This window comes from Pantherophis guttatus, chromosome 2, assembly GCF_059756535.1.
Source record: "Pantherophis guttatus breed Tessera chromosome 2, ASM5975653v1, whole genome shotgun sequence".
Classification (NCBI taxonomy): Eukaryota; Metazoa; Chordata; class Lepidosauria; order Squamata; family Colubridae; genus Pantherophis; species Pantherophis guttatus.
Genome location: NC_142064.1, coordinates 218,693,315 through 218,817,282, shown reverse-complemented (window position 1 = coordinate 218,817,282; position 123,968 = coordinate 218,693,315). Strand labels below are relative to the sequence as shown.

The 123,968-nt window shown below is 38.1% G+C and overlaps 1 protein-coding gene across 4 annotated transcripts; it reads left to right on the top strand.

Annotated features, from left to right (window-relative positions):
- The first annotated feature begins 10,240 nt into the window (after positions 1 to 10,240).
- FGD3 (FYVE, RhoGEF and PH domain containing 3) lies at positions 10,241 to 116,483 on the top strand. Of its 4 annotated transcripts, XM_087887834.1 has the most exons (20): positions 30,467 to 30,528; positions 52,215 to 52,680; positions 74,740 to 74,865; positions 78,915 to 79,086; positions 80,194 to 80,788; positions 87,380 to 87,469; positions 88,679 to 88,815; positions 89,968 to 90,124; positions 93,231 to 93,369; positions 95,359 to 95,417; positions 97,584 to 97,730; positions 99,621 to 99,713; positions 99,913 to 99,992; positions 100,914 to 100,944; positions 102,170 to 102,271; positions 103,544 to 103,609; positions 109,877 to 109,999; positions 111,396 to 111,548; positions 113,634 to 113,774; positions 115,285 to 116,483. In XM_087887834.1, the coding sequence occupies exons 5-20, from the start codon at positions 80,243 to 80,245 to the stop codon at positions 115,507 to 115,509; spliced, it is 2,289 nt and encodes a 762-aa protein (XP_087743960.1). In that variant the 5' UTR covers positions 30,467 to 30,528; positions 52,215 to 52,680; positions 74,740 to 74,865; positions 78,915 to 79,086; positions 80,194 to 80,242; the 3' UTR covers positions 115,510 to 116,483. The 4 variants fall into 4 exon arrangements, with proteins under 4 accessions (XP_034293199.2, XP_087743959.1, XP_087743962.1 ...); XM_034437308.3 differs by lacking the exons at positions 30,467 to 30,528; positions 52,215 to 52,680 and adding an exon at positions 10,241 to 10,574; XM_087887833.1 differs by lacking the exon at positions 52,215 to 52,680 and having other exon boundaries at positions 30,440 to 30,528.
- Positions 116,484 to 123,968: the final 7,485 nt, after the last annotated feature.

Here is a 123,968-nt window from a genome sequence, read left to right as displayed (position 1 = left end):
AGGAACTCACTATTACAAATTTGGCTTAAAATTAAAAAACAACATTATATGAAGATACCAAATTGGCTAGCACCGGCTGAATCAATTAGGCACCCAAACTTAACAGATAAGACAAAAATAATTAGATATAAAGATATAATTGACTATCAAGGCAAACTAAAGACAAAACAACAATTGGAGATAGAATTACACAGAGGAATAGACTGGTGGACTTACACTCAAATACAATCCAAATATAGAGAACATATAAAAACATATGAAATTTATAATCAAAAACAAGAAATAGATAAAATTATATTAGATTCAGAAAATAAATTAATTAGTAGAATTTATAAATTTCTCCTACGCTATAAATTGGAAGAAGAGACAGTCAAAGAAACGATGATCAAGTGGGCTCAAAATATCAAACACAATACCTTTGGAAAAATGGGAAAAGTTCTGGCAGGTAAACCTAAAGTTAACGAAAGCAACGGCGTACAAGGAAAACCAACTGAAAATGTTTTATCGGTGGCATATGTCTCCAACCAGATTGGCAAAAATACAACCTAAAAATAGCCCAATTTGTTGGAAGTGCAAAAAGGCACAAGGGACTTTCATTTATGGTGGACGTGCCCGGCAGCAAAGAAATTTTGGTCTAACATCAAAAAATGGTTGGAACAAATAACAAAAACACAGATTGAAAAAGAACCAGAAACATTTTTATTAGGAATATTTAACAAATCATACCCTAAGGATATCAAATATCTTACAATCCACATATTAACTGCTGCAAGAATAACCTACGCAAGAAATTGGAAACAAGAAAAAATACCAAGTGAAACAGAAGTAATAGGGAAAATTTTAGAATGCGCTGAAATGGATAGGTTAACCAAAGAATTACAAGAAAAAGAAGAATCAGACTATTATAAAATATGGAATAATTGGTATAATTGGTTAAAAACTATGATAATATTTTATATGGACATATCAAATGCATAATACTGGGAGATTAACAAAATTTAAACGAATAAAATCACAAACTGAGTGTAAGGTATGGCAGCCAAGGGGAAAAGATCTAAAAACTTCATACATTCAACACAAACAGAAAACAGACTGCATCACACAGGCTCCACCCTCTGGAATATCATCTGTAAGGATTGATGGATGGATAATACAGCAGAACCTTTTACACCTCTTTCCTTGGTGTCCCCATTTTTAAAATATATATTTGTATATTAGGTTTGGTTCTTACAAAACAGGTAAATTCTAAAAAGAGATTCTGACCCTCCTGTTTCTAAACATGGCAGAAATGCTAATGAGAGTTTATCCCAATAAGAATTTTAGTGTGGATCCATATTTAATTGTGTTTAGTGTAAATTAAATAAAATCAATGAAATGTAAATGAGTCTACTGAAAGTCTGACTAAATCTTGTTTCTGTCAGGCCCACATATCACACTAAGCTATGATTCAGTTTCCTGCATAACCCTAAGCTTTGAAGTATGGTTTTCAATCCACAGTTGTTGGGTTCTTTATACCAAAACCAGAACTACATTATAATGGATGTGTGTAGAGATAGATAGAGAGGAACACACTTTTTCTATAAAGGTTAGCCACAGGTTCATGGAATCTTCATAAACATGACCTGAGGACAACATTTTCTCTGTTGCAGTTCTTAGGAACTGGCAGTCACAATCATGCTGCTCCTGATAATTGATATTATATGTAGCCATTGACAGATTATGTTATTGTCAGTTTTTAAAAGTTCTAGGTTGCTTCTGTCCTTTGATTAGTTTCCATCCATTGCTTCTTGTCCTGCCCTCAGGTGCCCCGGATAATTGATTGACCCCCTAACCCGAGTTCTTCTTTTCATTAAACTAGATATACTCAATTTCAGCAACCATTTCTTCATGTTTTAGCCTCCAGTCCCCTAATCATCTTTGTTGCTCTTCTCTGCACTCTTTCTAGAGTCTCAACATCTTTTTTACACCTTACTTTTATCACCACTGAACTGCATTTTATTTGTATAAGGCCCAATGTTCAAGTCTCTAAAGATCTGGATCTTGAGTCTTATCTTCCAAAGTGTTGGCAATTCCCTTCAGCTTCATGTTGTCTGCAACATGATCATTTAGGAAGATGTTGAAGAGCACCAGGCCCAAGACAGAACCTTGAGGTACCCCACCGCATGCTTCCTTCCACGTATATGTAGCTTCATTGAAGACTACATGCTCGGTGTGGTTGGTCAGCAAACTTTGAATCCATCTGATAGTAGTACTAGTCCACATTGTTCTATCCCTCTTGGTAATCAGAAAATCTACCTCATGTAGTATAGGAGGCTGATAGAAAACATGGCAAACACATTACGGTCTTTTTTCCCCACACATAAGTTTGTAAAAGAAAAAAACTGATACAAGCAATTAACTGAGACATAAATGTAAAGAAATAAATGAGATTTGGAAATACTTTAAAGTGGCCACTAGATGGTAGTGCAGCATGTACAGTAATGGTGTAATAACAGTATCCAAAACACAACCAATTAGCGGTACATACTTTTAGATGCTATAAAGGTCAAATTTCTTCTAAGGATTTGGCTTTTCACCTATAGATTTTTTAATGTGTTCTTCAATTTTTAAAAAGTTTTCTTTAAAAAATTAGTTCATTCTTTTTCTTTAATAGGATATTTAATTGAGCACTTCTTCAATAATAACTTCTCAAGATGAGAAATCTTATTCAACATGAAATTTAAGAGAATGTTTCATAGCAACAAATATTACATCACCTTTGTGGCTCTAGGATTAGTTGCAGGTCTTACAAATTGCTCCTTTTTCATAAATGCAGGTGGGCTGTAAATATAGGCAGATTGGGGAAAATGGAGGCAGACCCTTAACCTTACTGAGGGTGCCTCCGGGGCTGGGAGGGTGGCTTGGATTGGGGTGGCTTGGATTGGGATGATTACTCACCCCACAATCTTTAGTTAATGTCAATAGGGAATGCCAGAATTACCACTGTAAGTCATTACATTCATGTTACATGTCAGGTTACAACATTACCGATGTACAATGGTCATCCTGGCCCAAATTGTGGTTTTAAGTCAAGGGCTCCTACATAAATTTGAACTTATTTTCTAATAACTTTCACCTGAAGAATTCAATTTTTCCCCTGAAGTATTTATTTACTTTGCTAAAGTATTATTTTAGGCAGAGTTGTTATTACATATAAATTCAGAAGATCTATAGGAAATAAGACATTATTTCCCATGAATGGGAAATCCAGTTTACCAACTACCAACATTGAGAAATACATTTCAGTGAAAATTGCAAAATCTATTTCAGAAAACAATATCGTTTTAGTGACTGCCTCATTTACAATTATGACAGCAATGAAAAATTAACTTTGTGACCAATCCTTGCATTTATGACCTTCACAGGTCTGGAAAGCAAAAGAAAGCTGAATTAAAATTGTAAAATCATGATGTTTCATTTAGTGACTGCTTCACCTGACAACCAAGTTGCCAGTCCCACTTGTGCTCACTGCTTGTACTACAGATAGTGGCTTACTCTCTTCCTATGCTAGAAGAAAGTAAATTACCATCTGAATTAAGCAATTCTGAGACATGTGCACCCACCTACCACAAATGCTCTTTTTATCATTTTAAGCTATTTATATATTGACTCACTCACTTTCATCCCACATAGCAAGTGCTTGTTTTGAGATTACAGTACTTCTGCAAGAACTGCAAATTTACCTGAGACATAATTATATCTGGGACACTAGGCTGCTTCTGAATATATGCATTGTATTTCAACCATAACATGAAAGCACTATCAAAAAGCCTCTCTCGCAATGAGGAAATGCTGCATAGGATCAGAAGTTGAAGAAAGCATGACAGGAGAGTCCTATAGGAGAGCAAAGGCAGTGCCTATGTGCATGGGGCAAACGTCTTGAGTAATTTAGCATTTTAACTTCATAGAAGAGGCAGCCATGAAGTCACCTACACATGTTCCATGGGTAAATTATCAATATATTATCTGATTATATGAATATTAATTGAAAGGTAAAAGCGATTTGTAGTTATGTGTGAACATCAGTAACTGATTGAATTTAATTTGCAGTTATATGTGGAACATATCACTAAACCAGTTCATAGTAAATTATGGAGTAAAACAACTGATATCAGAGCAACTAAATGATCCATTTTGAATATGCTTTGCATATTTACTTAAGAGGTATATGCTTATGATACGTATTTGATTAAAGTTGCATGTTGACCTAGGGCAATGGTCGGCAACCTTAAACACTCAGAGAGCCACAAAGGTCCTAACCGGAAGCCCCCGTTCAATTCTGGAGCTGACCGAAAGTCTGGTTCCCCCATCATAGTCTCCTCCTAATGTGGCATCCTTTTTCCTCTACCTGTCCTAACCAAAAGCCTTATCAATTGTGGAACCGACCAGCAACAGGGAGCCACATGCAGCTCTAGAGCCGCAGGTTGCTGACCCCTGACCTAGGGATATTAATATTTATGAACACATTATTTGGCATGAGCATATCATAAAACTATGTCTTGACCTTTATGGATAACCAGCCATTTCTTGACAGACATTACTATGGAATGGTCACAGCTGCTACTGGTCCATTTTTTTTACCTACCTGAGTTGTGTGTGTGTGTGTGTTCAGTGTATCTACACAGAATTACAATAACAGTCCTGTGGTAGTTTGATAAATAGCAAAATGAAGTCGCAAACAGAAAATAATAAAGAAAAAGGAGGTGAGTTGTTATTTTTATGAATATAAAAATAAAGTTTTATTTGAAACAGTATGTAACAATATTTCAAAATGAGGTAAGCATCCTGATTTGCAAGATTCAAATATCAAAGGCATTTTCATTTTGTGTTCTATGAAACTGGTTTCATTTTATTTTTTACATTTTACCTTTTATTAATTTAGTTACGCTACATTAACACTACCTTGTGTTAAAAATCAGTCTTTTGTCACAAATTATTCTAATAATGATCAAGGAAACCACCCTTTTTTGTATGCAGCTAATCAAACAGATAAATGCACACAGACTTTTATCTAGACTTCTCTGTGATAAAGAGTCATAGTAATATTTAAATTTTACAACAATTCCATGAATTTAGGTATATCAAATTATTATACGTAGTATCCCATCTCGTATAAAGTGACTCTTTGCAAGAAAAGCAGCAAGCTAAAAGTGATGCTGGAGTCTTGAATATGGATTTCTGAGATCTAAATTCAGCAATGTTTTAGGCAAAGTACCACATCCTGGTATCATGTAAGTATTGCTATATGTTCTGCAAAACTGAACATCGTTATTCTTTCCTTTTCTCCACCAGGAGATTCAAGATCCAAGTTTTGCAATATTCCATTGTTCTGGAAAATGCATGTCTATAGTTTCTAAACTGGAATCAGATTTTTATGTAAGTTCTATCTGAACATAGGTTGGTACCAGTTTGCCTTAGGCAATGAAGCCTGTTTGAATTCTTCTATTTTTACCCCCTTGAAATTCCCATTTGTCTCTGTTGGGCTTTGCATTTGTTCTATTGTTCACTGTGTTTCATTTATTTATGGAATTCGCTTGTCCATTATTTACACTGCTCTCTATGTGTATGTATGGAGAGGAAAAACTAATCATGGTGTGTACGTGGAACATTTCTTATCTTCTCTGCTGCCCTCCCCCAACAAAGCAAATATTTGGCCATCTGCTGCAGCTCTCTCTGTTGCTCCTGGTGTTCCAGCCAATGTGTTTTCCAGGGTCAAAGGCAGGTGGTCTAACAAATATAATTTGGTGCAGGGAGATGGCCCAGATGAGTAATAGCTGGTGGTGCTTTCCAGCTGAACTAGTGAGATCAAGAGGAAAGAAATCCAGATGGGGTCTCATTATCTTTAGCATTATCCACCGCAGCAACTCAGTCTTCGAGTTGCATATTTATATCCTAAGCCTCTTCCGTTGTCACTGAGAAGTGCATAGCAATTTTAACAAATAACTTACACAGGCTGTTGTACTGAATTAAAAGCTAAATTGTTTTTTTTTTAATCCATTTAAAATAAAACATCTCGCTTTTGTTTGTTTGTTTTTTTGACAAAAATTTTATTTTTTATCATCTCGCTTACGTTAATACTAAGCCACATAAAAGATTTTTTTTTATGATTGTAAACCGCCCAGAGTTACCTTGTGATAAGAGGGATGGTCATTCAATTTTATAAATAAATAAATTTGTAGAATACACTGAAAGTAAACAGAAAACAGAATAACAAGAGTTGGAAGGGACCTTGGAGGTCTTCTAGTCCAACCCCCTGCTTAGGCAGGAAAGAGTTATTTACATGCAACTACAATTGTTTAAATGGTCATTATGAATGTACACATTTATATAACTACACAAGAACCTTGTTTGGAACCTTCTAGATTACAGAATTGAGGGGAGCTATGCAAGAAGGATCGTAAAATGGTGCAAAACTCAGTAACTGTCTTGTTGGCAATGGAAGTTTTAGGCTCAATTGTGGTCATAAGTTAAGGAGTACCTGTATGTTTAAGGAACAATATGTAATTAATTCCTATAACTCAGCTGGGTGGCAGGGCTAAACCGACCCTAGTTGATCTTAAAAAAACTAAACAGTATATAAACTAGGAAAAATTTAGTAGGACTGGTAGGAAATCCTAGGCCAGTGATGGTGAACCTTTTCAGCACCGAGTGCCCAAGCCGGAATGCGCGTGCATGAGCGTGCATGTGCGTGTGTGCTGGAGCACTACAAACCCGAAGAGCAGCTGACCGGCACACACATACCTGTTTTTTGGCCATTTTCTGGCCATTTTCCAGACCATTTTCAGGCCGTTTTTCAGGTCCAAAAATGGTTGGAAAACAGCCCAGAAAACAGCCCAACGTTCCCAAAATGGGCAAAGAATGGCTTGAAAACAGCCGGAAAAGCAGCCTGTTTTGGGGGCATTTTTTGGGCTGTTTTCAGGCTGTTTTCCAGTGCTCCAGTGCCTGTGAAGACCAACTGGCTTCGCACCAGAAACCAGAAGAGCAGCTGGCGACAGCGCACATGCCCACAGAGAGGGCTCTGCGCAGGGGTGAAATGCTTCCGGTTCGGACCAGATCGACCGATCCAGTAGCAATGGAGGCGGGTGGTTCAGAGAACCGGTAGCAAAAATCCCTACCCCTCCCCATGCCCAGCTGAGCCGCACGATCATCAGAGGCTTTTTTTCTTTTAAATGCCTCTGACGATCCCAGCTGAGTTGCCTGATCAGCAGAGGGTTTTTTTAAAACCCTCTTGACGATCAGGCAACTCAGCTGGGATTGTCAGAACCTTTTCAAAGCATTCTTTTACAACCTCTTCACAGAAGAGGTTGTATAAAAAATGGTTTTAAAAGTAAAAAAGAAAAGTTGGCCACGCCCACCCAGTCACATTACCCCCCACCAAGCCACGCCCACAGAACCGGTAGTAACAAATTTTAGATTTCACCACTGGCTCTGCGTGCTACCTCTGGCATGCGTGCCATAGGTTCGACATCATAGTCCTAGGCTATATAGGTTAGACTTAGAAATAAAATATATTTTAGAGTGGCAAGATAATTTTTATACTCTTGCAAAGAAAACTAATGAACATATCCACAAACTCCACATAGATTGAGCTTGACTTGTGGTGTACGGTACTTTGATCTTAAATATAGGTGACTACGAATCAGAAGTTTGATGGTGGGTTCCAGGTTTCTGTGTTTTTAAATGTTTTAATGTGTTTAGTTTCATAATTTTAATATATTTTATGGCCATTTTAACTTTTGATTGGGGGCTGCCTGGAGTTGGTTATAAAATAGGCAGTTATAGAAATGTTTAAAAAAATAAAAATAGTCCAAAGTATGTTAATTCAAAAGAAAGACTTCCTCATCTTAGTGAATCCAAAGGACAATATAGGTAATCTTTGACTTGCAACCATTTGCTTAGTGACTGTTTGAAGTTACAACGGTACTCAAAAAATTGACTTATGACCATTTTTCACGCTTAAGACCATTGCAGCATCCCCATGGTCACATCATCAAAATTTGGATGCTTGACAACTGGCTCATATTTATGATGGTTGCAGGGTCCCAGGATCATGTTCTGCCATCTGACAAGCAAGTCAATAAGGAAGCCAGATTCACTTTCCAACTGAGATTCATTTAACAACTGGGGCAAGAAAGGTCATAAAATGGGGCAAAACACACTTAACTCTTGCTTAGCAACAGACATTTTGGGATCAATTGTGGTCATTAGTCGACAACTAGCTGTAAAAGGTTATCAGAAGAATCCTATACTCTCAATCTATGAAATGACCAGATGAACAAAAACTAGTTCTCAATCCCAGCCAGAACTGCATAGTAAAGGACTAAATCCGTGCTTTCCAAATCTGGGTAAATTACCTAAAACTGGGTAAAAGTGGATAATGCAACATGAATCCATTACCCAATTACAAAAGGAACATTTAAATTGACTTCAAGTGTGAATTGGGTGAAAAGAATTTTCTGATAAGCAGCTTTGAGTAATAAAGGAAAGTTTGGAAGTCTGTACTAAATAAAAGTATTTGTTGAATTGTTTTGGATATCACTACCTGGGTGATTAAGATGATGAAGTAGAAGTACGGGAAGATTCATAATACAAATGTGTATTCACTAGTAGCAAAATGGGATATAAAAATAGAATATGACGATATAGTTTACTATTTGTTAATTCCTCCTATGAATTAACTTTTTATCTGAACTTCAGATTCTTTCCTGAGAGCAGTCATCGAAACTACAGTTGTGTTTCTTAACATGGTATCTTCCAGTTGCTGACTCAGAATTCTGACAGTTAAAATCCTATCATTTTGTGTAGTTATAATCACCTTGCAAAATGCTACAATACATGTTCCTGATTTTTTTTTCATTCCACCAATGATTACCATAAATGTTATATAACTGGAAAGGCATTGGCAGCCAACCTAATTTCAACGGGAAATGAAATGTTATTTGTTGCACATGCCACAGTATTCCAGATCAATGTAGTTCTTTGAGGGCTGCATATAAAGTGCCTATGGCAGTAATCTCTCCATGAGATTACAGTACTAGCAGATTCTATCAATGAAGGTACGTCTCTTATAAAATAGATCCACACAAGTTAAAGACTTGGCTTAACAACCACTTGTTCAGCAACCTTTCAAATTTACGAAGGTGCTGAACAAGTGGTACTTATGACCGGTTCTTCTACTTGCAGCTGTCACAGATCCCCATTTTCTCGCATGAACAAGATTTGGGTACTTGGTGACCTGCTTGCACTTAAGACATTGTAGCATCCGACATTCATGTGATCACCGTTTGCAACCTTCACCGCTGGCTTTGGACAATCAGTGGGGAAGTCAGCAAGAGATCACAAATGGCACCGATGTGACATTGTGCTTAATGAAGTTGCAGTTCCCTTAACGATGGCAACGGAACTGCTGTTGCTAAGCAACTGCTGTATGATTGCATGGCTTAGTGATGGAAATTCCAGTTCCAATTACCCTCCTTAAGCAAGGGCTATTAGTTTGAAAGGTTGTACATCAGTTTAGAAACATTTTCTTCTATCAGCACAGCTCCTAGGGACATATTCTGTGTCTGGCTAAGACACAAGTAGAAACATTAAGAAAACGTATTTAGGATGTCCTCCCGATTAAAGCTGACATTCAAGCCACCTAATCCAGAACACTACCATCACAAATTAAATCTCAGTGAAAATACTAGCAAAACCCCAATTGCAGGATTCAGTTAATTGGCCTATCAAGAAACATGCGGGAAGGCTCCTGATTTTGCTTCCTTTTCTGATGTCAAATATATTAAATTGGGCAGGCTAAAAATGTCTTCCCCTTGTTCTTCAGAAAGATAACCCCAGGGCTTTGTGGTATCTTAAAGACTAAACATTTACCACAACAAAATTGTTTTTCCAGTCTAGTGCAGACATAAATACCTAGTTTCTTGGCTCGGAAAGGCTCTGTTCTTAGAGAGCGTTCAGGCAGGTGGGACCCCATCTCTCCTTAGTCCGGAGTTCACACACACCCCTTCCCCCCCTCACACACACACACAATGCCCGGCTCTTAGCGAGGCTGGGAAAGTTGCTGGTTCTTGACGGTGCGTTACGAAGCCCGAGCGGAAAGGCGAACAAAACCTCCCTCCCGGCCCCAACTCTGCCGCCGGGGCTGCAATCTGGTCCCTGGGCAGGCCAGGCACGTTCCCCCCCTCGCGGCATCGCGCGTGCGCGCGCACTCTTCGACAGGTTCCAGACTGAAAAACGCGTCGGCGTCGCTTACTGCGAGGTGGTGGGGGTCGAAGGCATTGGGGCGGGGGGGGGGAGGCTCGGGTGCTCATTGCCTCAAGCCCCCCGCGAGCAGCGCTTTGGGGAGGCGCGGCGCTGGCCGCCTCCCCGCCGGCACCTCAAGGCGCGAGATGCAGCTGCTGGAAAGCAAGCACGCGGGGGAGAGGCTGCGTCTCCTCCATCTCCTAGGAGGGACGCTTTTGGTTTAGCGAGGCTCGGCGCCATAGCACCCAGTCCAGGGGCAGCGAAAGCTCGGCGGCCAGAGATGGATTCGGCGGGTGAGTGACGGGGGCGGGGGAGGGACCATTACTTGCTGCTCTGCGGAGAGAGGCGAGAGGAGGAAGTGCTGATCTCCCAGCGTAGCAACATCTCCCTCCCCGACGGCAGAATGCGCTTCGCTTCTCTGTTTCGATGCTCCTTGGCGTGTTGTTTCGCATTTCCTTCTGCCTCCAATGAACTTTCCGTGCCAGACTTGCCGTTGGGACCGCCACAAACGGGATCAACGGGAAAGGCGGTCTATCTTTTCGCCAGCAATTCTTGGAACCGCTCTGGGATGGAAAGTGCCAATGTGATTGGTTTCCTTTTAAAACTGCGACGATACAAAGTTGACTGGAGGTGGAAAAGGAAACCTCTAATCCAGTTTTCTCATTCTAAGCCTTGAAACCGATCTGGCATGGCTGTTAATAAATTCAGTTGTGATTCCTGCTTATTCCTGTTTTGCCTTGAAGGAAACACCTTGCATACAAATGCTGAAGTTTCCAAGAAAAGGAATATATTCAGAATCTCGTTGCCTCCCGATGCTGAATTCTTGATGTGATTAAGGCTTAAATGCAGTGGTGGGATTCAGCCATTTCGCAGCTATTCGGGAGAACCAGTTGTTAACTTTCTAAGCAGTTCGGAGAACCAGTTGTTGGAAGAAATCTTTTTTTTCCCCACTTTACAGGGCTAATCCTGTAAGGAAGGCAGAAAGGAAACATTCTGGTGGTGTTTCTAGCCTAATCTTGATTGCCCTGCTTACAGAAACCGCCTCCCTGGTTAACCCTTATTACATTGTAAAAGCTAAGATGAAGCACCCATTGACCTGACGTTGAGTTGGCCATGCCCACATGGTCACATGACCACCGAGCCACACCTACCAACCTGGTCATTAGGGCAGAGAACTGGTTGTTAAATTATTTGAATCCCACCACTGCTTAAATGCCTACCCTGAGTTTAGTAGAGGTCACAGTGTAAAGTATTTTGCCAAAGAAGAATGTTAGTGGAACTCTGTTCTGACTTTTATAGTTAAGAACTGACTTTCTTAATCTGAGCAAAAATATCCTAGACTGTATTTCTGTTTCTAACAGTCGCCTACTGTATATAAGGTTAGGGACTCTCGTGGTTGTGTTTTGTACCATTTGGTTCTGTATTGATTCTTCAAGCTTGGAGGTTCCATTAAGAGGAGTTTTCAATTAGCTTGTTAATTCCCTTTTCAAAATTGAATTTAGTGTCCAGCACAGCCTGTTGTATATTCATATGTAGGCTGCACTGTATGATTGACAGTTTCCTATTCTCTGCCCAAAATCTGCTGTCCATTCTTCAGTGACTTCAGCATTTACCACAGTAAGGTGGGGATCTCAAACTTAAATTGTCCAAGTAGCCCAGAATTGTTCATTAAACTGAGGGCTGCAACTTCTCATAAATTGATACAACTATCTCTGGAACCAATGAAGCTGTTAGGTCTGCATTCAAGACTCTGGTAGTGCAGTATCACTGAAACTCCAATCTTAATATGGTAGTTGTAGGAAGATGACCTTATTGAGAATACGCAGGAACTAGGCAAAAGTGTTAGGGTTAGGCTGAAATGTTTTTAAGATCCAGAGCAAAGAAATAACATTTGGAAAAGGCTTAGGCAGATACAGTATCTCCCTGATTCACAGGGATATAAGATTGGAAAGAAGTATAGCACAGACTCTTTTACTTTACTTTATTTTGGATTTATATACCGCCCTACTCCCGAAGGACTCAGGGTGGTGAACAGCCAAAAGATAAAACACACATAATACATAATAATACTCTAATTAAAAAATCTTAAGAGAATGGATGAAGAGCCACTGCCAAGGGAATGGTCAGATAAGAGACAGCATAGCCCACAGATGGATAGAGCATGAAGTTCAGAAGACACCACCTGTCTTGGGCTGTAAGGGAGGCCTGTATTTCAGATTTTATATAATATAAGTTTACAATAAAGTGGAGTTAGTTCATCAGGTCCTGATTCCTACCTGGTTTACCTGGTGAGGCCAATTACAATCTTGCAAATCTGAGCAGATCATAGAGTTTTAAATATTGCTGATAGCTTAATAGATTCATTAAGTGGTGGATTTGGCTAACTGGAGCAGTATTCAATTATTGGGCATTGGGAATGTATACCAAATATATTCGTATATACTAATTTCCATCTTTGAAACTAGAACCAGGTTCTAAAGATCATATCAGACAACGAACTTAAACTTTACCTTTAAAGGCTACTTTTAGTTCTCTAAGAAAGATATTCAAGTTCATACTGAACTTACAGTTTTACGGTTTCCATGTATGTAAGAGACTAAATTGTCCTCATGGGACCCAAATAACTATCCACATAAAAATAGATGATGAAGCTATCCATGTTCTTTGTTTTGTGCAGGAAAAAGCATGTGATATTGCTAAGAATAGGACATTTTACCTCAGTGTTGCTTTTTTGGCAGTTTTTCCATTTAAATCAAAATCATGGAAAATTCTTTAATATGCTTAACACATGCTGAACCAGAATTTAATTTTTAGATGTGCACTCTGAATGGACTGTTTAGTCACTGATAAAATGGATGGGCTCAAGATGTTGGTCTTATCTCCTTGATGTCCAACGTGTCTTTGTTGAATGTTAAGGTCCCAAGGAGGATTCTGTTGATATTCTGTTGAATGTTAGCAGAACTCTCTGTGTGATCTGGAGGACTCTGCTTGATCTCAGTGGAGAGTTGTAATTATATGCAGGTGAACATGAGTCAAGAAGTAGGAAGGCATTCTCAGAGATATGGCTGATATAAACATGTGCACAACATCTGTCTTATGCTCATTTAAATATCTTGTTTGGTTTCGGCATCCAACCAGATTTTCTGTAACTTTGAAATGATCATGTCACACACATAAACAATATGAAGGACAAGAGAGTTACTATATGCAGCATACCTACAACATTGGATGCATTTCTTCCCAAGCTGTTCCTATAAAGAAACTTCTAGGATGTGAGAGGAAGAGAGTGACTTTGTACTTGGGAGCTCTAACTTCAAAATGCTGTCAGTAGTTTTATTGAAGTTCTCCAGTTAACATTATTTGGAAAAGGAAAGTTGAAGCCGTGAATTCCAATATTTTATTCTAGTTGGCAATGCTTTCTGCCTTAAAGATCAGGTAAGGGCTTCCTCAAGTTCAACATAGATTCTTACACATCACTTATAATTTTATTGGTAGTAGTAGTTTGCCATTGTTTTCTTCCAGAATTTCCTACCTACAGCTCTGAGATTTTTGTAGTCTTCCATCTGAGTATATCTTAGCTCCAAATTTGCCTAGCTTTTTTGAAATCATCCAGGGTATTTCTGCTGTGACCAGGAAATTCCAAAATTATAGACTAGACTGGGAGATAGATATGGATACACATACACATACACATACACACACTCACACACATACACACTCAGTAGAAATTTTACCTTCACCTCCTAGACGGTATGTGAAAATGGCTTTGTTGACACTTTTGTGACTGGAAGATGTTAGATGGTTACCTGGAAAGTTCCCTTGCCTGTTCCACTGTGCATTCCTCATTTGTCACCTATCTCATCCTCCTGCACTGTCAGCAACTTCAATGCTAGTGTAAACAAGCAAAACCAATAAAAGCAAAACACACAAGGTGAAACCATTTGTACTCCCAGTGTATGTAGTAATACATCTGGAAAAAAATCATACTTAAGCTACTTCTATGCTATATACAGGAAAGTATAATGTTTTAAAGTCATTTAATTAGTCTGTATCTACTTTCAAGGTTTATATGGAGAACAGATCACATTTTAGGTCATATTTATGCAGAAATATTGATAATTCAGATGGGTTCACAAGCTTTTAAGCACCACTGTATTATCTTCAAAACAACGGCTAACAAAAAATAAAGAAAAAAATTACACAGAGAAATGGGAGGATATGTATAGTAGGTGTATTATCTGCAGCAGAAACTTAATGTATTGATTTTGCTTGTTAGTTTTTATTTGAGATATACTGGAAAATCACAATCCTGGATTTTGGTAGTATGAAATTGAGAGGCTCTAAGCTGGATACTCAGAGTTCTTGGGTTGTTCAGCCTTTTTATAATATTGCATTCATTCATTCGTTCGTTCATTCATTCATTTCCCCTCTTGTATCCAATGACTTTGGATCTCTTACAGCATTAAAACTTTAAAGTATTAAAAACATTAAAGTCAACAATCTGAACACAGTGGATAAAATAATTAACAAATACAAACCATTAACACCAGATGGGAAAGGAGGGAGCCAGACACATGATGGGGGGTGGGGAGGTGGAATTAAATTTTAGTTAGTCAGCCACCTCCAATATGAAGCTCCCCCATTGGGTCTCCAAGCCATCTGACAGAGCGAGGTCTTCAGGGTGTTATGAAACCCTCAGAGATGAGATGTTCTAGAGAGCATGAGCCCTTTTGCCTCATATCTTGTGTTTTCTGGACAATAAATTATTAGTAATATTTTCAGAGGGATAGTGGTCCGTATTGAAGGCTGCCACTTTGATGATCTTCCTATGAAAGCAGTAGTTGTGCACTTTGTGTTATATCAGGAACTGAGGAACTACCTATCATTCTGAGAAACAATTATAAGCCCATTATATGATCCACAATCTCTTGGTTTTTTTTTTCTGGATGGTTTGATACATCTTTGTATCTGACAACTTACTTTTCCTCACCAAAATATAAAAAAGTTTTTTTTTGAAACTGATGAAACTATGGTTCTGAAAGACCATAAACATGTACCTTACATTTTAAACCACAATTGTATGACATTCCCTGCATACTTATGCTGACTCCAGATATATATTTGTGGTTTATATGTACAGTTAGTTGGAATAACTATTATTACTTCCCATGTACCATTTCTAAATAAAATACTAAATATGCTTGGAAATTCATCCTTGTGATATATTATTAAAAGACTGAATATAAATTTGCATTTACCTATCTGGTTCTTTTGGTGCAATTGAGTAAATGTTAAAATACTCTTGACATATGATCCATTCCTGATAGTTTGACTACAGATCGCAAATTGTACTTCTTTTCCATTTGATAGGCTTTCAGAAAAAGAGACAATAAACCCATTTGGGCAAAATAATTCCAGCAAGTTGTCTTAGCTGCAGAATAGGAGGATGGAAAGGAACCTCAGCTGTTTTTAATGTCCTATTAAGCCAGTCTAGATATTTTCCCCATGCTGCATCATTGAGCTACACTAAATATTGGGGTGTATTAATGAGGATTAAGAATCTTTAGTACTTTCTGTATCCTCAACACCTTCCTTATGTGGAAGCTGCTGGCACTCCGCTGCTGTAACATCTCTTTGGGAGTTTTCTGAAGTGGTTTTTGACCTCAGAAAGAACCTCTCATAGAGTTTCAGAGAGAAGCGCCAAGAATGATCTGATGTTGAATCCCTTCTTTAGTCAACTGAGTCTTCTCTGCAATCACCGAGGAGAAAGCAGATCAATCTGGTCCTAAGGCATGAAACTGTAACACAATTTTGTAAATCATTGATAAGTAATGATACTTGTATAGAAGTGAAATTTGGTGGGTCAAGCTCCTAAATTGATTTGAGTCGGGTTTCAAACTATTTTTATAATTGCTGAAGGATAGAACGGGCAGGTAATTTTTGCTTGTGTAGCTAATGGCACTAATTCCATGGGGGGATACAACATGCAGAAACTGGTTTTTTCAAATGCTTTATCATGATAAATTGGAAACTGCATGTACAGTTTACAGGTTGATGTACATCCTTTAATATGATCTGCATTCTTACCTGACATCTAGTCCATCCATCTTGTTTTACTGATGAGATCACATCTCAACAACATCTACCTCTTTTGAACACTAATGTTTTAGAGTTCACATGACTAAATTGGAATTGTTTTAAGGTTCCACAGTAAAAAATGTAGGCAAGTTGGAAGATACTTAAAGTCTCTTGGGTTTTTAAATACAAACATAAGAACTGTATGTTTGAGTGTTGCATGCAAGACTATATTATGTCTCAAGTAAGTAGACATATCTACAGTATAATGTACTATACCCAAATTGCAATACAATGAATAGTACTGCAAAATAAAAATAGAATTAACAATCTTATAAAAGTTTGTAACATGTTTTCCATAATTTTACATTAACTAAACTCAATAAACCTATTTTTATTTATTGAACTTGTGTTTTGATTACTTTCCACAGAAAAACTATATTAATATTTCATTTGAAAGAATTATATTTTTTTACCTTATTAAACTCAAAGTATTTTCCATTATGAAAGTACTTAAACATTTTTAAGAAAATGTCACACAGAAGGGAAATAAATTTGAAATCCTCCTTTCTACACTTCTATTTCATAAATAAATATGAAATGAACATTGCTCATTTTTAGGATAATAGTTGAAGATGTGCTTAACAGTACAGTATTGGATATTATTTTAGATGATTTTTTAAAAAACATTAATTCCCCAATGTTTTTAATCGCTACTTCTGCACCATTATCATTCATATTCTGAACAGTTCTTTCTTATCTCACAGAAACTGTACATATATGTATTTATAACTATATATGTATACATATTTACAAGGGTTGAATGAAAAGTAGTGTCTTTGCCTCTGTAATTTTAGTTTAAATACGGATGTTTTAGTACATGAAAAAAATCATCCTTGAATTGAGGCCTTTTGTTACATTTACTTACTTTTTTTACATGGTTACTCCCATTCATTGCACATTTCAGTCAACAATGGACAATGTTTAAATCCATCACAAAAGAACCCACCCTTTGTCTCTTGTGACAGGTCAAGACAGTCCTTTCCTCTTCATATGAATCAAACAGATGCCCACAGAGGTAATCCTTCAGTTTTGGGAAAAGGTGAAAATTGCCTAGTACCAAATCAAGACTATAAGCAAATGGATTAAAACCATGAGATCCAACTTTGAAATTGCCTCCTGGAGAGCTTGTGACATATAAGGCCTAGCATGATGTTTCAATAACATTTCCTTCTCGTGCTTCTGAACACTGTGTTGCAGTATAATGTGCAGAACTTATCTTGGTACCAAGTTCAAGGAATGCTATGTAGATAACACCTCTTCAATTCCTGATGTTTTCATTTCTGCTGTCAACATGCCAGGAACCCATCTTCTAATATGAAATAACATCAATAATGTTAGCCCATATTCCTGTGAAATGCCAAGCCTTGCAGCAATTTTCCTTTGAGTGATCCCTCAACTATTCTTAATCAGTTCATCGCATTTTCTCGTGTGCAACTTGTTGGTTGCCGTCACATACAGTTCATTCTTCATCACACAAATCAGCTCTCCCAGTTCATCACTTTAACATATTTTGGCCTAGCATTGAACAGGAGTCATGTCAAAAAAAATCATCCCCACAAACAAAACTCATTTGGGGTGAATTTCAATTGAAACTACTTATTTGGTAGCTAAATTCCAATTATGGCATGTTGCTTAAAATTCAGTGATGAGTGACATAAAACATATTGATCCAAATGGTTCTAATAGCTGAAAGCAGTTAAGAAGCAATATCTGACAGTGATTAGGAAAGGAAGTATTTGAATCGGTGTCCCTTTAAAAGCACCAACCGTGGTTTGAGTAAGATGACTATTCCTTCATCTCCCAGAGCAATAACCTCACTTGGGACTGCTGTCTTGCAATCTTCTCACAAGGAACAACTGTCTGGAGCACTTATGGGCAATTTCAACTCCTCTTCTTATCCAGAGATGAGTTACAAAGAGCTGGTCTACTTGCTATCTTTTCATTCTGCCATGATTGTCAGCTCTGCTTTCAGCCGAACTATCTTCAGTCCACGATTTCTTCCCTGGAAGTCCCAATGAATGTGTTATTTTCTAAAGCAGAGATTGGCAACATGCTGTCCCAGGACCAGACATAGTCCCCAACTCCTTCCCTATGGCCCATTGAGCACTTTTTATTTACAATTCTGAAATATTTTATGGCATAAATTCTAATCATTTTAAGTTAGGAATGAATGGAAACTGTAATGTAAGCTCTATAAGGTATTTAATATAATGTAAAAACAAAACCCACCAACCCCTCTCCCCAACGCCCCCCCCCCCAAATTTCAGCCTCATTCTCTTTTCATCCTTGCCTACCCAGTACAAAGTACATGTTTTCCACATGTCAGCTAGCATTGAAAGAGAGTTAATTCATAAATTATTACAGAATCTTTACATAACTCTAGTGAACCACTATTAATAATAAAGAGTATTTTGTGATTCTGTGGAATACAGCATATTTGGGAACAAAAGATAACCAGGAATTGGTTTATTGTAAAAATTAGACTAGAGGATATGAATGGAAAAAAACAACAGAACTTATAATATTATTTGTGTTATTTGGGGGTGCTGTTTAATATTTTGTAGTATAACACTACAATCTCTGCATATTTACTTAGAAGAAAGTCCGGTCAATTTTTATGCGATTTTCTGCTAGGTTTGGAGAGCGTAGTTTTTCCTGTCTCTTGCTATGGATTTGTATCTATAGATGAAGAGGTAGATGGGGAAAAAAAAACATTTTGTCCATCTTGCATTTAGTTAGATGTATGAAAACATTTTTTATGGCATAATCTTCAAGATACCAGAAAGCTAGAACTAAAGATATCCAGGATAAAATGGATTGGAGCAAACTAATTATATAGAGTTTAGGGCATTGGGTATGTAATGTAAAAAATGAGAAACTTTCAGACTGCATGTTTAAAAGACTTCATTGCACAGTATTGAATACTGCTTTGATAGCTGTCTCTTATACCAATTACTATTCAGTGGCAGAAAAGTATATCTGTCTGACTTAATAAATCCCTTGTAATGTTGGTATCTCAGAGGGTTTCTTAAATAGGGCAGAGCTAAATCATCCCTGTTTTACAGTGACCCCTTGAACATGATGCAATTGAGGTTTCATGACCTCCTTTGAATCTCATTTGGTAAATTGGTGGTGTCTGATGCAGGAAAAACAGTTACACTTGTGTAATGTTTGGTTAATTGTTTATTTATCATTCACATATTTGCTGAAAAAAGTCAGCAATGCTACCAGATGCCAAAGCAAAGAGGAAGGTCCTAGAAATGAAGGCACTTAACTAGACTTGATGGTATTTATGTATAGAGAGGGCCTTGACATTGTGTCCTTTCTCCTTGAAGATTTGTATATTTTTATTTTTCTGGGATTTTTTGTTCAGTTATGAAACATATTTATCAGTTGTCAGAGGATGCTAGCATTTTTTCATCAAATTTTAGAAAAATCTAACCTTAAAGATCGTTATTAGAAATGCACATGTGTTTCTTAAGGCATCCAGAGGAAAAATGGAATCTGCAGATTGACTTGTGCCAGATTTCTCCCCTATAAAAAAATACCTGATGGACTAAATTAAGTTCTGCATGGAACACTGCAAACAAGCATTTTATTAGGAAATTTTATTTTATTTTTATTGAATTATTGGTTGGTTCTTCTGAGGAAGGCCTTTTTTTCTTTTTACTTCTGCAATTGTGTGGACTGCAGTTTTCTTCACAACTTTTTTCAGAAGTGGCTTACCTTTACCTCATTCAGGCTGAGAGAGAGAGAGTGGTTAAATAGAATGAATGAACTGAATGAAATAAATGATTTGTTCAGATAACTGAATAATCCTGTCCTATTCTACAATTTGACCTTTACTCTTCCATGTACTACAATCTAAAAGATTTGAATTACGTTAGCACAATTCAGATTACAGATTACAGAAGTATTTGTATTTGAAGACTATGGCGCTGCTTTGAAAATCAGGCCCTTACTATTTGTGCTTAGCCATGTTCACAGTTGAGAATACTGGATTTTTACATGTGGTGGCCATATACCATGAAAAATGAATAATGAAATTCATCATATATAAGCAGCATTAACAGTACACAGATGTCTCGTACCCTAATCCCCTTATTTGGGGTTTCACAAATCAGTCACAGAACCTAACTAATATTTATTTGTTTACTTGATTTTATGCCTCTGATTCCAAATGACTCTGGGTGGCTCACCATATATTAGAAATGGTAAAAAACAGTATAATAGGAAACAACAAAACCAAACTAAAAAAAAAATACATACAAAGCCAGTAAGGCTTTGATGATGATAATGCAGTTTGATTATGATGGACCAAGCCACCTGTTTCATCTGTTATCCAGAATAAGTGAGTAGGAAGGACTCACCTTTATGCAATGTAACTAGCTAAATTATTTAAATTATAAGGGAATCATGCTGAAGAAGTGGCCTAATTCTTCTTAATAAACATGTGGCACACTGTTTTGATGATGATTTGTACTGGGATGGGGTTTCTTCTATACAGTGATATCTGGTTCTACATTATCCCCTAGGCCCATGATGGCGAACCTATGGCACACGTGCAGGAAGTGGAATGCAGAGCCATCTCTCTGGGCATGCAAGCCGTTGCCTGTTGCTCTTCTGGGTTCCGGCGCACCGGCCAGCTGGTCTTCATGTGCGTGGAAGCGCCAGAAACCAGAAGAGCAGCTGCCTGCTGCACATGTGTGCACCGAGAAGATGTACATGCATGTGCATTGCCAGCTGGTCTTCATGTGTGCATGTGCGCCAGAAACCAGAAGACCAGGTGGCCAGGGTGCATGTGCATGCCAGAAACTGGAAGATCATCTTTCCAGTGCGCACATGTGCAGCGAGCAGCTGCTCTTCCAGTTTCTGGCGCTCCCATGCGCGTGAAGACCAGCTGGCCGGCACGCTGGAACCCAGAAGAGCAATTTTGCTCTTCCAAAGGAGTTATGCATCCAGGAGGCTCCTTAAATTGCCCCTGGGATTTCAGAGGGAATGCGCAGATTGCTGATGACAACATCTGGGGCAGTGGGCAGGGCCTCCAGCTGGTTTTACTACCAGTTCTTGCGAGCCGGTCTGAACCAGGGGCAACCCACCACTGAAAGACACACACACAAAAGCCAGTAGGAGTCCTTGCCTAATTCCTAGGTCTCCATTTAACAAACAAATTGGTGAGTGGATCAAGCGGAAGATGAAACCTGAGAAAATCATGTTTGGGAAGAGGTAATAAGATGCTTAAAAAGAGTAAGGCAAGCATTTTAAGGAACAAAGGGGAATATATGAATTTGAGGGCTAGTATACTGAGGCAAGTTATTCATCGATTTTGTAAATCTTGCTTTATAGCTCAGTAAGTATTATGAATCCAGTCAATTATGTAACACTCTATCATTAAGGTAACGAAGATTGTACACAGTCATATGTACCAGGGATGGGTTCTACTTACCTTTAATACTGGTTCACAGTGGGACTGCGCATGCGCAGAAGCATTTTAGTCACGTTAGGGTCGGTGGATGGAGCCTCCTGCTGATTTTATTACCAGTTCTATAGAACCGGTGCAAACCGGGGGCAACCCACCACTGATACATACTTATTATATTTTTTTTCAAGAGATCACAGTTTTGTTCTTAGATTTCTTCTTTTACAGGTTAACCACCATTTACAAGGACTAACAAAAGCTTAGAGGCCAGTCTAAAAATAGCCTTTACAGTTTAAGACAGGGGTGAAATGCTCCTGGTTCGGACTGGATCGCCCGATCCAGTAGTGATGGCGGCGGGTGATTCGGAGAACCAGTAGCAAAAATCCCTCCCCCCCCCATGCCCAGCTGAGCCACGCAATTATCAGAGGCTTTTTTTAACTTTTAAAAGCATTTTTTCTACAGCCTCTTCGGCCAAAGAAGTTGTTAAAAAAATGCTTTTAAAAGAAAAAAAAAAAGCCTCTGACGATCCCAGCTGAGCTGAGGCTTTTTTTTAACTTTTAAAAGCAATGCTTTTAAAAGTAAAAAAAAAAAGATTGCGTGCCACAGCTGATCACCCCCCCTCGCTCTCTGTCCTACTTACCGTATGCCTCTATTTGGCGTCCACTGCTCGCACACACCTTGCATTTGGTCATGGTGCGCACCGCGCATGCGCCGCCAGCGAACCAGTAGTAAACCGGTTCAGATTTCATCCCTGGTTTAAGAGGTATCTGAAATTAAATCATTCTCAGATTAAATATTCCGTAGTGCTAGTTGCTATTGCAATTTAACAGAATCTTGTAGCATCTTACAAAAGTAACAAATTTCTTCTATCATAAATCTATAGAAGTCTAGCATTTTCTCTTAAACATAAAGATACCATTCATACTGAAGATATTTTTCTTCCATGTTGACATGTAAAGCTTGATATTTCCAGTGTGGTTTATATTTTAGTAATCATTTTCAGGAAAGCGATTTGCACTCCCATTTCTTTCACTGATAGATGAGGGAAAATGTTAAATGAGTTCTGTTTCTTCTTGGTCCTTTTACACTTGATGTCAAAACAGCTTTCCTGGTGTATTACTGTTTCCTGGAGTATTGCTATGATTCATTCAATCCTCCCTTCCTCCCAGCCATGCAAAATCTAGCTCAGCCTGGTCTGATGGTGCCAGACGGGGAGGAGAGGTCACACTTAAATAGATAAGCAGAGAACACAGAGAGATAAATCCTATTTTGAACTATTGGGATAAACAGCAGTTTCCATGAAGTGTCTGCTGAGAAGCTGTTAAAAGTATTGAGATATTGTTGAAGGATACACAATATGGTAGCATAAATCCTTTTTTAAAAATCTTTCTATTACAGTAATTCAACACCAGTTGCTAAAGCAGATTAGCTAGAATATAAATTGTACTTGTTGAAGAAGTATTTCTGATTTTAGGTAAGTATATCCAATTTTTAGCCAACTAGGAAAAAGGCATACTTTATAAATCTTGGCAGGCTTTCTTAAACAGTAAAACCATACATGGCTTTGGACTGTGCTTTCTGTTAACCTGCCAATTGATTAGCATCTTTTTAAGAGGCCCATTTGGGGGAATCCTGTATGACAAGGGAGGGCATGTAGCAATTGTGGAAAAAGACTGTTGTTTCACAGGTAAGATACATAGAGTATCTTTATTATAAATCAGATATCAGTGTGAATCCATCTGGTGCAGGATGACTGAAGGTTATAGATCGGATTGCTGCCTACCACATTGGTCCAGTGCAGATTAATGGACATATATTTTTAAATTTCCCACTCTAGGGCTGAATAACTGACCCCAAGTCACACAGCCACCTCTGTGGCAAAAGAAGGAATAGAACACGTGTCTCCCATGCCAAATGAAACTCTCATGCCAAATTGAAACTTTGATTCAAGAAGATTGGCAATTTGTTCATTTCCAGGTTTTGATTGTTTGAAGGAATCTTAAATGTAGTCTCTGGGAATATTGTTTTGCTATTTTTTTTAAAAAAAAATGTTACTATATTATTCTCTTAATATTGGTAGAATATCAATTAATAAGGAGTTTATAAAAGCAAAAAAGACATTTCTCCTCATATCATCAGTAGATCCATAGTGAAATATAGCTTTTTCTAAACCTGGAATGCAGACTGTAGAAGAAAACTGGAAAGATGCTGATGGCCATCAGTCTAGTCTGTGGAAGGAAGCAATCCGGTCTGGTTTGGAGATTAGCTCATCTGCCTTCCTCAAGCCACATTTATCAGTTACAGCAACAAATAAAAATGAAAATTAAAATTGAACATAATTGATAACTGTGAAAAAATCACAGAATTTTTGTAGCCTTTTTCTATTCAAGAGAACTCTTTTTCTGTTTGGAAAGGTGATTATGCAGTTTGCTTTTGGGACCAAAACTTAAATGATGGCTACATAAATTGGGCCTGACTATTTCCCAGGTAGCAGTTTGGGATCAATTTACAGTTGTATGTAAAAGTTTAGGCACTCCTAATCCACCCTATGTTTCAATGAAAATCTAAGTAAATAGAAGAAGCTTCTGCATGGCATAAACACAAACACAAGATCATTTTACAGATTTGAATCTGTACTTGTTGTTTACAGTTGTTCAGAATAAAACTACCATGAATATGGCAGATGTGAAAGTTGAATTCTCTTTCATTCAATACTTTGTAATAGCTTTTTTGGCAGAAATATAGCTTCCGAAAGTTTTTTGCAGCCAGCTAACAGCAAAATAACTAATACAGTAGTTGGTGTTTAGATTTTCCCCAATCTTCTTTGCTGTATTTCTACTTCAGAAATAATCTTAGATAACTCTCGTATGCCCTTTATGCTTGAAATCTCCCCGGAGACTTTCTTGCAATTTATTCATTCTTACAATTGTGAAGCCCTTTCCAAAAACTTCATTTCATAGTTGATTTGTAAGTATGTTTCAGATTGGTGTCTTTCTGAAATATCTACTGTATTGTCTAATAAAGGAAAATATTAGTAGTTCAGGGCTGACAAGAGGATGTTCTCTGAGCTTGCTTGTTTTCTTGCAGACGTCTCATTGCCCAAACTAGGTAACATTATTAATGCTAATAAGGAACGATGTTTGCTGTCAGTTTATATTCTGTATTGTCTTTTCCAGCTTCAATTTCTTCACTCTGTTAGTATCAGTGCCCCATTGAAACATGAGGGCTGATAGTTCAAAATACACCTTTTTAATTAAAGAAACAATTATTTTTCCTACTTAAATGGTGTCAATTGAAAAAAAAAGTTCAATTTCTTTTTCATATATTTTTTTCCCATTTACTCTTTAATTATAAATTTGTTCTGGATCTCAGTTTAGATGGTCAAGAGGGCTTTAACTCTATATGTGTACTTTTCAAACAGGAAATGATAATGATTTAACTGTCGAGTCAAGTTACACCCTTAATGTTCCACTTGGGGGAAAAAATGGTATTAGCTTCAAATTAAAATAAACTTTAATCTACATTGGAGGGGACGAACATTAGTTTGTTATTCCTAAGAGCTAAGTTAATAAGAGAAAGTAGTTTTGCTAATGAATAACAATGTTGAGTCTGATGTTCAGAGTCATAGAAATAAAAATCAGCTTTGGCTCCTAAGAGTCTGTGGATGGAGAACTGCAATTCTAACATGTATTTTCTTAGTCTGGGCTGCAGATAACATGTTTCCTCTTGTGACAGCTGATCTTGGACTGGTAAGAATATGGTAGAAAAAGAATGGGAACAAAGTGATTCCGGCCAAGGGAATAAGCATGTTCCTGTTTCATTGTTATTTCTGTCATTTATTTTATTTACTAATGTTGCTATTAATCAGTTTCATTTTGAAACCGTAGAAACTCCTGCATTTGCTGTTTGCTGCAGTCTTTCGGGAAGTTCAGGTGGTTGTGAGATTTGTTTTGGCTCTTGCAATGGTTAGATCAGTATGTGAGATGAAAACCCTCTATATCATTTTTGATAATTAATAATATTTTGCCAGCTGGTACTCTGCAGGAAATTCCTAATTGCTAATTTTGTTAGGGTTTTTTCCCCCTTCCTCACATTGACAATTTGACTTAGGGCAAGCAAACATTGCCTTAAAACACTGTAACACCCAAGAAATCCTATAACAAAGGACATCGCTGCACATAAACAAATAAGCAATAAAAAAATAAACATACTGAACAAAAGCCAGTTTTGCTTTAAAAGATGCCACAGATTTCATTTTATATTAATCATTTTTTTTAAAAAAATCTAGATGATTATACATTTCTTATGTCAGTGGCGGAAAAGGTGCATTGACAAATGTCTAAATGTTTATACTGCTGTTATGTGTATTGATCTTTAGCATTATTTCTGAACTTTCTCATACAACAATAGCTTCTGTTTAGTCTTTCTTTGTTCTATGTTCAATAGAAGATGGTGACCTCAGAGACAGAATGTGCTCATTCTGAAAAAATAATCTTATCTGTAGTCAACAATTGAGAAATATCTTATTGTATTGGTTGTATTGTGCCAAATTCTTCACTAAATGGCCTTTTGTACTTTGAACATTAAAATCAAGAGCTTTCAAACTGCTTACTTGCTGTGTTAACTCTTGCACACAAGATAATACAATCTCAGACAAAGGTTTATTGAAACACACTATTGAAATAAGTCCATGGGATGCGGTGGCTCAGTGGCTAAAATGCTGAGCTTGTCGATCGAAAGGTCGGCAGTTCAGCGGTTCAAATCTCTAGTGCCGCATAACCGGGTGAGCTCCCGTTACTTGTCCCAGCTTCTGCCAACCTAGCAGTTCGAAAGCATGTTAAAAATGCAAGTAGAACCACCTTTGGTGGGAAGGTGATAGCGTTCCGTGCACCTTTGGCATTTAGTCATGCTGGCTACATGACCCCGGAGACGTCTTCGGACAGCACTGGCTCTTCGGTTCTGAAACTGAGATGAGCACCGCCCCCTAGAGTTGGGAACGACTAGCATATATGTGCAAGGGGAAACTTTACTTTTATTGAAATAAGCAAATTTCATTGAAGATCAAACTAGGAAAAAAAAAAAGATCAGAAGAAGAGAAGTCCTCTCTGGTGGCAGACCAAGAGAGATGAGATAATTCCACTTATTTAGTCTTCATATGAAGATATGATTATTAGCAGAAATACAGATGCTAATATTACCAGAGTGGAAACCTCCAATATATGAAAGCATAATGGTAGTTTTGATTTACCATTAAAGGCTTTAATGTAAAAAGCCCCAACAATCTAAGTCAAAATCAGAAACTATCAACAATCAATGGAGAAATAGATGGTAAACTCTCATTTCCAAGGTTATCCAAGGTTGCAGTTGTAACTTTTAGGCTGAGCTGGCACAAGGATGTGACCAATAGAGAATAAAGAGAATTGTAAACTTACAAATAGGTCAGTTTGGTCAAGTAATATCTCCATATTTTTCATGCATTTACACTAGTTCTGCAGTTAGAATGACTGTTTTTAGAATGGACTATGTTTAGGATACATTACTTTTCATATTATCAATCTTTTTTCCCATTTTTTAATGGAGACCAGAAGATTTTCTAGGTCAGTGGTTCTCAACTTTATTTCACCACAGACCCTTTTAAAATACCTTTTGTGGCCATGGCCATGGACCCCCGAGACTTAACTCAAGATTTAAATCATAACATTTCTTCAAGCCTTCATGCCCCCCCTCCCCCGATGACATGTTGAGGCCATGAAAGGGCGTTCTCTGAAACCGGTTCAAGAATGAAGGCCATGTGTGACCAGAGCTGTCTCGAGTAAGCTGCAGGGGCCTGCCAACAGAAAGGAAACGTGAGTGGCATGTGACAGAATCTGAGGATCACACATATGATTGGATTATATTTTTAAAAAATAAATGGATATGCAAAGACTTGTTTCTCTTTTGTTGGTGGAGAGGTGTGACATGCCAGCAAAGTTAGTCATTTTCCAAATTATTGACATGCTGAATCCAAAATTTTCACCACATTTTCTGAATTATTGGCACACTGAGTCCAAAAGGTTCACCATTACTGAACATGGCTTAGGCCCGGGGTACTTGCAGGACCATCTCCAGCCGCTCTCCCATCGTCCTGTGAGCTCTCACAGAGTCGGCCTCCTCAGGGTGCCGTCGGCCAAACAATGTCGGCTGACGGCCCCCAGGAGGAGAGCGTTCTCTGTGGGAGCCCCGACCCTCTGGAATGGATTGCCCACCGAGCTCAGGACAGCCCCCGACCTTCTTTCCTTCCATCACGAGCTGAAGACGTGGCTCTTCCATCAACTCAACTGATCTGTTTGGGGGTACACTGTCATAATTTTAAACTGTTTTAATAGGGTTGCTGATTTTAATTTTATTTCATTGTGATTTGTATTGGAATTTGTCATTTTTGTAAGCTGCCTTGAGTCCCTAGGGAGAAAGGCGGCACATAAATCGCAATAATAAATAAATAAATAAACTAGGGTATCAGAAACAGCATATTTTAGCTCAGACTGTTCTGAATCTGAACTGGCTATGAGTGACTGTCTAAAGGGCTTCTGACTCAGGATGAGCTCAAGATGTCAAACACACACAGATATGCACATACACAGAGATTGTTAATGCCTCATTGCTATTGTACAAAAAATTGTAAGATTTTCACTGTGTGGGATTATATAGTTAATACACAGAGTTTAATTCAACAAGTCAGATACAAGAAAATCCACATTTCTAGATCATTGCAATGACCTGAATTCTCATTAATCATGCATGGAAGAAATTAGTTGATTTCCTTAATATCTTATATTGAAGTCAAGAATGATGTCTTGCTTGCATAAAGAATTAAACTGTATGTAACTGGATAATCTCCACTGTATGCAAAAAAAAAAAAAAAACAAAAACCCACAACCTAATAAAATGTACAATTCATATCAGGGTAATTTAAATTCTGCATCAATAAAAATTTAATTTCATAAACCCGTATAAATTATTCACATTAAGAACATCCACATACATTCTCTAATTTATTCTAATCTTTCATTCATTTCTTTTTTCTTAATGCTAGTAAGGGTCAAGAAGTTTCGCAAGGAAATTAAACTCAAAGGCCTAAAGGCATTATTTATAAGCTTCATTCTGCTGTGTTGCCCATCAAATATTTTGTTGGGAGTCAAAGATGGCATACTGTACAAATATAATAATAAATACAACTATTATTTAGCAGAAATAATATATTATCATACGGCAGCAAGGCTGCCAACTCATAAATGAGGCAAAGCTTCCAAATACAGTCAATGGTAATCGATCTCCTATTATTCAGCATAACAAGGTGACCTTTCAATGAGTCTTAGCAATGGCTGGCTACATCAATCTCTTGCTCTGTTCTGTTTAAATTAGTATTTCAAGCATCTGAAAGAAAGCCAGTCTAATGGTTAAGGCACCAGTCTAGAGACCAGGAGACTGTGAGTTCTAGTTCCACCTTAACTATAAAAAACAGCTGGGTGATCTTGGGCCAGTCACTTTCTCTTAGTCCAACTCACCTGACAGGATTGTTTTGGTAGGGAAAATAAAGAGGAAAAAGAAATATTAGATATGCTTGCCACCTTGCGATTAGAAAGAAATAGTAAAGTTGGGATATAAATAAAATAATAAATAAATCTGCAGTGTGTAAGAATTCATCACTAGGTCTGGGTGAATTACAGTAGTGTTGCTATCATTCCTGGAAATGAAAATTTGAATACAATGTAGGACTCCTGAGAAGTTTTTTTTTGTATGCTTTTTACATTTTGTGACATGTTTTTATTGTAAGCCATCCAGTGATCACTTAAGTGAGATGGGCAGTGAAGAAGAAATGTGAAGAATGAAATGAAAATGAAAGAATTTTGATGGGAGAGTACTGGCAAACAGAAAAGAAGCTTAGGATAATTTTTGTATAGCTTTTTACTTATAAAAAGCTGTGATTTTTTGGTGAGCATACATTGAACGTGGATTGCAATTTCTATATTCTTCACTTAAATAAATAGAGAAAAATAAATCTTTAACTGCAACCAAGCTTGGGAGAAGCCCCAGTAATTACTTTTTTTTCCTTTGCAGAAAATTTTCCCATTTGACAATAATTAACAGTGTGTTGGTGGTGATTTTAAGTTTTAACAGGTTTTCAGATCATACTTGACTGACATCAAATAATGGTTAGGTTCCTGTGGATTTGGAAGAATCAGAATTATGTATGCATTCAGGACTAAAACCATGCTATAAGCATACTTTTTGCAAATGCAATTCTGCATAAATCCACCAGATGTCATTTGATGATTAAGTCTTCGTCATAAATTTCCATGGATAGTAATAGTTCTTCTCCCCATACATTTTCCATATTATCTTTTTATTCTAAACATCTGCACTATTCAAAGTGCAGATGTTTTACATTTTGATTTTTTTCTCTTCATGACAGTAACTTAAAGAGGAGAATCTGTTACATGTTTATTGCTATTTAATAAAAATGCTCAGTGGTCAAAGCTGAACAATGTCAAACTTTCTTTGTTGTAATTGGTAGGATATGATTTGCATTTGGGAGAGTACAAAAAATTGCTAACATCATGTACCAAAGCAGATGTAGAAGACAAAGTTGTTTGCTCCTCTCTTCCTAAGTCATTCTTCCTTAGGACTCTGGTGAAAGATGCTGATTTGAAGTATGTTAAAATTGGTGAGATACAAACATTATTTTGAGATATGATGTATGTTGGTGGGGATAATGATTATAGGGTTTGTATAAATATTATTATAAGCTATTTCCAGTTCTATTTGTAATATTCTATTTGATACAGCGAATAATTCTATGGATGGATGGTAATATTATTTTAGCTAATTTTGTCTTTCTCCTGTTTCCTCTAAACCTGCTCCAGTGGTACTGGGAGAGCCATATATGGGTTTGGAATGCAGGAAAAAGATTAATCTTAGAGAATAGATTTTGCTAGGACAAAGATCTTTTTTTAAAAAAAACAAAACAGAAAGACAGGGCAATAGATTTCTCATGTTATTAAAATTCACATTTGTATTTGGACTGCTGAGGGAAAAGAGAACAATCCATAAAAGTACTAAGATTTCATTAATAATTAAAATGTAATGGAAGTTAGTTATTTTATACATTTGCTAATTTATTTCATGCATTTCTCAGACATGATTTTTTTAGAATAGAAAATTTAAATGATGGTCTTGGTGTATCTGTAGTATTAAAATGTGCCTTGAATTCCAGGACTTGTCACAGGGTTAGATCATCCAATTTTTAAAATAATTTTTAGCGGAAAAAAATAGGAAAAAATGTAATTTTTAAAAAGATAGCTAGTCATTAATCTCTTGTTTGGATTGATCAAGCCTGGAGCTAGCAAACTGGAGAAGTTTGTTATGCAGAATAGTTCTTTATTCTCTATTAATATCAATCTAGAAATTGCTGGGCTTAATCATTTTGACTTTGTCTTTTCTTTTCTGAAGAAAGGATGAAAAAGTGGAAGTACTGAGTTTCTGTGAATTCAAACTAATTGCCATTTTCCAGAACGCTGCTACTACACTCCAGCATTGGGAAAATCCTCTTCTCTGACAGCAACTGAGAGAACTTTTTTACACTTATCTACCTACTCTGTGCTCTCTCCACGCCCCCTTTTGCACCCGAATCCCCAGTCTTTCTCTCAGTTGCTGACAGACTGAGAGGGTTTTCTCTGTGCTCTGAGTGTTGCGGTAGGCCTTTTTTTATTTCTGTTTAGTTCGGGCAGGTTTAGGTTTTCCTTTTTTTGTGGATCAGTCAGCTGGTCGTCGGTTTCGTGCCCAGGGAGCTGGGTCGTGCCGGCGTTTGCGCTGCTGCGCTAGCTGCCGCCGGCTTCTGTCCCTTCGGGGCGGATCCGGCCGGATTTCCATCGCTGTGAGGTCGGAGCTGAGCGATTTGCTCCCCGACCGCCGCTTCAGACCTTCGAGCCGCTGCAGGGTCGTTTCCAGGAGCGGCTACCAGCGCCCCTCACAGCGCGGCGTGGTTTGTCCAGCGACCGTCCCGTCAGGTTTCTGCGGGCGGCGCTGCGATTTCAGGCTTGATCGGCCTCATTTCGACCGCAGTGAGTGTTGGCTTGGGGGGGGGGTGCGGCGTGGCTTTCTGTTGCTCGCCACCCTCCCGCCGTGAGGCGGCCAGCCAGGTTATCATCCCTGAGTGGCGTCCGTGTGCAAACGGCGCCAGGGGAAAGCGCCCAGTCACTCTACAGAGCGAGGGCGGGCCGCCATTTTATTCCTACGCCACCAACGCGCGGCCGCCATTTTGAGCAGGGGCGGCCGCCATTTTGGATTGCTCAGGGCAGCGCGGACCCTAATTAAAGGGCCGCAGCCTTTGTTCGGAGAGCTTGCTGGCTGAGTCTCTGTCCCGGTCTGGGCATTGACTCAGGAAGAGGGAGAAGGGGGGGGGAGCGTTTGCAGTTATCGCTCACCCCTTTGGCAGCCTTTTGTGCAAGGCCTTCCCACACACCTGGGCAGAGACAGGGGTGCCCTCGTACTGAGCGTGGCAGGAGTGCCAGCACTGCTTGCTGGGTATAGTGCATTGCCCAGAGCTGTAGCCAGACTATCAATTACTCAATCAATTAAGCAAGCTTTCATCCAATCAATCAATTAATCAAGCAAGCTGATACCTATTAATCAATTATTTAATTAAAGCATCCAATCAATTAATCATTTAATCAGGCAAACTGATATCTGTCAATCAATCAATCAATTATTGATTCATTATTTATTATTATTACAAATCCATCTGTCAATCTATTGATTAATAATTACTATTCAGCTTGGGGCACTCTCACCATGGCGGACTGTTCGTTCTCCTCAGACAGTGATCAGGAGGTCAGTCCTGTCAGAACTAAATCCCGCAAGAAACAATCGGGCAATCGCTCTGAGTCTGGCGGTCACAAGTCCCGCCACTCTAAGACCTCCTCTGCCGCTGAGAAGGATGCTCTCAGGCGTCATAAGGCTTTGGAAAAAAAGATGTGAGAAAGCCAAGCAGGCGTCAGCTTCTTTGGTTCGTGGTGATACGGGATCCGCCCACCAGGCTGTTCCTGTTCCTGACCTTTCGGAGCGGAGAACGGTCCAATCCGGTTCCTTGGCTTGGCAGAAGGGCGTGTCCCAGTCGATGCCTGATGTTTCCTCAGTGGGTTTAGAGGCCTTTCCGCCCCCTCGGCGCCAACCTTCGGCCACTTTCACGCCTACAGCAGCGGGACTCCGTGAAGTGGACATTCCTCCGCCTCCATCTCAATTTGACTTCCAGACGATGTTGTCAACAGCGTTGGCTTCTATTATGGCGGCCGGAGCGCAGACAGCGGCCCAGACATCGGCGGCGGGGACTTCGGGCACGTTGGCCTCTTCAAGCTCTCGCAGGGTTCGTTCCCCCTCGCCTCGTGAGTCTGTTTCGTCTGAGGGCTCGGGCCATGACGAGGAGGACCCCGATGACCTCGAATTCTCTGAGGATGAAGGTCTGGTACCTGACACTCCAGCCTTCACGGGCTTGTTTCGTCCCTCACTATTTAAGTCCCTCCTTCACAAGGCTCGTTTGACTACTAATCTGGGTTCGGTGGGAGCACAACCCCCGACTACCCCGTCTGAGACTGGTCCTCATGATGCCCTGTTTAAGCAAGTCAAGCAGGAGAAGGACTTTATTCCGTGCCCTCAACTGTTCGCGGATGTTCTGCAAGCGCCTTGGGCCCAACCAGGGTCGTCTACTGCACCAAGCACTTTAGATAAGAAGCTGTTCTGTGCGGCGCCCGAACTTGAAGCCATGTTGGACGTGCCCACTGTGGATGCACCGGTGGCGTCTCTCACTTCGCATTCGATGGTCTCATCCGATCCGCTGGAGGGGCTCAAATCGGAGGACAGGCGCACCGAATTGGCCTTTCGTAGGTCTCATCAAGCCGTGGCCTGGACTGTTAGAACTGCCACGGCTACTTCATTCTTCAATAGGGCCTCGTTGATCTGGCTGCGCCAACTTCGGGAACGGCTCCCTCCAGAGGATACCCGTTTGCGCCACGATATTAACAAGATCATTGCAGCCACAGAATATTCGGCGGATGCTTCGTTGAATTCTGTCAAGTTTGCATCGCGGGCGTTGGCGACATCTGTCACATCGCGACGCCTTTTCTGGCTACGGCCGTGGAAGGCCGATGTGAAAACCAAATGGAAGTTGGCGGCGGCCCCGTATAAAGCCCCGAACCTGTTTGGCACGGCGTTGGAGCCGGTCCTTGTGGAGGACAAAGACAAACGCAAAATTATGCCCTCGTCCTTTCGCAGACAAGACAGGCGTTACACCCCTTACACGCAGCGTCAGCCATTTCGTTCTTACTCGGGGCAGGGAGGCCCCTCAACTTACCGGCAGTCATTCCAAGCTCCAGATCGCTTTTCCGACAGACAGCGTTTCAGAGAGCGTGGGAGATCTCAGTCCTCCTCCAAGCGCCCCTATCGTGGGTCCACTTCTAGGCCCTTCAGAAGGGGCAAATGACTCACCGACTCCGGGGCCAGTGGGGGGACGTCTCCGGGCCTTTCGTCATCAGTGGGCCCGGTCCACTCCGGACGAGTGGGTGCGCCGCACGATTTCGGAGGGCCTCGCAATCGAGTTCACGGATCGGCCCCCACGACGGTTCATCCGGTGCCCAGTGCCCCTATCCACAGATTCTCGCAGCCTGATGGTGGAAGAGATAGCACACCTGCTGGAGATCAACGCGATAGAACCGGTTCCGTTGGACCAACTGGGGACAGGCTTCTATTCGATTCTGTTTTTGGTTCCCAAAAGTTCGGGCGGGGTCAGAGGCATTCTCAACCTCAAGGAGTTGAACCGGGCGGTACGTTACCGTCGTTTCAAGATGCATTCTCTTCGGTCCATTCTGGCATCCATTCGCCGAGGGGACCTGATGCAGTCAGTGGATTTACGAGAGGCATACCTGCATGTACCAGTACTTCCTTCGCATCGGCAGTTTCTGCGATTCGAGTATGCGGGCAGGCATTACCAGTACTGTGCAATGCCGTTCGGTCTTTCCTCGGCTCCCAGGACTTTCACCAAGCTGGTGGCGGTAGTGGCCGCGTCTCTCAGTGCCGTTCCGGTGAGAGTGTTATGTTACCTGGACGACATTCTGATCCTGTCCTCGTCCAGGACACAAGCGGCGCAAGACAGGGACAGGGTGCTTTCGGCGTTCCGGGAGCACGGATTCTCCATCAACTTGGACAAGAGCCAGCTCGTCCCCACGACCTCAATTTTACATCTCGGGACCCTGATAGACTCCGAGAAGGGTCAGGTTTTCCTGTCTTCAGAGAGGGCGAAGAACATCAAGTCGCTTGTGGGCCAAGTGCTGACCCGGAGGAAGGCTCCTCTATTGACTCTATCACGATTGTTAGGGAAGATGGTCTCGTGTTTCCGCATTGTTCCGTGGGCACGCAGACATTCTCGTCCACTGCAATGGCTACTTCTTCCGTTCCAGAGAACAGGCAGTTCCAACTCCGTAGGGACAGTGTTAGTGCCTCCTCAAGTCAGACTGTCACTGAGTTGGTGGAAGTCACCGGCCATCCTGCGAGGCTGCGATTTCCTGGAACTAGACCGGGTCGTGATCACCACCGATGCCAGTCTCCATGGCTGGGGAGCCCACCTGGGTGCCCAGGTGGGCCAAGGACAATGGTCTCCAGAGGAACGTGCACAGAGCATCAACCTATTGGAACTTCGAGCCATTCGTCTCGCCCTTCTGCATTTCCGGGCGCTGGTTTGGGGCCGTCACGTCCTGATTCTCACGGACAATACATCTGCCAAAGCGCACATAAACCGGGAAGGGGGGACGAAGTCACAGACGTTGATGCTCGAGTCGATACGTCTGTTCAACTGGGCGGAGAGAAATCTGGAGTCCATCCTCGCAGACCACATTTCGGGGAAAGCCAACACACGAGCGGATTGGCTCAGCAGGGAAGTGATCGACCAGGCCGAATGGCAGCTGCTTCCCAGTCTATTTCAGGAGATTTCTCTTCGCTTTGGACGACCTCTGGTAGACCTGTTTGCCAGTCCGACCAACGCCCAACTTCCCCGGTTCATCACTCGGTATCCAGCTCCAGGGGCAGAAGACACAAACGCTCTGCGGTGTCGTTGGCCAGCGGGTCTATTATACGCCTTCCCTCCTGTCACACTGATTCAGCAGGTGGTCCGCAAGATGATGGCAGAGAGGGCAGAGATGTTATTGGTGGCACCACATTGGCCCCGCAGGCCGTGGTTCGCGGATCTTGTGGAGCTGTCGGTGACAGACCCGTGGGTGATTCCTCCACATCGGATCGTGCTGTGTCAGGGGGCCATTCGTCATCCCGAGCCCCAGTGGCTGCAGTTGGCCGTCTGGCATTTGAGCGCGTCCTCTTGAAGAAAGGCCGTTTGCCGGATACGGTGATTGGTACGATTCAGTCGGCCCGTCGACCATCCACGACGAGGATCTACGAAGCCACGTGGAGGGCCTTTTGCCGTTGGTGTGCGACTAATCATGTGGATCCTACGTCTGCAACGGTTCAGGATGTCCTCATCTTTCTACAGGCGGGTTTGGAACGGGGTTTGTCTCCCGCCACTCTCAGGCGCCAGGTGGCGGCCCTGGCAACTGTGTTGTCCTGTCCACCGTACACTTCCTTGGCTCATCATCCGTGGGTGAAGGGGTTCCTTCATGGAGCTACGAACCTGAGACCGCCTACGGTTCATCGTTATCCCTCTTGGGATTTATCTTTAGTTTTGCAGGCTCTCACATTGTCTCCGTTTGAGCCGCTGGGTTCCGCCTCACTTAAGTTCCTGTCATTCAAAGTTGCATTTCTTCTGGCGATCACGTCGGCTAGACGCATTTCTGAGTTGGCTGCCTTATCCGTTAGGAAAGACTTGTGTATTTTCCATGCTAATACTGTGGTCCTGAGGATGGACCCTGCCTTTATGCCCAAAGTTAATTCGTGGTTTCACCGGGCGCAGGAGTTAGTGCTTCCGGATTTCTGTCCATCGCCGAGACATCACCGTGAGGTTCTTTGGCACACTCTGGATGTGCGCAGGGCATTGCGACGTTACATGCGTAGGACGGCGGCGTTTCGGAAGACGGAAGCCCTTTTTGTTTCGTTCCATCCTGCATCCATGGGTCAGAAAGTGTCGTCGACTACGATTGGTCGTTGGATTAAGGCCTGTATTGCTTCTGCTTATGAGAATCAGCGTCGTCCTGTTCCTGGGAACATTTTACCTCATTCGACTCGGAGTGCGGCTACTTCGGCCGCCTGGGCTACCCAGGCTTCGGTGTTGGACATCTGTAGGGCGGCTACTTGGACTTCTTTGTCGCCCTTCATAAGACATTATCGGATTGATGCCTACGCTTCGGCTGAGGCGTCTTTTGGGCGACGTGTTTTGCAGGCGGTGGTGTCTGGGTCTTCTGGGGTGACTAGTGTTTTGCCCGACCCTGGGAGTTAGGCTTGGGTATGTCCCAATGCTGGAGTGTAGTAGCAGCGTTCTGGAAAATGGACATTGACTTACCTGAATGTCCTTTTTCGGAACGCTGCGTATACACTCCATTTCCCTCCCTTTTCGTTTGTTGGCTTGTGGTTGTTTTGTGTTAATAAATTTTGTTGTGGTTCACCTGTTGTGTCTTCGTTCAAGACTGGGGATTCGGGTGCAAAAGGGGGCGTGGAGAGAGCACAGAGTAGGTAGATAAGTGTAAAAAAGTTCTCTCAGTTGCTGTCAGAGAAGAGGATTTTCCCAATGCTGGAGTGTATACGCAGCGTTCCGAAAAAGGACATTCAGGTAAGTCAATGTCCATTTTGGCAAAACTATTGCATCACTGGAAACTGTGGGTCTAGGAATTACTTTCAAATATATTTGAATCTATTGTTTAAAAATATCCCTAAGCACAATTGGTACTGCTGTACTGTCATACAGATGGCATTCTTGTATTGCCCTATCCCGGGTGTCAGCAATGTGCGGCTCCGGAGCCGCATGCGGCTCTTTGGTCCCCCTGTTGTGGCTCCCTGCCGGCTGGCTGTCCCCACCCCTCATCCTCCCAGTCACTCCTCATGTGGCCTGAGAAGGTAAGGGCGACGGCAGGGATGGAGATTCACTCCATATTCCAGAGTGGGAAGGAAGCACCCCTGTAATTGCCTCTCATCTCACGGGTCCTTCTTCCGGTGCTGCTTGGTGCTGCATGCACCTCGGTCCCTCTGGGAACCGCATGACTTTCTCTCCGCCCTGAGACACTGTGAAGTGCACTAAATTTAAAGGTGCTGCGCAAGGCATTGCAAGAGCAGTGAGCAGGCCATGGAGGTGGTGAGAGAAAGTAGCTGGTCTATAGCACTGGCCTGGCCCCACTGCTTTCACCACCTCCATGGCCTGTTCGCTGCTCTCGCAGCACCTTGCACAGCACACTTAAATCTAGCACGCTTCACAATGGGAGAGACAGTGTCCCCTCCTCCTCCTGGAGCCCATTACGATGCGGAGCATCAGCCGCAGCCAGGCCAGGCCAGTGTCTCTGGGTGGAGAGAAAGTCGGGCAGCTCCCCGAGCGACCAAGGTGGTGCAGCACCAAGAAGGACTGGAAGAAACACCCGCAAGATGAGAGGCAAGTACAAGAGCGCTTCCCTCCCACTCTGGAATATGGAGCGAGTCTCCATCCCCACTGTTGCTGTTACCTTCTCAGGCCATGCGAGGTGTGACTGGGAGGACGAGGGGCGGGGATAGCCAGCTGACAGGGAGCCACAGCAGGGGGACGAAAGAGCTTCATTTATCTGGGAACCTGAAATGACTCTTGATTTAAATCATATGGTAAAAAGCACTCAAAGAAAAAGAAAGAACATCAGCAAAAAAACCCCCATCCCTCGCCTGTTTTTGGAAATGGTTCAAGAGGGAACACACGAGAGGGGGAAAGGGAGAGGGGGGGAAAGAGAGGGGGAAGAAAGAGAGGGAGGGAAAGAGAGATAAAGATGAAAGAGAAAAGGAGAAAAAGAAAGAGAAATGAGAAAATGATGGAGGGAGAGAATGAGAGAGAGGAAAAAGAGAAATGTGAGAGAGAGAAGGAAGAGAGAGGGGAGGACACAGAAATGAGAGAGCTGGAAAGAGAAAATGAGAGGGAAACAAGGGAAACGAGAGAGAGAAGGCGAGAGAAAGAAAGAAAAGAAAGAGAGGAAGGGAGGGAGGGACCGAGAAGGAGAGGAAAAAGAGAAAAATGAGAGAGGGAGAAAGAGAGAGAGAGAGACCCATTTCCCACAGAAAACACCTGGAGCCACCTGGCTACCCAGGAGCCACCTGGGTAGGTGTGGCTGGGGGGAGTGTCGTGACTGGGTGGGAGTGATGTTGAGTTGGCATTGCCCACCCAGGTTTTGTGACTCCCAGTATTTTCTTTTCTGTGGGAAACGGGTCCAAATGGCTCTAAGTATTTAAGATTTAAGATCCCTGCCCTGTTCAGAGGTGGGCTGCTGCTGGTTAGGACCGGTTCGGACAAACCGGTAGTTCCAACCAGCGGCTGGGCCCACCCACCTGCCTTGGTGCTATCCCGTCCTATATAATCACCATGTGTTTGATGCCGTGCATGCTCACCTTTTCGGTTCTGGGTGAACCGGTTGTTACATTATGTGACGCTCACCTCTGGCCCTGTTATAGTACTCCTATTTCTATTGCATGTTTTTTATTTTCTTTTTGTTACTATTTTCAACAATATATATCAATATATTGTTGAAAATATTTTCAGAAATATATCCTGGAAGAAACAGTGGCAAACTATTACAGTACTATTTTCAAGAAAACTGCCAAGGTGTGTCCATGACATCACCCAGAGTCAAGCTTCTTTAGCTATGGTATAGTATAGCCTTTACTGTCATTGTATATCATGAATACAGCGAAATTGGTTTTAGCCTCACTGGTGCAAAAAATACGAACAACATAAATAGTATAAAGAATAATAATCCCTATGCAAGTAATTAGGAGGAAAAAAGAAAAAGAAAGAAAAAGAAAAACTAATCATACGTTTCCGCGTGTGCATGGAGTGATTGTGGTTGTGTTTAAGAGTCTGACAGCCCATTGATAGAAACTATTTTTAAACCTATTTGTTCAGCTGGCTATCCTTCTATGTCTTCTGCCCAATGGTAGAAGTGCAAAGAGACACTGACCAGGGTGTGAATCATCTCCGAATATCTTTTTTAGTCTGCTAAAGCAGCGAGACCTGATGATGTCATCTAGTGGTGTTAGAGGGCAACCAATGGTTTCTTGTGCCGAATTGATCACTCTCTGTAGTGCCTTCCTATCCGCAGTAGTTAAACCAGTGCACCCTACTGTAATGCAGTATGTGAGGACACTTTCTACAGTGGACCGACAGAAAGAGGTCATCAGCCGTTGTTCCACCTGATTTTTTTCCGCAGGACTCTAAGGAAATGAAGTCTATATAAAGCTATGTTTTACATACTATTTTATATGTTGCAATTCCAATCTTTTTAGTGTCAGCTGCCACTTCAACATATAAGGAGGAGCATTTGCAGGGTGTGGTCAGAAAAGGCACCACATACACAAACTCCAAATAGAGTTTCTGGAGTACAAGTAGTCCTCAACTTACAACAGTTTGTTTAGTGACCATTACAAAGGCACTGAAAAAAAGGGACATGACTGTTTTTCACACGACCGTTGCAGCCTCCCCATGGTCATGTGATCAAAATTTGGATGCTTGGGAACTGACTCATATTTATGATGGTTGCAGTGTCCCAGTGTTGTGTGATCGTCTTTTACAATCTTCTGACAAGCAAAGTCAATGAGAAAACTGGGTTTACTCAATGACCGTGTTACTAATTTAACAATAGCTGTGATTCACTTAACAAATGTGGCAAAAAGTTGTAAAATGGGGCAAAACTCACTTAACAAATTTCTTACTTAGCAACATAAATTTTGGGCTCAATTGTGGTCATAAATTGAGGACTACCTGTATTATTGTGGCTACCATTTTGACTTTTTAATCATACAATGCAGGCAGTCCAGTATTTACTGGGCAGTGAAGCTAGTTATGTGCTGAAAGAAATTTTACAGATGCTGTTTATTCACAACTTATTTCCACTAATTTACTGCTAATACTGTAATATTATTTTCCATTAAACTAAAGTACCATAGTTCTTTCAAGTAATTTTATGGTTTATATATTGTAGCAAATAAATATTTAAGCTGTTGCAATGCCAAATTATAGGCACATAAAAACATGATACCCCTAGCAGTGTACTGTTACAGAGATACATTGCTAAGCATAGTATTTATAACTAAATATTTATTAACTGGGGAATGAAATGTAAAATATAGAATTATTTCTTGCTGTGGAATTTCTACCATAATTTATTTATATGCAGCACTATGCATATTTTAGTTGGACACTAGGCCTTGTCAAGAAAAAATACATTCTTCTTAACTTTTTTTTTTTTAGGGAATGGTAGTATGAATGCCATTATATACATAGTTCAAACTCTTCTTTCTTTTCCTGAGGATTGTTTGAGTTGTATTGTAATATTTGTGACTGGAATGTAAATAGTAGGTAAAAGGAGACAGCTTGGGGTGGGCAAACAGCTCTGTACTTGTGCAAAACCAATCTTTGAATTTGGTTTGTACTAACACCATATGTTGTCAGAAGTCAGGAGTTTTTAACAATGTTAGTCTAATACTGCATCAGCTGGAGCCTCCTGATAAATTAGATTATTTGCTAATGTGGCAAAAAACTGGAGAAACTGGATATAAAGGTTGAACTGTATTATATGGCAATAAAGAGAGTGAGTTTCCAATTGTTCCTGCAGGCTGTGGTGCTGGTTGTGGTGATGGGGTAACAAAAATGTTTAAATCATTCCAGTTGGAAAAGGAATCTGATAATTAGAAGTTGCAGTTGTTATTTGAGAAATTTGAAAATTATTGTGCATCAAAAAACATAAAATGGTGTTTTTTTTAACAAAGAAAGAAAAGGGGAAAGCATCGATACCTGTATAATAGAGTTCAATAATAGATTGCCATTGCTAAGTGATGTGGTGATAAAGAGTGGTGTCAGATCGCAGCATTCCTGGCAATCCCCACTGCTGTCATAACCCCAAGATGCATGGGTCATTTAAGCAAGAAGAGGTGAGAGTCCCAGGTAAGGAGTATGGGAGTGCTGTGGAAGAAGCTGGGGGAGGGCCTGTTTAGGCCATGTGAGAATCAGGGGAGTGTTAGCACAGGCTGTGCATGAAGGTCACAATGGCAATCACATGACCTCAGCTCCCTGCAACATCGTAATTGTGAACTGAACACCGAAGCATCTGGACTGCAGTCACATAATCGCAGAAGTGCTGCGATAGCTGGAACTTTGAGGACTGGTCATTTTTTTCAGCACCACCATAACTTTCAAGAATGGAATGCAACAAATGGATGAACAAATGGATGTAAGCCAAGAACTTCCTGTGGTGATATCTCAATTACAGAGACTCTTGGAGAAAACAAATTATCTCAATTCCCGCTAGTCAGAATCCAGACTCAAACATAGAACAGTGGCTGCTTTAGGTCAGTGTTTCTCAAACTTTTCTTCACTACAGACCCCTTTTAAATATCTTTTGTGGCCGTGGACTCCTAAGACTTAATATTTAAATCATAACATTTCTTCAAGCCTTTGTGGACCTCCTGTGATGACATTGTGGCACCCCCTGTTTTACATTTTTGAGGGAGAACAGCAGTCCGCTAGTCTAATTAGACAAGAATGATGCAGGATCCTTTTTCATTTTTAAATTTCTTGTCACTTTCAGTATCATGCATGATACTCTATTGCATTTCAATATGAATTGGGATCTATCTATCTATCTATCTATCTATCTATCTATCTATCTATCTATCTATCTATATCTATCTATCATCTCCCACCTTTTAACAAATAATTCAAGGCAGCAAAGGTGTCCAATATACCTTTCTTCTCCTATTGTCCCCACAACAACAACAATCATCACCTTGTGAGATCAGTTGGCTGACAGAGAGTAACTGGCCCAAGATCAGCCATCTAGCTTCCATGGCTAAGGTGGAACTTGAACCCACAGTTTCTTGCTTCCTAGCTTAGTGTTTAACCACTAGACCACAGGTGTCAAACTTGCGGCATCACTTTGCTGTCGTGTGACATTTCTCAATGTTTTTCCTCTTCGCAGAATTGGGGTGGGCGTGGCCTGTGTGTGATGCAATCAGCCCGCAAGCCGCCAGTTTGACAACCCTGTACTAGACCAAAGTGGCTCTCTTTCTGCGCCAACTCAGAAAGCTCAAACTGCCCAAGGAGCTGTTGATACAGTTCTACAGAGGAATTATTGAGTCTGTCACCTGCACCTCTATAACTGTCTGGTTTGGTTCTACAACCCAACAAGACAGACACAGACTTAAGAGGATAGTTAGAACTGCAGAAAAAACAATTGCTACCAACCTGCCTTCCATTGAGGACCTGTATACTGCACAAGTCAAAAAGAGGGCTGTGAAAATATTTACAGACCCCTCACATCCTGGACACAAATTATTTCAACTTCTACCCTCAAAACAAAGCTATAGTGCTCTGCACACCAGAACAAGACACAAGGACAGTTTTTCCCCGAATGCCATCACTCTGCTAAACAACTAATTCCCACAACACTGTCAAATTAACTACTAAGACTGTATTACTATTCTTCTTCTCATCCTTACTAGTACCTATCTCCATGTTGCTTGTATCTTTACAACTTATATTGTTTTTATAGTTTCCTAGTATGATTTGATTGCTTATTATTATCCTATGAGTATCACTAAGTGTTGTATCTTATGATTCTTGACGAATATATTTTATTTTTTTCTTTATGTACACTGAGAGCATATGCACCAAAGACAAATTCCTTGTGTGTCCAATCATACTTGGCCAATAAAGAAGAAAGAAAGAAAGAAAGAAAGAAAGAAAGAAAGAAAGAAAGAAAGAAAGAAAGAAAGAAAGAAAGAAAGAAAAGATAATGATGCTGATTTTCAGGAGTTCTGCTTCTACCTGAATCAATGTATGTAGTCATTGGCAGGGGCAGGGTTATGTTTGAGGCCATGGATACTATTCTGTGAGGCATCAAAAAGCTCGGTGCTCTCGCCCACAGTATCTAACATCTATACAAACCGGCTAGGAAGTAATGTTCTATTATAGGATGAGATGTTATCAGTCTTCTGATGGCACTAAGATCAATCAAGGATCTCCTTCCATCGGGACTTGAAGACTTGGCTTTTCAAACAAATAGGCTGAGACTGATTCCGGGCTTTATTATTTACTACTAATTAATTATTTGGATTAAATTATGATTTTATTGTACTTGTTTCTTAACTTGTGTTCACTGCCCTGAGTCCTTCGGGAGAATGGCGGCATATAAATACATGTAAAAAATAAATAAATAAATAAATTTGGGGATGCTATCAAAGGTAGCATCTGGAGGCTATTAGGAGCTTGGATGGATCAATAAACTCTAAGATTAAATCTTTCAAAAAATGAGTTGTATATCACTAAACAGCCAAGAACATTGGCCCTTTTGGTTACTTTGGATGGAGCTGCATTCTAAATTATGGGAGGTTATTATCCCACTATATTTTGTTTGATCCAAACACCATATTAAGAGGGAGTAAAAGCTTAGATATTTGGGACGTAATGTGAGTCATTAGAAAATATTCAAACACTTGCAGAATGAAGCTTTTGAAAAAGAGGCTGACAGAAGACTAGGTGGTTAAATATTATCATTAATATAAGCCTTAACTTACATGAATTCGAAGACCAGAAGAAAAAAAGATTGATCAATCCTCAGAGAGCCAGATATAGGAGCAGCTGCATACTGGAATTGCTTGTGCTACATCCTCAGTGCTTCCAGCTCAGCTGCACCTCCCCCGAGACGTGCATGGAGATTATTTAAGATAAAAATGGAATTGGGGGAAGAATTATGATCATGCCACATTACATTTAATGGCTCGTGCTTTGCACATTTTTTTTAAAGGATTTGGAAAAATTTTGGTGTAAAAAAAAAAAGAAAAGTGCTGGGAAGCTGACTGAGGAGAAAATCAGGCAGTCTACTTGAACATATAGGTTACTATCTTTGGGTAACTCTCTTATCCAGGATTAGCCTAAAACGTGAATGAATTTGTGGAAATATGCAGTTAGTGTTCTTGTAAAAAAAAATCTTTTTAATGCCCCCTGTTTACTACTGTAAGAGCAAAAGTTATTTAACTAGTGGAATAAATGGAAAAGGTCATGATTCTTTCAAGGAAAAAGATGCACAGAATTAAAATTAATTTGTTCTAAATTTTCCATTGAATTGAACAAAAGACAGTTTAATTAACTTGGACTAGATCTCTTGGTTTGGGATACATTGGGTATATTTAATTCTCTTTTTCAGGTCATACTATCAATTTAAAGCATGACGTAGGAGTAAGAAGCATAGTGGTGATGATTATGTGCCATCAATTCATTTTTGACTCCTAGGGACCACACGGACAGATTTTCTTCAAGATGATCTACCCCTAACCTGTTCTTTCATGACTCCTAATAGTACACTCATCGCTTCTGTAACTAAGTCTTTCTTCCTTTCCTTTCCCTTTCCCTTTCCCTTTTTCTTCTTTCCCTGCATTAGAACCTTCTCTAGAGAGCGGGGTCTTCACATGTGTCCAATATAGGATAATTAGAGCCTGGTCATTTGAATGAGAACTTTGGCTTATGCATTGTAGTATAACTTTCTGGAATATAGGTAAATGTATAGGAACAGATAGTCTTCGACTTACGAGCACAATTGAGCCCAAAATTTCTGTTGATAAGTGAAACATTTGTTAGGTGAATTTTGCCCCGTTTTACAACCTTTCTTGTCACAGTTGTTAAGTGAATCTGGCTTCCCCATTGACTTTGCTTGCAGAAGGTCGCAAAAGGTGATCACATGACCTGCATAAACTATGATAGTTTATGCAACTGGTATAAATATGAGTCAGCTACAAATTTTGATCAGGTGACCATAGGGATGCTGCAATGGTCGTAAGTGTGAAAAATGGTCATAAGTCACTTTTTTCGATGGCATTGTAACTTTGAATGATCACTACATGACTGTTGTAAGTCAAGAACTACCTATATATATATAAAAAAGAAAATGTTATGTTTTCCCTGACTTCATGTTACTTTTAATATTAGTTAAATATTCATTAGATTTCTGAACTGATGCAATCATTTAACTTTCTGTGGTATACATGAATAAATTACATGTAAGCGTAAAATATCCATGATATAATTGCAATGAAATAAAAAATTAAAACCAGTAATCTAATCAGAGCAATCTAAACACTCCTGTGGTGGTCTCTCAGTTAATTAAAAAAAAGCTCTACAAAAGAGTGTTTCACCTTGCTTCTGAAATATCAATATTAGAACTAATTTGGCTTCCTGGAGATTGGTTAAGAGGGGGATTTTTAGGCTCAAACAGCCCAGAATTATTTCCTTGAAAAGCAATACAGAGGTTTTCCTTGTAATGTTTTAAAGATATAAAAGGTTTATTTTCTCTTTAGGTTGTGCATGACTAAATATGTAAGTAGCATTTCACTAAAGCAGGGGTCTGCAACCTTAAACATTCAAAGAGCCATTTGGACCCATTTCCCACAGAAAAGAAAACACCAGGAGCCACAAAACCCTTCCCGTGCCTGACTATTTTTTGAGCGGCCACAAAACTAGCATATGTAGTTGAATTAAACATTCTGTTTTCTTCTGAAATTTTTCTTTTCTTGGATTTATCCATGGTTGGCCTACTGGGGGTTGAAAAGCTCAATAAATCGCATGCTGGTGGGTGTCGTACATTGGCAGTTGTGACACATATTTTGAGTGACAGGGAGCCGCAGCAGAGGGGTGAAAGAGCCACATGTGGCTCCAGAGCCGCAGGTTGCTGACCCCTGGCATACAAACTGATCTTCCTCCCTTCTTGCTTCTGACTTGTAATGTAGGAAATTGATGTATGGCCTAATGGCTGTACCTTTCAGAGATTACCTGTCTCCCTGCTTGCAATAATAACACTTCTGCCGCTATATCAGTGTGCCAGTCTTAAGCTATGGTTAAGAGTATACTTATTACCTATTTCTGAGTTCTCAAACCCTATTACTCAAGGTTTTCCTTGAAACCTGCCTACAAACAGAACTTCAAACTTACTCATGAGTCTTCATTTTCATCTATCATCTTCTTCTTTCTTCTCTGGGGAATCTGTGTTGGTTAAATTGATCCCATGTTGCAGTGTCTTTTTTTCGTGCATAGCAACTTCTATACTGACCCATCTTCAGTGACCTGGAGTCATCCAAGAACCTCCATTTTTCCAGCAGTATGAAACAGGTTTTTGGTTTTTTTTTTTTGCTTTTGCTTACTAACCATTTTTTCCCTCCTCTTTCTCTGAGTCCAGCAACAATTACTACTGTCTTGTTTTTTCTCCCCCCTGTAAGAAATTCTGATGGTTGCAAAAAAACACTTCCAGCTCTTTCCTGTCTTCAATTTATCAGCTGCAAGTATGGTCTGTATGTCTGGGGGATCATGTAGCAGGAGGGCAGATGGTGTTTATTCTCTTACAAGTCTATTCTATAATATTGGGGGCATTGTGATAAAATATCGCCTCCTGACCATACTCCCCATAATTTCATGATAATGAGTGGCTATAAGTAAAGTTTCCCAATATGTTCTTGTTGGGAAATTGATTCTAATTGAACCAGATGAGCTACTTGGTACGTCAGCATTAAATGATGTCACTTTTCCAAAATATTGCTAAGTCAAGAGAAAGCTAATTAAGATAAACTTCACCTCCAGATACAGAAAAAATTGACCTTAAAAAACCCTTGGGAAGCACTTTTTCTACATGTAATACAAGTAGCTTCTTAATGGTATATACCTGCATTTTTCAGAATTGGAGTAATTAATCACTGATTCCTGCAAACAACCAAAAAAGGATATCACCCTCTCTGTTGAATTTATATTGTAGGGTTTTTAACATATGATCCACAGCAGGGGTGGTATTTGCTTACTTTCACTACCGGTTCGCAAATGTGAGCGTGCTTGCATGCTACTCTCTTGCGCATCTCCTCCATACATGTATAGAGCCTTCTGTGCATGCACAGAGGGTCAAAAACAGGACTTGGTGGGCAGAACCTCCCACCGCAGCGCTACCGGATCATGTGATCCGGATAGAGTCGTCTGAATTTCACTACTGATCCACAGCTTCTTTGGGGTCTGTGGATAATTTTCAGGGGTTCATGACTCTTCCAAGTCATGATACTTCCAAGCAAATTTCTTTATTGCTCCTCACCTATAGACAGAATCTTCCAAAGAAAAGCAGATTAACACCCCCATAAAGCATACACTCTGAGAACTATTAGAGAGGAGCTGTTTTAATCCTCTTTTTGTCACACAAACTATCTGAACTGAGTTATCGTTTTGCTCCTCTGGAATGCCCTCCCGCCCTTCTGGGAATCCAGACTACATTCTATCGCAATTACTGTATTACATTTTTATAATATTTTATAATTGAATTTGAGCATACTTATAATTTATAATACATTCTACATGTGCTTATTTTAGGCATTAAAAGACATTTTTTCAAGAAGAGATCTCTAGACTCTCAAATGGATCCATGACACAGAAATGTTATGAATCCCTGATGTACTGATAAACAACCTACACAAGCTTGAGGCTCTGCTGGGTCAAAATGGGACAACTTGCTACAGCCAACTCGCCACAATCAACTCAACACAGCCAACTCACCACGGGACAACTTGTCACAGCCAACTTGCCATGAGACACCTTGCTGTGGAACAATTTAACAATTCTATTTAATTATTTAAAATAAATAAAAAATATTTTAATTTTTGCCATTCACATTTCATTCTTCCCCTCCTTTTGCATCCTTTCTTTAATGATTCTATTCCATCATTCCTTTGATATTAGTGTAACTCTTGTCCTGCAGTGAGTTGGCTGTGGCAAGTTAGCTGTGGTGAGTTGGCCATGGCAAAGTGGCCATGGTGAATTGTCATAGACCCCTTGTCAGATTAGAAAGCCATATTATACAAAACAATGCAAGAAGTATTGGGACAGAATATGTTGCGATTATATAATGAAGCTATGGAGAAAGTCAAAATACCAAATTCATGGACAGAAGCCATAATAACAATCATTCCAAAAGAAGATACAGATCTCCAGTTAATACAAAACTATAGACCTATTTCATTATTGAATGCCGATTACAAAATATTTGCAGCAATCTTGGCCGAAAGGATCAAATCAGTATTAAATACATATATACACCCAGACCAAAATGGATTTCTGCCGGGACGCCAAATAAAGAACAACATGAGAATAGTACTTAATGCTCTAGAATATTATGAATCACACCCGGAGAAGCAGGCAGTGTTGTTTTTTCTTGACGCCCAAAAGGCCTTCGATAATCAAAATTGGAAATTTATGATTGAACAACTACAAAATATGCAAATTGGAGAAAAATTTGGGAAAATTATAGCAGAAATCTATACCAAGCAATCAGCAAGGATAATTATGAATGATGACATAACAGACAAATTTAATATAACAAAAGGAGTCAGACAAGGCTGTCCACTTTCCCCCTTACTATATATTCTATCATTGGAAATCCTGTTGAAAAAAATTAGAGAAGACCAAGGAATTGAAGGTTTAAGGATCAATAGAGAAGAATACAAAGCTCAAGCCTTTGCTGATGACCTAGTGTTTTTGACAGAAAATCCTATGGAATCTATACCTAATTTGTTCCAAAAAATAGAAGAATTTGGAGAAGTGGCCGGACTGAAAATCAATAAAAGTAAATCGAAGCTAATTGTAAAAAACCTTACGGAAATCCAAACAAAAGAAAGCCATATTAATCCCAGAAACTTCCACGCTGCCACCTTCTTGTGCTTGGGAAAATAGGAGTGGGGGATCTAATAGAGGGTTTGTAGTTAGACATAATAGCATTCTTCCCTTCGGTCAAGGTCATGGTGCTCCTGCATCTGGAGGAGGAGTGGTTGCAGTGATGGCTCAGGTTGGGACAGATGATGATTGGGCCATGTGATGGACTGATGGGTGCAGGCAGCTGGATTTGGGATTTTGATTTACTGAGGGAAAACCCAGAACTATCAGATTCGGGTTTTCCCAGAGGTGCCAGTATACCTACTCTAATAAACAGGAACTTTGAGAAAATGCCTGTTTTGGAGTTTTTAATTGGAGTTGGGTTGTTCTGGAACACTGACACCCTTGCTGGAATGCCATATTCCTTCCAACTAGCAAACCTTTTTACTTTGTAGAACTTATTCCAAATACAGTGTTTCTTGGGTATCTAGATTTATCCTGAAACTCCATAGAAAAATAAAACAGGGAAATAGAAGTTATATGATTTACAGATAGTGCCCAATTTACAATCACAATTGGGAGCAGAACTTCTGTTGCCAAGCTAGGCAGTTGTTTTATTATCTTTTTATCACTGTTGTTAATCTACGCTCTCTAAATCTAGTGTTTTTAAGTGTCAGAGATAGTTTTAAAGACAAGTTATGGTTATTCTTCACAGTTTTTAATACTGCCAAAACATTGTTAACACTGTAACTGTGACTCTGAAAATTTGCAGGAAGAAAAAGTTAGAGAGTTTTGTAAATGCAGAATGAAAATCCGTTGACCAATAGAAATGGATCAAATATGCTTAAATTGTAGTTTAACATGTCAATCTTGGTTGGGTTTCAGAATAGTTCCTTATAAAGGTATAGTAGATACTTACAGTACTTTATAATTCCTGAGCTCCAGTCCTTGCTTTCCTTGATTATGTTTGAATTCACAATTTTCCTTGATTATGTTTGAATATAATATTTAATATAACACAAGTCAGAAAAATTCAAATCACTTTCATAATAATCTGGGCATTTTGGGGTTGGGGACAGAAGTGGAAAGTGTCATCATGAGATAATTCTGCTATGCTGCTTCTGGAAGCTACTTGCACTGCTCAAGATTGCAAAATTCTACAAGATTAACACATTAAAATTCAAAGTATATTCTGTAAGCAACAACAGTTCTTTACTGAACAGTGCCACCTGCAACTCTAAAAAGCTGTAGCTGATTCTTAGTGTTATAATGACAGTTTTAAGGAACAATGATACTGTCACTATTATCCTTTTACTGAAATAATCAATAATCAGTTCAGTCCTGTAGGGCGATACTGATATAACCAGCTTGTCTATGGTATGTCAAAGAATATGAGAAAAACTTCCCCTCAGGAGAATGTTTAGGGCCCTACGTCTGAGATATATTTCCACCACACAGTTGACTTTTAGCTCTGCCTGGCAGACTTCTGCTTTTCTATTTAATAAAAATCCTAAATGGATCAATGTTTTATATCAGGTTCATCATAATTTAATTACCTTCAGTGAAGATTATGAGAATTAAGTGTTGTATGGTGCTGGATAAGCTTTAGAGTAATATCAAATACTTTGTTTATTGGCAGGTATTTTAATGAAAGGACACACACATATTGTTGTTAGCAATGATTTTTTTTCTAAAATTGCTATAACACAAATGTTTTATTCTAGCTTTCTCCCACCTCCCTTTCCAGTACTAAAAGTGCAGTTTCTTTCATTCTTGTGAATAGATTTAAAATGATATACATTTAATCCAAACCATCCAAAGTCTTAAATTGTATGTATTTCCCCTCTCTTAACACTCCTAAATTTAATCCATGACTCCCTCCTCCCCCATAATGTGATTCAGAGAGACAGAGGGGAGGTTTGAATACAAAGTTTCAATGGGACATGAATGGTTTCAGCTGGCTTTTAATGAAACCAGAAGGAGGTCCAGTTTGGGCTCAAAATGTTGACTATACCGAGCAAAACTCCTGTGCAATGAATGAGTTGCTGTGTATTCCTAAAGTGATGTTTTTAGTTTCTTCCACCCTCCCTGCTAACTGACCAGTATTTATTGATCTTCATTTAGAAAAAAAAAAAAGATGTTGCATCTGCAATGCCTATAAAAACAACCACCCATAGCATTAAGTACTAGAACATGTTCTTCCTTATGCCTCAGTTTAAGTTTTTAATTATTTTTACCAAATCCTGCAGTTTGTTTTCTCCAGTGCTCTTATTTCCAATTGTAAAAATCAGCATAAAGACACTCATCCCTTTGTCAATGCAAATAAAGCCATTTCGGGTGTCCTAGTTTTTGAGAAGTTGGGGAAACTGCCTTAAGCATTTTCCTCCTATTCTTCTGTGGTAAATCTAGGTGCGTTTTAAAATATGACTTTAGTACAATTTCAGAGTAAAAGAACAGAAATCTTGAACCAGTGGCCGCCTCAGCCTGGTAGTAATAGTAAATTTTCTTCTTCTTCCACAGCTTCCATTCAGCCTCCCTTCAAGGCTTCTCTCTATTTAGAAGCAGCATTTGTCATCAGAGAAGCCCCCCTCCCCTTTCCACATTTATTTCCATGGTAACCGTTTTAAGGCATTCTGCAGACTGAAAACTACTTTTGCTTTTTTCATCATGCAGGCTGCCATTGTGAAGAGTTCACTGTATATCTACAGCTTCTGAGTTAATATAAAAGAATATGCAAGCAGTATGCATGGACAATTTGTTTTTAAGACGAGTTACTTATAAAGGAACTGCGGGGCAGCCTACATGCAACCCACTGTTATGTTGTTTACTAAAGGAACCACAATCTAAATTGATTAATTAATTGATTAACTTTGGGATAGATTTGATCAGAATGGATGTTGCATCCAGTCAGCTGGGCAATTTCCTGAATTTAGTTCAAGGAAAATCTGGCCAGATGGCTGGTTGTGTTTAAGCTGATAAATTGCTGGTAAGTGCTCATGCTGTGATGTATTGCAAATCTCTCTCTCTTTTTTTAATTGTACATTTGTTCATGTCTATCTAAGAATCATTTGAAAACTATGGTGTCTTAATGTCAGATTCTTTCGTGTTTAGAAATTTCTTTTTAATGTTAACAAAGGTGCAATCTGCTGTATTTGCTCTTTCAGATCTTGTGTGCACAAAATAACCTTTGAATGCTATATGTCTCTTGCTGCTTTTCTTTAATGGCATGTTTCACTTTATTGTTCTGTTTTTTAAAAAATGTCACATAGGTATTTATACTTTTCTTCAAAATTATAATTGGTTTAAGCTTATATTTTCAGAAGATGCAAAAATGGTAGACTGACATTTTTATTAGCTGTGTATTACTAATACAGACATACATACACATTACTGCTTATTGACGTTCATTGATTACATTTTTTTCAAAATCCAAGTAGATGTGTTAATAACTGAAAAAAAATAATGTACCTTTATTTGAATGTAAAAGCTGATATTGATTCTGTCCCTGGGATTTTATATCCTTTTCATTTTTTTGTTTGTTTATAAAACTGGAAGAATGTGTGGTTAGCTTGAATTATGGCAATATAAATCTACTGCTTTTCTAAAATTCAGAAGCAAATCATAATTGGTGAATCACCATGACAACATATTTTGTATTTCACCATATTTTTTTTTTTACAATTCCATGAAACCCTTGATGTTCTCGCATTCATTTTATAATGAAAAATAATAGAAGTGAATCATTTCATTATGGTCTCACAATCATTGATTCTTAAAGTACTACCGGTATATGTTGTTTCGTATACAATCTATCTTCTCAATTCTCTTTTGATAAGTGAATAGCACATTCGTTGGCAAATGTGAAAATAGTATGTATATGTGTGATTTATACAAAGGGCAGTTCTAAATTTTTGTGTTTTTAAGAATCAAGGTGTTTTCATTAGATATGTAAATAAACATACATAATGTGCAATAACTTTATGAACCAGGGTTCCTGCCGACTTAAGTGGTGTTGATGAAATGCTGAGGTGGCTGGATTTCCTGTTTTCTGCATCCCAGTGCCCTGAGGATATCTTACACCTCTCTGGAATTGATGAAAATCATAGTAATTATAAAATAAAATGCTGCTGCTTCTCTTACACCTTGGAGCATTATCTCGCCTCTGCCTCATCATCTTCTGTTTAGCATGGATCTAGGGAATGGAATGAGACAATATTTTAAAATGTGCCTGTACATTCAGTTTTGCTTTTATGTAAAGTATTCAGTAACATGCACTTGTTCCTCTAGAAATCTTATGTGGCGCTTATTCAAGTATGTTTAAAAAAAAAGATAGGGCTTGTGAAAATAACAAAGGTGCTAGGGATAAAGATGTTGCAACAGCTGCACTAATGACAATATATTAAAAAGCATCAGGCCTACTGGTATTATACCAGAGTTGATACAGTGGCTTGGAAGACTGTTTAAATTAGGATGATCAGAAATATTTTCAGAGGTGAAGTTTTTGTAACTGAATATTGTATGCATTTGTGTCATTTATATTAGTATCACAATAAAAATTAGGATCCAGAAATTGTATCAGCTTGAAAAGAATTCTAAGATCTACAGTTCCAGGGACTGAAATTTGGGGAAGGCTTCAGTAAGAGCTGAAAATTTAATTTTTCTTTGAGTTTTTAGGCAGGAACTTGTGTTACTTTTGTTATTAGAAAGCAGAGGTGACCAACTATAGCTTATACATATCATGAAAATCTTAAGAAATTTCTAATACAATCTTCCATAAGTGCTTATATTTCCTTTCTAGGTCATAGTTAATAGGTAGAACAGTAGTATACCTCCAGCAGGGACATCCAGGGTTTGTTTCTCCACTTAACCAGAGACTTCGCAGGTGGTTTAGGTAAGACTCCATTGAAGGTATTTCACAGGATTGGGTGGATTATAATTTGGTGAGATGATCATGCCTTAATTTATCAAAATAAATGGATAAATAAATCCCTGTATACTCTTTTTCACAAGATTGTCCCACTCTTGAGTCCATAAAACATGGATATACTGGGAAAAAAGTGCACAAGGTTAGCATTACTAGGTAAGACAAAGGTAAACTCAAGAGTTGTAGTCAGGATCACAAAGAGATTTTTAGCCTATCTTCTACAGATTTTCCCTGAATTTATACCACTGCTTCTTAGTTCCCTTGAGCAATTGGGGAAACTAAAGCATAGATCAGGATCACTGAAGAAGAGAAGAAACACCTGCTCACTGTACGGGGATTGCTGAATGGTTACATTGGTCTCCCCATCTCCAGCAATCTTGTATATTTCTGTACCATATGTTAACAAGCACATTATGTCATGACCCTCTAAGCAGCTTCACCCTCTTTTAAATGAACTGAAAGTGATTGAAAGAGGCGATTGTCATGGTCTAGCTTAAAAAGAGAAAATAATTCAATACCATTATAAAGGTTGTGAATTACAGGTCATATTTGGAACTGGTCAGAGTCCTAGGCATAGTATATTAGCTAGAGCAGTGGTCCCCAACCTTTTTATCGCCGCGGCCCGCTGAGCGTGCGCAGGGGTGGGGGCACGGCCCAGGAGCTTTTGCGCACGGCCCATTGCGCACGGCCCAGGAGCCTTTGCGCTGCAGCGTTCATGTCCCCCGGCCGCTGCGCGGCCTGGTGCCAGGTACTCCACGGCCCGGCACCGGTCCGCGGACCGGGGGTTGGGGACCACTGAGCTAGAGACACCAAATCTAATTCAGACACTGCCTTCCATGCAAAAATTCTATCTTGACAAATTCTCAGAAACTTGGATCCTGTTCATGTCTGATTATGCAGACAGCTGCCATCAACAATTTTACATGACTATACAGCATGCCAGCAAGGAGTAACATCTATATCTAGGCTGGGCCACAAAAATTTGCCAAGAAGAGCAGTAGTCTGGCAGTGGCCTTGCCTGGCCCACTGTGTCTTTCAGCTGTGGTGTTTCTAGCCAGTGTCTGCAGTTGCCTTTTCATCCTCACACCCCATTGTGTTGAACAAGACAACAGGACTACAGGACTCACCATCTCCAGCTCTTGTGGAAGAATGCTGATTTAGAGACACCAAATCAGCAGGGAGGTAAGCCATAGCAAAGGAAGACTGGTTGGAAGGCTGGAGCTGCATGAGAAGAGCGGGATCTGGCTGCCCTGCCCTGAAGGTTTCCCTGCCAGGTAAGGAGTGGGAAAAACAACAAGTGAGCAAGCAAAATTCCCTGCTTGGTGAAGAGGTAAAGAAGGATTCTACTAGCAAAGAGAGAATAGAGGAAAGAAATGAGAAAACGACTAAAAATGTTGTTTCTGCTCGACAAGGAGAAAGAACAAAAAGAAAGGTAGGATCTGAGCAGTTTTTATTGAGATGACCTTCCTAGATTATATTATCCTAAATATGATCTTGAAAAAAATATATCAGTTCGGTAATCTAATCTTGGAGTTCTAGTTCTTAAAAGAGCTGCTGTCTGAGTGGCTACAGTGAAATGACCTATTTTGCAAATAGCTGTGTTTCAGGTATTTTTTTCACTTAGCAAGTTTAAATTTAACAGCATACTCTTCATTTTTGAATGACTAGAGATTTTTGCAAAAGGTTTCCTGTTGTACCTTTCAGGCCAACAATTTAGTGTTCAGGCAGCACTCATAGCAATGTTGATCTACATTAAATGGTTGGCTGAATTTCTTCTGCTACTCTGAGAATTATTTTTCACATTGGTATAATTCCAATGATTGTGGCCCTGTACTTTGGGATTGGAGAACCAATTTGTTCTGTTGATTTTATTAAATTAATCCACTGATTGCTTTGTAGATTGCCTGGACATTTTTGAGGACAGCTACGTCTATATATTTTAGGGATGTGGTGGCTCAGTGGCTAAGATGCTGAGCTTGTCGATCGAAAGATCAGCAGTTCAATGGTTCGAATCCCTAGTGCCGCATAACGGGGTGAGCTCCGTTCCTTGTCCGAACTTCTGCCAACCTAGCAGTTCAAAAGCATGTGAAAAATGCAAGTAGAAAAATAGGGGCCATCTTTGGTGGGAAGGTAACAGTGTTCCATGCGCCTTTGGTGTTTAGTCATGCCAGCCATATGACCACGGAGACATCTTCGGACAGCACTGGCTCTTTGGCTTTGAAACGGAGATGAGCACCGCCCCCTAGAGTCAGGAACGACTAGCACATATGTGCGAGGAGAACCTTTACTTTTACGTTTATGTCAATATTTGGATACTTGATCTTGCATGATTTATGGAGTACTTCTCAGTACTTTATGTTTATTCAGAGTTGTTTTAATGACAGTGTCTATTAACTGGTTGCTCGAATAGTTAAAAAAGCACTATTTTTAAAAAAGTAAAAACAGTTACCCTGGTTAAATTAGGACATGGATGGCTAACTAGCAATATAAATGCCATTGTTGGCTAGGATAGGTGTTTTTTATGGACTGGAAAGCCATTGATGGCCTGACTGCATCTTACTTCTTTATTCCTTTTATGTAACCATTGTTCAGTAAATGAGGGGATAAAACAATTTCAAGGCTGAAGAACTAAATATACAATGGTGTACGTTCAAGGTATTCTTTAGAGTTGATTGTGCTATATACTTGCTAAGGGGTTGGACCATGCGTACGGTATTGCTAGGGTGGGAGAAGCTGACATATGCATTATTAAGTAAAAGTTAAAGATACCCACGGGTTTTAGTACTATAAATTATTATTTGTTGTTTTAATCATTCAGTCATTGTCCAACTGTTGGCAACTTTATAGGCAAGTGCTGTCCATGCTACCCTGTCAAGCACAGCTTCTTTCAGTTCTTGGATGTTCATCTTTGTATCAGTTTTGATATTATCAAGCTAGCATGTTCTTTGCTTGTCCCTTCTTCTTGTTCCATTAACCATTCTAGCATCATTGACTTCTCTAATGAATTTACACACATGACATGGCCAAAGTAAATCAGATATTTTCTTGTGATTTTTGGCTTCTAGTGATATGTTTGGTTTGATACAATTCTGCACCTCTCTCTTGGTTACTTAGGATGTCCATGGTATATGCAATCATTTACACCAGAACCACAATTCAGAGGCATCAGTTTTTCAATCAGCTCTTCTTAGTGTCCAACTTTCACATCCGTACATTATCATAGGGAAGACTATTGATAAAAGTAGCCTGCTTTTTGTATTTATATCAATGTCTCTGCTTTTCCAGATCTTATTCATGTTAACCATTGCAGTGCGGCCTAAGTCTCTCCTACATTTAATTTTGGGATTAGAACTGCCATCATGAACAATTTTTGATCCAAGGAAGATCAATTCTCAGACTAATTCAATTTCTTCCTTGTTGATTATAAACATCTCATGTTGATATGCAGCTTGTTATTATCTTTGTTTTCCTGATGTTAAGCCTCAATCCTACTTTTTCACCTTCGTCCTTAATTTTCCAGAACATTTTTCCAGGTCTTCCTAATTTCCACTCGCTTACTTCAGCATACAGATTGGACAAAAATGGTGATAAAATACATCCTTAACTCCCTTACCGATTCTGTGTTACCATAGAGTGTTCTCACTGTTGCCTCCTGATCGGTGTATAGTGATCTGATAAGTCTAATCAGGTTTATGATCTTGGGATAGATACCAAGATCAGGCAAAGCTGACCATAGTTTATTGTTTTCTACCATGTCAAAAACTTTTCTGTAATTGATAGAACTCATATGTAGATCCTTTTGATATTCACTTGTCTTTTCCATAAACCATCTATTATTGGCAATGTGATCTCAAGATCCATGCCTCCTTCTAAAGCCAGCTTATACATCAGGTAACTCTTGACTTATGACGTTATACTATTATTTATTTATTCATGCATTCATTGGATTTGGAAGGCTGCTCAACTCCAGAATGATTCTGGGAAGTTTACACAATTATAAAGGAAGAGAAAAACAGTCTGAATCAAACAATATCTAAAATTCTTATAAAAGCTGTCATGGGCTCCCTAAGGGCCCAAACCAGAGGTGGGTTTCAGCAGGTTCTGACCAGTTCTGGAGAACTGGTAGCGGAAATTTCGAGTAGTTCGGAGAACCGGTAGTAAAAATTCTGACTGGCCCCGCCCCCATCTATTCTCTGCCTCCCAAGTCCCAGCTGATCAGGAGGAATGGGGATTTTGCAGTAACCTTCCCCTGGATTGGGGAGGGAATGGAGATTTTACAGTATCCTTCCCCTGCCACGCCCACCAAGCCACACCCACCAAGCCATGCCATGCCCATTAAGCCACGCCCACAGAACCGGTAGTAAAAAAATTTGAAACCCACCACTGGCCCAAACCCAAGCTGGGAGCAAAGCTATGTTTTTAAAGACTTGTAGAAGCCTTGCAGGATGGGACCCATGGGACTCTGGGTGGGAGGCTGTTGTAGAGGAGAGTTGCCACAATGGAGGAAACCTATTTCATCAGGTTTATAAAACTCAAATGACATTTACTATAAGGGACCTATCAGGTGTTTGGATTGTGGTTACATTTCCTTGTATTCCAGTAGTATAAAACTTACTATGTAAGCAGGTGCAGTTTTGTGCCAACGAGCATGCATTTTAGATAGAAAGGAGTGGAAATGTGGAACCATATTAATTCTGAGCCAGATTTAGAACTTCATTCTGAGAAGAGTCAAGAGCAAGCCAACAAGGAAAATTATGGGATTTGTTTTATGAACGGGTTGTAGAGACAGTGATTCTAAACTGCAAAACTCACATTTGAAGTGGATTTACTTTTGAAATTATTGCTGAACAGTTCAATTGTTTAAACTTTGTGAAAAAGTAACATCTTGGATATTTTACAGCCAAAAACCATTTTCTTGAAATGAGTGTGGTTTTCAAGAAGGACTTATTTGTGCCTATTCATTCGTGTCTTTTGGGGCTCAGTTTATTTAGGACTGTATACAATTCTGCTTCTCGCTCTCCCCTTCCCTTCCCCCCAAAAATTGTCTAGAGTCCCTTTGCTTGCCTTTATCTAGTTTCTCCAGCACCATTCCTTTTCCTTATTGTGTTTCCAGAATATGCATATCAGTCTTTGACAGGCACTTTTTGAAAAGGCTTTGCAAAAAGAGACAGCTATTTTGCTTCTGGCATATTAATTTCCGTAACATCATTAAGTACAAGGTAATTGCAAATGTTAGAATTTTATGAGGAATTTCATAGCAAATAGCACTTGGTGGCTTCTGAGATGCATTTAAAATTGAACTTCACTGCATTATATAGCATTGAAACGTCTTCCAATGTAAAAATTATCTTGAAAATCTGCTATTATTAATTCAGTGCTTATTTGAAGCAAATAATAATCTCTGTAGTTATGTTATGCTGAGAGAATGTATGGGTGTTTGCTCACTGTTTTATGGCATCAAGTTAACTGTTTGATAGTTTTTATTCATTTTATTGTAAGTTTTCTGAAAGGCAGCATACATGTTTAGTAATGGACATTAGATAGCATGAATTTGGCATGGACCTGAGTTATTTGAGGGACCATCTTTCTCCAATCACATCCATATCAGAGGTGGGTTTCAGCAGGTTTTGACCAGTTCTGGAGAACCGGTAGCGGAAATTTTGAGTAGTTTGGAGAACTGGTAGTAAAAATTCTGACTGTCCCCGCCCCCATCTATTCTCTGCCTCCCAAGTCCCAGCTGATCGGGAGGAAATGGGGATTTTGCAGTAACCTTCCCCTGGATGGGGAGGGAATGGAGATTTTACAGTATCCTTCCCCTGCCACGCCAACCAAGCCACGCCCACCAACTCATGCCATGCCCACCAAGCCATACCCACAGAACCGGTAGTAAAAAAATTTGAAACCCACCACTGATCCATACCATCGTTTCTGACATGCTCTGGGCCCTGCTGGCTAGGAGTGTTGCCTGGTGGTACCAGTGGTGGGCTCTGCATGGTCGCAAGGGTTTGAGCGAACCCTTATCTCTGATCGCTGGCTGGGCCCTCCTACCTGCCCCTGTTCTATGCTAACCATTTAAATAAATAAATAAATTTATAACCATTTATTTACTTTCTGGCTTGTTGGCTGGCCCAGCTGCGTTCCGGGCTGCCCCTGCTGTTCTCACTGGAGCTGCCTGAGCTGATTAGGAGCCTGTTTGAAGCTCCGTTTTTCTCCCAAAGGGGTGCGTGCATTCACAACCAGCAAACCCTTTGTTAAAGAAAGTGCAGCCCACCTCTGGGTGGAGCCCATAAAGAGAGCCTTTTCTGCTTTGGCAGTGGCAATTTGGAACATCATCGCTTGGGAGATCAGATTGGCCCTCACCCAGCTGCCTTTTTGAAAGGCCCTGAAATCGTTATGTTGCCAATGGGCATGGAGAACCAGGAATGTGGTAGAGCCTGTACAATGGCTGTACAGGTAGTATTCAGCCTATAATTGGGGGAGGGTGTGCAGATGGAGAAGATTTACTCAGCAATTTGTGACCTTTTTCTGCTGCCTTTCCCATTGACTTTAGCATCAGCACAAAAATGTTTTTTAAAGTAATTGATAGAAACTTCTGATATAGACGCAACCCCTTTTCTTTTTTGCAGGAAAGATTTGCTTATGACTTGCCATTTGAGTTTGTAGCCATCTTTTATTTATTGTAGTATGTGTATGGGGTCATGGGTGTAACTGTCCGTTTGCTTACTTATCTACCTACCTACCTACAGTACCTACCTACCTACCTACCTCTTGCTTACATCTTCTAGTTTGTGATGTTTGTTAATGGTTTACAGAGAGCCAGTGTCATGTAAAGGATGTCCCTTTGCTACGCAGTTTTAGCTTGCTGAGTAATTCGTGCACTTTAACAGAATTCTTGTAGCTCTTGAAGCAGATCATCTCATTTTCAGTTTTGCATGGAACCCTGAAAAATAGCAGGCTGCTTTAGTGAACAGAGGTGCTTTGCTCATGTGACACCTGAAGTACTTCTGAATCATTTTCAAAGCATGCATTGTCCTAAGACTTAGAGTAGGCTTATTAAATGCAGTACTTGATTAATTACATGGGACCTTATTTATAGTCCAAAACATACCCCCCCAAAACCCTCCCCACAAATTTTATACTTGCTGAAAGCCATTAAGGAATTTCTTTTACACGAAAGAATGAATTTAAAGCTGTCTTCTGGGTGGATTTACTTGCCTTCTTTCTTGTTCCCTAATCTTGTTCCCCATATTAGTGATTGTGGCAAGGAATCTTGCATGTCAGGATTAAGGCAACAGTCTTATACAGCTTCGCTTCACTTGTCCTTAAATACTTGCCATAACCAATTTCATCAAAGCAGTGTTGCATTAACTTGGGGCTGTAAAGATAAGAGCAACCTCATAGTCAAAGCAATACTGCTACAATAGATTGTGCTGCTGGTTGGTTGGTCTGCAGAGGACACGAAAGCGAAGTCTCAAGGAAAGAGTATAGAAATTATGCCTGGCTTCAACACAGTAAAGAGAAATTGTGGGACGTAAACTGCAGCACATCTGAGAGACACCAGGCTCTGACCCAGATTCATTTGATAGAAACAAGTATGTATCGCTGTAGCAAATCCTTTGTGTAAAATGGTTTATTTTAAAGGAAATAAATCTGTTATCTGTTGTGAGATTCCTAAGGCTAATACTTATTTGAAACATGTTATTTGATTATAACAAAACAACGTGAATCCTAGCTTAATTAGTATGCCAGTGGCTAAAATCTGCAAATGTTTTCTTCTATTTATTGCCTGAACGTGGCCATTTGTATGAAGCTAGTCTTTCTGTTGCAGTGAATGTTTATTGAATTTTGTAGCAAGGTCTCATGCTGTTCGGTCTTGTGCTCCTCCTCCTCCTACATTTCACGGCTTGGTGCCTCCCCTTTAACAATCTCCTTCAGCACAGAATCATCTGGATACAGGCAGGTGTCTGTTAAGAAGGCGTCGCGTCTGTCGGATTGTGTAAAGTCTAATTTATGAATAGCATACTTAATACTGTGATGATTTTTAACTGATTTTTAATGCCACATTAGGGTTTTTGTTATATTATAACAAAAATACTAGAATGGACCAATTGCTTTACAAGTGCTGCTGATTTATGATTATGTGAGTATCTGTTACTATGGTGACTTTAGGAGCTTCTTAATTTATTTCAAGATATTTGTTTTGAAGTTTGGGTATCTTCTATGTGAATATATACAGACCAAGAATAGGGCAGATAGTTGTGCCTCTGAATTACATGGTATTCTAGCTGGCTGATACTATACTGTACTGTACTTTATTCATCAAGTTCAGTTGTACATTTCTTGGTATTCTTTTTAAATTGATTCTGAATGAAAGTTGTGTCTCTTTGTGTATATAGTCTTTTTTTTTCCTAGTAAAAGCTGCATTACAGGTAGATCTCCCTTAATGACTATCATGTTTAGCAACCACTCGAAGTTATGACAGCACTGAAAAAGTGACTTTACAACCAGTCCTCCCACTTACGACTTTCAAAGCATCTCCACAATCACTGATCAAGCTTTGGGTGCTTCACAACCAGCAGGAGTTTAAAACCATCACAACATCCCACAGTCACATGATTGCCATTTGCACACTTCACAGCCTGCTTCTGAACATCAGACTCAGTGGTGAAGCTGGCGGTAAAATTGCAAGTCACAGTCATGTGATGTTAACAACTATGTTGCTTAGTGATAGAGTTGCTGATCCCAATTGTCATTAAGTGAGAACTACCTGTATTTAAAGAAGCATAATCAACCTAGATCATTTTTCTCAAGGGGATATATGTTCTGCTAATCTTTTCCTTTTGTTACTGAAGGCTACAAAAGTACAATTTTTTGCAAACTTACAATGGGATACTATCCACTAAATAAATCTAAATCTAAAATAATTTATTTATGCATTGTTTAAATTTAGAAGACTGCTGAACACATAGCAACTCTGGGAGGCACACAAATGAAAAACAAAACTCAAATATATTAATAACTAAAATACATAAATTAAAAATTGCTATGATAAGGGGGGGGGGACAAATAAACCACAAATGTACTAAACATCTCATGCCATGGCAGTTACATCTCTGTCTAGCCCAGAGCCTGGGGAAAAGGCAAATGTTCAGGGTTGTTCAAACTTCTGGGGTGATTTAGTATTTTTAATTTCAGTTGCTTTCCAAATATTGTGATGAATATGCTGTGTTTTACTGTATTGACATTAAAGATTTTGATAAATTTTACTTTGGTTTCATAATCACATCATTTTCGAGGTTTTAATGCATTCAGCAGTGAATTCTGACTGAACTCCTTCAGCAGGTAAAAATGCAATCACATTGTGTTGTTCAAAGTGTACGGATGAATATTCACTGCAGGCTTCCAGTTCATTAATAGTAGCAACATCAACAATAACAACCTTTTCTTTCTGCCAACTGAAGTGAAATAACAAATGTTAGAGAACACACCAGAACTTCTGGAGAACATCAGTCTTGCCCTTATAATGCTGGAGGCATTACTTTTCTTTCAACCTTCTTAACCCAGAACGATTAATGATGATACTTACAAGATTGGAAAATGAGAGCCAGTGCTATTAATATACTCATATAAGGAAATTATTACGGAGAATCTACAAAGGTGGATATTTATGAACTCTGTATCTAAATGGATAAAATGGGAGCAAGGAAAATACTGTTTAGATCCTGAAGACTGTTATAAAAATGCATACTGATAGACAATCTTCTCTTAGTTGTCATAAGATATAGAATAATAGTGTGCCCAGAGCATGATTCTGCTTTAAGAGCAAGTTTGTCTCTTCAGATTTTTAATCTTTTGAACACCTGTCTGATCAGTTTCATGTACAAAAAAATGCATCTACATTCTACTTTTCCAAGTTCAGAATTCCACTATGACATTAAGTATGTAGCCTACAACATAAACAACATCCAAAAATACTTTGAAATCAGCTCCATAGCTAATTGAACATTTAGAAAACTCTTGTGTATCTCTTTAGATGTCTCCATTTTTTTTCTTCTTGTAAGAACTATTGGCAATGACACCTTCAGTGTATCTTTTTTACGGATTTCTCATCCTTCATGGACACTTTTCACATTCAGGTGGCCTACTTTCTATTTGAACATGCAGTCCACTTTTCTGAAATTAGTATACAGCTCTTACTAATTACTAATTACTAATATTAGTAATTAGGAACTAATTACTAATATTATGATTTATATTATTAATATTATAATATCCTGCATATTATAAACAGAATGATAACATGGTTGCTTTCTCCCAAGATTCAGGATTAGGGATTTCAGACGCTCTTGTTCCTTCACCCATCTTCTAACCAATGGTGTCAGCAAAAGAGGGCAGGAATTTGTTGGAACTGACAAGAGTTAGAATTCCATTAGCTGTCAGAGTAGCTGAAATCTCTCATTATCACTGTCACAATGCTTCTTTGAGAGTTTGGTTAACTGACATAGAAAGATTTCATTGGTATAATCTTTACACAAAGAGATTATTATAATATATAAAAACTGGAATTGGGATGAATGGACATGCATGGGCAACACTTTTGATGGAACTGGCCACAGAGTCAAGCAGAAGTGAGCACACATGCAAACAGCTGGGGATAATTTCAAAAGCAGCCACAAAGGCTTTCTAAAGGACAAGGCTGCTTGAGGAGAGCTGCTAAACTAATGGTGACAAGCCTCATGAAGCCTGAAGTATTTGAATACTTCAGGTAGTATGCATTATCTACATTCTCTCCACCACACACCTACATTCTAAGGAGCTATGTGTGATGTGGTAAGTGAGAGATGTAACTCTGGACTGAACTGCATTCTACAGATTCAGCAGTACTTTGCCAAAAATAATGCAGAGCCTTGTGGATTTAATAAGCATCTACTAATTTATGGAGATAATCTACCCAAATATCGGTAGGTAGTCCTTGACTTAAAAGTGTTGAGTTATGATGGACCGTCAAAATGATACAACCCAGATTCAAAGTTCCAAAGGCTGTCCCTTCCTCCTCATGATTACATTTTGCATACTTGACAACTGGCATGTTGTTTACAGTATCCTGTGGTCATGTGACTACAATTGACTTCTTTTTTTTTTTTTTTTGCTGGAAACTGAAATCACAATAACCACCCATGGTGGACAATGAGTTTAAGTAAGGACTGCAGTATTTGCTTAACAACCACCACAAAAATGTTGTAAAATCAGATCAATCACATAATGACCCGCTTAATGACCCACAGATCTATGACCATAATTTCAGTCTGAATTACAGTTGTAAGTCAGTACTAAACTTCATAACAAAGGAAAATTTGTAAACATCGTCCCATCCTTAAAGGCCATTTTCTTTATGTCCCATGAAGAAAAATGCATTTAGAGTGTGAATGGTTGTATATATTGGACTGATGACTTGTTTAACACATTTAGTATGGAAGGTCCCAATAACTCATCTTGTATAATCTTCTAACACAAGCCTTGAACTGCCTTTTTGCTGATACTTTCTATTGACTTTGGTATCTATTGATTAAATGTTAATGATGGTATGCTTATTTATATCCTCCTCCACATTTTATAATATGTTCAAATGGTAATAACATTCCTTAAAATATGATAATATATTTTTCCATAGATAGTGAAATTAAAGAAATGATGCCACTATTAAATCTAATTTAATTGATGTATATAAAAATATTTCTGGTTTACTCTAAATTTTCCTAATGGTACACTACAACAATAATTCTTGGCCTATTTCTTTATCCTGCCCATTTAGAAAGCTATATTGATTTTTGGAAAAAAAAAACCTGCTTGAGCATGTCTTATGAGTTTTTAAATAGTTTTTATTTTTCTTTAAAACTAAAATAACATCATTTTCTTTATAAAAAAATATGGCTAGGTGGTAGCACTTAGAAGACTTTGTATGCCAGTCAGGGTTAGACCTGGTTAATATTTGGATAGGAGAGTACTAGAAAATACAAGGTCTGTTGGGTGGATTGGAAAGTTGAGAAAACAACCTGGAAAAAAGACCATGGCAAATCCCAAAGATGCTTTTTTTTTCAAGAAGCAACTGGACTTTCTTGTTTTTCTTTGAAGACATTTCACTTCTCATCTAAGAAGTTTCTTCATCTGGATGACTGAGAATCTCCATAGACATTGACCATGGCAAATATTTTCTAACTATTGCTAAGAAAACCTCACTGGCATGCTCACAAAATTCATAGGAGTTAAGCTCAATTCAGCTTGAATATTGCAGAGAAGGAAACTCACAATTCTAGCATTCAAATAATCTCTGATGCTCAATGTGACTTGGGCAGAATAGAGTTCAGGTAAGATGACCAATGCTCTTTCCTATTCCTTGAGGGGAAGGGGGATTATCTCTGAAATCCAAGCAAAGGAACTTTTCAGGAGGTTTTGTCAGGAGAGGCTCTTTCAACCTCTGTGATTCTAATATTCCAGTCTAATATTGGACCTGATTTTATATATCTGTGTACATTTACAGTTTTAATGGGCTAATTTTAACCTAAGGTATTATAAAACATTTATTCACAATAATAGCTAATTTGGTATAAAATGACAAATTTCATTACATAGTATTTGAAAGCAAAGAATTAAATTATTGCCAACATCTCCCGTTGTCTATAATTAGTCCTATACAATACAACTTTACAATACATTTAGTTTCAAATAGTGATGTGATTGATAACTCTGGGTTATCAAAGGAGATCTAGAGTCATTACTTGGCTGGAAAACTACCTATCCTTATCATATGTGCTAGAAGACTCTGAACCAGAGGTGGTATTCAGCAGGTTCTAACCAGTTCTGGAGAACTGGTAGCGGAAATGTTGAGTAGTTCAGAGAACCGGTAAATACCACGTCTGACTGGCCCCATCCCCATCTATTCTCTGCCTCCTGAGTCCCAGCTGATCGGGAGGAAATGGGGATTTTGCAGTAACCTTCCCCTGGAGTGGGGAGGGAATGGAGATTTTACAGTATCCTTCCCCTGGAGTGGGATGGGAATGGAGATTTTACAATATCCTTCCCTGTCACACCCACCAAGCCATGCCCACAGAACTGGTAGTAAATTTTTTTTAATCCCACCACTGCTCTGAACCATTTAAAAAGTGATCCTAATTATTTTCACAGTCAACAGGAACAACAAATTAGACAAAATGTTTGAAAATGGTATTATAGAAGAAGTACAGTAAAGTACATATTGGTATCCCAAACGCTAATTATACCAAAAGAACTTATTGATAAAATCAGTTTGAATATGAATATGAAGGCAATACAAAAGGCTGTGGTATGGGATCAATGTCCTGTACTATGCTATGTGAGATGCAAGGATTTTTGCCAACTTAGATGGCATCTAAGAATTGGCAACAGAATCACAACTGATTAATCTTTATAACATGCCAGGGTTGTTATGGGTTCTGAAAATTTTCATTTGGACTCCAATTTTTCTAAGGCTTATCAAAAGCTGTGAATTTTTTTTTTTTTTTTTTTTTGCAGTTTTCTGATGTTATCTGGAATACGGATGGTGTCATTCTCAATGCAGAAATTGTTAAAAGGCTCTGTGATTTTGAGTTTTGTTGTACTATGGCACATTGTCTCAGTTTAAGGAATTAAACATGATTCAAAGAAAATAAAAGATATTTTAGAAGCACAAAGTCCTGAAAAATCTAGATTTTCTGCATTCTCTTCTAATTACTCAAGACTATCTTATGAAATGTATTCCTAGCTATGTAGATATTTCAGAATAACTACAATTGCTGACTAACAAACAGGCCCTTGGCATTTTTCTGAAGCAGCTGAATCTGCATTTTTATAACTTAAATATGCTTTAACTAAGGAACTTAATCTCTCCCTTATTATAATGTGCATGTGCCAATTTTTGTGGTGAGTGATGCTTCATGCCTATCCTGCGGGACATGGTGCCATCTTGCTACAGGCTTTGGAAGAAAGATCACAGAAGCCTGTTGAATATTGTATGTCAGCCATTCACTTTCTTCTCTGGAGCAGAATTCTGCCTAGCAAGATTCTTTGCTCATAAAACTTTGACATGCTGTCCAGTCCAATAAATGACCAGAAATAATTGTTCCCCGTGGCTGCTTAATCATGCAGCTGCCAAATTTTCTGTCCATGATGATTAGGATGAATGAATTGTTTTACCTGAACACAAAGTATGGCCATTGTTAGAATTAACACATAAGAAGTTTAAAGAAATAGTGTGAATCAAAGAGATTCTGCTTGCTAAGTTTTACTTACCTAATATGGATACAGATGTAGAATATTTTCTCAAGAATTTATATGCTGCTTATATGCAAACTCAGAGTTTCTATGATGGTTGGTTACAATGTTCTGTCCCACTCATTCGGCCAACTTGTTGGCCCTCTGAGGGACTCTGGATGATGAAGCACTAGAAGAAAATCCTAGAGCCACATTGGAAAAAGACAAAGAATGAACCTGACTGAGCACAAATGAAAGCTCATTTTAGGGATTATATTGTGGTGATAAGAGTGGCAAAATGTAATTATTTTTCCACTCTATATCGCATCCATAGATCCAGCAGCCCTGTTAATATGATTTAGATCTTGTTGGAAATGGACAAGCTACAGAATCATTTGCAGGGCTGCTGTAAGAAATATTCTGGCTATCTGGTGGATAAAGTGTCTTGGATCATCTCAGAATTGGGCTGTGATAGGCAAGTCCCATCAAGGTGACTGAGGCAACATCTTGTGAGGTTAGCTAGGATGAGAACCTGCTACTCCTAAGAAAATTGCCTTTGTGACTGTGAGCTTGATCACCCATCTATTAAATCAGTGGTTTTTCTGGCTGATGCTGCCTAGGAACATGTAGTAATGGTAACCTCCTTAAGGAAGTGGTGGTTCTCCTTGCCTTGAAAGTGGCAGTGCTGCACATTTCAAGAAGTTGAACCCAATAGTCTAGATAATTTTTGACTGGTACTTTAAACTTCCCCTTTTTAGGAGTGTTGAGCTGCACTTTACAGGGACCCAGAAGAAACTTTATTTAGATCCTTTTCAGTTGGGTTTCAGAATAGGTCACAATGTTGAGACTATAGTTAACATGTTTGTTCATAATCTCTAGTGAGATTGTGACTGGGATGATGCAAGTGTCCTAGTTTTTAGTTGCTCAATAGCTTCTGATACCACTGATCATTGCATCAAGTGGCTCCACTATTCTCTGCTTTGCATTTATTTTTCTTTCAGTTTTTCACTATTACCTCACTGCTTTTTTTTTTGCTTTTTTTGCTTTTTGTTCTGTGCTGGTCATTTACTTAAATGAAGGATTTCATCAATGTATCCTGCCAAACTGTCTATGAAGATTAGAATATAGAAGTACTTTTGGTTCTCTGCTTTTCTGTGTGTATGGCTCTAGGAATATTATTGGGAGATCCAGCCGGAAGCATTTGTCATCTGGGATAACTGAAGGCTCTTGTCTTTCTATTTAACATCTAAATGAGACTGCTAGGTGATATAATTCATCAGTCTGGGATCCAGTATCATCACGATGGTGATGATACCCAGACTTGCCAAGTGATGGAGTCAAGGCCTTGACCTAGTGTCTGGTTAGTAAAGACTGAATAGGGAGAGATAGAGTCAGAGTCAACCATATGACGACCACATTTCTGTTGCTATTTTGGTTACTTTGAAGAATTTTCACTTTGAGTCTTGGGATAGCACTTCCCCATTCAGTACTGCATGATCTGTTCTTAAATTTGAAAGTCCTGCTCAAAAGAGCAAGTAATAACTGTAGCTATAAAATCCTTTGCATAGGTCCATCTTGTGCACCAGAAATACCCATTCCTGGACTGGGATGCTTTCCTGATATCAGTTATGACTTGAGTTATGACTACATGTAAACAATTACAATACTGTCTATATGCAGCTACCACTGAAGACATTTGGAAGTTGGAGCTGGTTCACAATACAGTGCCATGAGAAGTAATGGGCATGCCATGTTATGCCCATGCAACATGTCTGCTTTGTGAGCTACACTGCTTGCCAGTTAGTTTCCTGGTGCAATTCAAGGTGCTGATTACCACCTATAAAACCATTCATGGCATAAGGCCTGCTACCTGATGGACTGGCATTGTTTGCATAATCAGAGAAGACCAGAATCTCATGGTCTCATTGATTAAACAATGTCACCTGATGGGGCCCAGAAAATGTGCTTTCTCTGTTGTTGCATCTGCCCTCTGGAATAGCTTCCTGCCAGAGATCCATATGGTTCCCATACTGACCTCATTTAAAAGGTCATTAAAACATGGCCTTGGATTAGAGTGTGTAGTGAGCCTCTTATAGGATAATGTATATTAAGCTGGACATTTATTCTCTTCTGGATGTGCATCTCCTTTGTTATATGGTTTCTGTACAGTTTTACAGTTTTCTGTACAGTGTAATATTCTAAACTGCTCTGAGTCAAAATTGGAGTCAGCTCAGAATTATAATCTGAGTTCGGCAGTTTTATATATTTTAGGTAGACAGGCGGATAGACTGACTCACAGACAGACATTGTAGGATTTTTTTGATCAATTTGGAATTCTTACTAAATAGTTGCTGATCTTACTTCCCAGTTTGTAGGTCACCTTCAATTTTTTTTCCTGGTTCTGTGACATTAAATTGCACCATTAATTCTGGCTGTTTTAGTCTGGACTGCCTGTTTGTGTGCGTATTTAATTGTTTTCTGGATTTTAAATGTCAACCAGTATCTCATTTAGTGGGCAACTACAACAAATGTCATGAATTAAATATATCATTTTATTTATTTATTAAGTTTTTATGGTGCCCATCTCCCTACAAGTTGACTCTGAGCGACGTAAAAACATATAATCTGTAGAGTAACAAGAAGATAGAGGATTTTCATTGTTATTTAAAAATAAAAACTGGGTTGCATTCTGTGAAAGAAGGATTTGGAAAAAAGTATTACCTAAAACAGGGCTGTCAAACTCGTGTCATCACAGCGGCGTCACGTGACAGATCGGGAGTTTTTTCCCCTTTGCTAAACGGGGCGTGGGCATGACGCATCTGGCCCATGGGCCACAAGTTTGACAGCCTGATCTAAATACTATTGTTCTACTCCAAACAGAATTCCAAAGGAAACACCTGCCAGGTTGCTTGTGTCTTTGGTTATCTGAGCTAAGCTGTCTGGTGTCTGTTTTGAACTGAAGGTGGGTGATAGCATCAGAAACACCACAATCAAATGAAAGATTATATTAATATCATAAGAGTTAAGTGATACAGTTTAAAAATTGGGAATAGTTTATATTGCTAACAATCTGACTAGCAATAAAATTCAGCCAACATATAAAAGTATCCATTATGTTGTTATTTGTGTGTAGGGGAATATTTCTGATTCTTCTGTTGGTTAGCTAACCCAAAGATGGTACTGTTTTAATTAGAAATTTCAAGGATCTTGGAATGTTCCAACTCAACTGGAATTCAGTAAGGGGGCTGTCCTTTTAAATTGTTACAGAGTGTGACTGAAAGTTTAGAGGGAAAAATTCTTAATAGTAAAATTAATTTGAAAGTAGAACCTGTTATACCACATTTCAAACAAGGGCTAGACAGCCAAGTCTCAAGAATGCCTTACCTTGGTTGCCTGGCAGAGTTGAGATTTAGTGGTTTTAAAGGGTTTTTTTCCCCCTAAATCTGTGATTCTGTTAGTAATCCAAACCAATATTGTGGTGTATTTCTGATTTAAATTACCATAATTTAATAAGTAACTATTGTATAGTTTCTGATTGAAGTATATTGCTGTTTTAACTGACATTTGAATTGCTGTTTTATGTTGTGTTGCTGTCAACTCCGTCTTTTATTATTAAGATTGTAAACCTAGGGCAGGGATTTTCCTTATTTCTGTACTAAAACTTGTATGCTTTAAATACGATATCTTTGTAAATAAGTAACAAGTAGCAATGTGTATGCAGAGAGTGTACAAAAATAGGTATAAGAGGAGGTTAATTTTTTAAAATATAATGTTGCTTGCTTTTAGTTTTCACTTAAGATGTAGGTGGTGACTCTTGAAAAGGAAGTGGTTTAATATAAATAACTGGAACTTCAGTGAATTCTGCCTTACACTTTTTAAAGCAACATTTAAGCTGCTCATGAATAGACAAATTCAGTTTAATGTAACAAAACCTCTTCTCTGTGTTATTAAAAAGCGTCCTAAGAAAGCCTCAAGGTGACCTATGATTGGTGGTGGAAAACAGGATCTTTGCATCTCTCTAATGGCAACTATGAAAAGTGTACTCTGGTGATTTGGAATGTAAGAGACATAACTAATAGTGTACATTAACTAACATACAAAATGAAATGAAGAACAATAGCTATGTTGTCTGTAAAGCTAAGAGAGAGGGAAAGTATAATAGACCTGAATGAAGGTGGATTGATCTTATATACTTAAGTTTACACAAAAACTGATCTTGAAAATCAATAAAATATAACCCTGCCATGACCTGACATCCATATTAAGTGCCTAACTCAGTACTTAAAATATAATTAACTAACAGCTGTGTGAAAAAACATTGTTGTGATTACCTTCTAAAATACCATTAAGGAAGGTATTTCTGAAAGTAAATTCTTTCTCCAGGTTGGAACTTGAGCTGAAAAGCAATGTGCCCATCTTTCCTTCTCAGATCCTATGTGCGGTACCTACTCTCAATATCATCATTCATGATGAAAACATCATATATGTTAGTTTTGCCTGAAGTAGGCAATCTTTGAACAATCAGGTCTTTGAATTGTATTCAGAAACCTATTCACTGCCTACAAACCAGTGTTAAATGATAGTGGAGCTTCTTACCTGCCATAGAATGGCTGTGCATTGTACAAAAAAAAATGTAGCTTCCGTGCAATCTTTGAAGGAATCTTATATAGAGATAAAGGAAGATGGAAAAGAAGGTACAGGTGTAAGTATGAATGGAAGAGCTGAATTATACATGAGAAAGTATGAATTGGTGTCACATGAATTGGCGTCATCTGTTGTCTGGTGATAGCAATTCATAAGTTAGTGAAAGTTACATATTACCTTTCAGTGAATGGTGAAATATTGAGCTTCCTAATACAGTGAAAAAAAATTACGTTAAAGGATGACTCAGAAGTATGTGGCCTTACAGTGATCGGAAACATGAAGAAAGATGCTACGGGTGGAATGATGAAGTGGCAAAGTTTGTGACTTGAGGGAAAAAAGGAGGAGAATGATAGAAATACATTGTGAATAGAATACATAGAATAGCAAATGTAAAGGAATTTTATCATTCTGGGAATGAAAACAAAATTTCTAAAATATTACAGAATACGAAGAAATGGACATTTTTATGTTATCAAATAAATGATTACTATCTTACATTACTAAAGAGCCATAGTGGCGCAATGGTTAGAATGCAATATTGCAGGCAACCTCTGCCCACAGCCGGAGTTCGATCCTGACCGGCTCAAGATTGACTCAGCCTTCCATCCTTTGAGGACCCAAATTGTTGGGGGCAATATGTTGACTCTGTAAATCGCCCAGAGAGTGCTGTAACTATGGGATGGTGTCTAAATGCTATTGATATCTTCCCCATGAAACTGAGACTCGAAAAGAGAAGTAATGGCAATAATAAGACTCCTTTCACGGTAGTCAATGATAAATGAGACCCCCTTTGAAGAAATGGTAAAAGCAAACAAGTAAATGAGGGTTCATATACCCAGTTTCCAAGATTCTGTAACCTAACCCATGCAATAAAGCAAACAGTAGGATTGTCCAATACACATGCAGCAGAAGTCAATTACTCCTTAAAGAAATAGCACATTTTCCGAATAACATGCAACTGCTGTCATGAAGCTCTGGGAAAGGAATATTTGGCTTAAGAAATTACAGCAGGTACATGACCATGCACGTATGGAAAAAACCATTCAGTTTTTTTCAGTTTTTCCATTCAAAACTGAAATGTTGGACAGCTTTAATCTATAGCCCTATCAATTATTATTTTAGTATCACTCTTAATATTGGCTCAACTGTTGAATCAAAATATCAAAATAAAATAAAGAAAAAATTAAACCATAGTTCTTTATTTTATTCCAGGTTGTCCTCCTGCTTTTCAAATCAATGGTCACATTAAGTCAAGAACAGTGCTGAAAACACGTGGTGAGTTGCAACACAGTGAAAGAAAATCCCAGTTGGCTAAGAAATATCTGTTAAGACCCCAAGGTTTGTATCTCTGTCCTTCTTTATGAATGTGGTTTTTATGTCATGTTTTAAAATATATACACAGTTACAGTGATCTATCAGGTAGTTTTATGTAGTTGCATGAACAAGATAATATAGATGTATCAAATGATTGCAACTAAAGTTCATTATGATATTATAATTATGTAGGGACATTAGGTTTTGTTGGGGTTTTTGGCTCCTTTTAGGAAGTTAATTATGATTACTTTACTGTTAATTTAACTATGTAGGAGAAATTAATTCTGATTCATTAAAATCTATAACTTCCAGGCATTTGCAAATTTATTTATTTATTTATTTATTTATTTATTAGATTTTTTTTATACCGCCCCCTCTCCCGAAGGACTCGGGGCGGTGCACAGCCAAAGTTAAAAACATACAATATAAACAATTAAAATACGTTTAAAACAGAATTAAATCTAAGATGGCTCCACAATTTAAAATGCCTTACCCATACAAATGTATGTGAGCAATACGTTTTCTGAATCTCAGGTAATCAGTAAATAAAATAGAATAAATTATGTTAGGCATGGAAATCCTGTCCTTGTATAAATTTACTTATTTAATTAATTTATGTTAGTGTCCAGATAAAAATGACTCTGTGCAGCCTGAAGAAGAGAAAAATCAACTACCACAAAACAAAACAAATAATAACCAAGGATTGGCATTTCTTTCCATAAAACTTCGAAAAAGAATATCTTACAGTGAGAATCACTTAACCTCTGGCCCAACCTGAGTGAAAACAGTTACATCTTCAGTACATTATAGAAGGCCAAAAGGATCTGGGGTGTTTGGATTAGCCATTGCTTTGATAGATCTGATGTGGCAAGTAGAAGATATGCAAATAACACAGCTCTAGCACCATGAAGGACTTCACAGATAACATCCAGCACCTTGAATTTCACTTGGAAACCTATTAGCAACAAATACAGCTTGCAAAGTAATGGTGTACCCTATTTCTAAAACAAGCCAAAAACTACCCATGCTGCTGTATTCTGGACCAGTGGTAACTTCTGAGGGGACTTCAAGGGCAGACCCACATAAATCTTATTACAATAATCCAAACAGGAGATGAATATATTTATTTTGTCTGGAAGCTGGATGAAACACAAAATTTTATGTATAGAGAAATACAAACAATCTGTTGTAAGTAAATAACAACTTTGAACTCTAGGGAATGTGAACTGGGGAACTCTTGGTGCTTGCTGAGAATAGAAGTTTACTGTATTTGTAACAATGCTGGAAAATATTGTTTCAGGAAGTGATTGAAGGACTAATTAACCTAAGGAGGTAACCCAACTTACAGTAAAACCTCTATTTAATGGACCTTGACTTCAGTTGTGGAAGACAAAATATGCTTATACAAGTAGTCCTCAGTTAACAACCACTTGTTCAGGGATTGTTCAAAGTTACAACAGTGCTGAATGAGTGATACTTACAACTTGAAGTATCGAACAGTCCCAGTACTCCTGTGGTAATTTGAAGGTTGCAAGCCACTCTGGTAAGCAGTTTGCACTCTCAGCACTTTTTTCTCCACCAGCTACAGGGCTCACTGTGGTCATTTGCATACCCTCTGCCACCCAGCAGCAACCATCTCCTGGTCCGTCGCATTTCCATTGTGCCCTAAGGGCCACCCATACAGCCTCATGCACTCTTCCTCTCCCAATAGCAGCCATCCCTCTCCATTGTACTTGTGCCAGCCACTTGTGCATCATCCTCCACCCAGCACCAGCTACTTACCTGAGCACCAGCCTGTTTAAGAGCTGCCAGGAACTTGCAAACTCCTACCAACCCCATTGACTTTGCTTATTGGAAGCTGGCAGGAAGATGTGAGAAGGTTCTCACTTAACAACCTTCAATTGTTGCTTAATAATAACAGCGGGAAGTGCTGGGATTGCCATTGTTAAGCAATCTGATCATGTGACATTGTACTTTATAACTACATCATTTAGAAAGTCTTCCAGAAAAGTAGAATCTATTCCCCAAACAACATGGCTTCCCAAATTAAATTAAAATTAGCAAAATCTCATGAGATTTTGAATTATTTCCTGGGATAGGGAAGTCAGCCATTGGCTTCTTTAAATCTGTGTGTCTCTATTCTTTAAATCTGTGTGTCTCTATTTTGGTGGAAAAATGCCCTGCAAACCATATTTAGATCAAACATTTTCAGAATTGTTTCAGTAAATGGCTAAATCAAATAAAATTTAGCAAGAAAAACAGGCTGCTAATCCTTTAGCAATATGCATTTAGGTAAGGAGACAGAGCAAGAGTCCACACAAACTATATTTGTCACTGTTTCTCTAAATACTTACTGTACTTTTCATTCTTAGTTACTTTTGCCTTATGAAATTATAAATAAATAAATTGAATAAATTGAATAAATAAATAAATAAATGAAATTATGACTCCCTATGAATATCTCTGTGTTCTGAGCAGAGTGATAGGACACAAAAATTCATAAAAATGTGTCAACAGTGCATTTTAATGATATCATTTGGGTTCCAATGAAATCTCTGTATCTGACCTAATGATCAGTCCAGCTCAGCTCAGCCTTGGGACCCATCAGCCCATCAATTTGATTTTCAGTCCAAGCAACTTCTCTCATTAGTGAGGGGCTGAGAACTTGTTCAGTTTCTCCACACTGCTGGGAATTCAAACTGTTGATCCTAGTACAGTTTGGTTCTCATGTTTAGGCATCAACTCTAATTATCTAGTACACGCTTCTTGCTTTTAGCCTTATTGAATTCTTAATAACCTGTTGCATTTCAAACTCTGACCTCAGAGAGATTCTGACAGTAATTTCTATTGACAGAGATTGCCATTTTCAACCATATGTATTGTGAAGACCTTAGTACTATGGGTGATGATTAATGAGAAGTATTTCTCATTCTAATATTCTAAATTTGCTTTCTCACTAGCTTTTGTTGTTATTTTGAATTTTTCTAAAAAATCCAATTGTCATTTGTTCTTGTCCCTCCTTTTGTGTAAATGTCTTCTTTAAAGTCTGCTGTTTTCCAAATTTAAATTCTGAATCCCTGTTCAGTTCACTTATGTTGCCCTTGTTAAGTGAAATATACTTTGACCAGATTACATAAAAGCAGGACATTATGTTTTTTAATGTCTCATTTGCACACCATACAGCATTCTAAAATTTTGAATGCTTAGCATTTTTTCCCCATTAAGCAGGTCAAACCTGAATGAAACACAGGTATTGCAGAGACAAATAATTGCCATTAAGTCTCCTAAGTCACTTTTTCTGTTTCTAGTTGAAGGCTTGGTTAAAGTTGCTTTCAGCTGTAAGAAACAATGAAAACACATGACCTCGTTGCTAGGGGTTACTGCTTGGAGGCTTTTAAAAAGCACTACTTACTTGCAGGCAGGGTGAGAATTTCACATGGATTGCTGTGTTTTGAAAAAAAGACCAACACAGTGGGACTGAAGTGCATATGTGCTTCATTGTTCTCTTCTCCCCGTCACAGACAAGCAGCAGTACATGGCAAGTGCTTTTGTCACAGTAATGTGTTCAAGACTGCAACAAAAGAGGAAGGATATTTAGCATATTGTACTATAAAGAGTTGGGGGGAAGGGAAAAGGAGAAATGATGGGCTGTTTTTAATTTGCCTTTTGAGGTTCCAGAAGAATGAGCATGGGAGGATAAAAAAAAAATCTTTGAAATATTCCATGGCTTTAATGTAATCATATTCAAAATGTTGGGTCACCACTTCTTCAAATGTTCAGCCCTGCATTAACGAGTATGCTAGAAGTTTTGCTAATGGCAATGTCTTTGCACACTGTATATCCTGTTTAGCAACCAGGAAGTGGTCACACTTGTTCTGTCAGAGTTGGAAGATACTAGCTTAACGTGAACTCGTACCACTTCACTTAAAACCAATGTGCTTATACTTGAAAACAACCTAATGTTACATGGCTTCAACTGTTGAAAACGAACAATGTTTCCAGGAGCACTCAACTTTTGTTCTATATTAGCTTTAAAGATGAAAAAGACTTTACTTTTGATTTTGAATTTTTAGTACCTCCAAAACCTGTTCATCTTCAGCCTGCTGGACAGGAGAAGATTCCTCCAGCACCATCTAGGCCTTTACCAGCAGATCCAAAGTCTTCAAGAACTCAAGTGCCTGAAGGAGAAGCCACACATGCCTCAGCAGATATAAGCAGGCTTATTGAAAAATTTGAAGAGATAAGGTAAGAGTGTTTGGTTAATTTTCCTGTCAGAATCTCTTCATTTAAAAAATTTCGTTAAAAAAAAAAAGCTACAATGAAAGTGGAATAGATGAGGCATACAGTCCTTAAATACAGAAAATTGTAGTGATTTGATTATAATAATGACGGTTATTATAATATTTACTAAACTGGGTCATTTTAAATCACCTGGTGGGGTGATTTAAACCTATCTCACAATCAATGTAGGCTTTTAAAAAAATGTGGAATACTTGTTTTCATATAAGTAAAAGTGATTGACTTAACACTTTTTAAAATTCTTAATTTATAATGGGTTATAATATTGATGAGTGGCCAGCCAAGAGTTCATGATAATATATTTCTGTACCCTAAAAGTATGTTCCTGTTTGATCTTTTATTGATATAGTTTGCTTGAACTACATGTTTAGGCATTCTTTTTATCCTATAAAGAATACTTATTTAAAAATTTGCAGACTTGTCAGAAAACTGAGAAGTTATGAATATGTTTATATTATAAATGCCTAGGAAGTGGAGGTTTGTCATGATAGGATAATCTATAGATGCTGGGTTTTGTTTTTATTTTTGGAAGCTAAAAATACATACTCTAACAGCTAATTCCACCGAATGTATTGACTTCCTCAATATAGCTCTTAAGATTCTAAAAAGCCAAATTTGTGGCTTTTATTTGTTCCTTATAAAAACTGTAAACTATGAGTTTAAATATATTTTTATGAATATTCATTGCAAGTTTATATGATTATCCATTCAGATATTCTTAAAAAAAAAGTATAATGCTTTTTAGCTATATTAATTCAAGGCGAAGAATGAGGCTTAGAAAGACAACCGAATATATTTTGGTGCTGATGTAGAAAATTCAGATTCTGTCATTACATTGGTTTAATCAAACCACTGAAAATTTGCTTTAGTAATACTTTAGTAATAAACCACTTTTCCCAATCCAAAATTAGAGGTGGTCCTGGAAACTTAAAAACTTGGTACCATAATCTGTGATAGATTAAAGATTACTTCAATTATTGCTTCTTCACAGTCTATGACTGTGAGGTCCCAAAATCTGTCATATCAATAACCTTGAAACTTTTTCATTTGCAGGCAACCCACACATGTTGGTCAAAGAAATCAGATTAATTTAGTTTTTAAGATGGAACAAGAACCAGATTCTCCTGAACAGCATTGCCCAATTGTCTACGATTTGGTGGCTCCCAGCACTTCAACAAATGAAAATAAAGAGCTGGATGAGAGTGGGCCTAACATCTTGTGTAGTCCTGAAGTGTCTAATACAGACCTAATGAAAATCAAAGAACTAAACATAGATGACACCACAAACACTGAAGAATCTACTAGTGTGCCCATCAGCAAAGCATCTGTGGCAGTGCACAGCCATAAGGACACATCGGTTGAGTTGAATAGGAATGGCAAAATCCCTAACAGAGATAGTGGAATAGACAGTCCTTCTTGTAATGTAGCAGGAGATAATTTTCCAAACGAGGAAGCTACAGAACAGAAAAAAACAACAGGAACTGGGGATCTAGCTGAAATGGACAATGACAAAAAACCTGTCCTGTTTTCTGCCGGGGAACAGAAGAGAGACTCTGCTCAGGATGAAGACAGCGATATAGACGAGGGAAGCAGTGAAGAGCCAGAAATAGCAGAAATCTCCAAGCTGGAATGTGTAGATGTTAACAAGGTATTTTTTTTTAACTTCTGCATTGCTGTTATTTTACTTTCAGCACATTCTAGCATACATAAAGTTGCATTATACTGTCATACATAGTGTATAGACTTAGCTCAGTATTTCTTACTACTTGGCTACTTGTGAGTTTGTCTTTTTTTTTTATTCAAAGCATAGTTCTGATACCATGTTATTAGCTTCCCTTCTCATTCTTTACTAATTCCAGTCAGTATTTTTTGCATATTCTGTGTCTAAGTGACTTTTAGAAATAAAATATATAAGTATTATTGACCAGTACATTTAAGAAACATACATATAAGTAGACTGTTAATAAAATTCTTGTGTATGCCCTGATAGTAGTAGTAGTAGTAGTAGTAGTAGTAGTAGTAGTAGTAATAATAATTATAATAATACATTTCAAAATTTAAGAAAAAAAGACTTTAGCAAATTATTTGCTGGATATCTTTTGTTTTCTCTGCTATTTAATCTTTCTTTCATACCTAAATGATGGTAGGTCAATTTCCCCTTTTTTTTCTAAATAGTTCCAACTTCCTTTTCGGTGTTCGGGTTGTTTTCTGACTAGTGTTTTAGGTGTCTTAAAGCTCCTCTAAAGGGTAAGAACTAAGTTGTTCAGAAATTGACTACAAAGAAAGCTTGATAATCATTAGAACATCCAAATATCTAATAGAAAGGGCAAAATCACATGGATGAAAATTGTACCGGATCTGAATATTTACAAAATAGTCCAGACAAATGGATGCATGTACTATAATTTTAGCATAGCTATTAATTTAAAGACATGACATATTTTTCCTTCAGAGATAGTATAAGTAATTCATGAGCATTGGTTTAGGAGGTAAGTGTTTCTGTATTTATATACACCAACTTTTACACCAATCAGCTTATGAATATGACTCAGAAGGCCTATAAACATTTATTTTGATGTTATGGTAACCAAGGCAGTATAATAGTGGTAATTAAAGCAAAACGTGGGAACTATTCTAAACATTACAAGCTCAGAATGTGTGTTCTTGCTTTGAAGCTCTTAATGCATGAATAGAATAATTTATAATATAATGAAAGTTATGGTGGCAAATCCTTAATTTGCAGTTACAACATCAGTCATATCTTATTTGTAATTGCTTGTATTGCATTAACTAAATTATTCTTAAGGCAATATTGCCCTTAGCATCAGAGGGCATTGTTTATTGTTATTTAACTATAAATATATTGGCAATGCACATAAAATGCTGACTGGTTTTATTTATTTCAATATATATGGCTACCCATTTCAAATTCATGACTGAGTAGCTAACAATAATTGAAAACACCAAACATAAAAGTTAGCAAAACTCATGTAACCTGTAGCTGAGGTAAAACCCAAGACAGGTCAGCACAGCTATTGTAATAAGGTTAGGCACACCCCTTGATCTTAAAGTCTGCTGGAAAAAAGAACATGGCTTTAAGCTTGTGGAACTCCAATAGAGTCAGGACCAATTTAATTTCTAGGGCAGGTTCTCAACCTCAGCAAAATTAAGATATATGGACTTCAACTCCCAGAATTCCCTCAGCTGGTGCACCCTAATAGTTGAGACCCAGAGCATATCCTTTTTTGCTGTGTCTAATGGAACAGGTAGACATAATCAGGAAGCGATAGGCCATCTATAATAATAATAATAATAATAATAATAATAATAATAATAATAATAACAACAACAACAACAACAACAACAACAACAACTTTATTGTCATTGTATATGTATACACAGTATACCCATACAACGAAATTTACTTAACCACCCAAAGACCAATTCCATTCATGAAGCACTACTACTTAGTAGTAGTAGACTACTACTAGACTACTACTACTCACAGCTGTATACCAGCTCATCTTCTCTGGAAAAGATTTTATGTTGCAATAATAGGAATAGGAAAAAAATCTAACTCTTACTTTTAGTACCTTTATGTGGAAAATTAAAGTTTCTCCAATTTTTTTGTTTTACTCATTTGTTTCCTTCATTTGCCAATGAAGATTCTCAGTAATCCAAGTATGGTTATCCCAAAGGTGCTTTTTCAAGAAGCAACTAGATTTTGTTCTTCCTTGAAGATGTTTCGCTTCTCATCCAAGAAGTTTCTTCTGTTCACTGAGAACTGAAGAAGCTTCTTAGATGAGAAGCGAAACATCTTCAAAGAAGAACAAAGTTTAGTTGCCTCTTGAAATAGCACCTTTGGGACTTAACCTTCATTATTTTCTGCTTAGAATCCATCTGACCCTTAAGTGTTGACAGAGACCCCTATACATCTGATTTTATAACTACTAGTTTTATATCCAATAGTTGGAATGTCCAGATGATTCATTTTTTTTTGACAACTAAATTTTTGGCACTGGCCCAAAATAAAAAAAATATTCTGCTCTTGCTGCTATTTGACAACACTGCTGGATGCTCTCTGTTCTTTTCGCTTCAGCTAGAAACTGATTTGATGCTAGAATAGGAATGGGCAAATTGATCCATTTCTAGTTCAGTTTTGCAGTTCTATATTGATTGATTGAATATTGTTAACTCTTAGTGTTAACTCTTTGTTAACTTTTAGTGATCGCATAGATAGATTTTCTCCAAGAGTATCTCTCATTAAACTGGTCTTTCAGGTTTTACCCATAACTGCTACAGCTGAGTTTATCTATCTTTCTCCTAGTAGGCCTCGTCTCTTTTCTTCCACCTTTTTCAGCATTAGAGCCTTCTCCAAAGAGCCTTCAGAACATAATGTATCTGAAGTAGACTATGTTGAACCTCTTAATTTGTGCCTCAAGTGAGAACTGTGGGTTGATTTTTTTTTCATTGATTTAGTTGTTTTCTTGGGTGTCTAGAGTGTTTTCAGGAGTTTTCTCCAACTTGCAGTTGTATAGCTGTAAGTGTACAGTACTTGGCGCTCTCTGTTTGTGTGCTTGTAGGCATTTCTGCAACTTTATTTCATTCTATTATTGTGAGAATGCATATGTGTGTATGTGAGTGATCTAGACATCAGAGGATACTTCCAGGGAGGGAAGAGCAAAGAAAAACCATCACGTTTTCTTGAGTTTATTAGAAAATTTTCCTGAAATATGTCACTGTACTTGCTGTTTATATTATTTTTTTCATTTATATGTACTAAAAGGAGAGGAAACATTCTAAGAATTTAAATGATCTACTATAGAACCAGTCATGGTATTCAGCTGGTTTGTACTGGTTCAGCCAAACCAGTAGCTAACTTTTTGTGCAGTTTGGCGAACTGATCCCACCACTGGCTGATCCCACCACTGGCAGGCCTGGCCCCTCCCCTCCCAGCCCTTCCTTGCTTGGTCTGAGAAGGTAAGGCTGACAGCGGGGGAGGGAGACCCGCTCTGGGCACACCATGCTCAGCTGAATGGTTGCTTTGGAGGGGGGGAGAAGGCGAGGCTCAGATGCCTTTTGGACCCAGCTCTCAGCTTCTGTGGAGTTTCTGGGTGGGAGGCCTGAGAGAAAGGTCCAGGCACACAGCCCTCCACGATTGAGCCCTTCCCGGGGAGCAAAGCCTTGGATGACTCTGCCCGAAGGCCTCAAGGGACTCCAGAGTTTCCATGTGTCTCTGCCAACCCAAAATCCCTGCCCTTCAGATCCCAATGGGGCCAGTGCCCAGCGGCAGTGCTCTTGGGCACTCTTGGGTGGGCGGATGTCCCAGGGCTACATGTGCACACGTCGGTGCACCACAGCAGACTCGGTCCCAGCATGGTGCTCTCCCCCGAGGACTGCCCACTCGCCCACCCACCACCCGGGTTGACCCGGAAGCAGTGTGTCCCCCTGTTGCAGGCTGGATGTGGGACCCAAAGCAGAGAGGAGGTGAATGGGCAGCAGACCCACGGAAGCCAACAGATGGGCCTGAAAGGAGATTGAGTCTCACTTGTCCCCCTGAGGCAGCCCTCATCCTTTAGCGGCCCAGAGTAGGTCTCCCTCCCTCACCATTGGCCTCACCATCAGTGGCATTGCAAGCAGCAGGGGAAAGAGACCTGCTCCAGGTCAGCCGCACTCGGGAGTCAGCATGTTGGTTGCAGTTGCTTGCAGGGGTTTGGGCTGGAACTGTGTGTGTGAGGGGTCAGGGGGAACGTTCCCCTTCATTGGTCTTTGTCTGAATGGGTTATTCTCCCCTCCCCTCATCTAGAACCATTGCATTGCAAACCATCCAAGGATTATACAGTAGCCCCCCTCCTAAGGTGGCTCCTACGGTTACCATGGAAAGAGTGGTGGATATAACTTCTCGCACACACCGAGAAAAGAGGCAGCTGCAAAAATTCTGTTCCTGGGAGCTCCTTTGCTCAAGAGGCCGCACAATTTGCACCACGCTTCCAGTGAAAACCAGCTGCGAGTGCAGTTGCTTCTGTTATCAAACTTGCATAGTTGGAGATGCAAAACAAGAGATTGCAGCGGGCTGTCTGCCCAGGCTCTGACGGGGAGCTGTCCCCATGTGTTCACACCCCTGCAACTCACTGGATTGGGCTGCACTCTCGGAAGGCCCTTGACGGGGTGGGGGACTCCCTTCTACCCCGGGGTTCACTTCTTTTAGGCATGGGTGGTGTCACCACCATGCTGCCAGAGCAGTGGAGCTCTGTAGTGGCTCAACTCAATTTCTGCCACATCACATATGTTGTCCTGTAGTAGCTTCTCGGCATTTTCCTTTCCGCCCTAGACTCCTGCAGGACTCTGCAAAAACGGCATCGGACGGAGGGCGACACTCCCGCCACCACCATTTCTTACCTGGCCGAAAAAAGTTGAGGCCTGAGAAGGGAGCCTCCCCAGCTGCAGCCAGGTGAACTTCCTGCATGCCTGCAGTTTTGTGCAAGGACAGACTAGGCTTCTTGCTGGGTTTTCAAAGCTCATGTACTTCCTCTTGGTATCCCAGGAGAGAGCTTGAAGGAGACCCCTTTGTGCCTCGGGGGTGAAGGGGAGAAGAAGCACGTCAAGTTGGCCATGCCCACCCAGTCACGTGACCACCCAGCCACACCTACCCAGTCAGTCATTAGGGCAGAGAACCAGTTGTTAGATTATTTGAATCCCACCACTGTGTAGAACCAAGGTAAAACTCAAGCTATAAGCAACTAGTTAGAAATGGGAAGGTTGTCCTTTCTCAGGTAAACTTTTACAAAGAGGAAAAGGGCAGCTCCATTTTGCCTTTGTTCCTTTGTCTTCCATCACAGGAGATGACACCTCTTCCCAATCTACCTCCCTCCAGATGAAAGACACATCCTAACCTGGAGAAAGGTTTGAGGATTCAGAAGTAAATAACCATCGAAAAAAATGCAGTTAGATACAAATTAGGAATTTTTAGAATTTATATTATGGACTGATCTAATCTGTTTATTTGAATGCTTAGTCCTATTTCATTCTACCTGTGTATGTGTGCATGTTTCTTGATATATATTCATGCCTAGAGTTGTCAGTAAAAGCCTGAAAGATTCATGAGATCTTCCTTTTCCTTTTCACCATTATTTTCAATCCTCAATTAGCCCTTGTCTTAATTACCTAATCTACTTAATAAACCTAGTCTTCTGGGATTAGCAGGCTCATTCTGACAGGGAATGTAGCCTATTATGATTCCATATCACTCTGCCACTTGGAGAAGTCAAGAGCAGAGGAAACTTCCCACATTCCTTCTCCTGCGACCAGGTACAAAGAGGAATTTTCTTGGTAACAAGTGGAAATTGTAAGCAATTGAAAAGACTCTCCAAGAATTGTGAGAGAAGGGTATAGGGGCCATTGTCTGAGAGAGCCAATGTAGCCAATTTACCACATACCTGTGTGTCCACATACTGAACAAATCTGTATTAAGTTACACCTTGCTGGTTTAAATCACCTTTCATTGATTTTGTTTCATGAGAGTACAGTTGTATAGTTCTTACAAATGGTTTAACTTTAACAGTAAATCTAAAATAACTCTGAGTTCAGATATTTTCTCAGTGCACTTTATGAAAAGTAGAGATAAGTTGGTCTTTGCAAACATTTGGGGGAATAGTAATCATTAATATTTTCCATCTTACCACTATCTTGGATCACACCGTTGCCACTGTGAAAATGGAGAGATCTTGTTTTTTTTTCAGTGAAAATAGGGGATTGATTCCTTCCTTCCTTCCTCCTCCTTCCCTCCCTTTAAAGCAAGATCAGGAGCACTGCTTAAACCTCTTGGGATGAATCATTGATTGCTTTTGGTTAATCAGTCAGGCCAGGGGAACTATATTTGATTCAGGGAGGGAAATTCCGCACTGAAATAAGTAACAAATGGGAGGAATTGATATAATTTGCTAACATTAAAGATAATAAATACCTTACATGGTTCTTTATTTGTTATAGAAATTTTCGCTGTACTAATTTGATTTTGGAATAACAGTGAAATGTGCTCCTTTAATAATCATATGCATGATTATTGTATCTAATTGTATATCAGCTAATTGTATACTTGATCAATGCAACAGAAAATAAGAGATTTCCTCACAGAGGAATACTTCAACAATTGGAACAAACAGTACAAAAAGATTCTTGATTTCTCTTGTAGTTGGAATATCTATTTAAAGTGGATTTTGCATTTTTCATATTGTTACAGTATTCAGAGCCACAAAAGCTGTTTAATATTGCAAATGAACTCCTGCATACAGAAGAAGCTTATGTTAACAGGCTTTACCTTCTTGATCAGGTAAATTTATTTTAACCAAATTTTATTTTTTGAGATGCATTGTTGCTCTGTATTTCTACTTATTCCAAATATTGAACACATTCAAGTATTTTTGTGAGCAAATGTGCCTGGTCATTTTCCACTCAACCAGATCTGAGCAGTAGATACCTAGATGACCCATAGGTGGCAGCAAAGAGTGAAAACTTGTTATATCTGTGCTGCCATCTAGCTGTCACCTTGATTTCTGCAGCCTGGTTTCTCTTCTAGTTAAGATTAAACACATCTGACTAGTAACCCCCGTGTTATATGCATGGATCACATCCTAAAAATCCCTTGCTTTCTGGCAGACCATTGCTGTATATGCAATACCATCTTAGATATCTGCACCTTAATTTCCAAATGGCTTCTTTTCCCTGGGTAGACTGCTGCAATCCATAAGAATGGAATGAGTGAGTTTATACAAACTAAACAAACTGAATGGTGTTTTTTTTTCCTGCTTCTAAATGGTTTAATGTTTCAGCTTCATAAAGACTGCTTCAAGAATGCTGACAAGAATCACTTGTCCCATTCTGATGAAATGTTTATGCTCTCTAATTTCATTGAGAGGATGCATTATCAACCAAGCACTCTCCATCTAACCTTCCTTATTATGTTACTATACTTCCCTTTTATGATAGTATAATATATACAGTACAATAAACTATCTATCTATCTATCTATCTATCTATCTATCTATCTATCTATCCTATCTGTCTATCATCTATCTATCTGTCTGTCTATCATCTATCTATCTATCTATCTATCCATCCATCCATCCATCCATCCATCTCCACATGGAAGATAATTTTTCAGATAGATAGATAGATAGATAGATAGATAGATAGATAGATAGGACATAATATACAGTAATATAGCAAACATTTATTCAGAAAAGATATCTGAAAATATCCGTAAATTGTATTTGACTCAGCTTTATATTTGAGACTTCATTTTTGTTAAGCAAAGCTAAAAAGAAACAAATTATTAATCTCCTTACATGCTGAGTGACTTTGAAGGTGGGATATATCTGCTTAAAAGGAACCATCTTAACAAATTCAACATCTCTTGAATATTTAATGGGAAGATTCCTTTAAAAAATAGAACCATCTTTCAAAATCCAGTTACATCAATATAAGTTATATACTATTTGGAAGTGATTTTGTGGAGGTTTTGTGTTCTTTTTTTGTGCAGGTTTTTTGCACTAAATTGTATGAGTCGGGAATTCCACCTGATGTGGTAACAGGAATATTTTCAAATATTTCTTCCATTTATCGCTTCCATGAACAGTTTCTCCTTCCTGAACTCAAAACAAGGATTACAGATGAGTGGTGAGTAAATGAAAAGTTACAAGCAAATATTTCCATATTAATAGCTTCTTCATAAGTAAAAATGTTTTTTTCTGCAATACACTATTGATATTAGTATAATATATTTACATACACATAATATATACTTTATAATAGAAACAAATTTCACATCGCTTTATTGGTACTAATAAAATAAAGGATGACAGAAATATTCTCGTAAGACTATTCAATAGTCTCCCACCATTTCCCTAACCTTAAGAGTTATTAGTCAGACCTAGTACAGAAGCATTAACCTTTCCCACTGTGTTCAGAGTTAGTAACTGCTACATGCTTGTATTTTCACTGTGTTAATTAAGCTTGCATCAGTGAAGCCTATCTTTACAAATTCTAGCACAAACAGAGCACTGGGCCAGATATAGAATTGGGTCCATAAAGAGACAGTTGGATGGATTCTAAAGTAATAATCTGTAGGAAGAATGTATTCATACAGACAATCAATTTAGTGATGCGTAATATCAGATTGCAGAAATTAAGATGGTTTAAGCAGCATAAGGCCACATTTTGCTTTTTCTTTAAATGATAACTTGATTTGGTCAGTTAGACATTATGTAAATACATCCTGAAAAGTATATAATTCAGTAATCACAAAACGTATCTCCAAAGTGGTTAATAAAGGATGTAACTAATGGTTATAAATGATCTTTTAAATGCCCAGAATTCTGATTTATTGGGATGGTAAATAGATAAATTTTGCTGATGTTTTATGATATTTCAAAATATTTTGAATATCATAAAAAAAACTTTCAGTATTTCCAAGTTTACCAGACATGGACATTCGCAATACAAATTGTTTTCAATGTTGAACTTAATTTTATATAATACATTACAGAAACAAGTAGAATTGACTTTATGCAACTATAGGTGAATAGATAGAAACTATCTGTACTTGATAGAAAAAGATATAGACATTTGGTGATTTTCATTCATTGAAAACCTTTTGCCTCTTCAAAAATTTATCCAGGATTTGTGAGTATAGTGCTACTGTGTGGAGGGAGACAATAAAAAGTTGTTTTTATTTCTGGTTCCCATCATTTGCATATGAATCAAATCAGGGTATGTCTATTTATGAATCCAAGTTTCTATCTATCTACCTCTTTAAATGTGTGCTTTTAGGGATACAAATCCAAGATTAGGAGATATCCTTCAAAAGCTTGCTCCATTTCTGAAGATGTATGGAGAATATGTAAAGAATTTTGACAGAGCAATGGATATGGTAAACACATGGATGCAGAGATCATCTCCCTTTAAGGATGTCATTCAAAACATACAGGTATGTTTCTAAATTGCCATTTGGAATGTAAAGTGTATGTATTCACTTTTTTTCTTTGTTATATGCCAACATATTTTCATACTGTTTTAGCCTTAATTACAGACCAGGGGTGGGCTTCAAAAATTTTAGTGAGGTGTTCTCTGCCCAGTTGCTTTGTGGGCATGGCCATGGTGGGCGTGGCCTAGTTGGCCTCCTGCACCATGGTGGGGAGGGGGTTGCCTTCCCTGGGCTCTGAAGGCTTTCCTTGAGCCTCTGGGAGGGTGAAAATGGCCTCCCCAGGCTCCAGAGGTCCTCTGGAGACCAGAAACGGGCCTGTTTCCAGCCTTCCCGAACTTCCGGTAGGCCCATTTTTCGCCTTCCCCGAGCCTCCGTGCGCACCTTGGACTTCCCTGCATCCAAAACAGGCCACGTGGGGACTCCTGGGAGGGGCAGGATGGCCGGGGTCAGCCAGGAGTGGGATTTGGGGGTTCTCCAAACTGCACAGAATCTTAGCTAAAGGTTCTCCCAAACCCCTGCGAATCCCCAGCAGCCACCCCTGCTACAGACTATAAAACAGAATAATAACATAAAAATGTAGAATTAAAACTGATCTAAAGTAAAGAGAGCAGATTTAAAACATTCAGTCTAAAAGAAACAATAAAAACCTGTTGGAACAAAATATTTCTTTAGCTAATCTAAAACTAATTGGATATGAGATTAATCTGAAATTGGGACTGAATTCTGCAACAGTGGTGCCTCAGGTGACCTGGCCTTATGCTCCCCTTACACCAGCCAGACATCAGAAGACAATGCAGTACAATTGCTTATGTCTTGAAAGTCTATAACAAATGGAGTACAACCAGGGAATAAAATATTTTCCAGTCCACTTGAAGTCACGGCATTAAACATTTGTGAAGAGTTCCTCATATGTAAAAACTTAGAGAAGGAGAATCTTCGATATTTGCGGCTGATACAGTATACATAGCTGAAGACATTTTGTACTGATGCCCCTCTTTTTTTCATAACTTACAAAAAGCATCATAGAGTCATTATGCAAATATTACTTTCAATTAAAATGAAATATGTTTATTATTGCTTTTTTCTTACTATGATATGTAATACTTGCTTATAACATTTTTCAGTACATGCTGTCATCTCGTATACCACAAATTTATCAAGATGAACTTAAATTTCTTGATAAGCACACCAATGACCTTAATTGATGACTTTCATTTTAATTTGTTTGATAGATTTGTAGAGGTTGTGTGTGTAACAGAGGTGATACTAAAATATTGAAAAAGTATTTAAATAAAGAAATATGAACAGGGTAGAAAAGGGAGAGAAGAGCTTCTGTGATTTATGATGCGTAGACTGAAATTTGACTATTAAACAGGATCTTCTCTCGCTCTGACATACTTTCCTTCTTTCCCTCTTTATTTCTGGTGATTTTTCCATATGAAAACAGCTTTGTATAATGTTTATTTTCTTTTGCCTGCAATATTTGCCATGATCTTCATATGAATAATACTACAGTCTGTGACCCTTTGTATAATTTTTATAGAATGACATAGAAAAATATTGCCAAAATCTTATGATAACTGCTGATATAGAAACACGTTGATATTCTGAATTTGATTTCTCATTAAATTTGCTTTCTTATTAAACTATTTTTTAAAATGGATAACAATGGATACTATCAAATGGTGTTGCATAGAAATGAGACTGACTGACTAACTGACTGCGTGTGTGTGTGTGTAGGTGTGCATACATACATAAAGATTGATAGATTTTTAAAAATATTGTCAATCATTCTGTCCTTATGGAGCAAGCACTGGGTTTGAAGAAGAAAGTGTGTTTGTGTTTGAGTGGGTCTCCCCTGTCTCTGTAATTGGAGCCAATTAGTGTTGGCTGGGGTTGGGTGGGTGGAGGGAATTGATTGAGCCCCTTCTGTGCTTGGACCACCTCATATTTGGACTACTGCAATATGATCTAAATTGATGCAAAACCACACAGAAGCTATAGTTGATCAAGAACGCAGGACAAGCTGTTATGGGATTGGTATGGTATGCACATGAAACACTTTGCTTAGTGAACTGCTGCATGGTTACCAATAGGTTTCTAGGTGTAATAGAAGCTTCTGATTATCATCTATAAATCCCTTTATAGCATAGGACTTGGTTATTTGAGATACTACCTGCCTTCTCTAATTTCTACCCATTCTGTATGAACTAGCAGAGTCTGCATGCACTTGGTCCCCTCAATGAAATAGAATCACCTGATGGGACCTAAGAAGCAGGCTTTCTCTGTTATGACACTTATCCTCTGGAATAACTTTCTCCTAGAGAACTGTTAGGCCTCCATCCTGCCCTTATTCATAATCATGTTTATACTTTTATCTGTAATCTTATATATGCTTAAAATGAATGAATGAATGAATGAATGAAGGAAAGAAGGAAGGAAGGAAGGAAGGAAGGAAGGAAGGAAGGAAGAAAAAGAAAGAAAGAAAGAAAGAAAGGAAAGAAAGAAAGAAAGAAAGAAAGAAAGAAAGAAAGAAAGAAAGAAAGAAAGAAAGAAATCAAGCAAAGGATCTATATCAATAAAGCTGGTGTATGTCTCTGTGTTTTCTGCATGCTCCTTTTTAGATTATTTGTACTTGCAGGGCCAGTGCAATGTGTAACATATTTACACTGGTGTAATAGGACTGGGTGTTTGTTAATATGATTTATTGGGTTAGGGATCTTCTGTTTCCACTGTGAGTTGCTTTGTGTTTGGGAGGGGGTCACTGAGGGAGCTCCACCAATCTCATTGTACATATGTTGAGCAGTGACAATAAAGGTGGTTATTTATTTATTTGTTTGTTTGTTTGTTTATTTTATATTGCTTTAATTTTTACTCTACCCAGCATGAAGTGAAACTGAATAGCCTATCAATTTAATAAATAAGTCAGCACAATGCATTCTGCTTACTCAAAGTAGCATCTGTGTCATAATTATTTATTCTGGCCTTACTTTGGGCAAGTGACAAAGAATAACAAAAACAAAATACAAAAAATAACCAATAATTTAAATACATGGCTTTTTTTTTTTTTTTGCAAAATATCAGTGAAATACATCTTTTTGCATTTCAGAAACAAGAAATATGTGGAAACCTGACATTGCAACATCACATGCTAGAACCTGTTCAGAGAATTCCACGCTATGAGCTTCTCCTGAAGGATTATCTTAAAAAACTTCCTGGGGATTCACCAGATAGGAAAGATGCTGAAAGTAAGTGCAGTTTTCATCCATGCCATTGTAAATAAATTGCTGAACAGTAAAGATACATTTCAAGGATTAATGTTGATTATCCATAAAATACTTTCTATGTATTATAACAATTAAAGCTTATTCCCGTTGTTTCAATTTAACCATGCACTGGTTACTTTGAGCTATCTATATACTACTAAAACTCTCATCATGACCTTTACCTAGGAAAAATGGTGCATCATAGGGCAACAATTTTTGAATCAAGGTACCTCAAAAGGGCTAATTTATAGAATATGTCCATGATTCTCAAGAAAATGAAATTTGGGGAAGTTGTGGTTGCTTCAGTGCTACTGGATGCTGGTGTGCTGCTACACTGCTGCTACAGTTACATGATATTCATTTTCAATGTTCTGTGACAGTTTCCCAGCCATTCTCACAATCCCTTGCCCCCTCTCCACCTACCTGCCTGCTGAGAAAGGAAGGGAAGGGAAGTTGTGATGGATTGTGTCTATGATGGACTACAATGAAGCAGCACTTTCTCAAGAAAAGTAAAATTTCCCAGGCTATATCAGAGTTAAGAGTGGTATAGGTTCGTCTGGCAAGATTTTGTTTTATGCTGTGAACAAATAAAGAGCTAGGTTTTGGCTGGATTGTTCTGCACCATTCTTGGGCTAGGCCAGAAGGGAAAGGAGGAAGGAAGATTACTGATGCTCCTACTCAGCTTCCCACAAAAAAACTCAATAGGGAACCACCATGAAGCCAGACTCCTGCTCCCACTGCTTTTTTGCCTGCCCTTCATCATTCTGTTTCTCTGTTTAGATAAGGAAATGTCTCTGAAACAATAATCAAACCCATAAAATCAGGAATTCAAACCTTTAATTTGTTTTATATACAGTATATAACATACATCTAGTAAGCACAGAAGTCTGTTTCTGTCACTATATTCCATTATGTTTAAAAGAGTGGAGCCTCTAGTATGTATTAATTCAAAAGGGTTATTGGCAAATAATATATCCTGATATTTTAACAGCTGAAAAAGCAAAATAGTCCAGTAGCCAACTTAAAAAAAAATGAAAGGTGAAAGAAGAAAAAAAATTCTGCTGGGATAGAATTATGCCTATGTGGCATGATAGGCCGATTGAAGGTGACTGGTTCAAAGACACCTAGTGAGATATTATATCTGAGGGAGGAATTAAAGTCAGAGTCCCATGGCCTACAACAGCATTCTATCTCCTACACTACATGGACCCTATATAATGAACCCAGGTCTCCATGATTCAATACCGCCTATTAAATCTGGACAATTTCATTTAGGTTACTAAAATAACTGAAATGCTCGCTTACAATTTTTTCTCCACCAGAAAGAGAAGCTGGCAGTGCCTTCTGCTTATTGAAGAAAAGATTCATATATCTGCACAGAATGCTAAATCATGGTTCAGGGTCACACCAATAAGCTCAACTAAAGTGTCAGGTTATGCCCTCAAACATAAAGGTTACTTTTTATTAAATAGAAATAAACTCAGTTAAACAATCCATGGGTCAAAATGGACGTTTTAAGGGAACTGATAAATTTCCTTTAAATCACATTTTCTGTTCCAGTATATAGGATCATATGCAATAGAATCCAGTAAGTATGTATCAGTGAGGTATGATTTTTTTTAGTGAGGTAGAAGAGAATGAGGTTATGTTTGCATACTGAAACAGCCCATTTTAATCCAAATTACCAATTAAGAGACAAATGCTGTCCATTCAATACAATTTACTGTGTTTTGACATTTGAGTAAATAAAATTTTCTTTTGCTTAATAATATTGTGCACTATAGTACTTTTTTAAAATCAGTGATGCTAACACTAAAAGACTTAAATTCATATTGACCCTAAAAGGTGTAGACATAGTGCACATAGAAGTGAATTCATTAGCTTTGGACTCAGATTATACCAGGAAAATAAAAACTGCATTATTAAGCCAATAATAATATTCAGAATAGAATGTACAATTGTATATTACAGAATCGCTGGAGCTCATTTCTACTGCAGCAAACCATTCAAATGCAGCCATCCGAAAGATGGTGAGTAGAAAATATGTAAAACAAATGTCATCTGAGCCATTAACTGAGATGCTTGCTTGAAACACTGGGTTTTTTTTCATTAATGCTGAATATTGATGTTCATACTCATTGAACTCTCTATAATTTATCAGACTAATATATAACTACAGTCGTTTTATATTTAATATTATGTGTATGCTTTGTGGGACTTTTTTTCCTCACCACTTGTTATAGCAACAGCAGTTAGACTTATATATGCTTCACAGTGCTTTACAGCCCTCTCTAAATGGTTTAGAGAGTTAGCATGTTGCCCCCAACAATCTGGGTCCTCATTTTACTGATCTTGGAAAGATGCAAGGTTGAATCAACCTTGAGCCGTTGAGAATTGAAGTGCTGAACGGCTGGCAGCTGGCAGTCAGCAGAAGTAACCTGCAGTACTGCATTCTAACCACTATGCCACCATGGCTCTGCGCCACTTGTTCTACATTATTTACAATATATGGTTAATCTCAGAACAGGTCTTTCCTCCGTATATATTAATAAGCAAATAATGGTTTTCCAGGCTCACCTTTACCTGACTCATATCCCAACCACCTCTCCAGTGGCTGGCCAGCTAGCTCTTCTTCTTCCTCTCTGAAAAATCCCTGTTTTATCTTTATTCCTTTTCCCCATGGCCTCACCTCCTCTTCTTCCTTCTCCTCCCCAGCATTACTAAAACACTGGCCAGGGTGTTGAGTTTTGCTTTGCTATGCACTAGCATCCTTGGCAGGCTGAGCAGCATTCTGAAGGGGAAAGGAAGGAGAAAGAGAGTTTTATCTAAGAAAATTAATCAAATGGCCTAGTTTTCTCAGGTGCTAATGCTCAGGAGGTTATCACAGAAGTTGAATTGCAGGTTTAGGTTTTTATATAGAAAACCACAATAACATTTGAAAAGTAGTCCTGCAAAGTTAAATTTTTATATATACCCTTAAAATCAAATCTAACGTATAAGACTGAAATTTTATTACTGGAAAATCTTCTATTAAATAATCTAGACAATTATATCTTTTTATTTGTAATTATTAGAAATTGACTCCATCTATGTACATGCAAAACATTCTGCTTCCTAAAAAAATAGTATATTTATTTATTTATTATTTATTTATTTATTAGTTCAATTTATATGCCGCCCTTCTCCGGAGACTCAGGGCGGCTTACAATGCTTTTAAGCAATAGCCTTCATACTTTTGTATATACCTGCTTAGTAGGGCTTTTGGCCTCCCCTAAGCAGTGTTCTATTTTATACAAAGTCAGCTTATTGCCCCCACAAACCGGGTCCTCATTTTACCTACCTCGGAAGGATGGAAGGCTGAGTCAACCTTGAGCCTGGTGAGAATTGAACCCGCAGTAATTGCAGGCAGCTGGCAGCTAAATACTATTTTAACAGTAATTTAGTCCACTGCACCACCAGGCTCAACTAAAACCATTTTAGTTGAGACTTGTTCCTATTGCTTGGTACACAGGCAGATTTTGCAATAATTCTAAATATTAGTTATGCGGTGACCCACTATAACAGAATTATATTAAGCTGGTATTGTTATGTTTATTTTATGTTGCTACAAGGTAACTAGGAACCGATTTAAAAAATACAGTTATTCTGACTTTATCTGATAATTATTAATGTGTGAACATTGTCATCTGTGGCTGCAAAATGAAGATAAATGAAAAAAAGAGATAAACAGAAATGTGTTGAGAACATGGAATCCATAAAAATTCACAAAGACAGATAGTAGAAATTATTCTTATTCACTATATAAAGTGGTTGAGACAGCTTTTATCTCTCTTTATTGAATGTAGAATGTAAAATGTCCCATGTGTCTATATTATTGTAGGTATTTTACTGCTGCAGATGGCATACATCTTTGCAAGGCATGTGGGTTTAATTGTGGATTTCTTAGAAGACATTGTGTGACATTAAAAGAAAATGTGTCCCAGTGCTATGGTTGCGTGTGAAGTTTTTCTATTATTAAAAAAGCTGTTCTCATTACTTATTTTGTACAAGAGTATAAACTGAAGGATGACAATAATTGCTTCATGTCTAACATATTACTCTGGTAAATGATGGAATTGCCTTCTCTTCTAGGGTGTTTATAATAAATTCGCAAATACTAGAAATACCAGGATTGTGCATTTCTTTTGTTCTTGTAGGAAAAGATGCACAAGTTGTTAGAAGTGTATGAACGCCTTGGTGGAGAAGAAGATATTGTTAATCCTGCCAATGAATTGATTAAAGAGGGTCATATTCAAAAACTGTCAGCAAAGAATGGCACAGCACAGGATAGGTATTTATTTCTGGTGAGTCCCTTGGTTTCTTTGGTATAAAATCTTTTACTCTGTCCACATAAGCTCCTTTGACTAAGTCAACCAATCCTTGGCACACCTGTCCACACTCAGCAAATTCTATCAGTAGCTTTTAAACAGTATTTCTACCCTTCTTAGCTGGCTTGTGTTATCAGTATTCAAAGGGTATTCTAAATATTTTAGGAATAGTTGATGTTTGGCTTTTTTTCTTCTAGTCTTAGCAAAGGGTTTTGTGTGCCTATGTATGAATAAATTATTGGGGCATTTTGCTGGTGTGTTTACTGGTGTTTTATGTGTTTGAATGTGAATACTGCTATTAAACAGAATCTGGGTAGAACAAACAATGTTATTTAGCAAATGTTGTTTAGCATGCAAAGCTGTGCCTTCCTAGTTATGTTTACCTTACCTTTGATCAATTGGTGAGAATCTTGATAAGGGGACAAAAACACACCAGGAATAAGCCAGAATTCTGAGTTCAAACATAACCATGGATAAAACAGGGTGTATTTATAAAACAACTTCAATCCACATTATTAAGTTTCTAATTGATTGCCATAATATAAACTGTGGTTTGTGGTCTAATATGTTTATAGGCAAAATCAATCCTTCTGCAACTTTAGCACAAAACTATAATTAGCAATCTACAAATAATCTGCATGCCTTACCTATCTTTATATCTAAAAACTAATTTCATGTGCAATTTTTGTAGTGTTATATATGATACAGCAATATACTTTATTGTCCCTGAATCCTCTATTGTGAGGTTACATATATGTTCACAATAATATAAAACTTAAATTTGGGTTTATTAAATATAATAAAGAGCATATGTAAACAGAAGATGTTGTCAATGACAGATAAGGAAGCATAAATGAATAATTCTGGAGTTTGCTATTTTGCAATCCTATCTAAATAGAGGTAGTCCTCAATTTACGACCACAATTGAGTCCAGAATTTATGTTGCTAAGTGAAATTGTTAACCGAATCACTGCAGTTGTTAATTTAATTACAGGGTTGTTAAGTGAATCTGGCTTCCTCATTGATTTTGCTTGTCAGAAGGTTGCAAAAGGAAATCACGTGACCCTGGGACACTACAATGGTCATAAATATGAACCACTTGCAAAGCATCTGAATTTTGATCATGTGGCTATGGGGATGCTGCAAAGTGTGAAAAACAGTCATAAGTCACTTTTTTCAGTGCCGTTGTAACTTTAAACGGTCACTAAATGAACTGTTGTAAGTCGAGGACTACTTATATATCAAATTTCCAATATGGATAAAGATGGAACTGAACAATGTTGGCATAGTTATCTGCTGTTACATCAAATGAATTGTGCTAAGAATTTACCTGGAATACTTTTAAGGAGCCGTTTAGTGTAGAGTTACAGTTTGGATCATATTCATGTCCCCATTCAACCATGGCACCCACTGGGTGATTCTGGGCTGATCACTGTATCTAGTAAGATTGCTGTAATTATCAAAGCAAATTAGGAAGACTCATGTATGTGGCCTTGAATTCCTTGAGAATACTGTAATAGAAATACAATAAATAAAATACAAAACAATAACTCAGTTCATGTGCCGTTCATGCCCTAAAGGGAATGTGCACAGATTATTTGTGGTAGTGAGGAAGGGTAAAATTAGGGTACTTCTCCTAAAAGTATACCATGTAGTACATCTAAATCTCCTGATTCTAGAATCTTCTGATAAATAGCAAAATATACAAATGTGTGTTTAATAAAGCTATATTTTATCATTCATTAAAAAGCTACATAAAGTCTTTTTGGTTTTTCATATACATATACGTGTGTGTGTGTGTGTTATTCTTATGAAATAATTATGTAAGAACAACGACAAAACAAATATCTTTTTTGTTATTTACAGTTTAACAGCATGGTATTATACTGTGTTCCAAAACTGAGATTGATAGGCCAGAAATTCAGTGTTCGTGAAAAGATTGATATTGCAGGATTGCAGGTTTGTATCTCATTCTTTTGGTTTTGCTTTCTGGTATATGTATTTCTAGTCTTTGTTAAGATAAATACTTACTGTTTTATTTGTAATAAGGAATTCATTTCTGAATGATCTTCTCCTATTGAGAGAAACACATTGGTTTGTCTGATTGTGATTAGAATTAAATACTAAAAAATGCCAAAATGTTGATTTGGTTTTCTAGGTCCAGGAAATAGTCAAGCAAAATGTGACCCATACTTTTTCAATAACAGGAAAGAAAAGATCCTTGGAGCTACAAGCCAGGTACTCCTAAATATATTTATTGATTTTGAATTGGACCTTTCCCATCCTAAACTTCTAATGTAACATTTAATAAATATTAAACGGAAAAAAGTTGATGCATCTTATTTGTTTTATATTGCTTAGGCAATTAACTGTCCTATGTTCAATCCCAGCAAAGAATGATTGCTCTTCACTTATAGCAAAACTGGAGCATAGTGTTGAGTCAGGATTAAATCCTTCTCGCTGAGAATGTGTAGCTCCTGTGGAGATCCCACTGCAAGGAATAAGAAATATTTGAGGCATCAACTCTCAAGGAGATGGCTTTGCCTTCCATCTTTCATACATGTTCATGAGAGAGGAAGGGGAAGAGAGCACTGGAGAACGACCCTTACCCACCCTTTTCCTATTGGAAAGTGCCAAGAAAATGCTTCAAGGGAGCCCTTTGAAACAGTGTCTTGAGCCTCTTTTGCAGTTTCAACAAGACAGACAAAGATCCAATGAACCAACTAGCTGCTTCCAAATGCTTCTGCCTTGAAGGCTGGCCTCCCATGGAGCCTGATTTGTATAGCTCATTGGAAAAGATGAAAAGTGCAAGAAAACTGAGGAAGTGACAGTATAGTGTGCACAGAGCACTCTGAGGTGGAGGCTACCTGGGGGGTAGCATTATTTCTGAGTGAAAAAGCACAGTGGAACAAAAAGCCTCTGGAATTCTTTGTTTCATGGTTCTCCAGAGCTTTGCAACAGAAGTACAAGAGCAGAAACAAACAGAGACTTTAGTTTAGCTGGCTGGAATGTGAGGTCTAGCAAGATGTGAAGTTTTGTTCCCTAGTTTATCCCTTTCATATATTAAAACAATTCCATATATTAAATTCTTTATCTCTGGTTATCAAAGAACTGATACTATAAAAAGAAAGGCAAACACCCTTTGTTCTACTTTTATAGGACTGAAGAAGAAAAGAAAGATTGGATTCAGGTAATATCTATTTTATCAAGGTTTTCCATTGCTTCGCTCTGTGCTGCTGGGGCAACTGGGTCTTCCCAGGGCACTGTGCATTTGCACTGCACAACTAAGGCAGTTGTGGCTTCCAAGGATAGCTGTGGGTTCCCACTGCATTAGGCGGGCGGGAAGAGCTGGAGGCAGTCCCTTGCCTTACTGAATCTAAGGGCTGGCAAGGAACAAGCCTGTAATGGCATGGATTGGGGTGGGTCCTCAGCTAACAACTGGTGGAATGATATGATGTGATATGACATGCCAGGATGTGATGTGACATGACATGACATATGTATTATAATAATTTATAATATCTGTGTACGTATATGTATATATTAAATCTATTATATATATATATATATATATATATATATATATATATATATATATATATGTGTGTGTGTGTGTGTGTGTGTGTGTGTGTGTGTGTATAGTTAATATTTCGGGTTTCTTCCCGTGTAATTGTGGATATATCCCTAAAAGGGTAGAAGCGACGTTTCGGCAGAATCCCATCTGCCATCATCAGGCTTATGCCAGTAGTCATTTTGCATTTTGCACTATATATATATATCCAGTTTCTACACTCTCACCTAAGATTGGATTGAATTATAATTAAGGCAGAATTTTTCCCTTTTTCATGCTCACCACTATTTTGAGCTGTGTCTCTTTTATAATAATACCTTTTCTTCCTTCACCTTACTGGAGTCTTTTAGACATTCCATATCAATTGAAGTCCACAGTCTGGAAATTGAGAATCGGTCAAAAACCACTGTGGTTTTCTTTCAGAGCAGAAAAGATTCATTCACAATACTTGCTTTGGATTAAAACTACATGAGATCATAATTTGCACTAACTCCATTTTCATTGGCAGCCTGATATATACTCTATTTCAATATTGCAACTTAACTTTTTAGATACAATCTCATCTGCTTCCTTCTTCAAGATCCATTATCTCTCTCATTCTTCTCACTAAACAATTGAGATAAACCTTGAATTCAATTAGCAAAAAATCCTAGCCCTCATTATCTGCAAGACACTTTGTTTTCTGAATAATTTTAATCTGCAATTTTTAGACTTGAAAATGTAAAATTGTTAAACAGTTGAATTTTATTAATGATAATTTAAGAAAAAATATTGTGTGTTTTGCTGGTCTAAGACTTTGCTGAAAATTGTTTTTACTTATTACTTTTCTTTGAAACTACCACAGGTTATTCAAGCAACAATTGAAAAACATAAGCAGAACAGTGAAACGTTTAGGGCTTTTAATAACTCTTTTTCTCAAGAAGATGAGCACTTCCCAGATTCATCAGTAAGTAATCTAAGCATTTAAAATATATTGTATGGCAGATACACATTTTCACACTGTTAACAATAGTGTCTGAAGAGTTTGGTTGTGATGCCTATTCGGTAGTATCATATTCATATTTAGTGGGATCTTTTGAGAGGTCTGGATTTCATCTGTGGGGCAGAAATAAAAGGCTGAAATGTAAGAAATGGGAATTCTAAATTAAATTTTGTTTAATTAATTGATTTGATTTAGCAGTTGCCTGATTCCGAGTGACTTTAGAGAAAACTACACTTTAAAAAGTAAAACACAATAAAATAGAAGAAAAGTACAAATTTATAATGCACCAAAGAAAAACTGCTTGGGTTTAATGAATACTCTAACCAAAGTACTTGGAAATATTGGGGGTACTGGGGAATACAAGCCTGGAAAAACAGCTAAGTTTTCAAAATTTTTGAAATATCAGGGGAGAACCATACAGATCTCTGGTGAGATGCTGTTCCAAACTTATTCTAGGTTATTCTTAATATATGCATACTGTGGTGCTTAGAAGTTGGTGAACTCTTTTTGAATTTTCAACATTTCTGCATAAGTATGACCTAAAATGTAATCAGTTCTCCATACAAATTCTAAAACTAGATAAAGAGTACCCAGTTAAACAAATGCATCAAAAAACATTATATTTGTTCATTTATTTAGTTGCATTTTTTGCTGCCCAAGAGTTACTGAAAGCAAAGGTTGACATACTTTTGTCATACCCAAATATCTAGATTTGAATCATTTTTCTCAATAAATAAACGTGAAAAGCAACAAAATTCTACAGTAGCTAAAATGCTTTTCACATCTTTTTATATCAATCATTTATACAAATTTTAGGTATCCTCAAATACTTTTCTAGCATACTGTTGTGTGGTCCTAATAATGCTAGTTGTTCATTCTAGGTCAATTGCAAATGTCAGGATAATACCAGAAAGTACAATGTACTGTGCTGACACAGTAATTCTAATCTTTCTCAATGTAGGGTTTATTGGCCGACTTGTGATGGATTATTTTATTTATTTGTTTTATTTGTGAATAAATTATTCACAAATAATTATTATTTTTATAAATAACTGAAGGCAACAAACATATCCATCCCACCTTCCACCTCCCACTTTCCCTACAACACAACCGTTTTTGAATAAATAAAATACTTAATATTTTATTTAGAATTATCTTTCTATTAATTTATTAAAGCCTTTGAGTCTGATTTCAGGATTGATTTGTTTTTGTTTGTTTTTGGCTTTCTCTTATCAGATAGTGAGCACCAGTTCCATGGAATCTATGCCAGGAACAGACAGTAGCAGCAGCACATCTGCAGCGGTAAGCAGTTGTGAAACCGATGCCTCATTAAAACAGATGTCAGAATGCTTTGTTTAATGGGGCGCTCTCTGAGTGCACATGTGTGCATTTATGCACACGCATGTGTAGGAAACAAACTGGTTTAGATAAGTCGTATTTCCTCCTTCCATTTTACTTACTACAAAAGCATTTTTGCAATGAGTAAAGGTTATGCTTTACCTTTTCTAATATAAAGCTTTAGCACATATCTGATTTATGAAACCTATAAGCCCTAATTTCCTGTACTTTCTTTAAATGCAGTTTGCTGCACGTTCAAGCAGACACTATAAACTATAGCAATGTACATAGTATATGACAGATGACTCACGGACTGCTCCAAATTTCCAGTTGCTCAGATACCAGACTGTATTTTTCATATGAAAATCCCCATTTAACTCTAGGCTAAACTGCTCTGCCTAATTCAGCTGCACCAGACTTCCTTATAATTAGGGTTGCCATCTGATAATAGAAATTGTTGCTAGTTAATCAGTTGTGTTTCCGCCTAGTAACTGATCGCCTTATTAAGTCTGTGTAAATCTACATATGAATAGACCAGTGCTACTAGAGAGGAAAATGCATCCTTCCCTTTATATTTGCACATGAATGTTGCAGCAGGTGCCACCAGAAAATAGAAGAGGCGTTTCCTGGAGATAGAAGAATGTCCATCCTACAATCAGGGCTGGCTGAAGATGCTATGCTGCCTGGGGTGAAGATAGCTCAACTTAGAATGATATTTTTGGCTTTTGTGGTGTACAAGCATTGCTGTCTTATAAATGTAGTCTCTGGGACTGTTTCATCCACAATGCTCTGACAACCCTTCTGAGAGAGAGAGGGAGGGAGAGAGAGAGGGAGGGAAAAAGCGAACGCTGCTCCCCTCTCCAGCTGAACAAATATAGATAATACCAGCAGTAGAGGGCCAATCATAGATATTCCCTACCCACCTGGATTACAGTGGTTTTACCACAACCCCATATGAGGGAAAGCCTTGGTGGCACAGCAGACTAAAGTGCTGTTAAGTAGCACCAGCTGCCTGCAATTACTGCAAGTTCAAATCTCACCAGGCTCAAGGTTGACTCAGCCTTCCATCCTTTCGAGGTAGGTAAAATGAGGACCCGGATTGTGGGGGCAATAAGATGACTTTGTATAAAAATCACACCGCTTAGGTGGGCCCGAAAGCCCTACTAAGAGGTATATACAAAAGTATGAAGGCTATTGCTTAACATATTGTAAGCCGTCCTGAGTCTCCGGAGAAAGGGCGGCATATAAATCGAATAAATAAATAAATAAATAAATAAATAAATAAATAAATAAATAAATAAATAAATAAATAAAGAAAGAAAGAAACAAAGAAAGAAAGAAAGAAAGAAAGAAAGAAAGAAAGAAATAAAAAGCATTTCTCCCTTCTAAGGCACACACATTCTTCTTGCATTTAAATCGTTTAAAAGAAAATAAAAATATAACTAAAACCTTTATTTAACCAAAGCAAACAAAGATTCAAGCAGTCCTCACCTTACAAGCATTTTGTTAGCAACTGTTCAAAGTTACAGTGGCCCTGAAACATATAACTGGTCCTCACTCTTAATAACTTTTGTAGCATACTACAACATCATCAAAATTTGGTGCTTGGCAACCGGCATGTATTTATAACAGGTGCTGCATCTTGGGGTCATGTGATCACTATTTGTGAATTTCCCAGCTGGCTTCTGACAAAGTCAATGGAAGAAGCAGATTCACTTAATGACTGTGTGATTCAGTTAACAACTACAGTGATTCATTTAACAACCATGGCAAAAAAAAGGTTATAAAATTGATATGACTCATGTAATAACCATTTGCTTAGCAGTGAAAATTGTGCTCTTAGATCAAGCAGGAAATCTTTTACTATCTCAGAGAAATGGGTCTTTTTAAAAGCCTCCAGTGTTGGAGCGTTCACAATTGCTGGAGGCAAGTTGTTCCACTGATTAATTGTTCTAACCGTCAGGAAGTTTCTTCTTAGTTCTAGGTTGATTAATTTCCATCCATTGCTTCATGTCTTGATTTCTGGTGCTTTGGAGAATAGATTGACCTCCCCTCTTCTTTGTGACAGCCCCTGAGATATTGGAACACTTCTATCATGTCACCCTCCCTCCCAGTCCTTCTTTTCACTAGACTAGACATATCCAATTCCTGCAAATATTCTTCGTAAGTTTTTATGATTTGAATAATGATTTTAATGAATTATTATAAAATCATTTATATTTATTCATATGACTTAACTAAATATGTGGCTAAGAGAAGTTACTCAAATCCTCTGGCTCTACTTTAAGAAATTTTGGCTTGAACTGTAGGAGCAAAGCCCATTTTTATCTAATCATGCAGGAGTTGTTGGTTGGCAGCTCTCTATTCCAGGCGTCACCAACCTTTTGGACCTCAGGGACCACTAAATTCATAATTTTAAATCCCGCGGACCACTAATGTGATCTGCCTAATGACCAGCTGGATGGGCATGGCTAGGTGTGACTGGGTGGGCGTGGCCAACTCAATGTAACTCATATGGAATGGCGCCTCACTGGCCTCTACTCGCCCCTCTCCTCCCAGCCACTCCTCGCCTGCCTGCCCGGGCTCCTTAGGGCCGCAACAGGAAGCAGTTGTTGGAGCTAAGCAGCCACCACAAGAAAGAGTTGGCAAAACAGCTCAGTTTTTTAACTGAGCTGTTTTAACACTTTTTAAAGTGTTTTTAATTGTCTGTTATTGTTTTTAATCATGGGGCCAAATTTATATATATCTTTTTAATTGTATTTTAATGTTTGTAGTTTATGCTTTTACTTGGCTGTTCACTGCCCTGAGTCCTCAGGGAGAAGGGCAGTATACAAATTTAAAAATAAACAAACAAACAAACAAACAAACAAACAAACAAATAAATAAATAAATAAATAAAGTTCAGATTGGATCTGACCGAGAAGGAGGCTCAGCAGAAGCACCTCACTGAGGACTATGAGCATAGGCTTTCCAAGCAGAGGGAAGACCTGTGGGAGTGCAAGGCCAGGTATTGGCGCCTGGAGGCTCAGCAGGCTGAGATGGTCAGCCAGTTCCAGGCCATGATGCAGCAGTCCCATTGGAACAAGGCCCTCAGGCTCTTTGCCACCAGCGGCGCTTCCCTCCAGCCGTCACCCAAAGCCCTGCACCAGCATGAAGCAGACCCCGAGTCGGATTTTCTGCCCCCCTCCGACCCGCACAAAAAGACCACAAAGGGGGAGACTCTCTGCAGTAACACAAACATTCATTGCATGTATCTGTCCCAGGAGCTGTAGTTTGAGGATCCCTGGTATAGTGCAATATAAAAATTGCAAATAATTTTTCTGTGGACCACCAAAACTTTCTTGCGGACCACCAGTGGTCCACGGACCACCAGTTGGTGACCGCTGCTCTATTCAATGTATGCCTCATCTCAGTTGCTTAGGCTCATTTGTGCTAGGAATGGCAGATAGATACAAAATATGTTACTGCTTTTCAGATGTGGTCAAAGGTAAAAAGAAGCATAAATACCTTGAGTTATTTGAGCCACACAAATATTAACTTGCTATGTTTATAATGGGGGAGCAGCATGCTGTCTATCACTAACACATACATAAACTTGCTAGATCCTTCCTAGGATTTGCACATGTCCATCTCATCTGCAATGTCTGAGTGTGGCTATGAAGTCCAGCCAGGCAGGAAGTTATGCTGCCTCCATTTGTCCTTGAAATGGTAGATGTCCCTCCCTCATCCAGAGGTTAGATGGTCCGTACTAGAAGCCCCAGTTCCCAAAGACTAAGCTTTTAAATAAGTGGCTCCAGTTTCCCCTTTTTATCAAAATGACCAAGATCACACAGTTCTAAAGAGCCTAATGGTAGTATAGAATCAACACTGGATTAAAAAGAACCACTATGAAGGGTTTTTATTTAATAAAGGCAGCAAAGTAAGATTTGAGAAAATAATCTATTTGTGTGCATCAAGTTACTTGAGGCTGAACTCTATAAAATCATTAGCTTTAAAACAAGATAGGACATGGGAGAATGGAAGCTAATAGAAGAAATCACACACACACACAAATCCTTCCTCATTCATCTACTGTATTTTTTGCAGCCCAATTTCTCTTATTGGTTCCAGTTCTTCAGGACTCTTTGAGTATTGGGTTCAATCCCAGCCTGATCAGGAAAATGTACTTTTACAGTGTTTTTGGAAGTACCGGTACACTGGACTGACTCCCTGGGGGAAAAGAAATGTCTATCTTTTTCTCCGTCTAAATCCCACCCATCTGCCACTCATTGAAAGGGAGTAGTTGCTTTAATTACAGATTACTTAAGAGTTGTCAGCTAGTCATCAGCCTTCTGGATCTACTGCAATTTTAGTAGTGTTTCTCTTTAGAATGTCACTTGTGTCAGTTACTTAATAATACTGTCTTTTGAATAGACTATGTATGACTTTTGTTTTTAATAGAAAAGGAAATAATCCTGTTAAAATTAGTGCTTTTTAAAATGCACAGGAGGGGTACGATGTTAAATTGAAACATCGTACTTTCACATGGTGATGTGAATGTAGTAATTCTCTTTTACTTGGTCTTGTGCTTGATAAGAGATAATTAACCAGTACAGCAGAGGCAAAGTCTGCCACTTGGTGGTGATAATAGTTAGGAGACCAGAAGCCACCTACTTTGTACTGTTCAGCATGCTAAAAAAAAAAAAAAATACTTGCACATTGAGATATGACCACAATTTAGTTTAGAGAACTAAAGTGGTAAAGTTCAGGGGGAAAAAATAGATGGGGTTATATATGTTAGTAAATGATCCTAGATAGTTTTTTATTTTTTAATTCCAAAGCAATAGAGATTGTTATTATTGCTGCTGCTACTTTAAATTTGCAGGCTGTCCCTGCCTTAGTGGGAAATAGCCCTCTATTCGTTGTTGTGATGAATTTGTTGACATATCTAAAATGAAAACTCCCAATATGTTCAAAAGCCTGAAACAGTGTGTAGAATCAAATATATGAGACTTAATTATACTTTTCCTGTAATTTCATCAGCCATTTGGAATAGCTTTATTTTCTTTCTTTCTTTTTTAATGTTGCAAGCTTTGTTGAAGAGACAAGGGGATTCAAAGTGGGTAATGACATGACATCAACCAGGACAAGAAGCAAGCTTAATTCCCATAAGCATACATGTAATTAACAATTAATTAAATGCAATTAAATTCATCGTGTATTTAATATTTTTTAATATCTTTCCCATTAGAACTTCCAATTTAGTGGCAGTCTTTATAAAGGCTCCGGCAGACCATACCCAGGAAATGATTTGAATTTGCATCCAGCATTAAAATATACTGTTGCAAACAGACAGAGAAAACATGGGGATGACCTTTTCACTTATGACAATGGACTTATGACAATGTCAAAAATTATCCCTGATGGGACAGCATGTATATTTTTCTCTTGCTTCCCCCAGCAGGTGTTGTCTGCTAACTGAGCTGTAAAACGGACAAGTGTCCAGGCTTGCCCATGGATTTCACATCAGGATATTTGTACAACAATACACGTGGTCACTTGGATTCACACAGAATACTACAATACTACTGCCCTGGTGTTGAGGTTGATATACTACCCAAATCCCTGTTAGGCTGATTGTCCAGTCAAGTTTTGTTGATGTATGACAGGTCTGCCTGCTTCTCCAGCATTGGATCATTGTTTGTTCTCCATGAAGCAGAGATTTTCAAAATATATATTAATATGACAAGCTTTAATTCAGGAAAAATATTTATAGTGGTGGATCTTATGGAATACTAAAGATTCAGAAGAACATTTGTGCTTCTTTTAAGTGACTGGTGCTATTTAGGCAGCCCTGCATTAATTTGAGCATCCTTGCATAAAGAAGTGACACATCAACTAAAGATGCTAAGAGTTTTCCCAATTTTTCTGCATCACTTTTTTCTCTACGGTATGAGGTCTAGATTCTGAAAGATGAAGTGGACTATTATGATAGTCTACCAATATATAAATAGACTTTACCGAAAATCTGTAATTGTTACTAGGTGTGCTTAAGAAACTTTAGCCTTTGTCAGAAGTTATTTAATATTTTGTTTTAAAAGTGATCAGACTAACAAACTTTGGATCTGGGCAATTTTAATGCACGTTTACTCTTTGCATAGTTTAAATATGTACCTTACTGATATTAGATAATACGATATCAGCATTTTATTGATTTGTAGTGATCTTTCTAAATTTCATTTTTCATTCCAGCCTGAGTGCTGCAGAAAATCTTCAAAATCAAAAAGAGATAAAGAGAAACAAGCTTGCAAAAGTTGCAGTGAAAGCTTTAACTCCATTACAAAAAGACGACACCATTGCAAGCTGTGTGGGGCAGTGAGTATTAGAATAAAACCTGCATTATTTCTGTTAATTTTGATCATACGTAACAAATATCCTGTAATATCGGAAGGTATGATTCAATAAATTGCAACAATAGAACTAAATACTGACTACAAAAATATCAATCCGAGGTGCTTCCTGTTTCATACTCTACTTTTTGTTCTATTTGATATTTATAAAAATTATGAAAAGGAACTTGCTAATTAGCCATCTGTTACTGGATGTAAGTACTTTTGTGTGCAGTTTATCACATTGTTCCCTCTTTTTATTTGTTTGTGTCCTCAAATAAAAGAAGTTGTTATTGGCAACTGCTAAATTGATTCTGAAAATGTTCAGTAAATAAATAATACATTTAATAGGACAAGTTCAGTTTGCAAAAAATTAAATTGGGGCTCCTGATTATTTTCTCTGTCTATCCTGTCTCGGGCTGAGCATGCAGGCAGAGTTGATCAAGTGGCTTACCTTGATGTTCAAGCACTTACAGGCAATGGTTTACAGACCACAGGTGCATGTATGTGCATGTGTGTACTAGCACTGCTTACAAAAAGGAAGATTCTGAGAGAGACCAAAGCAGAATCAGAAGGTGGAAGCATAGTCAAGAAACAGAAGTAGTTCAGGTGTCACTCAAGGATCCAAGGTGAAATTGCCGAGCTTCAGGTGGCACATGGGATCCAGAGACTCAAGAGCATGGATCCAAGGTTGAAGCAGTTGTTTCCAACAGACAGCTAAGAACAACTCTGATAAATCCAGTTGTCCGACATGGCCTAATTAAGACCATTGTTGCCTTTGTTTTTCAAGGATATGATCACTTCAGCCCTCTGAAGTTTGTGGTAGTTGTCAAGCTGGGTGGCTACTCAAAGTAGAGAATTGCACCATGTGATTTGTCCCACCCTGTTCCTGATGGTTGCTGGTGAAGTCAGCCTTAGATTCTTGGCTGTTCCCCGAATCCTGAGGCTGACATTCATTCGGAGTAGGTTCCTCAGCATTGGAGACCATGACAATTTGAAATATTGAAATGAAGAGATTGCAGAGTGAATGTCAGATTTACAAAGCACCAATCGATACCCTTCCATAAATGGTCTCTTTAAAATTTTTATTCCAATAAGCTTTCAGAAAACCTTTTAGAAATATCAAAAATAGCCAAATAGTTCTGTAAAACATCAAATAAAAAAGGAAAATCTATATATGTTTGCTTTTGTAGAGAAAATAACATAGAGTGTTATTATTCCTTAATGTTCTTCAAGTAGATGAAGCAAGCAGGAGGTAACTATATCTTGGATATTGGGACTGAAAATCTTAGTGCTACTTCAGTTTAATTGTTTTTAGGAACAGAAATCAATGCTGTTATCAGGATACTTTTTCCTAATACTGGTGGTGTTGTTTAATCCAGGTTATCTGTGCCAAATGTTCTGAATTTAAGACTCTTGCTGATAATAGTCGCCAAAATCGGGTATGCAAAGATTGCTTTCAACTGCCATCAGCAAACCTGTGCATCTCAGGGACTGAAGGTGCAGGAGAACAAAGGAAAAAAATAACCATGGAGGTATATTTATCATGTTTAATTGACTATAAACCAGCTGATTGCCTCGACAAAAGCAATTTTCATTGCTTTTTCCTAGTTTTATTGTTTATTAATTGGAAAAAACAACAACAAAAATGCAAAATGAAGACAAGGGAAAAGAATACGTATACATCGATAAAATAAACGTTATACTAAAGCAAAGGGTGAAACAAAAATGAAATTATAAAAAGTTTTTAAAAAACATAACAAACAGCAAAAAAGAAAAAAATAGGAAAAAGCATTTTAGTAGCATCTCTCTCCCCCTCGTTTACCTGCTACTTGAATATTTTTATACTTTATTTTATTATTACTCATTTCTCTTTGAATAATTTGAATGAGGTTGATGATTTTTAAAGCTGTTTCACTTTTTCTTCAAAAACCATATTCTGAGTGTCTTAGCTTGCCTTGCTTTGTGATGTGTACTGTATAAAGGGAACCATTCCTGCTTCAACTTGCTTAGATTTTTGCTAAGAATATATACAGTCATTTTTTTTCCTTTGCTGCATTTCCCCCCATTTTTAGTCTTCCAGTCCTGTATGCCAACGTTTTTGTTTTCCAATGTTGTGCTAAATTGATTCTTGCTGCTGTCAGCACATATTTTAACAATTTGAGATGCTTTTCATTTAGATTCTGTGAGGTCATAGCTAATAAATAGGCATGATTTTAATTTGAAATTATTTTCAGAATTTTTTTAGAAGTTTCAGTATACTTATTTCCAGGAGTTTTGAGTCTATTGGCAAAAACAGTATGTAATAGTAAAATATTAATTCTTTGTTGGGATATTTCCAAGGTTTATCATTATGTCCTTGGAATTAATTGATGGAGTTTTGCAACCATCTATAGAACATTTTGTACTAATTTTCCCTCAAATTGTGGCTTGGTGGAAATTGTATTAATGTTTTCTTATTCTTCTCATTGTCCTATTGTTATTTCTCCTTTCACATTTTGCATCCACTGTATCATACAATTTTAATTATATTTGAGTACCAATTTGTAATTCTATCTTAATAAATCAACTTGATTCTGTGTCTTTACAATTTTGTCTTTTTTCTCACTGTCCCTCTTTCCTCTGAGATTGCTTTTTAGTTTTCCAGATTCCTTCCTTTATTAAGCAATTCTTATTGTGTCTTTTCTTAATAAATTCAGATGTATCCTATTGGCATATGTGATCAGATCTTTGTTACTATTCTCCTTGAAATAAAGAGCATTGGTCAGTGATGTTAGAAGTAAAATTGTCGGACTTAGCCTTGCTTTTAAGGAATTCTAAGTTTTTAACAGATTTTCTCTTATAATATGTCCCTTCATATCCTTGCCTTCTTTTGTTTATACCATAGATATTTAGAAAGTTCATTGACTAAGTTTCCTCTTCAATAATTGGTATTCTGCTGTTAGGAAATTTTATAGCAGATTTTCTGTTTATGTTACAACTTAAGGAACTTGGATGGAGAAGTTTATGGTTGGGAGAAGAAGTCTATTTCTATAACATCTTCAATTCTTCATATTTAGTGATTATAACAAAAATGCACAGTCCATAGGTATAAGGGGGAAAACAGATTTGTTGGCATGTAAAGGAAGGAAAAGTAGGAAGAAAAAAATGGATAATCACAGAATCAATGGAAAAAACCAATGCTCTATCTTTGCTTTGTTGAAACAATCTTGGTGGTAAGGTTTTGTTTTTTCATGTGTGTGTGTTTATGTGTGTATTTCAGATAATTTCATTATTCCTTTCTCTTCTTATACCCATAGTTCTTAATCTATGGTGCTACACTCCATTCACAAATTAATTTTCAATCTCCCCCAAGCTACTTTAAGCCTGAAAATACTTCTCATGTGCTAATAATTGTTCTTAGTTTGTATTGTGCAAGTGAAGTTTGCACCAATAATCTAATTCAGATTATATGAAAAGTTATCTAAACTTCTGTATATTTAAAGTTTGGTTTATTGTTAAATCATTCTTCCGTGCACATTTGCTATGTGTGAACCAATAGTTAAACCAGGATGTATTAGCATCTATAATGAATGATAAATGCATGAGAATATAAATATATATTTTATTATTTTTACCAGAAACAAAGCATATTGGGCTCAGAAAACAGTCTCTTCAGTAGCCATCTCCTGTTTCATGAGAAAGGAAAGACTTGGTGTAAAGTGTGGGTCACCATTCCTAAGACAGAGCCTCTTGTCTTATATCTCCAAGGAGAAAATCAGGTAAATACCTCAGAATTTTACAACTACTGAAAAATAAATTAGACTGGTAATTCTCAAGTTCTCGGCTGGAATGTTCTTGTCTGCTGTTAGGAAACTGCTGGCATGCCGAGGTACGCACCAAAAATATATTTACACTTTGTAAGCCTACCTGTTTATCTCTGCATGATCTACTATATAGAATTTCCCTTTTTCCAATCATCCTTCTTTGTTAGGCCTTCCTGTATTTACATTGAGCCACAGTGGTGCAGTGGTTAGAGTGCAGTACTGCAGTCTACTTCTGCTAACTGCCGGCTACCTGCAATTTGGCCGTGACTCAGCCTTCCATCCTTCCGCGGTGGGTAAAATGAGGACCCCAGATTGTTGGGGGCAATATGCTGACCCTGTAAACAACTTAAAGAGGGCTGTAAAGCACTTTGAAGCGGTATATAAGTCTAAGTGCTATTGCTATGTCCAATATGATCAGTGTCTTGTGGATCCACTGTTGTGGATGATCTACCCTCAAAGAAGATGGCCAATTCTCCTTGTACATTTTGCCTCTCTGGGTTTTTTTTTCAGGAAGGTCAGAGATGCCTTGAGCAGAGACTCACCCAGAAACTTGAAGTAGGCTAGATTACCCTGAGGATAGTACTGTATAGTAGATCTGTCCTACAATTTTCAGGAGTTTACTACCTCCAGCTTTAACTCAGACAAAAAGTGCCAAAGGTTGGAGAATCCTAGGCAGAAGCATTTAGCTTAGTTGCTTTCAATCACAAAAGCACTTTACTGAATTTAGTAAAAGTTCCTGGAGTCTTTTTTCTTCTTTCATACCTTCTTATTTTCTCAACAAAGGGACACAATAATTATTTGTTTTGCCTTAGTCTCAAGAAAAGTATTTTTTTCCCAAATAAATACTTCAGAGGATTTTTTTTTTAATCTTGAAAAACATTTATCCTCTCCAAGATTAAGAGGGGGGAAAAATGAATTGGCATTTTAAGACAGCGTGACTTTAAATCTTGACCGGATTTGTAAAGTTCAATATTGGATCCATGCAATTGTGGAATTGCTGAGAATGTGTTTTGATCATGCATGAAAGAAGTAAATTTCTTCAGCTCAGGCATACTTAAAAATTAAATCACATTTACTAGAAATACATGGGATTTATATAGCAGTAATAGCTACCCTTAGATCATTCTCTGGTGTCTACACTAGAATGATAAAGCGAAATATGTTGATTCACAAAATATGCAGAAAAATGCTTTCCTTTCCCAGCAAACCAGAAACCTATGGGTAGAAGGCCAACTCATCACAGTCTTAGGTACCATAGGGGAATAGCATCACCTACCTCTTCTGTGGAACAGTTTTAATGGAAACCAACTTGTACAACTATTCTTGCAAAATGCTTTTATTTCCTCAAGTGTGAAAAACCAATTCATAAACGGCTTCCTTTCCAAATTACTGGCTCTCTGTTGCATGCCTGTCCTCAACCTTTTTCTAGTTTTCACACCTTTCTTTATTTCTGGATTGCACGTAGGATGGACACATTCCACGCAGCATACCCCTGCTGGGATACGAAGTTGACTTTCCACATTCTGGTGAAAAGTTTGAATCAAAATACGTCTTCAAACTTTGCCAGTCCCAGCAGACAATATATTTCAGTGCTGAAGATGAAGACTTACAAATGAAATGGATGGATATTCTCACCAAAGCAGCTAAAGGGGACGTTCATGATCAGAGTGAGGAAACCAGCAATCCCTAAAGTCATTTGATGTGATCTTAATCATAATAGGGGACGGGGAAAAAAAACACCCGAACTCTGAATATTCATGGCACTTTGAATACATACATGGCTTTATATTTTGGTATGACTATATAGAAACTGCAGTCATTTCCCCCCGCCTCCCCCCCGTCTTTTTCTTATTCATCACATTTGGTACCAATTGTCCAACATCTATGTTGTTAGTGTGTATAAATTGATGTAATTGCTATGAGTGTTTATATTGCTATTAATGGTGAAGGGCGAAAGGGGGGGAAAGCGTCCACTTTATCTAAGATAATTAGGAAGACAATGGTTTCCTGTTCCCCTTGACTATTTACTTTATTCCTTTCAATTGCTGTTTCAGTGAAGGATGTGTATAGTCTGTTACAAACGTTCTGCCTCTAAGTAAAATGTTGTACAAGGGCTTGTGGCTGGCCACTGATGTGCTATTATTCTCTGTTTTCTCTTGGATCTTTTTAAATACTCTCTTCTCTGCCATATATGATCAAATGTAAGGGGGCTATTTCTTTTGTTAACACTGACTTTTCTTGACAGGGTTTTTTTCACAAGACAAATACTGTTTTTAAAGCTATTGCAGAAGGCAACTTGAAAGCTGAAATATCAAGCATTTCTATATATTTATATATAAATATTTTTCCATTTTTTCTTTTTTTTAAAACTTTTACACATACTTTTCTTATTTCTTTATATCGCCTCTTTTTTAATGTATGCAAGCAAATGTTTTTATACTGCAACCTGGGATGTTGCTCATCAATAAACATTTTTGGTACACCCAGGAAGGTAAACAATTAGCTTTTTTTGAATAAGGATTTATTTATATAATTTGTAAATACCATCTTAAACATCTTTTTAAAAATATGTTCATATTACACTTGTATAAATTGAGTTTGCTTCCTGTGTCTTTTTTGTTGGCAAATGTATTTATGTATGCAAATAAAGCCCAGTTTCACTGATTCTTGTCCCAGCTACTCAAAATACAGGAAGACTTAAGAAAAACTTGAGTAAGTTTGCGGTGCCTTAATTTTTTTTTAAGTGGGGAGATGAAGAGTGCGTTTGATGATGGTAATGATGATGATGATGACAATCATCAAAATTGTAGAGAAGGTCCACATAGGATAAACTGAAACCTCTGAATTTACAGTATTATTCATTTTATAGTGTTTGTTGTGCTACAATTTTTATGTGTTTCCTATCTCAAAGTGACAGAAAACCCTATTGCATATAAAAATATTTTAAAGGGCTTCTGTGGACCATGGGTCTACAAAAGTCTATAGGCTACTCAGCTCCAATGGTTACAACCATCTCTTACTATTAAAAGCCAGGGTTACAGAATTTGCAAATAGCCTTCTGTTGCAACAAAAGTTAAAATCTGATTGACTTCTCGATGCAGGTATTATTACCTGAAACAAGAACTGAAGAATAATCATCAATTTCTTTATATAAAACCATTAAAATGAAAGAAAAGGAAGAATATAGGATTATAGGAAAGTATAGGGTAATGCAACAGAGGAGCTGTTATATTGCAGATTACTGCTAGAATTATATTTTAGTATTAGTATGTAGGATATAATCTTTAATAATTCAGTATTAATATCAGTATTCAGATATTTTCTTCCCCAGTTTTCCCCAAGCTGTATATTGTGGAATCCTGGCCAAGTTCATTGGGAATTCTGGCCTACTTATCAGTGGCGTAAAATATTGTATGAGAGGCTCACCTTGAGAAGTATCCGGACATTGCAGACAAAATATGCTAAATGGTGTGAAATAAATGATTGCCAGTTGATCACAATTTAACGTTAAAATGGAACAATATTGACATTTACAATCCTAATTCACTTATGGCCTAACTATATATGGGATCATCTTTCCTGTTACAAATTTGTACAACTGTTAATATTTGCAGGATTATCTGTGCACAAACAAAATCTGTCACCACACTATGTATAGACTTCTGAGTACTATAATAACCAGCACTTTGAATTGGGTCTCAAAACCTATTGGTAATCAGTACATCAACTTCAAAATGGCTGTGATGCTCCATTTGCAGGTTTTCTATCCCAGCCATCCAGTAGTGGGATGCAAACCCTGGCACTACCGGTTCATTATTGGTAGCACGCAGGCTCGCTTTGCGAGCTCACGGCGCTCCTGCATATGTGCAGAGTGTTTTTGATGACATCTGGGCAGGTGGATGGAGCCTCCCATCGCCGTCACTACCAGTTTGCCTGAACCAGGGCAAATCAGGAGCAACCCACCACTGCAGCCATCCTTACCCAGTGCACATCACCTTTGACATCTGCAGATGGAATATGGGGAGAGATCACTAGACATTTTATCACCTTCGTTGTCATCAAATAATTAAATTATGAGAATTCCCCTGTAGTTAGCCATATTTACCACTGGTTTTATTCCCTCATTGCTCAAGGCATCTTATCACTTGTTACATCTCCTGAAGCCTTTCAGAAAACTAGAAAGATGCCAGTAGAGGAGATGGCAAATTTTGTTAATCCTAATTACTGAGGCAGTTAATAAGCATTGTTACTATGGAAAAGATAAGCAGCTTTACTGAAATCCTATTTCAGAGTATTTACAAGAGTGTCTAATCTCTTTGATCATGGCACAGAAATGCTTCAGTTAGATTGATTAATAATCATTCTTGCAGTATCCAAAAACTGTGACATGGTAATGGAGAAAAGGGTAATGGGAAAAATTGATTTAGAGATTAGATCACCTTCCTGTGAAGTTAACGTTCTTTATTTCTCTAAAACCAAAGAATGCTTCCAGTTATTAGCATCTAATATCTATTAAGTCATAGTCGTTCCTTCTGCTCTCATCTACTCCTACGTGGAATCTTTGCATTCATAATTGGATTGGTTCTTCAAACCAGAGAAATTCATGGGAAAGAAAACATATTTGTTATCTAACTGGTAGCAGGAAATCTTTGACAAAATGTTTAACAGCTCTGTCCATGCTTTAGACTGAAATGGTGGAATCTAAGTTGAAACGAGATTCTATATTTAGGCGATGGGGAATGTTCTTATAATTGAAAGGTGAAGAAGATATTGCTAATAGCTTGTAAATGGACCAGGATAAAACAGTAGACATCGCTATCATACTCTGTCTTGTAGAATTAGTGTACAAAGGCAGCAACAGAATCATAAACTAAATTTATGCACTACACAAAAACTGAATTCAAAGAAACCGCATCATTCTGATTCACAGTCTAGATGAAAGTCATAATATGAATTAAAGTGCAATTTAATCAAGTTTGGCCAACATTCAATTCACTTAAACTGATGGAACATAGGAAGCTGCCTTACGCCATGTCAGCCCATTGTTCTGTTTCAGTATTATTTACCTGGTAAGGGTTCTACAGGGATTTTGTAAAATCTGAAAATACAGATTGAAAAAGCATGCATTTCTGACTGACTGCCATCCTTTACCATTTTTGGTTCAAATCAGTGGTGGGTTCCTCCCGATTCGGCCCGGTTCGACCAAGCAGGTAACGGTGACAATATGACGTCACCGAACCGGTTCTCTTTGTTCAGGAGCTGGGCTCTCCTGCCCCCCCGTGTTATTCTTACTTTTTATTTGGCCCCGCCCCCAATCTATTCGCTGCCTCCCGAGTTGATCGACTAGAAGGAAAAAAACTGTTTAAACTCTTGCCGCGGGGCTTCAAAGGGATGCCCTACAGCTGATCAGTGTTAAAAGGCAGGGTGGTGGTAGACCTGTGTGCTGGAAAAACAAATGGGTAGACCGGCGCATTCCAAAAACAAATAGGTAGACCAGTGCCTCCAAAAACAAATGGGTAGTCCGGAATGCTCCAAGAATAAATGGGTAGACTGGTACAGCTCTGCAAGCAGTTAAAAGCCTGGTAGACCAGTACCTCTGCTAAATCCTAAAGAATTGTCACATGACCATCAAACCACGCCCACAAAATAAGCCACACCCACAGAACCGGTAGTAAAACATTTTGGAACCCACCCCTGGTTCACATGATTATATATTGTGATTTCATCAACACAGATCACTGGAAGAAGCTACATCCAATGATAAACTATAGCATAACTACTTCTTTAGGATGAATGGAATAATTTCAGAGGACTCCTGCTTTTACTCCTGTAAAGAAATGATTGCATCTCTTTTTGCAGAGGGGTTGGGACAAAATAACTGGACAAAAGCATTTTGAGCTGTCTTTAAATTATCATTCCTTTTCACAACACTGTCTGATATATGCTAGACATCTGATGTCTAGAACTATTATCTTTTCTCAGCTCTGAAGCTTAGTGATTAGCCCTGGGCAATTTGCAGCTTCTTCTGAGTTGCTGTAAAGCTAAAACACTCTTCCAAAAGCCTTAAAGGAGGAGAAAGGTTCCTGGGCAGGAGAGTCTAATAAACATTCACGATGGGATTGCTGTCTGTATGTGAATTACATACTCTTAAACAATCTGAGAAAATGGCTTACAGATAGAGTGGCAGTGAATCATCATTATTTTAGAATAAGCATCTCTTCCACAATCAAAAAGAGAAAAGAAAATATATGAGTAAATGCTGATATATGTCCTGATGGTTACAACCAAGAATTGAAAATTGGGTGCAAAAGTTAAAGGCTGGCATGAAATACATTTTTAAGGGCAATGCACATGATATAACTGATACCTGAGAAAGGCTAAACTGATAAATATGTTAGAAATTTGATTTAAATAGATTTTAAATCAGTTGGAAAAAATCCATTTCAAGAGATAAGTATGCATTATGTTACTGATCAGATGCAAATGTGCAAATGAAAAACTTGAAGATTACTTAGCCTATCTATATTTTTCAATATTTATGTCAATATTTAAATTTTTTTAAAAAAATTTAAATTTTAAATTTGTCTTATAAATTTGGGGTGTTTTAAATTTTGTTCTCTGGGCCAAATTATTTAATTGTATTTTAATAGTTTTTTAACATTTATATTATATGTGTTTTATCTTTTGGCTGTTCACCGCCCTGAGTCCTTCGGGAGTAGGGCGGTATACAAATTCAATAAATAAATAAATAAATAAATAAATAAATAAATAAATAAATAAATAAATAAATAAAATAATAATAATAATAATAATAATAATAATAATAATAATAATAATAATAATAATAATATACAATAAAACCCTAGGTGGTTAACAACAGTCAAACTATACCATAGATGTATAACCAGTGGTGGGTTGCCCTTGGTTCGCATAGAACTGGTAGTAAAACCAGCGGGAGGCTCCGCCCACTGACCTGATGTCATCAAAACACTTCTGTGCATGCGCAAATGCTTCTGCGCTTACGCAGAAGAGTGCGCACGTGCACTTGCTTCGCTCACGCGCGTGCACAGCCCCACTGCAAACTAATAGTAAAGGTATGTAGAACACACCCCTGTGTACAACCCTACCTATAGATATACAAGCAATGACCAGCTTTAAGTTAAAACTCCTTTCTTGTTCTCTAGAGCTATCTTTCCTTATAATACTACAACAATGCAGCAGTTGTAATATTTCCCTTGTGAACAGAAATCTACTAAGCGGACTAAGTTTTAATTACTGTTCCCCCCCCACCAAGTTACCATCTCATCCAGAGTATTTTTTTAAATGTCCACCAGTTTATTGTTTCATAATTTCTCCAGTTATTTGAGGCAAAAGGATTTCAGCAGATTAAAACCCTTCACCTCAAGTGACTAGAAAATGACATAACCTTGGGCTTGCTTACCCAGGGACTAGGGTTGCTCAAGGAAAGAAAAACAGTAATGATAAAAACATCGAATCAAACAATAACAACAAAAAATCCCAGAACTCCTAATTTACAAAATGATAGCTATGGGTGATTTTTTTTCTTTGGCATACCCCTTGGCTGTGTTCAAGTGTGTGTGTGTGTGTGTCTGTGTCTGTGTCTGTGTCTGTGCATGCATGTGTGTGCAGATATAGATACATAGAGATGTTATATGTACTGTAGAGAGAGACAGAACTCCAACAAATTATCATGGAGCCCTAGAATTTCCCACAATGCAGTTCTTTAATAGCTGAAGAGGATCTCATTTCTAATGCTGTAGATGAGGAAAACTAACAATTGCTTGTCTTCATCCTAAGGAAGAAATGGATTAGTTTATTGAGGAAATGCTCTTGTTGCAGCCATGGGACACTTGCCATCTTGTAAACATTTACCTGGAATAAAATCCCATTGAACTCATTGGGGCTTCTTCCTGAACAGCTCTGTGTAAGATCACAGCACGGTGTTCATCCACAGCATAGATATCAACAACCTAATTGAATGTGATATATATATTTCCTTCCTTTTGAAGTTGTAGACATTAACATTTGCTACTGTACAACACTGAATACATTATGTCACTTGATTTTCTTCCTGTTAACTATGGATGTAATATTTTTAAGAATTATTTCATATATTCCTCAATCAGACAGGTTATTCATATCTTGTTTGCTAGGTTGATAATAAATACAAGTAAAATTCCTAAGAACTGCCTTGGAAATAAGTTTCACTAACTTCAGTCTATGAAATCTACCTCAAAGAAGGAGGAATGAACAGGTAGCAAAGGGAGTACTTCGAAATGACCATAGAGTTATAGCTCACTGCCTTTTAAATGTGCTGTACAAAATAACATAAGCAGGAAATCTTAAATAATCAAAACAAAGCTCCTAACAACTGTGTACCATGTTAAGATTTTGTTATCTGCTCATCAAGCAGTTTAAAGAATCGTTTACACATGAGTTCAAAACAAGCAGGAAGAGAAAACCACAATGATAGGGCTATTTCAAATATTGGCTTTGGTTTTGCCTTATATGTTGCTATTAGAACTCCATGTAGGGCACCATCCAGTGTGTTTATTTTCAAGAATGTTCACAAGGTAAGTTGGACTGAATTAAATAAAGTATTTGTATTCCACAATGCAAAGCCATCCAGATTCTAATTGCAGGACTTTTACAAATTTTTGGAGTTTTAGTGCATCCTACAGATAGTTCTCATCAATGGTGGGTTGCCCCCAGTTCGGATTGGTTCTATAGAACCGGTAGTAAAACCGGAGGGAGGCTCCACCCACTGACCCCTACGTCATCAGAACGCTTCTGCACATGCGCAAAAGCTTCTGTACATGCGCAGAAGATTGCGTGCACGTGAGCGAAGCAAACGAGTGTGCGCAGCCCTGTTGCGAACCAGTAGTAAAGGTGAGTAGAATCCACCCCTCATACTTAAATTCTCATACTTAAGTTTGGGGGTTTTTTTGCCCTGCTCACTGAATTGAAAAAGCCCAGAAGAGGAAAAAGATCTAGTTAAATGCAACTAAAAATCCCAATATTTTAGTTCCAAATGGTTTCATATTAAAAAATAGTGTAGCTACGGGCTTTGTCTTTTGTAAATTTTATACCGTTCACTGTCACATTACAAAAGGGGCAGTAATACACACTTAGAACCACACTGAGGTCTTTTGACAAAAATTCACTCTTTGCAACAGACCTCGTATCACCCACTACTTTTCTACCAGCAATTGCACATCCTAAATATTCTCTTTTCATTCCCCCATCTTTAGTAAACATTCTACCAAGGTAGCTTATGCTGTCAAAGATAAGATAGCATAAGCAATTCTTGCTACCTAAAGGAAGAACAAAGTATATTTTACCTGCAGGGTTGTTTTAATCAATTAAAAACTATGTAACCTCAGTTGTGAAAGAATTTGAAAGTCTGGAATCATTTCACTGTTCCCAAAGATGCATATCCTGGAATATACCTTCAGATGCTGTCCCAGATGCTTCTTCCATGCATGAGAATTACATCAAATATACTTTTTGCAGTCAGGATTCCAGCCTGGTTATAGCACTGAGACATCACTGATTGCATGTATCAATGATCTATAGGGGGCTCAGGATGTGGATGGTGCATCTATCCTGATTTTCCTTGATATTTTAGTGGTTTTTGATCATACCTGGGCTAGCTTAGATATGAGTGCCTCCAATCTTTTGCAAGATATTGAAGACCTGACGGTTTCCCCGAATATTTGGATCAGATGGGTGGATGAGCTCTGTTGTTATTGGTATGGGTTTTTGAATAAGTGGGGTTATTGGTTATTTTGAATAAGTGGGATTATTGGTTATCCCCAAGCTGTGGCTTGTATGTGGTGGGTTTTCTGTATTTTAGTCCAAAGTCATTTGTGAGAGATAGGCAGCTTTATAAATTTTGAAATAAAAAGAAGATTCTTGCAGTTTCAGAATTCCTACCAGCTGGATGGTCAAGTTAATTGGCCAGGTGATGGGGCCAAAAGCAGGTCCACATCTATCATTTTTCCATGTCTACATCTGTTTGTAAATACAATCACTTTGCACAGCCACCAATTTTTCAGCTCACATAGCTGTTTTGTATATATAACCCATGTGGTGTTTTCACTTCCTGCCACCTGGGAAGAACATCTG

Bases quoted from the DNA above. Each gene is read 5' to 3' on its own strand.
- FGD3 (XM_034437308.3), top strand. The intron at 87,470-88,678 runs GTAAATTTATTT...TTTTTTGTGCAG, and splicing joins GGCTTTACCTTCTTGATCAG to GTTTTTTGCACTAAATTGTA. The intron at 110,000-111,395 runs GTGAGTATTAGA...TGTTTAATCCAG, and splicing joins ATTGCAAGCTGTGTGGGGCA to GTTATCTGTGCCAAATGTTC.